Below are 118,313 nucleotides of genomic sequence, written 5' to 3'. Positions count from 1 at the left end.
ATACGTTAAATTTTAAAGTTAGTAGATTCTAACATCAAATGTCAAATAGTGTAGTGGTTAAGATTTTTGTCGCGGATAGCATAGGATATGACTTCGATTCTCCCATGGAGCACTAGAAAATACATTTTGAAGCGGTCCACAACTAGTATGGTGGACCATGCACAGTGCACCATATTTAGACGTGTCACAACGGTATCCAGCCGTACGTATCCAGATGAGTCAATTTGTATGAGAGACCATATCAAGAGGTTAAGGATACTCCATGTAGGTCGATACACCAACTGGTGTATCCGATAAGTATCGGGTACTTGTCGGTGAGTATCGATATCTGATACGTATCTGATACGGATACGAAGCCATATAGAAGTATCTGAGTAACATAGATTGCCACACATTCCTATTGTTCCATTATTCACAGTAGTGTTGTAAATAACGGTATGTGGTTGTCGGAAAGATAGGTACCGTCAAGCCATTAATCGGGAATAATTGATCACAATCGGAAATAATTGACCGATTAATCAAAAAAATCTATAAGGATTTGATCACTGTCAATGACTAATCGACTAATTAATCGGCCTAAACAAACATATTTTACAACACTGATTCATTGAAACTTGTTACTTAAAAAAAACAGTCAAGATTGGGCTGGACTTGAACAAAATAGCCCAGACTGAGACGAGCTGACCGGGCTTGAACAAAATAACCGAGATTGGGCTGACCGTTGCATGACATATGTTACCAGGTAATTGTAAAACAAAATTTTAGAATGTAAACCTGCCATCTGAAAATTAAAAAAAAAAATAATATTCTTTGCTAACATATATTTAATAGGTCCTGATAATTGTCCCCCCACTCTCATTCTTCCATTATCTCTCCAATTTTATTTATTCAATCTCGTTCACATTTCTTACGATCTATAAAGAATTTTGCGAATCTAAAACCACGAATGTCTTCTACGCAATTTTATCTTTCAAATGAAATACATGATGACATACTTTCGAACTCGTCGTTACACAAGTATTTATACCCCGTCATTTAAGTATTTATACGTTCGTGGTTTTAGATTCACAAATTTTCTCATAGATTATGAGAAATGTGGACGACATTGAAAAAAAAAAAAAAAAAACTCACTTCTAAAAACGTGTATGATTTATCTCTCCATGTAGTTTGAGTGGCCCTCCATATAGTCATATCAAATTAGACATGCAAGTATTAATATTTTAGTTGGCAAGTATTAATTTATTATCTTCCAAGTATTTATACTTATAAATTTAATTAAACTTGAAAGTCCACAGTGTTTTGAATCAATTTAATTAAACTAGTTAGTTAAGTTAGTTTATGAAAGTTAAACACGATTGGAGATAAATACTTACAAGTATAGGTATAAATACTTGCACAATGAGATATAAATACTTGTGTGACGATGAGCCCGAAAGTATGTCATCATGGATCTTATTTGAAATATAAAATTGCATAGAATACGTTTATAGTTTTATATTCGCAAAATTCCTCATATATTGTGAAAAATGTGGACGACATTGAAAAAAGAAAAAAAAAATCACCTATAAAAACGTGTATAGAGAATTTAAGATATAAAGGGATGATGGAGGATGGGAGTGAAGGGATCACGTTCAAGTAAATAAATTGTCCCCGCCTAAATTAACTTGTAAGAAATTTATGTATCTTGAAGAATTTAAAATAAAGATGTCGTATCCATGCAAAATGCTCGAAAAATTATTCTTACTTCACACTTGATTTCAACTGGAGTTTTTTTTTTAAACAACTAATAAAAAATTAAAAAAATTTACCTAACAAACTTGATTGTTTGGTTTTTACAAAAACCAAAAAACCGAGTTGCTATTTTCGATCTGAGCGTTTTTTTTTCGTACTGAATTTCCATTTCAGCCCACTTAGATTTTGGAAAAAAAAATGATGTACGTAGCTGTTGGTATAACGTATATATGCTGAAATGGCCATTCATTCGAAAGTTTTTTTTCTACGTATCAAAATAACAATTCGGTCCAAAGTATTTTATTTCTTTTTTCAACTGCTATTTTCATATTCATCTTCCGTTATGACATCATTTAATTTATATCATCAAACCATAACCTCACTCTAACAATAATATCATTCCTGGTTACCTCGGACATGTGTGTAGATTTAGTTGATATTTTAATTTGGAGTTAGTTCTAACAATGGACAGAATTGTCAATTGGGAACAGAAAAAAAAACAAGGGGATGAACTGTAATTTCGGCACAGACAAAAAAATAATTTTCTGTGATCAGTGGGCTTAAAATTTGTAAAAATATTTTGGATCAAAATAGCAATTTGATACGAAAAGGATAGAACACTTTGTACCAAGTTTCTTATAGTTTTTGTAAAAATTAAAACAATCAAGTCAATTTGATAATTTTTTTTTAATTTATGGTTTCTAAAATTAATTGACGTCACAGTGCCAATTTCGACCTAACTTTAGAAGATTAAATAACCCCTCACATGTTATAAATCCTGCGAAACAGAAGGTAGATATAAATACTTGCACGATGAGGTATAAATATTTGTGTGACGATGAGTCCGAAAGTATGTCATCATGGACCTCATTTTGAAAAATAAAATTGCGTAGAATACGTTCGTGATTTTAGATTCACAAATTTATCATAGATCATGAGAAATGTGAACGACATTGAAAAAAAAAACTCACTTCTAAAAACGTGTATGATTCTTCTCCCCATGTAGTTTGAGTGGCCCCCCATATAGTCATATGGTTTCAGAACCTCACCTAGCCTTGCCAATTCAGTCAAATGTGTCACGATATTTTTATTGTTTTACACCCGCTCCCTAGCTTGTAGGTTCTGCAGAAACTTATTTATTAGTCTAGTCTAAATCAGAGAACTGAAGGGACCAGTTTGTAATTAAATTGCAAAGACAAGGGCACATTTGTATACTATTCCTTCTTTAACTTTTCATTTGTCAATCCAAAACCTTCAACACTGTAGCAGTAGCGCATAACTAAGAGAAGGGAGGGAGACGGAGTGCTAAATGAAATGGGCATTAATTGCCTCTTTTTATTATTCAGACGATATGATTCCAAACTACTGGATGTCATAATCGCCTGACTTTATATTTAATCAATTTCAGTTAAATGAAATGGACATTGCCTCTTCTTTTTTAGAAAAAAAGAAAACGGACTCTATATAATCCTATTGCTCGGATTTAGAGATGTATGTCATGAATTCATATTGGTTGAAATCCTAAGAGAATTTCAGTGAGCCTATAATTTCTCTCCTCTCTCTTCTTTCTTTCTCCTAAATTTTTTGAAAAGAGAGAAAGAAGAGAGAGGGAGGAGAGAGATTGCAAGCTCGCTGAAATTCTCTTAGGATTTCAACAGATGCGGACTCGTATCACTGGGAGAGTGGGAGACGTTGGAGGAGAATTTGGCTTGTCAAATCGGACGTGCGGAAGGACTTAATGGGCCAAGAACTAAATGTTTATGATCCTTTGTAATTTGGGCCCATTGAGTTAGTTTTAAAACATTCAATACAACCAGTTTAAAAACATTCAATCCGGTTGTAATAACATTGGAATAAATTGTAAAATAAGAACATATTCTTGGAAAATTTATTTATTAAAACATTTTAGTTGAATTTTGCCGATTTTTTATTTATATCTAAAAAATAAGTAAAATTATAAAAAATAACTAAATCAGTGTTGAAGTTTGAAAACTATTCAAACCGAATAAAAATTTTTCGGTTTCAACATTAGAAACCGAAAAAAAAAATTTCGGACTTCAGCCTTAATTCGGATAAAATATTTCCAGTTTCTAATATTGAAACCAGAAAAATTTTATCCGGTTTCTACCTGTTCCGTCTCCCCATGATTTTATCAATTTTCTTTTCAATTCATACATCTTGAAGAATTCACATCATTCCAATCATATCAGACAAAGTTTAAAATAGTGAGAGAGTGAAATTAGATTTTCTTTTTCCGATTCATGAAAAAAGTATATCTTTTTTAATATATAGAAAGTAATCTATGTCACATAGAGACAAATTAAAGTTTTAAAAGAAGAAACTTTTACTTATTTTGGAATTGTTCGACAATCTTTTTTAAAAGATGTAGGATTAAAAAAATATTCCTATTACAGAGGATGCTATGATTAGAGGTGCTACTTTTACTCAATTATCTGGATTCAATTAATTTGGATAGAGTATGGTTTTAAAAAATATAACTGGTTAAATTATAGGTACAGTTAAAAATTAATAATTTAATATCCGATCCGAATCTGAACCGGAACCTGTAATGGTAGGATATGAGTTTCATTTAATTATCCAACCCATAACTGAACCCGACCCGATACCCATATAAATACTCGATAAAACATATATTAATAACTATTAATATATAAAAATACAACTTTGCATATTAATTTTTGCATAAGCCGTGGTGAGCCCAGTACTTTTTCACAACTTGAATGTGAGAAAATATAGTGCAGTCACATATTCGCTATATTTATACACATAGATGGATGTCAAATTTATTCATTCCGTAACAGCAGCATTAATTTTTTAAATAAAATTTATTGCTATGAATACATCATTCAATATTTGCCTTAATATCCTCTGCATAATAATGAAAATTTATTGCTCTTATTGATATGTCATTTCTACAAATTATTAGTATTTTATTCATAGATTTTTTTGAACCATAGAAAAGGAAATCGTCATCTCCAATATTTTATTTTCTAAAAATTATATCTGTTCTTCAACCATAGAGTTATTATTTTTATTGTGTTATGTAGCATGATATATTTTATTATTTATGAAGAAGATCAATAGTATAATTTTTATTTTGCAGTAGTTTTTAATTTATATTATAATGATTTATGATATGAGATGTTTAAGAAATTATTATATTTAAATGTAAATGATTTTTCAAATGCTTTGGAGTTGTGACATATACTCGCTCCGGATCTGGAACCGCCCCATATCCAAACCGAACCCGATAATCTACAAACAAGTTATGGGTATCTATCTACCTGGAACCGAAAGACTAGACCCGAAATATCTTCGGGTAGATAGCTAGGAATCCGAATCCGGACCCGACTCGATTTGAAACAAATAAGTATTTGGATCGAAATTTGAATCCGAACACTTTTAGGATACAGGTCCAAATATAATAGTATTCGGACCTGACTCAACCTGATAGCACCTCTAGCTGTGATACGATAGAATTAGAAATGAAGACTATTAGTAAATAAATTATTAATTGTTGTTTCTAATCACCAAATCACTATATATTATTGTGGTCACGTGAATGACTTACTAAAATAAAATATTCACGGATAGAATGATTAATATTCACATGATGTAAAAAAGTTGGTACCGATTAGCATCGGCACCGATTATTGTGCAAGAAAGTTGGTACCGATTAGCATCGGCACTAGAACAAAACCATGATGAAACGGCACAAGTAAAAATCGGATAAAATTTTTCCGGTTTCAACATTATAAACCGGAAATATATTTTTTCTAGATTAAGGTCTAAGTCCGGAAATTTTTTTTCCGGTTTCTAATGTTGAAACCGAAAATTTTTTATCCGGTTTAGGTAGTTTTCAAATTTCAATACTGGTTTGGTTATTTTTTATAATTTTATTTATTTTTTGGATATAAATAAAAAAATCAGTGAATTTTGCATTATTTATTGAGAAGAAACAAAGAAATCCTAAAAATGTGAGAAAAGTTGAAAAATTATTTAAAGTGAAGTAAAAATCGATAGAAATATTATTTTTATACTTTGCCTCACAAAAAATGGATAGAAATAATTTTACACTTAGTTGATTCAATACAAAACATAATATTTTTCTTATAAAAAGAGTGTTGATTTTTTTTTTATAATGATTAATTTGATATGTAAAGTTTAAAGTATTATGATTTCTTTTTAGAAACTTTAAATATCTAAATAATAGATAGGTAATGTTTGTGGACCATTTATGTTATTTAATTGAAAAGAATTTATAAATGAAAGGTTAATGCATGCTGACAGTGAATCCGATAAGTAAATAAATAATGTGGGGTTCTGATCTTCACCTGCTTTCTTCCCGTGACATTACCAAAATCCTTTTCTCCAGAGTTAACATACACTGGAGAACCCAATTACATATGCTTTCAGAGGGAAACTGGACATGTCCTTTCTTTATGAAATGGAGTGAATTTGAGAAATCCTTACACTCCAAGACAAGCTTTGTTGACCGACTTCGCAGTCCAGTCGTCACGGCGGCTAAACTAAGGAAAAAGATGCTATCACAGTTCACACATTGATTGGAAGGTAATAATTTAAAAATAATTAATGTTTCATTGGCATCAACCACTAGTCCACCACTATCTATTAATTAATTAACCAATGAAATGACGCATCAACCGGCGGCTAGTTGAGGCATTTAAATTCCTCTTTTCCTTTTGTCATGCCTTTCTCATAATACACCAACATTCTATTGCTTCTAAGTTCTAACTTAGTTTCAGCTCCACCTACAATACAGAAGAGAGATGGCTGAGAGCATTGAAAAGGTTTTTTTTCGAATCGAATTGAAGTCAATCGAATCACAAACTATGGATTTCTTGGCAGCCACCAATAGTTTATGCATTAGTTTTTTTTCATGCGGAACAAAATTCACGCAGTTTCCTTTTACGAATTCACACTGACAAATTATGGACCAACTCAAAATTCTCTTACCTTTAATAAGCTGCTGGATTAATTAAAATTACAGCATGAACCTAGTCAAATGAAATTTATTTCCATTATTAATTTGTTACACTGCTGAAGTATTTTCATATTATAATTTACCATTATATTAATAATTTTGAGCTCTGATATAAGTTTGGTTCCTGCATTATTAAAGATTGATGATTGAAGCTATTAGTTGTATTATTTGAGATTCAAATCTAAATGGTTAATAACGAATTAATTTCGAACGAACTATATCCAGTGTGAGTTTGAGTTTGAATAAGATTCGAACCGAACTGGTTTGATTTGTTTGAGAACAAATTAATTTTGAATCAAATTAATTACGAACTTTTTCCGTATCAAACTCTAAATCAAATTACAAACTATGAACTTTTTGTGTAGCAAGGAATAGCTATATCAAAATCAGTCAAAATAAATAAAAAAATCAACTATATGTGGTTGATTGACAAGAAAAATGAATTTTGTAAGATTGAGTGAAACAATTACTTGTACACTTGTTGTAAAGACATGTAAATTAAATCTATATAACCTTTCAGTTTACACGAAAGGAATTATTGGATCGAAATTCTAGGACCCGATATGATCTTCATGGTCTTGATGTATCTCAACAAATATGAAAAGAAGGATGGTTGAAAAAACTGCAGAAAAACCCAAAAGTTTCAAACAATTGAAGTACAAGCCCTACAATTTCTTCCAGAAGCCCTTATGAATTTAAAATTACCAATAAGAAATCTAAACAAGCTTTGTTGACCGACAATTCCAAGTGGCTTGCACTTCAGAGTGCGGACCCCACGCGCTCTTAGTGCCATTATTATTAATGAATTAATGAATCTTCACCCACCCAACATTGCTGGCATCAATCAGCGAATGCATATTCTCTGCATTAACTCAAAAGTGAATCTTTCGAGTTAATGAATCTCAATCATCTGATAGTAAACGGAGCCAATTCGGTTCCTGCTTATAATATAGAGAGCTCTTTAATATTAGTGTAGATTTACTCTGTCCGAATCTAAAAGTAGATCGGATGGTCAATATTTATTAACTTAAAAGATTCTCTTTTGAGTTAATGCAGAGGATACGAATTCTCAATCAGCGGCCTTCCTCCCAATCACATGTTTATTTCCTCCGAATTTCCAAGGCACTGGAGAAACAAATTACCTCCGCTTTGAAAGGGAAACTGGACATGTCCGTTGCTTATGAAACGGAGAAAACATTGCTCATCATTGACCGAGTCGTTCCCTTCAGTTCAGAGTGGATATAGCTCTCAGTCAACATAGCCTCCACTTCAATAATTAACCTTTCAATTGTTCAGAGATTTGATATAGCTCTCAGTCTCACCTCTCTTATTCCTCTCCTACTTCTCTCCACCGGACTCTAGCTAGGCTGTGCAACTCAACTCCAATTTCTATCTTCCCCTCGTTGGTAAGAAAATCACTCCTCTATACTTTCTTCAGGTTTTTTTCCTTCTATTGCTTGCTCCTGGAATTATGTTGTGATAAACACCATCTTGTTGCTTGTTTTGTTTATGCACGTCAAATGTTTGATAAAATTCCCCAAAGAGTATTAATGTTTAGTGTGTGAATAATTAATCTTTCTATTATCTTCTCCTCTACTTCTTTTAGATCGCTTTCCCCTACAACAACCTTCATTCAAGCAAATGTACATTCCTCTTTTCCTTTTGTCATGCCTTTCTCATAATTAATACACCAACATTTTATTAATTGTTTCTAACTACTTTCAGCTCCACCTAAAATACAGCAGAGAGATGGCTGAGAGCATTGTAAAGGTTTTGCTGACCAAGCTCACTGATGTTGGAGTTAAAGAGGTATTACGCCTATATGACGTCGATGAGCAAGTGGAGACAGTGAGCCGTGAACTCGGCTGGATTCAGGCTTTCATGAAGGATGCTGACAAGAACCATATAATAGATGAGAGACAAAAGCATTGGGTAAAGCAGGTGAGAGATGTAGCATATTTAATAGAAGATGTCATTGACACCTTTCTCTCGGAGGTTCCTCTAGAACCGCAAAAACCCACTGGCATGATGGAGTCCATGAAAAAGAAGATGAAGATAACAAAAAACCTACCGACAGTACACAAACTTGTCCATGAGATAACTCAGATCCAGAAAAGGATGGATGAGATTGAGAAGAGTAGAGTCAGGTATTTGAAGTATTTTGTTTTGTGTTTTAGTGGAAAAGAGAACGAGGAAGACAAATAAGGGTAACACAAATTTTCATACTAAATTGATATAACTCTAGAAAATCTAAACATTTAATTTATTTATAAATTTTCAAATACATTCACTCTAATTAGTTGACTAATTATCCAAATAATTATATTTATTATTTCTAGCTAAATTATTAATCTCAACAAGGTATGGGATTAATACTCTGGGCGAGGACAATGGAGAGATCAAACTGCCCATTAGACCACCCGTGCTACCGGACATTGATCCCGATATTGTCGGATTTAAGGAGGACCAAGACCATGTTGTCAACAAGTTGTTGGATGAGACCACTAAGAATCGTAGTGTGGTTTCCATTTGGGGAGCTGGTGGACTTGGAAAAACGACTCTCGCACTAAAAGTATATAATTGGTATGTGTGCTATATATATAGATATATATTTTTCTTTAAAGCATCTTTAGTTTTTAGTTTAATTGTTTGATTCAAGATGATTAAACTCTTATTTGCAACAATAGAGTTTGTTGAATTTTATATATATTTAATCAACAAGTGTTTCCAATTTTGTTCTGACCTCACCACTATTGATTTCAACTTCAAGCTTAATATTGTTTCCCTGCATTCCGAATTGGAAATGAACTCGACTTTCAGATAAAATGAAAATTTGAGATCTGGCCAACTAAATTGTCCAATTTTATCTAACTCTTTAATGTCAATAACTAAATGTTACTATTACGCACTAACTAGAGTTGTAAATTGATATTACCAACAATATTTATTAATAATAAAGTATTTCAAAATATAATTGGATACTGTGGGTTCTGACTGATATTACAACCAATAAAAAAAATTCATGATTTGAAAAGTAGCCATTAGAAATTTAGTAGCAATTATGACCAAACATCTTGAACCTGAAATGTCGGGCTGAATATGACATTTCCAAAAAAAATAGAAATTTCATGATCCAATATGAACCCAACTCGATTAATTATATATGCATTCATTAATTGTGGTTGTAACATTTTCATTAAAGTAGGCCATTGAGGGTTAAATTGATTTGTTCTTGTTGGATGCCTTTATTAACCCAACCCAACCCATCCCATCCCATTCCGATCATGTCATTGAGGGCATGCCAGGATATGTTTCTTTTGTATTGCATGCACGGTAATTGATAATGTGCAAATCTAAACAAGATCAAAAGCTAGATCTCACAAACAACGGCTGAATCGTGCGAATTGATATTGTGCAAATCTATTTGTAGAGCGCTAATTAAAGTGACAAATGAATAGTTCGGGTTCAGTTCAACGAGGTAAAATTCGTGATTTGAGTATAATTCAGATATAATTCGGAAATTATTCGGCACAACAAGGAAGAAAAAAAACCCTAAAAGTTCTTTTTTTAATTCGCATTTATTTCACGTTTTTATTGCAAATAATTCATAATTTGCATTTTATTCTCGAATGAAACGTACTATACGTTTTTTTGTGTTTTATTCGGGGTAGAGTTTGAAAAAACACGAATTTCTCACAAGTCTTATCACTATGGCGTCAACAACTTTTGCATTTTCAAACCTACATTGATGTCTCCGGCCGACCTAGCTAATAGCTAAACCAGAGCCCTTTAGATTAGTAACAAAAATTGCAATTTTCTATTTATGCATAAATTTAACCATCAAAACGCACACATATATATATATATATATATATATATATATATATATATATATATATATATTTTTTAATCATTTTTTAGTCTATTATCTTTATATTTTTGTTATACTAAAATTCACAATATGTTTTATTTTTACAGTGATGATATCAAGACACAATTTGAACCTCGCATATGGGTAGCTATTTCTCAAAAATTCAAATTAATTGACATTTTGAGAAAAGTAGCAAAACAACTCGAGCTTCCTATCGATCCAAGCAAGCAATCAAATGATTTTCTTACCGAGATTCATGGGTCTCTTAGAGAGAAAAAGTATCTCATAGTCTTTGATGATGTTTGGATAGATGAACTATGGACTCAAATTGGAGAAGCACTCCCAAACAAAAATAATGGAAGTAGAGTACTTATAACCACTAGGTCCTTTGAAGTTGCCAAGGATGCAGATCCAACATGTGAACCATACAAACTTGGATTTTTAACAAAGGAGTTAAGCGTAGACCTTTTCTTGAAAAAGGCTCTTCCAAATTATGATCCAAATGAAAGTACTTTTGATAATTTTTCTGATATCACAGCTCAATTGTACAAAAATGCGGTGCGTTGCCTCTCGCATTGGTGGTTTTAGGAGGGCTATTATCAAGGAAACCACGCAACTATACTACCTGGAGTAAGGTGCTACAAACAGTGAGTTGGCATACCGATGGAAGGAAATGTAACGAGATTATAAGCACCAGTTATGAGGATCTATCATTAGCTCTTAAGCAATGTTTCATGTACTTTGCTGCATATCCCGAAGACCATGAAATCCATGCAACATCTTTACTTCGAATGTGGGTTGCAGAGGGCTTCATACCACAAGAGGATAACAGAACATTGGAAGAAACCGCAGAGAGTTACTTAGAGGATCTCGTGCAGAGGTATTACTTCTTCATTTAATGTATTACACATTTTATGTGTGTTAATTTAATAATACATAATCAATACTTTCTTTAAGTTCTTACCTTATAAAAATGTGAGCTAGCTCCATTAATAATTTAGTAATGACATTTATGAACGCTCGAAATTGGATGTTCTTGTATATATGTTTAAAACAAAATTTCTTATTGTATATTTAATAGGAGCCTGATTCAAGTAAAATCTAGAAATTCTTATGGTTCTGTCAACTATTGTGGCATTCACGATCTCCTACGGGATCTTGCTATACAAAAAGCCAAGGAGGACAACTTTCTTGTGGTGTATTCACATCCAGATTGTGATCAACAAAGCTTGAGTACGGCGCGTCGTGTGGCAGTTCACCATCCAGATTGTGATAAACTTGTCCTAAGCCAAAACCTCCGCACTTTGTTGTACTTTCATCATAAAGTCATGTCGAATTGTTCTAAGCAAAAGCTGCTCAAAGTGGTAAGCACTGAAGATTACCGTACGGAAAGCATAGATATGGGAATGTTTGAGGGATTAACTTAGTTAAGATATCTGAGTCTTAGAGGGTATATAAGTGACAAGTGTACTGGACAAGATGACAAGTATGGGAAAAGATACTTGGAGAAAGTGATAGGCACCATGAAGTGTATACAGATCCTTTATCTCATTCTAGGTGCACATGGAGCAAATTCCAACACCGTAGATATTTTTCCTGATTGTGTATGGAACATGAAGACACTGAGGCATGTCGGGACAGGATCATGTAAACCAAAACTGCCACCATTAATAGAACTACCAAATTTGCAAACGCTTAGAGAGGTTACTACTAATGAATCATGGAAAACTGGGTTACCTCATCTACCCAATTTACGTTCATTAGCTTTAAAGAACGAATCATGTCCATGGACGGTAATTGCCGCTTTCCTAGGCACGTTAAAGAACCTGATCTCTCTCCCTAGATGGTTCTTTTCTGGGAGAAATATTTGATATGAGGGAATTCCCATTTTATCAGCATCTACAATCTCTAGCAATATCAGATTCTACCAACTATCGAGAGATGACCCCTAATGAAATGGCCACTGATGTTTTCATGTTACCTCCTCACCTCATTTCTCTTTATATTGAGAATTGCCACCTCAAGCAAGATGTAATGTCAGTACTGGAGAATCTACAGTGCCTCAAGAAAGTTCAGCTATGTGGAGTCAAAACTAATCAAAAAATAAGATGTTCAGCTAAAGGCTTCAACCAATTAGAAGAATTGTGGCTTGCGGACTGGACCGTGCTAGAGGACTGGGAAATAGAGGAGGGGGCCATGCCCAATCTTAAAACACTCATGATTGATGGATGTAAAGAATTGTGTGTTCCTCAAGGGCTACGACACCTAACCAACCTTCAAAAATTGGAATGGTGGAATAATGGCGATAAGGGTAAGAAAGATGAGGTGCGCAACTTATGCAAACATGTTCCTTCACTTTTAATATAGACTAGCTGTTGATAGAGCCATGCATGGACTCTAGTCAATGCATATTTTACACCTCCAAGGCTCCAATTTCATATTTGGCATTGTTTTTTAGCTCTTAATTAAATTTCTTGTATGCATGTGTGCTTTGAATTTTTAATTTAATTTAGTTACTAATGTTTTTTATTTTCTTTTTCTTAGAGATAAATTAATAACATAGTTAAGGATTGTATGTTTGAGTTTTTCAATACTGGGCAAATAAAATCATGCTAGGAAAATTGTACTAAATTATGAAGTATATATATATATATATACGACTGACAAAAAAATAATGTTAATGTATAAAGGACGACAACAAATTTTTATTTCTAATTAAATAAAATAGTCAAATTCTCTTTTCTATTTGCAAATGTATCTCACAATCCGATTTTTTAATTTGATCTTTAGCATTAAAAATTAATATTTGAACATGTCCATCAAAGCTAATAGGGGATATTTTCATCCTAGCATAAACGGCGTTAATTTCGAAAGAAAATAAAAGTACTGTTGTCAAGGGCAACATTTCAACGCATATAAATTAATTACTATTGACGACATTCCTTTTTAACACTGTTTAATTTCAAGCAATTAAACGCTAATTCTGAAAATGGGATGAAGTAAAATTATTTTGCATCGAAAAAAATGTTATATGTATTTGTCAAAAAACATCATTAAAAAAAAATGTTATTTCCAAAAATACCCTTGCAGCCTTGGAGAACTCCAAATAAATTCAAATAAATTCCATAAAATAAAGAAAAAACCTAATAAACCCAAATAAATTTCTAAAAATCACAAATAAACTCCAATAAATTAAAAAAAATTATAAACCCAAAATCTCCATATTTTGATATCGAAACCTAGAATAATTCACGTACAAAATATGTATTCTCAAAATTATTAGATATCATGAAATGATAAAATAATATTATACATCCTATTTCCAGTCCATGTATCTTGTCTAGGGGTGAAAGGTAAACTCCCGATCGAATCCGCTCCGTATTCGGCCCGGATCAGAATTCGGATAATTATTGAATACAACTCAGAAACCCGAAACAGATTTGGATTCAGAAACTACTTTGAAAACAGAGCTTATATTACTTCTCAAGGCTGAAGCGAATAATTATAAATTCATGGGCTTATATTCCAATACCTTTGTGGGACTAAATTAAATCTACAACGCATCTGAAACCGGAACAGACTTAATTATTAAAAATAACGTATGTTTTGACTATAATATTTGTATTATATTATATTAGTGGATTATTTGAGTACATTATTCAAACGTCTTAATTATCCGACAATTATTCGTTTTGTATCCGTATTCGTAGATTATCCGCTCCGTATCCGTATCCGTTTAAGCCGGATTTGATTTTGTTAAATTCTCCGCTGTCTGACTGACTGAGTCCCACGTGTTGCTGCCTCCCGTGTTTGATTTTTTTTTTTTTTAATTTAAACTTGTTTCCCAGTTTCACATCTTTCGATTTAGAATGATTCCAACTCAGCTCCGTTTCAAGATCTCATGAGTATTTTTTTATTATTATTATTAAAAATAAAGTATGTTTTGACTATAATATTTATATTATATTTTATTATATCAGTGGATTATTCAAACGTCTTAATTATCTGACAATTATTCATTTTGTATCCATATTCTTAAATTACCCGTTCTATATCCGTATCTGTTTAAGCCGAATTTGATGTTGAATTTTAACATTCGTTTACTATCCGTATTCGTATATAATCTGAATCTGTTCTGTTTTCACCCCTAATTTTGTCTATTTTAACTATTAAATATGTTTTACTCTCCTACATTACCTATTTTATCTCACTGCCTCATATTTCATCGAAATGTGCAAATGGTCATAATTATTTCTAGAACTGAATCAATATTATATGATATTTGGAAATCTTCAAGCTCAATATTCATACCTTTTTCATATTATTAAATTGGACTTTTCTAGTCATACCTTTTTCATATCTCCCATTGGAACATGAACCAATTACAAAATAACCAAAATTTGAGAATAATAAATTTTATATTTTTTTTCTCTGATATTTTTCAAACTGTCATCCATTTGATATTTTATTTTATTTTTAATATAATACTGTCATTCATTTGATATTTTATTTTTGTAAATATAGTACTTCATTTAATTATTTTTATTTTTATAATTGCCTTGATAATATATGTAGTGTATGTAGCTCAAAAAAGACTGTAAAGCAAGCAACAAGTTCCTCTTCCTCAATTCCGCACACATTAATTAGACTTGCACGCAACTGCAACTTTCAATCTATCAATCACCTTTGAACTTTGAAGGAATTGCATGTTTAGCAGTTTCTCTAACTGGCCCACTTCCCATGGGTCCACAAATTGGCTTGGCGACTGTGTCTGGTTCCTCTGCTTCAATAAATCATGTAATAAGTTGTGTTCATGTCTCCCATCATTTAACTATTGTAAGAAACAGATTGTTTAATTAGCCAAAATTATTTTTCCTTTATGTGGAACTGCCGAACAGATCTACGTACATATATAGTATAAGAATTTGTTGGCATGTCCTTTACTAACTATTACATAAAAAATGCCCTCTCATATATAGTATAAGAATTTGTATGTTAATGCGGAGCTAGGCATGCAAGATACTTTTTTCATGTTCTACCTAGAAAGTCTGCAATTATAACTTAATGATTTATATAACAAAACTTCAAATCCTATATAACAAGTTCATGATATATATATATATATATATATATGCCCAAGTTTAAATGCCATTATAACAAGAGTAGAACTAGGGTGTTCTTAAGTTCATCAAACCCCTTGGTGAACTCAAGTCTAAAATCTGTCAAATCATCATTAAATGATGAATCATCCGAACCGTTAAAACCTGTCTAATTTACAAGTGATGCGTCTACGTGTAAAAATTCCTTATGAAACACAATATACCTCGTTATAAATTGATCACAGAAGATCCAAGCTGTAGCTAGATTGAATCCTGAGTTTTTTTTTTCCAGCTCCAAACCTTTTTTTATTTCCCACCCTCTCATCTTTAATCAGGGATGCAAATGCATCGGATAGTGTTAAATCCATATCCGTATCCGCTTTTATTTTTCGGATAAGGATACAAATTAGATATTAGACGGATTCATACAGATACAAATTGGATATCGAAAATTTATAGATATATACATAAATATTTTTATAATATGTATTAAATTATATGATATATATTTACTATTTGAATAAAGATAATTAAAATTCAAAATTATATTCATATTCTTATCCGCACGAATATTCAGATAATCAAATATTCGTATCAAATTTTCTGATATGGATCCAAGATATGATCGGATATTATCCTATCCGTTTGCACTCCTATCTTTTATGGGACCCAATAATACTGAATTTATGTAGTCTGTTGTGTTCATGTGGTGGCTAGATCCATTGAATTGAAGATATTTTTAAGCTTTAAATATTGGATCCGACTTTTTTTTTTCCAAATCTGTAAATAAAAAAATGATTTTGAAGGAACGATCCATGACAAATATAATAGTGATCAGATCGATTCAAAATGGACATGTCCAGTTTTGACTGGTCAAATACTTTTGATAGTTGATGTTGAAGGCAGGAAATAATGTACACACACGTCACAATTATAAAAGAAATTAAGCTTCTCATGAAATTGACAACAAGAAAAATCAAACAAACTAACAAAATATTCCAAAACACGCTATATTGACTAACTTTGCTGTTACGCGGTTCAGCCTAACCAGTTGCGAGCAATCCAGTCACCACGTCCACTTCAGAGTGGACCCCACGTAGCCTTAGCGTCAACAGCTCGGGCCCTCCATTCTGGAGCACACCATTAGAAAAAAATATAAAAGCAATCACTGACAGTGTATATTTGAGAATAATTAAAAGGAGGTGGAAAGAAATTAAAATGTGATAAAAATTGAAAACTTATTTAAAATAGAGTAAAAAGATAGAATTTTTTTTAATACTTTACATTAAAAAAAATGGATAGATGTTATTTAACACTTAGTTGATTTCATACAAAAAAAAAACATAATGGTTTTTTAATGCGATTCTTACTAGAAAAAAAAATGTTGAACTTTTTTTTCAAAAATAATTATTTGAAAGTTAAGTTTAAAATATCATGTTTGTGGAAAATTTATATTAATTTGTTGAGAAAGAATTTATAAATTGGTCTAATTTCTGTCTGCTTTCTTACAGTGGCACTATCACAGTCCTTTTTCTCCATAGATGGGTCCCATTTAATTTGTCTCATTGGTTCATTTTTTCTTAATTTTCTTTGAATTGTTTTTATTGGCAAAAATGATAGCAATTACATAGAAACCTCTAAATTGCCAACTGTCAATTTAATTTTTAGAAAGTATTAGTTCTTCGGACCAGTCTTAGCATCCTTTTAGGTTGTGCTCAACAACGCTAGTGCAGAGAGGAGGGGGGTAGGGGTGTAAACGGTTGGATACGGATCGGATAGTGGTTTTACTGTATCCGTATCCGTTATAATTTTTCGGATACGGATACGGATACGGATAGTCTCGGATACGGATACGGATCGGATATTAAATGTTACAGATACGGATCGGATATCGGACGGATACGGATATTTTTCATAATTGACTTGTTAGTTACAAAACATCTATTATATTATTAAAATATTAGTCACTAATTATGTCATAATATTATATTGTTCATCAAAATATATATCTATATGCAATTTAATAAATTATTCGTACAATATGCAATTTAATAAATCAATTTAAAAACATATATCACATTTGTTGTGGTTTAAAGTATAAACGGTTGGATACGGATAGTAAAATGCCTTACCGTATCCGTATCCGTTATAATTTTTCGGATACGGATAGTCTCGGATACGGATACGGATCGGATAATTTAAGTACTTTTCCGGATTCAAATTCGGACGAAATCGGATATTATCCGATCCGTTTACACCCCTAAGGGGGGGGGGGGGAGAGAGAAAAAATTGTTTCATGGTCCCTCGTGTTCCTCACGCCACAGTAGAGCATTCCTTTTCATCCCTCTCCGATTGCCTTCTTATGGAATGAGAGAACAACGTGGACAAACCACGCAGATGGAGGTCACCTTCATTCCCATTATTTCTCTTTAATGAAGGGGTTTCCCTCCGTTCTGTAGCATATTCTTAGGAAAATTATGAAAGCAATCACTAACAATGTATATTTGTGAATAATTAAAAGGAGGCGGAAAGAAATTAAAATGGGGGGAAAAAAATTAAAAAGTTATTTTAGAGTGGAATAAAATTGACAGAAAATTTATTTTTATACTTTACTTCAAAAAAAATGGATATATATTTTACAGTTGATTCCATACAAAAAATATAATGGTTTTCTTCTGTCATTCTTACTAGAAATAAAATGCTGAATATTTTTTGAAAATAATTATTTGAAATTTAAATATGTGGACATATTATGTTAATTTGCTGAAAAATAATTTATAAATGAAGGATTAATTTCCAACTGCTTTCTTCATAGATGGTCCCCTCTTTGTCTCTTCAGCTCATTTTCTCAAATTAACAAGCACTGGAGAAAGAGAAACCATCAAACCAATCACACGTGCTTTTAGAGAATAACTGGACTTATCCTTTCTATATGAAATGGACTGAAATAAAGAAATCCTTACGATCCAAGATAAGCTTTGTTGACCGACAATTAATTGTCTCTCAGTCGTCACGTCCATTTCAGAGTGGACCATACGCGCTCAGTTGAGTTGATTTTACAATGGATTCCTTCTTCACTTCCTTCGAATTATCACCGAAGTTTTTATTAATATCCAAACACACTTTTTGCAAAAAAAAATTTCGGTTGTAGATAGTCTGGAGATTAAATTCTTCTAAGTAAATCTGAGTTATTGATACCAATTTAAAAATCACTTCTAAGTAAATACAACTATTTTAAAAAATAGTTGAATACTCCTTTTTTTGAAAATAAAAAATGACAATTTTGAGTTAAAAAAGCTTACAACTGTTTTGGATTCTTCCAAATTTGAATTCTTCTATTTGGTTCAAATGGTTTTATTATGTTAAATTAATAAAAAAAATATAATGAAACGGAAAAAATAATTAACCGAGTCGTCCCCTTTAATTCAGAGCGGACTCAACTCGCCCAACTATAGTGCTACAAAAACCTTCAATTGAAGTGTTTTATTAGAGATGTAAATGCCCTATTATCTTGCCATCTAGAGACACTACAAGAGTATTCCAAACACCTTCAATTAGAGTGTCATTTTGAGGTTGTAAATGCCCTATTATCTTGCAATTTGGAGACACTACAAGAGTGCTACAAACATCTTCAATTGGAGTTGTATTAGGGTTGTAAATGCCCTATTATCTTGCCTTCTATAGACACTACAAAAGTGCTCCAAACACCTTCAATTAGAGTGTTATATTGGGGTTGTAAATGCCCTATTATCTTGTAATTTGGAGACACTACTAGAGTGCTCTAAACACATTCACTAGGAGTGTTGTATCTGTGTTGTAAATGCCCTATTATCTGTTCATATAGAGACAATACTAGAGTGCTCCAAACACCATCAATTGGAGTGTTGTATTAGGGTTGTAAATGCCCAATTCTATTGCCATATAAAGGCACTACTAGAGTGCTCCACATACCTTCAATTGGCGTGTTGTACTAGTGTTGCAAATGTCCTATTATTTGTCCATCTAGAGACACTACTAAAGTGCTCCATACTCCTTCAATTGGAGTGTTGTATTAGGGTTGTAAATGTCCAATTATCTTGCCATCTGAAGACACTACAAAAGTGCTCCGAACACCTTCAATTGGAATAATGTATTAGAGTTGTAAATGCCCAATTATCTTACTATCAAGAGAAACTACTAGAATGCTCCCAACACCTTCAATTTGAGTATTGTATTAGAGTTGTAAATGTCATATTATCTTGCCATATAGAGACAGTACTAGAGTGCTCCCACCTTCAATTGAACTGTTGTTTTGGGTAGTAAATGCCCTATTAGATTGGCATAGAGAGACATTACTAGTGTGCCCCAAACATCATCAATTGGAGTGTTGTATTAGGGTTGTAAAAGCCCAATTCTATTGCCATATAAGGCACTATTAGAGTGCTGCACATACCTTCAATTGGCGTGTTGATCTTGCAATTAATGTCATAATTAACTTGGTTAGTGAATCGGTTGCCTTAATCTTTGGTAGCTCTTCAACCGCAAAAGAAATGTGGGATGCCCTTGTAAACCGGTATGAGGGAAATACTCAAATTAAACGAACCAAATTAACTGGTTTAGAAGCCAAATTTGAAACCTTTAAGGTTGAAGATGGCGAAAGTATTGAGGATATGTATAATAGACTTATGCATATCCAAAATGAATTTACCGAATTGGGAGAACCGCTTTCTAACAATAAAATTGTAGGGAAGCTATTGAGAATCATGCTCATGAGAGACAAATGGTCCGGCTTGGTGAGTGCACTAGAAGCAATTCAAGGCACACACGACTCACTCACCCCGGGTGACCTCTATGCACACTTACGAAGCTTCGAAGAGAAACTTCGTCAATCCGGAAACCCAAAGCAAAGTTCAAAATTCAAAACCATGGCCTTTCCGGCTCAAAACCGAAAACCTTCTAGCTCCTCAAACACTTGTCTCTCAAATGATCAATTTATAAACAAAATTGATCATGAAACCTCCAAAAACACCCTTCTCCTATCCAAAATGTTTCAAGACATGCTTGATCTCGAAAGAAATTACAACAAGGAACGAGAAGAGAAGAACAAAAGAGTGATGTGCTTCGCATGTCATAGAAAAGGGCACACCACTCAAACTTGCTTCCAATTGGACTGGTACAAGGCCAAGAAAAAGGCCAAAGCCTTGCAAGCTGTGTTACTCGGATATGGCTATTTAGTCGCCGTACCTGTATCGGATACCGATACGCGTCCGATACGGCCACGATACGTATCCGATACACCAGCTGGCGTATCGGATGACGTGGCGTATCTCTAAACTTTCTGATACGGTCGCAATACGCGTTGACTCGTATCCAATACGACTATTTCAGCTAGATACGGGCGAGATACGGATATCAGCGCTGGTGAACCGTGCCCGCACCTGTGGACCGCGTATACACCAGCTGAAATATTTTTTTTTTCCGCCAAAGCTGTGGTTCGAACTTGGGAAGGCCCAGTCCCAGACAAAAGCCTTATCCACTCCACAAGATTTTGTTTGTGTTACATTGCAGTAACTCTGTTATTTAATATCTAATCTTATATTAAGTCTTTAGTTTTTTATAGATTGATTCAGTTTTTGTAATATATTCATCTTTTTAATTATATTTTTTATGATTATTTAAATGTAATATACAGATTAATAAAAAATAATATATATATAATAGCCGTATCGTATCCTTCATTTTTGAAAATTGCCATATCGCCGTATCCGTATCGTATCCGATACGATACCCGTATCCGTATCGTATCCGATACGATACCCGTATCCGTATCCATGCAACATAGCTTGCAAGCCTTATTCTCGGATGAGAGCGAGGCGGAGCAATCCGACTCGGAGTCGGAAAAGGAACAAGAGACAAACCTTGCATTGATGGCAAGTGTAGATGAAGGTCTCTCGAGAATTGATGTCGACTCGATTATCGCAAGCAAGAATATCACCGATGAGACCACCATCGAATTCCTTAAAGACCTTGTCAAATCAAGGAACATCAACAAGAAAGGTGATGAAATTGAAGCCTCAACTAGCTCCGCTAATGAGGTACATTTAAATTTTGGTCTTAATGATCTTGATACCGAAGATGAATTGACCGATGAGGAAGAAGGTGGTGAAGAATATAATGGTTCAATTGATGAGACCAAACATGACTTGTATACCAATCGGTTAGAAATCAATGATACAAGCAATTAGTGGTGCCCCTAATTATAACACTGAACACCTTCAATTGGAATGTTGGAATAGGGTTGTAAATGCCCAATTATCTTGTCACACAGAGGCACTACTAGAGTGCACCAAACAACCTGAATTGGAGTCTTGTATTAGGGTTGTAAATGCCCTATTATCGTGCCATCTGGAGATACTACAAGGATGCTCCAAACACCTTCAATTGGAGTGTTATATTGGGGTTGTAAATGCCCAATTATCTTGCAATTTGGAGACACTACTAGAGTGCACCAAACAACTCCAATTGGAGTGTTATATTGGGGTTGTCAATTCCCCTTTATTTTGCAATTTAGGGACAATGCTAGAGTGTACCAAACACCTACAATTGGAATATTGTATTAGGATTGTAAATGCTCTATTATCTTGCGATATAGAGACACTACTAGAGTGCTCCAAACATCTTCAATTGGAGAGTTGTATTAGGGTTGTAAATGCCCGATGATCTGTCTATATAGAAACACCTTCAATTGGAGTGTTGTATTCGAGATGTTAATGCCCTATTATCTCTTCTTCTAGAGACACTACAAGAGTGCTCCAAACATCTTCAATTAGAGTGTCATATTGGGGTTGTAAATGTCCTATTATCTCTTTTTCTAGAGACACTACAAGAGTGCTCCAAATACCTGCAATTGGAGTGTTATATTGGGGTTGTAAATTCAATATTATTTTGCAATTTGGGGACACTACTAGAGTACACCTACAATTGGAGTATTGTATTAGGGTTGTAAATACCCTATTATCTTGCGATATAGAGACAATACTAGAGTGCTCCAAACACCTTCAATTGGAGAGTTGTATTAAGGTTGTAAATGCTGGATTACCTGTCTATATAGAAACACTACTATAGTGCTCCAAACAACTTCAATTGGAGTGTTGTATTAGAGATGTAAATGCCCTGTTATCTTGCCATCTAGAGACACAACAAGAGTGCTCCAAACACCTTCAATTGGAGTGCTATATTGGGGTTGTAAATGCCCTATTATCTTGCAATTTGGAGACACTACTAGAGTGCTCCAAACACCTTCACTAGGAGTGTTGTATCTGTGTTGTAAATGCCCTATTATTTGTCCATATAGAGATAATACTAAAGTGCTCCGAACACCTTCAGCTTGAATGTTGTACGAAAGTTGTAAATGTCCAATTATCTTGCTATTTAGAGACACTACTAGAGTGCTCCAAATACCTTCAATTGGAGTGTTGTATTAGAGTTGTAAATGTCCTATAATCTTGCCATATAGAGACAGTATTTGACGCATATCAATATGGAAAAATAGTGACACTACAAGAGTGATATGGAAAATAGTGACATATTTGACGCATATCAATATGTTACCACAGCGGATCCTGATCTTCTACACTAGGCAGGTTCTGCTCTACCTGATCCTGATCTTTTGCACTCCATAGATTTACTGTGGCTATCTTTGTTGAATCCTGTGTAGCAACTACTATCTCAGCCGAGCTTGGAGAAACCCCACGTCACCGCCGGGTGTTCTCTAATGGATCGAGAGATCTCGTCCTCGACATATCTCAACTAGCAATGTGCGGGGGATAAAAAAGATTTCCTCAGAGCAAGCGTCACCTTCATCAGAGGAAGATTCCGTGTGGATGATGGTTGGGCCAGTGAACTCCTGGGGGGGTTCAGGAATTTCATTCTCCTCATAAACCACTGTTTCCTTCCATTTATGGAGCCGAACAGGAACATTAACCTTGACTCCTTCGGTGATGGTGGTGACATTGTGCGGTATGTCAGACATATCAATCGTGGCTACAACCGCCCACCAGTTTGAAACGTCCTCTGGCATCTCAGGTGCGATAGTTCCCAAATATAAACCAAACTGGCTTACCATCCTCGCTATATACTTCTCCTTCCTGAGTTCCGGTGGAAACCCCGACTAGATTTACAATGGCTTTGAAAGTCGGCATTGCCAAGGATGCATCAAGTCTGGGGCTCCAAGTCTTGAAAGCCACGCCTTATTTCCATACAGATTATGGTATGGCCTCAATGAGGGTTACCGGTGCAAGGGATGCCGGTAAGAGAATGAGGTACTGGCCTTGGGAGAGCTTGTTGACCCGAAGTTCCTCTTTTGAGACTAGTTGAGACCTTGCCACTAGCTCTGCCACTTAGTCAACATGTAAATCACCAGGAAAGCCATCTATTGTTATGATGACCGCCGTTTTGAGGTTTTGTATTTCACTGTGGTATTCCTGGTCGCGCTCTATGTAGCACGTAACAACCATAGGCTTATTGGGCGGCATAGTGGTCGGTGCATAGGGGAATGAACCAATGAACCTATAAGAAGCTCATCAAACATAGGCTCGGCGCGGTCAGTTGACATGGCAGAGGGGACAATGGTTTTGGCGGCCATGTTAGGGTTTAGTTGCAGGCATCTTGTGCTAGGGTGACCATCATTCCAGCATTTATCGCATTTCAATTGGTATGGCAAGTAGCGATGGTATGGCCTAAGCGGCAGCAACAAAAGCACTTGCCTCGCCATTCCTCATAACGGGAAGATGGTGGGAAGCGTAAGGTGGTGGGACTATGGGGGGGGATGTGTAGTAGGTGGGGCTAGCAGTGGGTGTAGGTGAAGTAGGAGAAGGTGGACGGGTTGTGGTGGTGAGGTTGCTGGCGAGGTGTTAAGTGGAGGCTGACCTAGGGTTTGACATTATCTGGGCATAGGAAGGGAAGGTGTGGTAGGGGATGTAAGGCTTGATTTGTGGTGGTTGCTCTGCGGTGGCTGTGGTTGTCTTCCAGTGGTCGGGAAACCTCCTACGCCTTTGGATAATCCTCCATTCGCCTTGGGGTTGCGTTGCCATTCGCTCCTTGGTGAACTCCAAAAAAATGAAGTTCCTTCTTTGATTCAAGATTTCTGTTTGGGTAGGGCATTAATCAGATTCAACTAGCTAATCGGGTTCAAGTCTATTAACTTATCAGGTACACAATTACAACTCAATCCCTATAACTATGTTTATTACAAAATATGTTATAATTATAAAATCAATTGACACAACATTAAAATATTTTTAGTAAACTATTTAAAAATTTATTTGGCACAATTCAAAGTGGTACTGTTCTTAAACAATTAGCAAATTGAAGTCAAAGTTTAGATAAATATTTAATTGAAATATAAGTGTTGAATAATTAAAGGCACAAAAAATTCGGCGAACCCATTTCTTAGAATTGTAATAATAAGTTGCACCGTCATATCTTTCTTGTTTTCTTATTCTCTTTCATTATATTTAATTACGAAATAGGATATCGCATATCTAAAAAAATGAAATACACATAATCAACCAAAACTCAGAAGGAATTGGTTCAAGAATCGAAATAACTAAAATCAGTGGTAGGCACTATATCAAATCAGTGGTAAGCACATTTAACAATTAAAACTGGATCGAAATAAAAATTTCAAATTCAGAGATAGACACTTGCCTATCTCAATTTGGATATGTATCTGCCAATGCACATATCAGCATCCCATCTGGATAAACTACTTAGTGTCACAGTGTCAATTTCTGACCTAACTTTAGAAGATTGAATAATCCCTCACATCTTATAAATCTTGTGCCTATGGAAGGGTATTAATTGCGCGCTGTTGTCCCGATCGCTACTTGCTAGATGCCTAAGCGTCAATTCATCGTACCGTTCCTTGATGAGTAAGAGAATTTTTTATTTGGGAAAATTTCTAGTGTACCCATACAAATTTTTGAAATAGCCAATTAAGCTTGTTAAATCTTATGTTTGTAATGAATTTCTATGTATTGACGATATATACACACACACTAATATTGTGCCCGTGCGTTACAAAGGGACATATTATAAGATTTAACATTAAAATTCAACATAGAGACAAATAATAAATAATAATAAAAGACAAATGACTGTCTTTATACAACAATATTCTTTGTATGTCAGCATACACAATTTTTTTATAGAATTATTTACAACACAAATGAAAAATATATACTAAATTTGAAATTTTAGATTGAATCCTTCAATCAAACCGCTTGCTTTCTTATTATTCAATGTATCTTTTTTATTTTCTTTTATATGTAAAATTCTAAATTTACTTAGACATGTACTTGCTACACTTACTGCCACATGATATAGTTAGAATGAGAAAATCAAACTATCCCCCCGTAACAATCCCACATTTCATCCCCCAGTCATTAACTACTTCAATAACTACTAACTACCTAGGAGGATCACTTACTATTTGGGGACCACATAATATTTGAAAGATTTTACAACTGACACGCGCAAGTATTCATCTATAATGTATCAAGTATTAATCTATAACACATCAAGTATTCATACCTAATATATCAAGTATTTTAAAAAAAAAAAAACTGGACACGTTTTTAGAGGTGAGATTTTTTTTCTTCGTTCAATTTAATCAATATTTTTGACGATCGGTGAGGAATTTTGCAAATCTAAAACCACGAATGTTTTTGACATAATTTTATCTTTAAAATGAGATCCATGATGATATACTTTCGAGTTGTCCGTTGTACAAGTATTCATCCTTATCGAGAAAGTATTCATCCTCATCGTGCAAGTGCAAATATAAAAACTGGACACATCACTCATCCATCTTTTACACGTTTTTAGAGGTGGTTTTTTTTTCTCCGTTCAATATAACCAATATTTCTAACGATCTATGAGGAATTTTGCAAATCTAAAACCACGAACGTTTTCTACACAATTTTATCTTTCAAATGAGATCCATGATGACATACTTTCGAGTTGTCCGTTGCACAAGTATTCATCTCTTATCGAGAAAGTATTAATCCTCATCGTGTAAGTGTAAATATAAAAACTGGACACATCACTCATCCATTTTTTACATGTTTTTAGAGGTGAGTTTTTTTTTTCTCCGTTCAATCTAACCAATATTTCTGACGATCTGGAAAGAATTTTGCAAATCTAAAACCACGAACGTTTTCTACACAATTTTATCTTTTCAAATGAGATCCATGATGACATACTTTCGAGTTGTCTGTTGCACAAGTATTAATATCTTGTCATGCAAGTATTCATCCATAAGATATTAAGTATTCATTTATACACATTGAAGTATTCATTCAATAATCTCTATTTTTTTCAAAATTTGTTTTTATGTCATTTATTTAATACGCAGTGGCCTAATTCACCATTAATAAAGCTTTGTTCTTTGCAAAACTCGCTACTTCATGAGGAAGAGGAACATAAACATGAAAAAGATTAATTGCATATACATATACAATATTATTTTGATACGATCGACAGTGACGGATCTGACCCGGTAGAGACGTGTTCTAGTATTCATTCAAACACATTGAAGTATTCATTCACACATATTGAAGTATTCATTCCTGGCAGAGGCGTGCTTGATTGGGATGGAGTGACGGATGATCTCCGGCAGAACGTTCGCAAGAGCAGGAGCAGCAGGCATAGAGGGAAAAAACCGAGGCGAAAGTGTAAGAGGGAGGGAGCTTATTGTATTTATCATTTCGAGATGGGAGAGGGAGGGAAACTTATCAATGGAAAAACGGAGGTGGAGGAGGAGGTGGGATGCGGTGGTGGGAGAGGGAGGTAGAGGCGGAGGTGAGGTGAGGTGAAGGTGAGAGAGGGAGGTGGGAGGCGGAGGTGGGAGAGGGAGGTGGAGGTGAAAGAGGAAAATAGAGGTGGAAGAGAAAGGGAGAAAAAAGAAAGAAATAAAGGTTGTTAGAAATAGTAGTTATAGTTATAATTAAAATAGAAAGTTAGTTGGGGGATGGATAGGTGGGGGATATTATAATTACCCTTAAAATTAAATAGCCTTAAATTTGCAGTGCTGCAATAAGAAAGGCGCTATTAATGTTTTACCTTTTTTTTGTTTTCTTTCAATTTTTCTATTTTTTATCCTTACATCAATATATATAATCTAACAAATTAAAAAAAAAATGGATTGCTACATTTGACAATGTGACATGTACTATTTCCTAAATTATCTTACAAATTTACTCACAGCGTAAAAATGAGAACAATGATATTGAAAAAAGGAGAATAAAAACGAATTTGCAATATTTTTCCGATTACAATATTTTCTGATCTTCATTTCTTTCTTTTTTCAATCTTCATTCCTTTCTTATACCAATCAAATTATTGATCTCCTTTGAGAAATTGAGCGCCACAGGAAAAAAATAATAAAAATTTGATAATATCAACAACTATTTTTGAAGATAATAAATGGACACTTCTATATTTTTCTGTCATCAAAATATAATTAATTGTTCATGTGATTAAGCACATGAATTATGCGCCAATCAAAGCTAGAGAGATAAGGTAACAAAAATTTAATGCTAATTCCATTTACTCAATTTTTGATATTACGTGTGGCAATACATGTGGCGATTGAGTATATATATCTCTAACTAAATTTAGATTTCTACACGTAGAAAATATGCGTTTAATCAAAAGAAATATTACAGTGACTTTTTGAAATAGTGATTTCTGAGGAGGTGAAATGCATCTTAGTTTGGGTCGATTTTCTTATATATTAATTAGGTTTAGGATGAATCGAGCATCAATGAAGAATTAATATATATTTACTTAGAAGATGAAGCAAAGCTACGGGTCATAAGTTAATTTAGAAAAATATAACACGTTTGACCTTCATTTCGATCCACTATAAAAATCCCAACCATCTATCCAAGCTATATATACTCTGCAATTGAGTAAGAGCAATATATATAATTCAAGCTAAATTAACGTTATATATACTAATGGCCATGCCATCCTCAAAATTACTTTGCGAAAGATTAAGAGCACCAATTGAAGGTAAAATGGTGCCCGAATTACGCCCAGTTATGCCTGTTGATCTTCTCGCAGCAGCAATAAAAGGCAACAGGGATGTCTTAATACATCGTCTTGGATTACAGTCTGAAGAAGGAACTTTTTGCCAGGTAAATTTAAGAAACTATATATTTATTTATTTCTTGCTAATTAACTATACAGAGAAGCACACATGTTGGCGCCATCAAGAAATACTATATATCATTGAAATTTTTTCTTATCTTCTTTAACAATCACCGAATATATATTATTCTAAATTTGCACTAAGGTATATGATGTACATAAAATTAACTCGAATACGTACATTCTTAAATTACTTTTCTGCTTCTTCTTATATATATATCATCATCGTTATCAATCATCATCTACATATAATTAATCATTATCGTTATCAACAATATTTATATTGTTGTAATTTTAATTGCATGCAAAAATATTTGATGGTGTTCATTCATGAACTTTTGGTTTACCAACTCAGGTGACAATAGACCCATTTCACCCCACTTACCAACAAATGGAGGCAGATCAGCATGCTGTCCAGCACGAGCTTGGAAGTGCAACACATTTTGGAGACACTCTGCTTCACCTACTTGTCACTAAGATGCACAACGAGCTTGCTTTGATGGTATTTCAAAGAGATAGGTCCCTTCTGAACACGCACAACAAGGATTCAGAGACGCCCCTCCATTGTGCTGCAAAGGTTGGTAACTTACTGATCATTCAAGCTCTCATTCGACATAATCCAAATGTCCTCAAAGATGCCCTGCGAGAAACGAACAAAAACGGAGACACTGCCTTGCACGTGGCTGCCCAACATGGCCATGGAACTGTTGTCCGTGAATTGATGAACTTGGATCAAAGAGTGGCATGCATGGTTAACATGGAGGGACTGTCTCCATTGTACATAGCTACAGTTGGAGGATATACTTCTATGGTTAAAACCATGTTAAAGGATTATCCTTCTCTGGCATGTGAACAATACTCAAATGGAATGTGTCCGGTTCATGTAGCTGCACAAGTCGGCAACATAAAATTGGTTATGCATTTCATGAAAGAATACCCTGAGGATGCCAAGCTGCTAGATTATAGTGGACAAAATCTTTTTCACTTTGCTGCAGAAGAAAACATCGCGGAGTTATTTACGAGTGAAATGGGTGCAAGCCTGATTAATGCAAGGGATCACGAAGGAAATACACCATTGCACATAGCAGCGATCAAAGGGCACACGTCAGTTATGAAGGCTATTTATAAAATTCTGACTGACGACGATGCTACTAAGGTAGAAAACAATCAAGCGCAAACACCATTTGATCTGTCAAAGAGTCAAATAGAGGAAAATGCTACTAAGGTATTCCTAAATTAACTCAATCACCATCATAATTTATTTCATGTAATTTGAAATCAATTCGTATTTTCTTCCCAAGCATGCAAAACACACATAAGAGGATTAGGTTGATCAATAACAGATTGAATGCAAAAAAACATACTAGTAAATCAGTTCTTTCGCTCACCAGGCCTTATTCTCTATTTGATTTTTACTACGATGTTCTCCTTGTAAATTTGCTTTTGGCATTCTTCATCCTTATTGTCGTTAATTTTTTCAATGCAAAAATCATAACTGTTATTTTAGAAAACTGCAGAGTAAATCCTCAAATGAGAAAAAGTCAAAGATTTACTATAAATTTTCAATATGAGAACCAATTATTCTCTCTTTTTAGATATGAAAGCCGATTTTTTAAAAAAGGAAATCATATTATAACTGTATTAGATAGTGTTAGTTAGAAAGAGTCTTGTTCAAAGCAAACACAGAACGTTATAAAAGTTCTTAAAGTACCACAATATAACTGTAAATACCAAGTGCCTAGTGTCCAAATTAACATAAAAATAGTGTAAATATATATACATAAGACATAGGGATCAATTGGCATAAATATAATAGCAACCATTATATTTACTGCTGGTTCTTTCCTTTCTTCGTATCATGATTGTCATCTCATAATAAACCAAAATAAGAAATTTACAAGTTGCACAATTTCGAATGAGCAAAAGGACAATTTTGAATTTAAAGAGAGTCTCTCTTTAACCCTACTTATGTTGAAACAGTAAAATAAGCCAAATAGGATCAATATTCAATACCACATATCAAGACATTTGATCAAACAACTTCAGGCTTGAAACCATCACAGAAAACAAGGCTGGATATGTGCCAGTTAGTGGCATTAACGTCACACAAAATCTATTGAACTTTTAAGATAAAATAGTCAAATCTTATCATTGCAGCTTCAAGAATTAAATATAGGACAACTTTAACATTTGTATTAATAGTAGCCTCTGTGAAGTTTTTCAAAAAAAAAAAAAGAAAAGAAAAAAGACCTGATCCTTATGTTTGTAGTGGTATCTTTGATTGCCAAATTTAATCCGTTGTCAGATCCTGATCGAACACGTCCAAAATCGAGCCATTCATAAAAAGATTTAACAATAAATGTACGAGTGGTATCCATAATATATTATCCGACGAAATAATTTAACAATAAATTTACCAGTTGACACTATTCGATGTTTTATTTAATAAATATATCATTATATATTACAGGATATGCAACGCAAAATTAACTCCTATGTTGAGAGTTATGGTCGTCATTTTACTCCAGAGTGGTTCGATGATATCATGCAACCATACCAAAATAAATGGGAGAGAACTCAAGTTATTGGACTTGGTTCTGTACTTATTACAACTGTAACATTTACTGCAGCATTCGCAATCCCCGGAGGTTATAGCCAAGACAGTGGTGCACCAATTCTGGGGAGGAAATACATGTTCAAGGCATTTATCTTAGCAAACACCTACTCATTTGTACAAGCATTTGTAAGCTTAGTTACTCTTGTTTCGAGTGCTCTAGCAGATCCGGATGCTGTTGATCTCCATTACGCATCGTACACATTTATTGGGGCTGCAGGTTGTATGGTGTTGGCATTTGGATTAGGTTCATATGTGATGCTTGCTCCTGTTAGCTTGCCCATCGCCATCATCGTTCTTCTTTCCACTCTCCACATGGGCTCACCCTTCATGTATTATTTTATTGAGCTTCATAAATTCATATTTGGAATAATTCTTTATGGTCTAAAATCAACAAAACAAATTTCCAGTCCTGGGTCGGAAGAATTTACTGATAGTACAGAATCTGAAAACGGCGATAAATTTATTGTCGGTTCTGGTTTAAAAAAGGCGGTTGTGTTCCAAATGATGATGTGGTCATTATTGTTTATCTTCCTTTTTGCACTAGCATAACCAGCAAAGCTATTCCTTGATTTTCTCTATCAGTGGTTATGTTAATCACACAAACAATTAATAAGTTAATGGATATGTTTGTAACTGATTATTTTAGTCGTTCCAGCTGTTTTTATTCTTTCAGTAAAAAAATTGCACTTGTGTATGTTGAAACTTGTGTGTACTTGTTTTTTTTAATGCAAATAATATATGCGCCAAATTTGTGATTGTATTCCAAAATATGTTGGTAACACTTAAGCTCAGTTCAACTCAAATGAAAAAATTGTTGACTTATATTAAATCAACTATAGGAAATTTCTTTTAAAAGGCTATATTTGAGAACATGTTTGTTCTATCAAAAAAGTATCAATCCCCCCATTCTATCAGAATTTTGGATAAAAAACAATGATATGAAAAATAAGACATTATCACGAAAGAAAAGAATTTGCTTACAGTACATATTGTTATCTTGAATTTGTGCCAATGCTAATTAATTTAGACTTATTAATCCATGTGGATGAGAATTTGTGCAAATCATATTACTTATTGTGTTAGGCTATGTGCAAAGCCATATGTTATATTGTTATCCTTATAGCGTTTGGCTATGTGCAAAGCCATATGTTATATTGTTATCCTTCACGAAGTTAGTTAAATTTAGGTGACTGATTTGACCAAATGGAGTAAAGCCTCTTTTGGATCCTGCAAATCTCCTATATACTTTGCATCAGTGCTTTTTCATTCTTATTTTGTTGGCTCTGGTTATGTCTGTCGTAAATTTGTACGTACTGATCTTTTTGTAGCATGTGTTGTTTTCTAGAAACGGATTATCAGTTGCATGCACAGCAAATTGTGGGTTTGCTTGATATAAAGAAAATTTTGATGAAATAATTTGTAATTTGTGTTAGTGGTGATAGTGGTCCAGTTGAGGTTAGTTTTTTTTTTTTTTTTTTTTAATTCTCTTAAACTTATTTACTTCTTCAACTAGAAGAAAAGCCTATACAAATTGTTAAGCTTGATGCAGCTGAAGATGAACTGACGATAAAATATTGTTTTATTTATGTTTTATATAGAATCTAATTGTCTGATTCTTGATTTGTTTCTTAAATATTCTTTAACTGGTTTATTTTTTATCTAATGGCAAGTTTGTATATTTGTTTTTAGTGTTTAGTTGGAAAACTATAGTAGACAGAGTCGCCATGTCCGCTTCTTCTCCCAGCAATGAAGAAATTGGCTTTTCTCCTTTCATCGATCCGCGCCTCCTTCCCACAATGAAAAAGCGTCATGTTTTCTTTTTCCAGTGAACGAAGTCATGCCTCCATGCTCCGTCGAGCCCTCATCTCCACCATTTAAAGTTACCAACGTAATTTATTTTCTTTAAATTTATGTTAGTTTCTTTATTTAGGATGGTAGATATTTTCTCCAATTGTTGTATTGAATTTGCATGCATTTTCTACAGAGCCTGGCACATTAATATAACATTAATAGCAACCTGTTTACCTATAGTTCAAAATTTGATTATTAGCTTGCAAATTAGACAAAAGAAGCTACCCACTTCAAAAATTTTAATTAATTAATCTGTTTTATATTAGGACGATTCTTCTATGAATGACGCGATTGAGATGGAGGCAGATTTTTCTAGTGAAGATAATACAAAAAAAACAAAAGAGTGGTAATGATTTTGTCCTATATATGGAATGACATGAAGTTTGCATCACTTGAAGAGTTTGAAAGTTTTTATCACAAGCTTGCTAGTTTGGAGGGATATACGGTACAGATAAGGAGGACCTCTAAATTTAAACATACTGATGAAATTCGTTACCGTCAGTATATGTGCTATGTGCTGAATTTTGTGAAGAGAAAAAAAATCAAATGATTTACTTTATTTGGATCAAGAAAAGACTAGTAGAAGAACCTTTATATTTATATTCATTATTATTTATTAGTTAGAAGTCGGAATTTAAGCCCGTAAGAACACGCGCGTGGTGTTAAGTTATTAGTTCTTGTTTGGATAGTTGAATAATTAGTTTTAGTTGGACCTTTTTACCCTTGGTAGTATGTCTGCATGAACCGCATTGGATCAAAGCAGAGCTGTGAGTACATGCAAATGTTGTAAAAAGATGTCTGCAACTTATTTATCTAATTATTTAAAGGTTGTAAAAGATATATATTTACAAGACAAGTTTACTCAAACTAAGAAATTTGAAATTGCTTCTTTTGGGGATGCTCTGAATTGACTGGTTGGTCAACTACAATTTATTGGAGTCATGATTTTGGTCTTGTTATTCAAATCGATTGTTCGAAGTTGCGTGCAACTAAGTTGTTTTCTAATTTTCAAAGTCTAAAAACAAACCATTAGATGTGATTTATATATTAAAATGTGCTTGGAGACCAAATTTTACATTTTATTTATTTATTTTTATTTATTAAGCCACATTGAAAATCGCTAATTCAATGATCCAGATTGGTTTTACTATTTGGTTATCTCTATTTTCTGAGTCCAAATATTTATTTCAAACTGCTTAACATGATTTAATATGCTTAACATGGTCTCCATATTAAAATATTTTTAGAATTTTTGTACTATTTTTTAGATTGGAACAATATCACTATTTTTGAATGGTCCAAAATCTTCTAAAATATAATGATTTTGTACCTATTCAATAATTTCTAAAATATAAAATTTAGTCTCCAAGTACATATATAGAGATTATGTTGAGCGGTTCAAATTGATTGTTTGAACTTTGAAAATGAAAATAAGAACATGAATCATGCCTGTTCGGCTGGGATAATAAAAATGAAATTTGAATTTATTTTTGAACTCTTTGACTTTGAAAATTGTAAATCAAAGAAAACTTGACCCTTTCTGGGTTGGACTCGGCTTTGAAAATATAAAGTAAAAATGAATTTGAGCATGAGCTTGGTTTTGGGGCCTTGTCCAGAAAATTTTGAAGTGAATTTACAGTGGAACTGGCCGAAACTTTGAACTTAAACAAGGATAAACATTGGATGGTAAGAGATACCAATGCCAACTCAGTTTCATTAATTGTTTGCCCTTTAATTTTGATACTTATAATTGCAGGTAGTCCCAATTCGGCATCTAAAGCACCTCATATAGAAAACATATTTAAAAGATGAATTAATTTTTCATGTTTTCTACATGTTTGTTTCTTTTTCTTCCTTTATTTTTCTTGTATATATGTTTAGTTTTTTTTTTTAAATAAAAGTACTCTATTTACTAATTTTTTTCCTATGTTTTTAATACATAACATGCTTCTGTCAAAATAATCCGAGTTTCCGATTTGATTCAACTGAATCCGTCCGATTAACTTGATTCCGATTTCACGGTCAAGTGACCGAAGTCCGACTCCGAATCCGATTTTGCGAACTAGACTAGACACATTTTGGTTTAGGAGTGGCCGGGTAACCCATTTTGGTTTGGTCATATCTCACATCTTGTTGTTTCCTCTCCTGAATTTCATTCTGTCACACCCCGCGGCCACAGGATGCGACAGTACCCCGCCGTAAGCATACAACTCCGTGTATACTTACAAGGCAATTCAATTTACATTCAAGCATTCACAACTAATAATATAAAACATAGTGTATAGATGTAAATCGGAGTACATAGTCTGGTCAGAATATAATACATCAAAAGTATCTCATCCGGATACTACCCATAAGGCCTACCCTAAAGCTCTATAACAAAACATATATATAACTAGGTCATATAAGGGTATACTACCAAAGGCCTACTACTCGCGTGCCTCCCCGTGATCAGTCGCACCAGAACCTGTAAAATAACCCGAAGGGTGGGGGTGAGAATAAATTCTCAGTGCGAATTTGCCACAGTTAGATTATTGGACTTGCAATCAAACTCCATATTCAAAAATAAAACCCATACAATAGCAATTCAATCAAACACATATTCAATAATAAAAAGGAATGCATATGCTCGACAACAAATAATAAACCGAGTCACAGTTTACAGAATTTCCAAGTTGAATCTCAAACAAACACATATTTGGCTTAACTCGACTCATTAGGGCTTGTAACAACTACAGATGTTCTTTCGAGCTGGACCCTTTATCAAACCCACATCTGTAGGGTTACTGGCACCTACAGATGGCCCACCGAGCTGGCCCCTTTATCTGACACCCATCTGTAGCTGTTTGGCTTAACCATTTCCTAAGGTCTGTTTACAAGTCACCTATACAGGTCAACTTGACAAAAACGCAATCACACGGAATCAAAGTCAACTATACTGCTCAACTTTGCAATTTCATTCAAATAGAACCAAAGTCGGCTATCAGCCTTGTAAAATTCATTAAACAGATCAACGGATAGGTCACCGTCACCTGATCCAGCCACCTAAACAGGTCGGCCTGGCAAATTCAGAAACAGATTAACGGATATGTCACCGTCACCTGATCCAGCCACCTAAACAGGTCGGCCTGGCAAATTCAGAAACAGATCAACGGATAGGTCACTGTCACCTGATCCAGCCACCTAAACAGGTCGGCCTGGCAAATTCAGAAACAGATCAACGGATAGGTCACCGTCACCTGATCCAGCCACCTAAACAGGTCGACCTGGCAGATCCAATCACGTATGGAACAATTAATAGAACTAATCAAATAATAACCATACCAACATGCCAATTTACCTTAACCGAACAATTCAATCATTCTCATTTATGCGAGAATCAATATGTAGCATGAATTTCAAAGTATACAGCAATTAAGCATTCAACATGACAAACGAATAAACAGTTTAATTCCTGAAAATAAAGTATCAAACAAGTCCAAGAATCCCGCACCTGATTACGAAGAGCGTATCGCGCACTTAAGGTTCAGACGTCTCGAGAGGTCCCGCGAAATCGTGCTCAATCGAGCCTACGCCTATATTAACATATACATACGTGGTTTAATATTTGTTCGACTATCACTATGTTTACTCGAGTCATATTAGTTTAAATCATACTTTCCTTGACAAATCCTTATAATCTCATACAATTTACCATTTGGTCCTACAACCCATATACATTTTCCACACATCGGAACAATTGCACAAATACCCATTTAATTATTCATTTCTCTAACTCCACAAACCCTAATTCGATTTAACCCAAAATAATTTCATATTTTAGAAGGGAGACAAACTTGTCGGTTAACACCTCTAATTGTTGGATCAAACTAGATAAATCACAACTTTTCGCAAAGTTTCGGATTTGGACCAAACCCTAGATGGAAGAATCAAGGTTTAGATGGAATCGAGAAAGAAATTACCAAATTCACAATATAGAAGCTCAATAGAGATGGGTTACTCACAAATTATACACAATATTCGGGTTCAAGCAAAAACCCTAACAATGGTGAGAATTTCGGATTTTGAGAAGAGAGGAGAAAAATGAAGTACCAATTGAAGCAATAGATGGTTACGAGGGAGAGAATCAACAATTTTCGACTTCCTTCTTCAATTTCTCCGAGCTTTTGATGGATTTTAGAGGGAGAAGAGGGTCTCTCTCTCTTTTTCTTTCTTTTGGGCGGAGCACACAAGGAAGGGGAAAAGGATGGAGAGAAAGAAGGAGAGACAACAGGAATTTTGCTAAATAGACCCTCACACTGTCGGATAAAACGTTACAACGTTTTAGTAAATCGTTATAACGATTCAGCTGGTGAAAAACGCAGGAAATAGTGTATAAAACGCATAATTTGGTGTATAAAACGTTATAATATTTTGGTAAATCGTTATAACGATTCAGCTAGTGAAAAACGCAGGAAATAGTGTATAAAACGCATAAGTTAATGTATAAAACGTTATAACGTTTTCTGAAAACGTTATGACGTTTTAATTGAATCCAGCCTTCATAAAATCGTCGTTTTTCATCAAGTTTTACAGTGAAAAACGTTACATAACGTTTTAAAAACGTTATAACGTTTTACGATTTTTTTTTTTTTTTTTTTTGAACGTAACACATTCATTAGGCAATAAAATGGGTCAATTCATTTGCCAATGGAGAACAAAAAAATTCTGATGGACCAATTCAGATCAAATGGTTCCCTGCCATCCGATTTGGTAATTGGCTGGTTCCCGTGCATTTTAGAACAATTAACAAAATACATATTATAAAACCGTGTTAAAAACTAAAAATGAAATGAACGAAAAATCATGAGTTAATAACACGCTCAAGATTCATCTAGTTGTCCACCAAAAAAAAAAAAAAACACATTTTCACACACTTCAACGAGGTTTATCGTGCTCGCCATGAGTTCGATAACCATTTATTACAATAACACACAATTAATAAAACCAATACAAAGTGCAAGTTAAGAAAGGGAGCAACAATTAATAGAAAAAAAAATTAGAATAGTTGATCCAATTAAAGTAAACTTTAATTTTTCCATTGTTTGAAGCACACCAAAGCAAAAGGCACATCTTGCTAAAGAAAAATAGTTGAAAGGATGACCACATCAAATTAAGAACCTACATGAGATATGGAATTTCAAAAAAGAGAAATAAATGAATTAATTAAGCTTAATTATAAACAATTATAATAAGAGCATTTGGATATCTAAAATAAAGAATTTAATTTATTGTGATGCACCTTAATTAATTGCAGCATCATCAAGATCTCCATATAACTTGCGCCTCAAATAATTCCGTCCTTGGCAAGATACACAAACACCAAAAGCAAATTAGGGTTCCAAGGGTTCTCCAATCCAGCTCCAATTTTTTTTTTAAATTAGGATTAAAACCAAAATAAGCATAACACTAATTACATGACTAGGTACAACGACAGAAATTTGCCACATAAAAACACAACACAACACACAACTTCCAACCAACCAAGACACAATGCTAATTTTTTTTTCTTTTTTCTTCTTTTTTATCATTTTTTTAACAAAATAGCAAATACAAAGAAAAATATTATTTTTTTTCTCTCCTGTTATTTTCAGCACAATTGAAACTTCATCTTGAATCTGCAGATAATTGAAGAAATTGTTGATTAATATTTGCAGTAGCACCAAAATGACAATCAATCAAATCAAAAGATAGAGAACAACAAATTAACTTTGCACAGAGGTTTTTGTAAAAAAAATGTTTTAATTCCATCATAATTTGATATATAATTTGGAGACATAATTAATTAGTAATGCATAAATCACTTTACATTAATTGCTGTCAATTAGAACTTGGCAAGCATAATAAAATACATTAATAAAAGAATAATTATTTCAGTACCCACGATACAGTACCCGCACTGTAGCCGCGCTACAGTACCCGCACTTAGATAAATAATGTATTATGGTCTCCACTAATTATATTGTGTCCACTAATTATTATTCTAAAAATATATTATATAGTCTCAACTAATTATTATTCTAAAATTACAGCAGCACCCTTTCTCTATGGTCCCCCTTTGAAAGTCCCGGCACTAATTCCGCGTCAACCTTTGTCTAACAAAAAAAGTTAACCTCATAAAAATAAATACTCCAGTGCATAGATATAAATACTTTCAATACTTATATATTAATACTTTCAGTGTCATATGTAAAAAAATAAAAAAGTAAGATATTAATACTTTGATGCGTAACTTGTTATGATAATCTCTTTTCGAGTTCTCCAATCATTCCCGCGTCAACCTGCCTCTAACAAACATAGTTGACCTCATAGGTATAAATACTTCAGTGTATAAGTATAAATACTTTCAATACTTAAATATTAATACTTTCAGTGTCATATGTAAAAAAACTTGCAAGTGTAGGTATAAATACTTGTACGACGAGGTATACATACTTGCGTGACGACAAGCCTGAAAGTACGTCATTATGGATCTCATTTGAAAGATAAAATTGCATAGATATTAATACTTTAGAAAAAATTAAAAATTCAAATTGTGGAGTTTTTGTGGTCCCCGTAGGAAGATATATTTATGCATATAATTTTTGGTGGTCCCCAAGTACTGTAGCACGGGTACAGTGCGGGTACTATAGAGTGGGTATTGTTATCTTTGTGCTTTAAGAATCCACGCAATAAATAATTGTTCACATCATAGGTATAAATACTTCCGTACATAGGTATAAATACTTCAATTCATAGATATTAATACTTTAGGGAAAAAAAATCGAATTGTGCAGTTTTTGTAATCCCCACAAGAAGTTATATTTTCACATTTAATATTCGGTGATCCCCTTGCGGGTACAGTGCAGGTACGGTAGCGCGGGTACTATTATCAGCTCCCTGACAAATGCATCTTTGATTGTTTGCTTCCTGATGTGAACTCTCGAATAAATTAATTTTCCCAATGCGAATTTATAATTATTTGTATTCATAACTTCACCTAATGACCCATTAAAAATGATTATCATGATTAGGCCATCATCGTCTATCAATACCGCTATACGTACATCACAGCACATTGTTTTTTCTCCTTTTCATATTCTGAGGATATATTACATATAATTTCTTTGAACGAGATATATTTCTTATACCAAAAGTGTTATTTTAAAAAGATATTTTTTTAAATATATTTATAATTATGTAATACATAGTTGTAACTAGATATTTGAAATAATTTTTTGAGTTGGTAATTTCATTTGGATGTAATTTTGAAAATTTTATGCACAACATAATAGAAAGTTTATACATATTATAGTCTAAAATCAAATTAAAACAACAGAAAACAATAAAAATGTTAAGAACAAAAGTATATGAGAGCAGACGCCTCCTGATGGTACTGTACTCGGTTACTCTTTCAAACGACGCTTTTAATTATAGATTTAAGTTTTTGCATAACCTTTTCTATTGGACCAAATCATTTAGCGCCCCAAAAACTGACTTCACCCCTTAATTTGTGGTCTTTTTGCTTCTTAATTTTTACCTTTAGTCATAGTGCCCTTGAATTAAAACTGTTGTTTCACTTGATCATATGCATGTTTAGATTAAACTAAAGCTCTACGTTGGAAATATTTTGTAAATTCGTAGAAAACTTGAATATGATTTTTTTCGAAAACTGGTACTAGATTGAGAGGCCAATAGTATACTGACATGGACTAATGAAATATTTATGAAATTATAAGGTTGTTTGTGTAAAACTGGAATATACTTGTCAGATGGACTAAATGACAAAATTGTTTAGCCTTTAGGTAGTGGTTTGCTAAACCCCTAACGGGTTCAACCCGTTTTGCCTGTCCCGTACCCGTTACCTGAGCTACCCGTATCCGTTGCCCGGGTACAAACGGGTAGACGGGTACGGGTAATAAACGGACCGGACAACCAAATTTGAAAAAAAACCCGTTGTACCCGTACCCGTTACCCATACCCGTACCCGACCCGTTTCATTTCAAAAAAATTTGAATTTTTCCGCCGGTTCAAGAGGGGCCCGGTCCGGGTCAAATCAAATCCGGCCGGACCCACCCGGGTCACCTCAACCTTTTTTTTTTTTTTTGTAATTTCAAATTTTAAAAAACATAAGAAAAAAAAAAACGGGCGGACCGGACCCGTACCCGGAAACCCGCAACGGGTACGGATAATAAACAGACCGGATAGAGATTTTGCAAAAATTACCCGTCTACCCGTTACGGGTTTTACCCGTACCCGGCCTACCCCTTTACCCGTCCTACCCGTTAGCAAATCACTACCTTTAGGTGCCCTTGGATTTTTAATTTTGAACTCTTCGACTTTGAAAAATGTAAATCAAAGAACTCTTTGACTTTGGGCTCGGCTATGAATATATAAAGTAAAAATGAATTTGAGCATGGACTTTCGTTTCATTTCGGTCCAAAAAAATAAAATAAAAATAAATAATTTCAGGACTAAAATGACATTTCAGTTCTTATGAATTTTGTAAAAATAAATAAATAATCATATTGGCTTCATAATTTTTTTTTCTATTATAAATTTATAAAAAAATTCTGTTTTTTATTCTCAGACAAGATAAAAAGAAACGACATAAACCCTCTGCAAGTTGCCTTCAACCTTGATCTTCGTTCAGTCCGTTTTATTCTGAATTTGAGCATGGGCTTTCGTTTTACTCCATGTGACTCTGGGCTTGGTTTTTGGGCCTTGTCCACAAAATTTAAAGTGAATTTAATTACAGTGGAACTGCCCGAAACTTTGAACATAGACAAGATAATGATTGGATAGCAAGAGATACCCATCTCGGTCCCAATTCCAACACCTAAAGCACCTCATATTTAAAAATGAATTAGTTTTTCATGTTTTCTACTTTCTTTTTTTTTGTTTCCTTCTCTTTCTTTATTTTTCTGGTGTATAATTGATTTTTTTTGAATCAAAAGTATTTTATTTATCAAATTTTTTTCAACGTTTTTAATACAACACACACTTCTATAAGAAAAATCAGAGTTTCTAAACCGATTCAGTCGATACAGCCGACTATCCGATTAACCCAATTTCGATTTCACATACAAGTGACTGAGTCCGACTCCTGATTTTGCTAACTATTCAAAAAAGGCCTCCATAAATTACATTTTATGTGGGATTATGAAAGTAGATATGTCATGAGAGACTGATGTTGAAATTATAGATGACCTTCGTCCACCATTTATAATTCAATTGACATCATATTCTGATCTCCCATTATTAATTAATTAATTATTTAATTTCTTACTTCTCGAGAAGAACTTAAGAGAACTAAAACTGCTTAATTAAATTCGGGCTGGGCCTCTTGGGCCTTCTCACTCTCGTGTTATCTCATCAATCCTCATTTGGGCCGCTTGTGCTGCTGCTACTGGCCTGGACCTCCTTGCAATAAGGATTGAGTTAATACTGTTAGATGAATGTGAATAAAACAAATATGTGTCTTAACATGACAAGAATAGTAATAGTAAAAGAAAAAAAATGTATCTTAACTTTTCAATTTGAGTCATTGGACAATATTCATGCACCTCATTTTGGTTTGGCCACATCAGACTTCATACTTCCTTTTTTTTTTTTTTTCCCATTTTGGTTTAACAAACCGTAATTTGTTTTCTCCCCTGAATTTCATGCACCTCATTTGCCAATGGAGAACAAAAAAATTATGATGAACCAATTCAGATCAAATAATTTCCTGCCATCCGATTTGGTAATTGGCCGGTTCCAGTGCATTTTGGAACAACTAACAAAAGAAAAAGATATTCTAGATCCGTATTAAAAACTAAAAATGAAATGAAAGAAAAATCATGGATTAATAACACACTCAAAATTCATCTAATTTTCCACCAAAAAAAATAATAATTTCACACAATTCAATGAGGTTTATCGCACCATGAGTTTGATAACAGTTTATTACAATAACACACAATTAATAAAACCAATTAAAAGTACAAGTTAATTTCAAAGGTAGCAACAATTAATAGAAAAGAAATTAAAATAGTTGATCCAATGAAAACAAACTTTAATTTTCCATTGTTTCAAGCACACCAAAGCAAAAAGCACACACTGGAAAGGACGACCGCATCTAATTAAGGACCTACATGAGATACGGAATTTCAAAACAAAGAAATAAATGGAATAATTAAGCTTAACTATAAACAAATATAATAAGAGCATTTGGATATCTAAAATAAAAATTTAATTTATTGTGATATACCTTAATTAATTAATTAATTGCAGCATCATCAAGACCTTCATATACATATAACTCGTCGTTGGGAAGATACAGGAACACCAAAAGCAAATCAGGCTTCCAAGTTCCAAGGCTTCTCCAATCAAGCTCCAGTTTTTTTTTTTAATTCGGAATACCAAAATAAGGAGAACACTAATTACATGACTAGCTACAACAATAGAAATGGCCACATAAAAACATAACACAACACAACACATAAATTCCAACCAACCAATACGCTTCTAAATATAATACCCAATATATATTTTTTTCATTTTTTTTCATTTTTTTTTTCATTTTTTTAACAAAATGGCAAATACAAAGAAAGAGCTTAGGCTACACGAAACTCATCTATTATTTATTTTCTCTCATTTTATTTCAGCACAATTGAAACTTCATCTTGAATCTGCAATTAAGTAGTTGAATAAACTGTTGATTAATATTTGTAGTAGCACCAAAATCACAATCAATCAAATAAAAAGATAAAGAACAATAAATTAACTTCATATTTTTAATCCAGTGAGCTTTTTGAAAAACTCATATATACTATAACATTTATATTAATTAATTGCATCTTGTATCAGTGAGTTATTCGACAGTGGGAGTGATAAGCTCGGGTTTTGGTGGCTAGGCTACAGGTGCTTCTGGCACAGTTGCCATCCCCCCGATAAGTAAGTAATTCTTCACATGCGAAAACGATGAATTCAAGTTCTCTATTCAATCCGCTCTTAGATTTATTTTTCACATTAATGTTCTTTTTCTGCTACGCCCTTGCTTTTGAATTTCTTGAGTGTTTTTAGCCCTCCCTGAAAATTCAGTGTGTTGCTGAAGTGGTTGTTGTACAGTGGATTCATGAGAGAGCCCTGTTTTGAAAAAAAAAATGTCTTAATTATGTCATAATTTGATATATAATTTGGAGACATAATTAATTAGTGATGCATAAATCCGTTTAAATGACTTAATCACTTTAAATTACTTAAATGACTTAATTGCTGTCATTTAGATGCATAAATCACTTTATATGTCTTAATAAAATACATTAATAATTAAGACACACCATCATTGTTATGATAGCCTTTTTTTTTAATCTTTTATAGAAAAAGATGGAACACTACTTCTATTGAATGTCTCATATATCCTGTAATTATTTTCTAGACATGACTAATTAATTAAGGATTCAAAATCATGGATTTGGAAATCATTTTTGGTCTGCACCTGTATGTAGGAGTTGAAATTTTATAATTGGTACCTGATATATATCTAATCATTGTCCCAATTGAATTATGAATGTTTTTTGCACGTTTCCTAGGTTCTTTTTCTTTACCTATTTTTATTATTGCTTCTTTATATTAGGTCTATTAAAGTCAGATATTTACTTTCTAATGAAATCTCAAACACTGTGCTTTTAATTAGCACAACATAAAAAATATAGTATAAGTTGAACAGATTTTTGTCTCCAGAATACGAAACTAAGATTTTTTGGCTTGTGCAAATAGAAATTACCTTTTTAATGTTGCTGTATATCCTTGTGAGGAATGTGGGAAATCTTATGCCAATTTGGATGATTTGGATCCTTGCAACTCCTTGTGAACTCTTCATCGCACCAAACAATTGAAATACGCTGGACTGATGGCGACACATATGGGAGAGAACTTAGATTTTCACACCCCCTGATCTCCAGATATATGAGAGAATGAAGGCATATCAGATTGGGTAACGAGTTACAATTCCAAAAGCTAAGTTTTGTAAGGGAAGAAAGATAACGAAACATCTCATCACATTCTTCTTGAGAAAAGTATTCTTGCTGTGCACCATAAAGTTCTAGAGAAACTAGAGATGAAAACCCATCTCTTGAGACAAGTTGTTCAATCAGTGAAAATCTGTAGATGCAAAGTTCTTTCAACTGGGGCAGCTTATCAACATCTGAATAGCATTTGAGCTTATCACACCCAGAAAACACCTTTAAACATTCAAGATTGGTCAAATCATTTAAACCCCTTAGTGAAGCAAGGTTTGGGCAATTAGAAATTTCCAATTTAGTTAAATTCAAGGGAAGAGGTACCCAACTCTTGAGCCTAATAAGATTACTGATGGTAAGAGATAGAAGATTCGATAGTTCATTTATTCTGGGTAGGGCTTCCAACTTATCACACCAAGAAACCTCTAAATGCTGGAGATGAATAACCTTATTTTTCTAAAATCCAATTAGGGACCCTCTCACCCCTGTATTTAACAATAACCAGCTCTTTTATTTGGGGTGGGGGACAAAGGCCATCTAGAATTTCAACATCATTGTCTCTCCTTCCATAATTATAACCCCAGTGAAAAATTACTTTACGGAGACCTTTTTTGTCATATAACTTGGCTCGATCTGCCTCCTCCTTACTTTTGACATTCTTTAGACCACAGATAGATAGCGATCCATAAAGGTCTTTTAAATGCTCCAACTATTTTAGCTGAAACCCCCTTTCCATTCTAACATGGAACCTTCCAATCTCTTGAAGTAATATTAGTCTCCCAACATTAGGAATCATGTTCTTACTTAGAGTAGATAAGAAACGTAACTGGTAGCAAAGTAATTCAGAATGTGCATCTAATTTTAAATACTCGAACATAGAATTCCTTAAGTTGAGGTAGCGTAGGTTTCTCAACTGAATCAGAGACTTAGGAACTCTTTTAACATATCGAGATATCCCTTCTATTTCCACTACGTATAATTTTCTTAACTTCTTAAAAAGAGCATCAAGGTCCCCTTCTTTCAATAAACCACACCTATGGGAAAAAATAATTGTACGTACATCTTTGAGTTCACATATTTTCTCCACATAATGCTGAAACATTTTGGGATCAACATATATATGACGAGTATGGGCAGGGATTTCCTTTTTCTCACCACTTTCAATTCTAAAATATTCACCTTCACAAACATCTTGGGCTAGATCATGGATTAGGTCATGCATAGAGTAATGTTTACCATCCCAATTGGGACAAACTTGAAAGAAAGAGCTAGAAATTAACTCCAAAACATATTGATTACCAATATCCTTCATATGTTCATTACTATCCTCGGTTTCTATGAAGCTCTCTGCAATCCATAAATTAACCAAATGATCGTGCTCAAATTCATGCCCTTTAGGAAACAAGCTGCAAAATGCAAAGCATCATTGCAGAGCAGGAGGGAGGTGCTGATAGCTCAAAAACAAAGATCCCATGGTATCATTTAACAAGTTTTTGTTTAGCATGGATGACCAAAATTCATGGTTTCGGTTTCTACGCAATAAGCCTGCCACTGTAATTGCAGCTAGTATGGAACGACATAATTTTCCCACAATCTTCTCCCCTATTGCTCTTAATCCCTTCTTCAGATTCTCTTCTACATAACGTAATGCATGGCTCATAAATAATAACAAAAATTCCTCATCTGCAAGTTCTGGCATTTTTATCAGATCCATAGCATCCAAAGCTCTTGCTGCTTCTTCATTCCGAGTTGTCACCAATATTTTGCTACCTTGCTTACCATATCTTAGATGGGCAAAAATTTGGTTGATTTCTTGCTCACCAACCCCTTTCTCACACCAAACATCATCCAACACCAACAAATACTTTTTCCCTCTTAATTTGTCAGCAAGTTGGTTTATTAGCACATCCAAATTTTTGTAATCAGGACAGCTACTTCCTGAGTCCGAGACTGACTCCCACATTTTTTCCATAATAGCACGAACATTAAACTTCTCAGAAACATAGACCCACATTACATGGTCAAAGTGTTGGGTTTCGGGGTAACCAAAACCCGTTTAGGCTTAAGCTGCAGAAATAAGGTAAAACAAAAATTTTACTTCTAACTTAAGCCAAGGATTAAACGGGGTATGTCAGGAAACTTTCCAAGACGGTCCACCTTCAGTATTCCTTTGGCATCAAAACCCAATTTAATCATTTTACAGATCTACTTCATGATTGATTTCTAAAACTTTAATCTACTTACCAATTAAATAGATTAGTATAACATATTTATACCTTGTTTCCAAATCACAGTTGGAATGCAGACCGAGCGAGTAGAGCTACATCACGGGAATGATTCTCCTCGGAGCACCAAACGTATGGTGCCTCTATAGGTTATCCACCAGGACTAACCAGAGAGCGGTTTATTTCTTTTGCCAGAAATACCGTAAACCGCAGAATTCTGCAAAAACACTATTCACAAGGAAAAGACGAAAACCCGTAAACACGAATTTTCAGTTACTCAGTTTCACAAATAAGCAAAACTGACATACCGCGAAATTTGGGAAAACACTATTCACCGATCCCGTAAATATATACTTCACAACAACCCGCAAGATTATACGTCAACTACGTATAACTTTCTTTTCTCAACCGAAACACCATTTGGGAGAGAAACCGAGAAAAAGAGAAAATACCGATTCATTTCGACACGAAACGATACGAGTGAATTAGTGTGTTTCTCTTTCCATGTACCCCTCTATTTATAGGCTTTTGAGGAGGTTCGCAAAAGACCGAAATACCCCTCAACATATGCCTATTTACAAGATATGTCTTTGAATGGATAAGGATGATGACATGTCATGTGGATAAGATCGATGACGTGTCATGTGGATAAGGATGACATGTGAAAAGACCAAAATGCCCTTGGCCCGAATTCAATTAACATCCATATAATTATTCTGAACAATTATATTTCTTGCGGTTGTTGTTTCGGTAACTTTTATACAATGTGTCCGGCACGTTTATAAATTAACCAGTGTTTTTGCTTTGTCATCCGTATGACATTTATATATATATTAATTATAACCAGTATAATTAATTATAACCATCTTACTATTGATCATAACCAATTTATAATCAATCACAATAAGATTCTCCGATTAACTCCTATATGGTGTGACCCGATAGGATCTGTGTTATGTTGGTAAATAGAATTAAAACTGTTTTAACTTCTATAATCATGAGAGGCATCTGGAAAAACGCATCATGACCATCGAATTACACAGATGATGCTGTACAGTACAATATCACGATCCAGTAAACAATTTACTTGTGTCAGTTCTTTTGTCACATAGCTATCAGATTAGTTTCAAGGTAGGTGTGTGTCATCCTTGTAAACTTAATCTTTTATTGATCCTAAGCAGATTATCAAATATGATTACTCTTGTAATCATACCGCGCGCTGATAATCTTACTCTATCAAGGGGCCCAGTGATGCTATAGCTCGTATAGAGATACGAGGGACAATAGTACTTTTGGTAAACCATCACTACCTCAGCTAAGCCATGTATACCGAAGAGCTACCGTTATGACTGCTTTTTACGGACAGCGTTAGATAACACTCACACATACATATTTCTTAGTGGGAACGATAAATACCTCATACTGTAGAACTTGACACTGAATGAAAACATTAATGACACGAACACAATTCTATTTAATGTTTCATTCGGGGTCTGTCAAATACCATGTTCCTAGAACATGTATCTATGTGATTAAAATGACATCTCGTGTCAGGTGGTTTGTAAAACTTAACCATCTTTTAATCCACATACTAACCTTATCGCGGTAATTAGTGTTCCTGCTAATTACCTTGGTCAGTGACTTTTAAGAGTATATATTATCTATATTATGGAGTTTCACAATTTCAGTCATGAACTCGAAATGATCCATAATTTCAATAATACTCAAGGCAACAAAATGATATATAAATAAACATTCAATTCATGAACAAAGCTTTATGATAATTTATCGTATCATTGACTTCTAGATTATTACAAATTAACAATCTCCCACTTAAGCTAGGAGCCAATCATCGTAGGCCCTACTTATACAAATCTCTAGTATTCTAAAATCTCGCAGATCTAAAGAAAAACTCATAGCCAATCTCCTATGTGTCTCAGACCCATAGAAGCTGTATGCAGTTGGTGCTTGGCTTGAGAAAGAGGTTTTGTAAGTGGATCAGCTATGTTGCTGACTGTGTCAACTTTACATATCTTTACATCACCTCTATTTACGATCTCTCGTATCAGGTGATAACGACGTAGAACATGCTTGGATTTCAAGTGCGATCTCAGTTCCTTGGCCTGAGCTATAGCTCCATTGTTGTCACAGTAGAGGTCCACAGGGCCTTGAACACTGGGAACCACTCCAAGTTCGCTAAGGAACTTCTTGATCCAGAAACCCTCTTTAGCTGCCTCGGATGCAGCTATGTATTCTGCTTCGGTGGTTGAGTCTGCTGTAGTCTCTTGCTTTGAACTCTTCCAGCTCACAGCACCACCGTTGAGTATGAATACACACCCAGACTGTGATCTTGAGTCATCACGATCAGTTTGGAAAAACTGGCGTCAGTGTAACCACTAATCACAAGCTCGGAATCACCACCATAGACGAGAAACATATCCTTAGTTCTTCTCAAGTACTTAAGGATATTCTTTGCAGCAACCCAGTGCTCTTTGCCTGGATTAGCCTGATATCTACTCGTCACACTCAAAGCGTACGGGACATCAGGGCGAGTGCACAATATAGCGTACATGATAGAGCCAATAGCCGAAGTGTATGACTAGGGACTGAAATGCTTTTATTCATATTTCTTATGTAAGGTTCAACCTCGGATTGATACTAATTGGTTATTTCCTTCAATTAGCCCTTTTATAATTTTTCATATATGAAATATTTTTTGTACTGGTACTGGTGGTGATGTTGTTACTGGTACAAAGTAGGACAGAAATGGTTGTCGTCCTTAACCTGTAAACCAGGGCAACAACAACGGGAATGTAAGTAGTGGAAACCTGAGGGAAGGAGACGCGTGCCATTTATATGGTGAAATTTGGGGGAAATATAAGGCGGCAGAAATTTGGTGTTTTGGGGGGGGAAGATGAATGTTTTTTTGCACAGATGGGGGGAAATGAAATTTCGGAACACTAGACATTGGTGTTTTGGGGGGGGGGGGGGGGGGAAGATGAATGTTTTTTTTGCACGGATGGGGGGAAATGAAATTTCGGAACACTAGACAGAGCAAGTATTGCTTCCTGTAGTAGAGAGAAGATTGTATTTGAAACTCAAAAACACCAATTTGCGCTGTATGTGGTTTTAAGAGCTCTGCGCATATGGAAACCATAAGATGGTTCAAATCTGTGCAAGTTGTTTGCGTATCATTTGACAGAGCAATTTCTACTTACTATAGCACATGTAGCACTGAAGTACATGTTCTAAAAATCATATAGTGAGCTGTATGGAGTTTTAATTGCTCTGCTCAGATGAAATGAGGGAAAACCTCTCTGGCCAAGGACAGATTGGAAAATTTTAATTTCTGTTTTAATATTTGTATCTTGTATATTATTTCAAAAGTTTATGTGTTAATTGAAATTTCAGTTAAATATATAGTTGTTGAAAATTATGAAAGTTATAATTTTGAGAGTTATGATTTTTAAAGTTACAATTATATTATTGTACATTTAATTATATTATTGTGCCATTAAATTTTTAAAGCAACATTAAATTTGAAAAATGAGGCTTTATCAAATTAAATAGAAAAAATAATTGCCCAAAAATCAAAAATATTGCTAGAAACTTTTGCAAAGCATTATTAAGTAAATTTAATCAATTTAATTGTATGGTTGTGTATGCATGTTGCATGAATAGCTTTGTGTCAAACATGATCAACCATAGAACATCAACTCTTGTTGATCATGTAATGAAGGATGAACGACAAATGTCGTCTGACGATTGATCGGAACCGTTCAAACTCAAGAGTTATACATTAATTCCAATGTCGGCGAGTTTGAGCTAATTTGATGTTTATTTGCACATCCATCCAAGCAACAAAAGATAACGACATCGTAGGGCTACAAATATTATGCATCGGATCGATGGTTATTACTATCATGAATCTATTTATTTTTATTGCTGAGGTTGTTGGTACTATCTTGATTATTTTAAAAAAAATTAGACGCGATTTTATTATAGATCGACCGTTGATTGCTCGTACAAAAATCAACGGTCCATATCTTTTGGCTCAATTTGAATAGGCTCAAAATGATAAAATTCTATAAGAATGACACATGTTGTCATGATTTGTAAATATAAAATGTTGAAAACATTTTTTTTTTTTGGAATTTTTTCACAATTATTTATGTACATGCATTACAATCAGAATATTGCTGTACACTCTAGGCCGTATGATATGTGATGAAAGGCCACCAGTTATCAATGGAATCCTTCGTTTCAACAAAATGCAAATGGGAGTCCAAATACTCTGAGGTAAAGTAAAGATTCTGACTATATCTGGACACGGCTTAGGCGTTGGATTCTTTACTATTGGTGCGTTAGTATGATCAGAAGGTCACAAGCCCATAACAGATGATCATGTTACCTTAGACACATAAATCAGCGCGTTGGTGAGGTGAGTGAATGCTATTGAAGGCTGCGTGAGTGTTGTAATTGATTTGCTATCCATCCAAATGAATGACATACATGACCAACAAAGATAAGAACCGTACGATGATGTTACGATTCGCAAATTACTAAACATTTGTCATTGAGATTTGCGCTTATAAAAAATTGAAGAGGTGGGATTAAGTTGCAGGTTCACCCAAACCCTAACAAATAACATATATCGCTGTTACTAACTCCAACCTCTCCAGACCCTAATGTTGGACTTAGAGTTTTTTTTCAAAATTCGATCGAGAGCACTACTCAGTACTCACCCTTCTATCTTCCCCCTCTCCACTGATTCTTTCATCTCCCTCCTCCCAATCAACGACTTTATCCCATATCCTCAACTCTCCGATTGAATCGCGAAGTCGTGGTATTCTCAATCGCAGCGGTGTTCTCAATCCCTACAGCTGTGGTGTTCTCAATCGCTATCCCACGGAGTTAAAACCCTACCGCCGTGCTCCATCTCCAAAATTCGTGTAAGTTAATCTTCTCTAACCTTTCTAGCCACCATTGTTTCGATTTCGTTAAAATTTAGGGTTTAGGGATGTCTGAAATTCAGATACAGTAGATTAAGGGTTTGGGGGTAGTCTGGTGTTTGGGGTAGTCTGAAATTTAGGGTTTCTAGTTAGACTTTGACAAAACCCTTTCTAGTTAGACTTTGACAATAATGACATCCTTTATAGTTCATAATGTCACTTCTGTCATTAGAGTTCACCATTGTTTTCTCAAAGAACCAATACCCATTACTGTCACTGTTTGCTCAAAGAAACAATATATACTTTGACTCAATTTTGGTCTTTGGTTCTTGTTTGCTCAAATAACCACGACCCATTGTTTGCTCAAGGAGCCAGTACCAAAGATCAAAGAAACATGCTATACTTTGACTCAATTTGATATTTGGTTCTTGTTTGCTCAAATAACCATGGCCCATTGTTCTGGTAATCTTGTACCTATGAGTGTCCTTGTTTGCTCAATGGACTCAATTTGATCTTTGGTTGTTGTTTTTTAATACTTTCAAATGTATCTATTATAAAACCTACCAACATCTAATATATATCTGAACATGTTGGAATGTGTAGAGAGTTTGATACATGCATGCTCAACTCTGGAGTAGCCACAAGCCCACAAGATTTGCCAAAAGTACGTGAAGATAGGTTTCCAGATTGGTTACGGAAAAATGTACTAAATTCCCGAGAAGATTGCGATGACTACATATGAATGGTAGGAGTCACACCTAGCAAACAAGCATACTTCTATGATGGATACGAAATCAACGGTTACCAGTTTCAGACACAAACATATGGGCAAGATTTTGTTAATTACTGGTACAGGAGATCAGTCAAGTGGTGAGGATTTGGGCAAGTTTTGTGCTAAGTTTCACATACTGGTACAGGAGCATGCATATATTAATATCAGTTTGAGCTGTAACCCATTTGGGAACATTTTATTTAATGCAACTGGCAACCTCTGCCATGATTTTTCTAAAAAAAAGAAAAAACGAAAATCATGGCAAAAAAAATTAAAAGAAAGAAAGTTAAGAAATAAATGAAAATTTTAGAAATCGCATTAGTGTGAATTCTTCGATATCTTCTAGCACTATATATATATATGTTGTGAGGTTGTTTTCCATTAAAAGTTTTTATTCTTCATTTTCTGAATAAAACAATGCGAATTGAGATGAATTTTGACCTTAGTTATCATTTTCAACAAAATCCTCTGGCTCACATGGAGGCTATATTATTTCAAACAAAGATAATTATTAGTGATATAAAATAGTAGCATATTGTAATTAACATGTTGTAATATGATCACGTAACATTATTAAAAAAAGTATCATGTGTCGTGATGTTAGGCAGTCACATAGCACGTTTGATCCTTGTAACCACATATGACATGATTGTCTAAACATGTAGTGATTGTTATTATTTAATTATTTGTTTACGATTTAAAATTACTTCATTAAATTAAAAAAAAAAGTAAAATAAAATGTCAAAAAATTATGAAAAATAAGTGTTATTAAAATTAGACCGGATCGGATGAATGGAAAAAAATCAGATCTGAATACTTATCTGATTTGGTTAATTAAAAGGACAGTTTTATGTTATTGGATCTGTCTAAACCCGGTTTAACCAATCGATTTTCATGAAAATCCGCAAACCGTGCAATCAAAAGCCCGGATTTGTTACAAGTTCCATTCACTTCTCTTCTTTTCTTTTGTAATTTCCAGCTATGCAATTTTTTTTAACCAAACTCTACAAATTACAGGAGGGTATCACAATAATGATCTAATCATTTGCTTTATTATTCTCTCTACCAAATTTCTTCTAAACCTCTCGGCCGCTCTTCACAAGAAATTAAAGTGGCAATTTGTTTCTTCTGTCTTCTACAAAAAAATTCGCACAAATCCATGTAATCTGTTAGAATGATGACTGGTTTTGATGTTTGATTTTTTTGATTAATTTTTGTTTTAAGTTACTTGAAATTGTAATATCTTCTGATATTGATATACTGGCAAAGTCAGCCTATTATTTGAAATTGTTGGAATATTATGAATGTAGTTGTGTTAGATCAGCATTTAGGAGGGTGATTATCAAGAATTAGAAAGGTTAACTGAACGTACATCTACAAGAATAGGAGAGTATCCACGAACGATACTATCAAAACCGAATCAGCACGTTAGACTGATTTTCAATAAAAAAAAATACTGATTTTTAATAAATAAAAATAATAATGTGGAGTCCTGACTCGCCAGTAGCTAGGGGTGGCAACAAATCAAACCGAATCAAACTTATCCTAGTTTGATTTTAAGTTTGAATAAGATTCAAATTGAACTGGGTTTGAATTGTTTCGAAACAGATTAATTTCGAATCGAATTAATTGCGAACTATTCATTTTTCAAATCTAAGTCAATCGAATTACGAATTAAAATTTTTTTTGACAGCCCTATTTATACCGGTAGTTTATGCATTAGTTTTCTTCTTGCGGAACAAACTTCATACGGTTTTATTTTACCTTTCACAAATTCACACTAATAGATTATGGGCCAGTTCAAGATTTTCGTACTTTTTACACTGTTGGATTGATTAAAATCACAGCATGGACCTAGTCAAATGGAACGTATTACATTGTTAATTTGATACGCTGCTGAAATATTTTTCTATTATAAGTTACCATTATATTAACAATTTTGAGCTATGATATAAGTTTGGTTCCTGCATTATTAAATATTAATGGTTGAATCCATTAGTTGTATTATTTGAGATTCAAACCTAAATAGTTCGTGAATCAATTTCGAACGAATTATATCCAGTTTGAGTTTGACTTGAATAAGATTTGAGTCAAACTGATTTAATTTGTTTCAAAACGAATTAATTTTGAATCTAACTAAACTCAAATCAAACTCAAATCAAATCAAGAACTGAGAATTTTTTTGCCACCCCTACTCAGCATGTCTTTACCCCCCCCAAAAAAAAAGAAATGCTTTTCTCCATGCACTTCTGTCTCTTCGGCTCATTTTTCAATTGATTCCTTCTTCATTTTCTCCATTGACAAAGCAATGGAGAAACCAATCACTTCTGCTTTGAGGAGATAACTGGACATGTCCTTTCATAATGGAACGGGGAAAATTAGGAATCCATTCAATTCCAAGACACTTTTTGTTTGAAACTAACGTGCCCTTCGCGTGAACGGCTCGGGGCCGGATGCTATCATGTTCACATATTCATTGAAAATGTGAGTAAAACCACTAATTTCTATTAGGTACCTTCTCATTACCTTCTTATGGAACGGGAGAACGACGTGGAGAGATCATGCACATAGAAGTCATCTTTATTCTCATTCATCCTCTTTAATGAAGGGGATTCCCTCCGTTCTAGAGCGCACTCTTAGAAAACATATGAAAGCAATCACTAACGTTAACACTCTTAGAAAACATATGAAAACAATCACTAATTAAAAAGAGGCCGAAAGAAATTAAATGAGAGGAAATAAAATAGGAAGTTATTATAAAGTGGAGTAAAATTAATAGAAAATTTATTTTTATACTTTCAAAAAATGGATAGATACTATTTTACACCTAGTTGATTTCATACAAAAAATATAATGGTTTTCTTATGTCATTCTTGCTAGAAATAAAATACTGAATTTTTTTTTAAAATAATTAATTTAAATTTAAGTTTGCTTTTAAAGAGTAACTGGACTTATTCTTTCTATTTGAAACAGAGTGAAAAAAAGAAATCTGTCCGATCCAAAACAAGCTTTGTTGACCGACAATTTCAAGTGGCGAGCAGTCTCTCAGTCGTCACGTCCACTTCAGAATGGACCCCACGCGCTCTTAGTACCTAACATTGCGCGCATGAATCAGCGGCGTGCCTTCCTCCGAATTACGTGCTTTCTTTGGGTGATTTACAATTGCAAGCGGCGCGCCTTCCTCCGAATTACCAAAATACTTTTATCTCCAAAAAAAGTTGATTTTACAATAGATTCCTTGTTTATTTCCTCCGAATTACCAAGGCACTGGAGAAACCAATCACCTCAGCTTTCAGAGGGAAATTGGAGATGTCCTTTTCTTTATAAACGGAGAAAATATTGCACATTATTGACCGAGTCGTCCCTTCAGTTCGGAGTGGACTGCACTCACCCAACATAACACCCGCTTCTATAATTAACCTTTCAATTGTTCAGAGATTTGATATAGCTCTGAGTCTCACCTCGCCTATTCCTCTCCTACTACTCTCCACCGAGCTCTAGCTAGGCATTGCAACTCAACTCCAATTTCTTTCTTTCCTCACCGGTAAGAAGGTTTTTTTCTTCTCTTGCTTTCTTATGCGATTATGCGGTGAACACCACGCATATTGTTGCTTGTTTTGTTTGTGCACGTCAAATGTTTGATAAAATTCCCCAAAGAGTATTATGTGCTATGTTTTGTTATGTTTCAACTTTCAACATTCAACACGGTAGTTAATGTCTAGTGTGTGAATAATCTTTCGACTATCTTCTCCTCTACTTCCTTTAGATCGCTTTCCCCTACAACAACCTTCATTCAAGCAAATGTACATTCCTCTTTTCCTTTTGTCATGTCTTTCTCATAATACACCAACATTTTATTTTTCTCACTGGTTTCAGCTACTGCACCTAGAATACAGAAGAGAGATGGCTGAGAGCATTGTAAAGGTTTTGCTGACCAAGCTCACTGATGTTGGAGTTAAAGAGGTTTTACAGCTATACAGCGTTGATAAGCAAGTAGAGACTGTGAAACGTGAACTCGGCCGGATTCAGGTTTTTCTAAAGGATGCTGACAAAAAAGTTATAACAGATGACAAACAGAATCATTGGGTGAAGGAGGTGAGAGATGTTGGCTATTTAATAGAAGATGTCATTGACACCTTTCTCTCGGAGGTCCCTCCTAAAATGCAAAAACAGGCCGGCGCAATCGAGGCCATGAAAAGGAAGATGAAGGTAATAATAAAACTACCAGATGTACGCAAACTTGTCAAAGAGATATCTCATATCCAGAGAAGGATGACTGAGATCGAGACGAGTAGAGTCAGGTATATATGTTGGTTTATTCACGATCTATGTTAATTTTGATTTAGAGTATTTTGTTTTGTGTATTTAGTGAAAGAGAGAATGAAGAGGAAAATAACGGTAGCTGAAATTTTCATACTATATTAATATTTTTCAACTCTGTTAACTCTAGAAAATCTAAACATTTAATTTATGTATAAATTTTCAAATACATTAACTCTAATTAGTTGACTAATTAACCAATTAATTATATTTATTATTTCTAACTAAATTATTAATTTTAATAAGGTATGGAATTAATACTCTGGGCGAGGACAGTGGAGAGATCAAACTGCCCATTAGGCCACCTGTGCTACCGGACATTGATCCTGATATTGTCGGGTTCAAGGAGGACCAAGACCATGTTGTCAAAAAGTTGTTGGATGAGACTATCAAGAGACGTTATGTCACTTCGATTTGGGGAATTGGTGGGCTTGGAAAAACAACTCTCGCACAAAAAGTATACAATTGGTATGTGCTATATATTTGTTTTATTCATAGGAAAAAAAATAGTTTAGAATTTAATTGTTTGATTTAAGAATTGATTACACTATTTATTTTACAACAATAAATCTGGTTGAATTTTATATATTTTTGGTCAACAAGTGTATTCTAATTTTTTTTTGTAATTTAACCAGTGTTGATTTCAACTCTAAGCTTTGCAAAAATTATGAACTATGTTTCATGAATTTGTAGAAATTATAAATCAATTTGCCAAATTATCGAACCCACTCACTCAGCCACGTACTATAATTTTCTAACAAATTGTCTGATGAATTTATGATTTACGAGACAACTGTGAACTGCCTCATATGATTAGTTTTGTAGGTAAAAACCTAAATTTTATTAAATCAAGTCCATATAATTTTTAATTTTTAGTAAATCAATTGTATATAATTAGAAGAAAAATATGTAATAAGACAATTCATTGCAAGGCTGACAATAATTGACTGAAGAGATGGGTCGAATTGGTAAGTCGAGACAGAATGCATCTTAATGATCACTCAGTCGAGTCAAAAAAGTATGTATCCTATCCATGAAAGAAAAAATCGAATTGGAATATGGATCGGTCTTTTGACCTTCGGATTGGAATTTCAAACTTTTTTGCCAGAAACTTATTTCATACTAAAAAATAATTTGTGAACAATTTCTATTAAGACAAATAATTACAATCAAATAATCCACTAATACAATATAATACAAACATTACTTCTCTTCAATAGCTTTTTAAACACTTATATTTACATATAGTTATCTATTCTAGCAACAAAAGGTAGCATTGTGTGGTGGTAGTTAGCTTAGTTGATATTGAAGAGCTCCATGGTTCGACTCACGTAGGAAGTAAAAAGATTTGGAGAGTGGCCAAAGTTTGACTGGATTGGACCATTTCAGTCAAAATTTGACTGGAATTGGACCATTGCAGCTGAAATTTGACTGAAATCGGACCATTTTAGCTGAAATTAGACGAAAAAATTACCTACCCTATAACTCAGCCTGAAATCGGATTGGTACGGCTTGATTCCGGTCCAATCCAGTAAGAATATATCTTGTTCATATCCTCTAAGACAACAAAATATTTTTGTTTAGATCCGCACCGTCTAATCAAAATCTGAACCAATCAGACCGAGGTAAAATGCATGGAGTCCCTTTAATATATTCTTGCGTATTTTGATTGAACGGTCTGGATAAAAAGAAAAATATTATGTCACCTCAGATGATATGACTTCGTCGAAATCTAGCGTTTGACTCTTAAGAGTGAAGTGACTCTATATGTTTTATAACAGAGAACTAAATATTTGGTTTATGCATGCTGAACCATCCAAGTCATGTTGGCGCTTTCTGATCATGCATGCAACTTACTCTGGTTTCAACCTCTTGCTACACTTAATTTAGGATAGTATACAGCATACTGTTCAAATAAATCAAGATAATAAAGTATTGAAATCAAAGGAAACCACTGCTGGTTTCACAGGGGCAATCAGCTGATAATATATATACAACATACTTATTATTTGGCTGCCCATTTCTTCTTCATTTGCTGAGCCAACCGGCTGCCTCCATTTCCATGAATTTCTTATATTTTCTAATACTACAAAATTCATTATAATTATAAAAATGTGTAATCATCTTGGCATATTTTTAGAGTCAAACACTAAAGTTTTTATTTGTTCTTATTATTGACTAATACATGATTATGCAATCAATTTTTAAACTAATCACATTTAAAGAAATTGATCAAAATAGACTTTCAACCTTTGCCATGTGGGCACTTTACTTGTGTTTTATAACAGACAACTAAATGTTATTATTACGTACCTTACTAGTTGTAAATTGATATTAGCTAGTTATATATTTAAGAAACCAACAATATTCGTTAATAATAAATTGTTTCAAAATATATTTAGATAATGATGGTTGATATTACACCCATTGAACTAAAAACGCAATATGTCAGAAACAATCATGACTGAACATCTTAAACAAAACATGTCAGATCAAATCTTATTGTTTAAACAAAGAATGGTGGTTGAGGCCATCGAATCAAAGTAGGTTCGATGTCCATCGAATCAAAGTAGGTTCGATGTCCATCGAATCAAAGTAGGTTCGATGTCCATCGAATCAAAGTAGGTTCGATGTCCATCGAATCAAAGTAGGTTCGATGTCCATCGAACCTACTCTCAAGTCTAGTCAGTGCCATGCTAATTAAAGTGTATTGTTCTAAGTGGAAGCCTTTATTAACCCAACCCAGCAGGTCATTGAGGGTAGGCCGTATTAGCTACTTAATTGTGTTTTTTTTTTTTTATATTGCACGAGTTATTGATATTGTGCAAATCTAAACAAGATCAACAGCTAGATTAGACCCACGGACATTTTATGAATAATATATAAAAAAAAAACCAGCTAGATCTCATAAACAACGGCTGAATCGTGCGAATTGATACTGTACAAATCTATTTTTATTACGCCAACAACTTTTGCAATACCATGCAAAAAATAGGAAGAAAATAGAGAACCATTGCCCTTTATATTGGTCACGAAAACCACAAACTTCTATTTATGCATAAATTTAACCCTCAAAACACACTTTTTTTCTTTTGTTAAAAGAATCTATTATCTTAAAAATTTTGTCATAATAAAATCCAATAAATGTTTTATTTTTGCAGTACTGATGTCAAGAGACAATTTGAACTTCGCATATGGGTAGCTATTTCTCAAAAGTTCGAATTAATTGACATTTTGAGAAAAATAGCAGAACAACTCGATCCTCCTATCGACCCGAGCAAGCAACCAAATGCTTTCCTTACCAAGCTTCATGAGTCTCTTAAAAGAAAAAAATACCTCATAGTCCTTGACGATGTTTGGACAGACGATCTATGGACTCAAATTGGAGCAGCACTCCCAAACGAAAATAAGGGAAGTAGAGTACTTATAACCACTAGGTTCTTTAATGTTGCTAAGAATGCAGATCCCACGTGTGAACCATACAAACTTGGGTTCTTAACAAAGGAGTTAAGCTTAGACCTTTTCTTGAAAAAGGCTCTTCCAAATCACGATTTAAATGAAAATGCTTTTGATGATCTATCTAATATCATAGATCAATTTGTCCATAAATGTAGTGGGTTGCCTCTCGCATTGTTGGTTTTAGGAGGCCTATTATCAAAGAAGCCACAAAACTATATTGCTTGGAGTAAAGTGTTACAAACAATGAGTTGGCATGTTGATGATGGAAAGAAATGTAGTGAGATTATAGGCACTAGTTATGAGGATCTATCATTTGCTCTTAAATCATGTTTTATGTACTTTGTTGCATTTCCTGAAAACCATGAAATCAATGCCACATCTTTACTTCAAATGTGGGTTGCAGAGGGCTTCATACCACAAGAAGATAACAGAACATTGGAAGAAACTGCAGAGAGTTACTTGGAGGATCTCGTGCAGAGGTACAACTTACTTCATTTAATGCTTTACACATTTTACTTTAACGTGCTAATATCATTGTGTACAAGTACTAGATTCAATTTATTTATTTATTCATAAAAACCTTTAGGCGTATAGTAAATCATTTCGATTCAATAGGAATCCAATATAAGGAGCACTACAGGAGAAACAAAAAGAAAAGAAGCAAAAAAAAATAAAGCCATGTTATGTATAGAGTTTCCAACTAAATAGTTTTGAAGCTAAATATGTTTTTTTGATGAAATGTTTACTGTCCTCAAAATTTATGAGTGTTAGTTAATATTATAATACATAATCAATACTTTCTTTAACAATTTACCCTAGAAAAATGTAAGCTCCAATAATTTAGTTATGACATTTATAAGCACTCCAAATTTGATCTTGTATGTTAAAACAAATTTTCTTATTGCATAATAGGAGCCTGGTTCAAGTAAAATCTAGATATCGTGATGGTTCTATCGAAGTTTGCTACATTCACGATGTCCTGCGGGATCTTGCTATCCAAAAAGCCAAGGAAGACAACTTTCTTGTGGTGTATTCACATCCGGATTGTGATCAACAAAGCTTGAGTAGGGCGCGTCGTGTGGCAGTTCATCATGTAAATTCTGATAAACTCGTGATGAGCCAAAACCTCCGCACTCTATTGTGCTTTCATGAAAAACTCATGCCGAATTGTTCTAAGCAAAAGTTGCTCAAAGTGGTAAGCACTGAAGCCGGTCATATGGATAGTATAAATGTGGGAATGTTTGAGGGATTAACTCAGTTAAGATATCTGAAGCTTACTGGGGTGCTAAGTGACAAGTGTACTGGACGAGAAGACAAGTACGGGAAAAGATACTTGGGGAAAGTGATAGGCACTATGAAGTGTATACAGATTCTTAATATCAATTTAAAAGTATGTGATGAGGGATTCGTAGATAATTTTCCTGACTGTGCATGGAACATGAAGTCACTGAGGCATGTTGTGACCGGATTCTGTGCTCCAGAACTGCCGCCATCAACAGAACTACCAAATTTACAAACGCTTACAAAGGTTACTACCAATGAATCATGGAAAACTGGGTTTCCTCATTTACCCAATTTACGTACGTTAGATTTAGAGCACAAATCATGTTCATGGAAGGTAGTTGCCTCTTTCCTTGGCACATTAAAGAACCTAACCTCTCTCAACCTAACCGGTTCTATTCCAGGAGACATATTTGATATGAGGGAGTACCCATTTTATCAGAATCTAAAATATCTACTATTAGAGGCTAATGAAAGAGCCATTGATGTTATCATGCTACCTCCTCACCTCATTTGTCTTGATATTATTAATTGGGAATTCAACCAAGATCTAATGCCGAAACTGGAGAATCTACACTACCTCAAGAGTCTCATGCTAAGTGGAGTCAAAACTAATCGAAAAATGAGATGCTCAGCTAAAGCCTTCAACCAATTAGAAGAATTGTATCTTCAAGAATGTACAGTGCTAGAGGATTGGGAGATAGAGGAGGGGGCCATGCCCAATCTTAAAGGACTCCATATTAATGGATGTAGAAAATTGTGTGTTCCTCAGGGGCTACGACACCTAACCACCCTTCAAAAATTGGATTGGTGGGATGTGGGCCATGAGGGAAAGGCAGATGAGGTTCGCCATTTATGCAAACATGTTCCTTCACTTCATATATTATGTTTATAGAGCCATGGGAGTATTTTACGTACTCCAATTCCAATTTCATATTTAGCATTGTTTTCTGTTCTCTTATTAAATTAATTTCTTGTATGCATGTGTGCTTTGCATTTTTAATTTAATTACTGATGCTCTCACACATGCGCGCGCGCACACATATATATATAGCTATCTTCTTAATTAAATAGGTTGCACACGGGGCAAATAAATCATGCTGGGAGTACGCGCGTACTGTACAAAATTATGAAGTATACATACGTACGTACGACTGATAAAAAAATAAAGTTAATATATAAAGGACCATGACAAAATTTTATTTCTAAAAAAAAAATAGTCAAATTATATTTTATATTTGCAAACGTACGCATCCCACAATCCGATTTTTTTATCTTTAGCATTAAAAATATTTAAATGTGTCCTTTATATATTTTCATCAATCCTAGCATAAACCGAGTTTCGAGACCAAATAAAACTGCTGGCAAAGACAATTTTTATTTTATTTTAAATATAATACTTCATAAATATTATATTCTTAATCGGAACACAATATTTTGAAATACGCAATGTCAAAGATTAATTAATATTTTTTATTATGAAAATTAATACTAAATTGAAAAAATGTGAAAAAAACATGTGCAAGCATCTAATGTTGAGGAAAAAAGAAAAGGAGGAAGAGGATAAAATTAATTTGATGGACATATATACAAGAACATTTGTTTAAAAAATTAGAAAGAAGAATTATTAATTTTTCTTTTAAAAAAAAATTATGTTTTGTATTAGTTCTTCTTGGACCAGTCTTAGAACCCTCTTAGAAAAATTAAACTACGTATATATGAGAACAAATTAAAGGAGACAGCAAGAAATTGAAATTTAAAATTTGAACATGAAAGATAAATAAACTGATGCATCTAGGGGTGCTCATCAGTTTGATTCGATTCAAATCGAATTGAAATAGGTAAATTAAAGTTTTATTTGATTTCAAGAATCAAACTGAACCGAAATATAATATTACTCATAAAAATTAATATTTTTTTTTGTTAATTTTTGAATTTTATAAAAGATGAATTTAAAATTTTTGCTTGGTTCGGTTTGACTGGTTTTGAACCGAAGCACACAATATGCATTACGTTGTAACTTTTGATTTTTTAAAAATGTTTGGTTCGAACGGGAGATGGGTTTAAAAATTTTGATTTGTTCAGTCTAACGGGTTTTTTTTTATTTTCTAAACTAAACCGAACTAGTAAATTAGGTTTTAAAAATAAACTGAAACGATTGATTTAATCGGAAAAAATAACTTATAATTAATTATGAACATACACTACTACAGAAAAATACTTTACCATCGATTGAAATTGTTATCCGCCATCGGGTTCCAACCATTATCAATTGCCCTGATCAGAAATGTATGCACATATGTCATCGGTTTGAGCCGATGGCGTTAAGCTCCAACCAGTGTTGTAAATAACGGTATGCAGTCGTCGGACGGATAGGGTACCGCCAAGCGATTAATTGGGAATAATCGGGAATAATCGGCCATAATTGGAAATAATCAGTCAATTAGTCAGAAAAATCCATAACGGTTTGGTCACCGCCAACGACTAATCTACCGATTAATCGGCTTAAACGGACGTTTTTTACAACACTGGCTCCAACGCGATCAGTTGGAAATTGGGGACAGATGAAAATAATATGTTGGGTGTTATTAGCCATTGGCAAAAGCGTGTTACAACACTATGGTGTTTGAGTTGGTGTTTGCAGGTCCTAGTTTGCCAACAGTTATTGCTTCGGACCGTTGGTGACTTATTTTTATATATTTATTATATATGACTCTATTAGGCTAGCCTCCATATATATAACGCAAGATAAATAACATATATAATCTCTCTCTCTCTATATATAGCACTAAATCGAATACAAATAACATGCAACAAATTAAGCAAGAGAATATAGAAGACCAGCAAACATATATATAGAACAATGCAACACTAAATTAACCAACATAATTAATATATAGCACTAAATTAACCCAAGTACCTTCATCAATTAACATATATGTTCTGTTGCAACAAATTAAGACAACTCCCAAGACATACCAGAATCACACACCGGTCCCCTCCACCCGTATGATTAACTAAAGCCATCAATGAATATTTCAAAAATCACACCCCCACTAGTTGCATATATGACATAAACAACCAACAACATTGTACTTATATCAGTTAACTTCCAAAACACAACTATTAATTGTTCTAGCGAGCACCTACAAAAATGTACATCATATGTACCCAATGTTTTTAATTTCAAGAAGTACATGCATCATCGGTCGTGAACCTCGTGTAGTTCTGCATAAGTATATGGATGGTGGTAGGGGAGACTGTATATTTAAATGAAAACATGTTAATAACAGCATATGTATAATTAATTAAGAACTTAAAATCAGTGCATGATATAAACAAATTGACATATCTCTGGAAAACGTCTTGCGATATGACAGATGATTTATTCTTTATGTGCTTCTACAACCGGAGAGATCTTCTCGAAAAGGTTGAAGAACTAAACCCTAATATATACAGAGTCCCAAAGTTTCTCTATGCCACATCAAGTGTTTCCATTCCGGAGGCATTTATACTCAAACCCATATCTGATGCAGCATGGAGCAAAGAATCGAACTGGATGGGGTACGTGGCTGTGGCAACCGACGAAGGAAAGAAGGTTTTGGGTAGGAGAGATGTGTTGATTGCATGGAGAGGGACTATTCAGAGCAAAAAAAGCTTGAACTCGTAACTCACTAATTTACAGTTCGTTTAACTCGGTTCATTTACAACTCGAGTTAGCCAACTCGTTTAATAAATAAGCTGAGTTCGAGTTGGCCCCAACTCGCTTATTTATAACTCGAGTTACATAAAGTTACATAGTATTGGTCACAATAAATTCCAAAATAATGAAATTCGAATCTCTAGACTATTATTTGTGCTTTGAGATTCGTGTAAAATATGTTTGAACTTATATTGTAATACTATCATTGGTTAAACGAGTTATAAACAAGTTGTGAACCAACTCGAGTTGATAACGAGCTGAGTTTGAACTTGTGTTGTAATACTATCACTGGTTAAATGAGTTGTGAGCCAACTCGAGTTATTAACGAGTTGAGTTCGAGTTGGCTCTACAACTCGTTATTATCATCTCAACTCGAGTTGGCTCGCTCGTTTATTAAATGAGCCGAATTCGAGTTGGGGATAACTCTCTCAAACTCAGCTCATTTACAGCCCTACCCTGATGCGTGCGTGCGTACATATTTTATATTTTTGCATGATGAGATTCTATGTTTTGAAATAAGCGGAATAATTAAAACATGGGGAAATTGTGAGATTGTCACTACAAAACCTTGAAATTGTGAGATTGCCACTACAAACTTTAAAATTGTGAGAATGCCAATATAAAATATCCATAATTGTGAAAATGCCATTAACAGTGTATTCTTATAATATTTTTATCAAATATTAATTTGAAGAGGCGATATCAACTGGAGTGTCACTGTTTTTGTATGAAGGGTATAATCAGAAATACATAATTTTGTATACCAAAACAGTATTTTTCAGTTATTTTTTGATAAAAATGTTATAAGAATACACTGTTAATGGCATTTTCACAATTATGGACGGTTTATAGTGGCATTCTCACAATTTTGAAGTTTGTAGTGGCAATCTCACAATTTCAAGATTTTGTAGTGGGTTCTCACAATTTTCCCTTAAAACATTGTTGTCTAGTGTTGAGCGGATTTTGACTTAGTCAAACTGGGAATGAGAGGAGACAGTCAGACTCAAACAGAGGTAAAATCGGGCCTGCAGAAGGACTTAATGGGCCGAGAACTAAATGATCATGGCCCTCTGTAATATTGGGCCCGTAGGGTCAAAATTAAAAGAATACAACGGGAGCCACGCGAAAGGAGAGAGACTGAACAGGGGACCCACTAGCGAGGCAGACGAACAAATGGAGAAGAAAAGGAGAGGAGGAGAGAGAGACCAATGGTACGTACAGCTAGCACGCCATGCATCACTTCGAATGCAGCAAGTTGATTATGTTTCTTAAATTGCAAGGGCTTTGGTGTTCAATCATAGTTGAGTCCTTTCTTGATATGGAAGTGATTTGATGTACGCCATTACACCATTACACCATTACATTGGAATTGTCATGAGAAATGTAATTGAAGATCAAATTTTACATTTTTTTAAAAATTATTTTATCATATTAAAAAATCACTGCTTCAATTAATTCATAATTTCGGATTAAGTGATTTTCTACTAATTTAAAAGAATTAAAAAATATATAAATTTTTCTCTCCTAGTATATTTGCATATGAAAAATCATATTTTATGGTTTGGATTGACTATTTGAACTTTGAAAAATAGAGAAATAGATCCATAAAACAGGTCGATCGGTAATATACAAATTACTGTAGACTCTCTTACAAAAATATATTTTAATGTTAGTAATTTCGAATTTTAACATAAGAGTACAACAAAAGAATATTAAGTTGTCTGGAATAATCAAATAAAATCTTAACAATTGTTCCAGATATTAAATGAAATATATTTTAATTTTTGTAATGTCTAATTTTAACATAGAGTACAAGAAAAGAATATTATGTTGATCTGGAATAATCAAATAATATTTCAATGTCAGAGTATATTTATACATTTATTGTAGTAGGTCAAAGTCTACTATCTATCTACACACACACTTTTATGGAGTAGAACTATGATGTTTCTAAGTTCAGCAAGTTTGTTTATGAACTCAACTCTAAAATCTATAAAATTGGCTTCAAATAACGAATCTAAACAATCCAAACTGTTGAAATCCTTCTACCTTACGAGTGATCATCTACATGTGAAATTCTTTAAATTTTCAATTAAATTTTCATGAGTCAAGTGGTCAAAAGGCCTCCAAACAATGAATGCATTAAAATTAATTTATAAACCTTTTAATTTTGACCACTTGACTATATACTAAATTAATTATAAAGTTTAAAAATTTGATATGTAGACGCATCACTCGTAAGGTAGAAAGATTTCAACTTCGAATTCGTCATTGAAGTCAATCCGATAAATTTTATATTTGAGTTCACAAAGAAGTTTGATCAACTTTGGGACACCCTGGTTCTACTCTACTATTATCATCTACCAGCTTAAATACTGGAAGAAAGCAACTTTAGACGTATGTTTTCCTTTTCTTCCGTTGTTTGCCTTAAGCAAGAGATGTTATCTTCTCCAAAATTTGCTGACTATAGTATACCTTTGATTTGATGTGATCTTCTCCAAAATTTGCTGACTATAGTATACCTTTGATTTGATGTGATCTTCTCCAAAATTTGCTGACTATAGTATACCTTTGATTTGATTCAATGCTTCAAAATGAGCAAAGTCAATAGAAGGTACAACAAGGCTTGGAATCAATTCTAGATACCAGCTGGCCATTTTGAGTTCTTATATATACAAAATAATTACTTCATTTATTGAAACTTCTGAATAGTCAGAATTAATTCAGAGGGTTATCTTATCAATCCTCCATGGATGAGCATTCTAATTAGTCAATTAAGAATTCTGATCTAACTATATTAATATTTAGCATTTGATTGAAATTCAATAAATTGACAACATCATAACCAATGAAGAATTCTGATCAATGAATCATGTTAATGAGAGAGAATGGAAAAAAGAAAGGCAGTGAATTTCTTTTTTATTTTCGTGCATGCTTTCCCCAATCAGAAATTAAGCAATGAAACACGTACGGAGGACATCACACTGGAAATTAAATGCGCGAATATGTGTATCAGAATTGGAGTCTTAAGAAAAATATATAGGTCCAAATTAATAATTAGCGCCTCTTCAATTGTGTTTTTTTTTTCAGAATAATTAATTTGTAGTAGGAGGCACGTTACAAAAATAGAAATTTCCAAATAATTAACCAAAAGATTTCCAATATGACAAATAAATCCATATGTAAAAATAGATATAATTAAAATGTATTATGTATTTGTCAGTTAAGATGGCAGTGTTGGAAATAAAAATTCATTTAAATGATTGGAAAATCAAGACAATAACCAAATTTAAGGACCATGCCGTATATCTAACATATTTTATTAGGATTTTAATTATTGGTTCTCAAAATAACTTGCTTACAAGTAATGGATTGAAAAAATTAGATAACTAAAGTATCAATTAAAAAATGAATTATTTAAAGGTAATGATGTGCAGTTTAAGTCATGTAGAATTGGACAATACAAACAAAAAAAAAAAGATTAATTAAAGTCCAACTTGATATTGAGAGGGATTAAAGTACTAGCTTGTCAAGATAGAAAATCAAAGCAAGGACTAATTGTTGGGGAATCATAAAAGACCAAACAATTACACTTTATCTAGATATTAAACAATTACATCTCATCTAGAGATCAAATACTTACACCCCGGAGAAAGAGAAACGATTTCTCACCTTAACCTAAGGACCATCTTATGCCAAAGAAACTCAAAACATAAATCATAAGTGCAGAACATAATACCTGATTCCATGTCGTTTGCCATGGAATAACCAAAGCCATAGTAGAGCAAGCCGTCTCCATGAGCACGAGACAAGTCTTCAATGGCAAGAAGTCATTTTTGCCTTTTGTCATCAGTTCGAGGAATAAATCTTCCAAAACAGCAAGGTGTGGTCGTTGAGAAATCATCTCCATATTTTCTAATGGATTTCTCTTCTCTATTCTTTGATGGCCGAAGAAGAAGAGAAGACACACATAACTATATTTTTTTTAAGAGAAAAACATATGTTCAGTGTCTATGCTTTTCTTGGTTACCTTGTGCCTTGACGACCAATCCTTATATAGAGAGATATAGAGTCGACATATTGCCAAACCCTAACCCCAAACCGATTTTCTGGCCACATGCCAACTTAAAAAAAATGTGCATAAAAAAGCGTGCAAATGCATCAAAATTCATGCAGTAGCTGGAGAATCGGTTTCCTTAATTGTAAATTTCAGAATCAGTCCATCAATGATTTGATCTTTGCCTAAATTGTTCTACAAATTTATGGACCACATCATAAGGGATATATTAATTGTCTATTTCTTTATTTGATCACTTAAATTGACAATCATATATGATAGTAAACAATTCATAATTAGATTACAATGTTATACTAAGTGCATCTCTAATTGCTCAAAAACTGAAATTAAATTGCAATTGAAAGTAAATAGATGAGTTTAGAGAAATTTGACACGCGGGATGTTAACGGAGTTCGGCAAAACAAAGGCCTACGTCTCCGGGGCTTCGCAACCTTAAGTGGTGCGCCTTTCTATTACCCAATACGAAAGGATTACAACTTGTGAACCGTTGAGCCCTTACACACCAAACGGGAAGTCAAACGGTCAACTCAAAGAGATGAGAACAAGGTCTCTTAGTTTGAGCTACTCAAGAGAAACACTCAATAGATCACTCTAACCTAATCTAAGTTGAGATTAGTGAAGTGGGTTTGAGATTGTTTGAGGGATTTTGAAGTTTTAAGCTCTCACAACAATGAAGTAAGTTAATCTCTCAGAAAATCACTTTTTAGAAGATTAGGGTCGACTCAGATGATTTGGAAAGAAAGCCCAATGCCCTATTTATAGAAACAACTCAAAAATTAGCTAAGTGAGCTCAAACGTTACGACGTTTTATAAAACGTTACAACGTTTTACCTCAAAATGCATTTTTAATTTTCTGACAGCTCAGCTTAACTGCTCAAAACGTTAACGTTTGTATAACGTTTTAATAACGTTTAGCTCTGTAAAATCTTGATCAAAAATAGGAATTTTTGAAGCTCAGATTCAATTAAAACGTGACAACTTTTGTCAAACGTTGTAACGCGGAATTAAAACGTTACAACTATTTGCCAAACGTTAGAACGTTTGTAATTTGAATTTCGAATTTTATACAGCTGTGCATAACGTTCTGACAACACATAAATCGTTACAACATTTTTGGTAATCGTTATAACGTTTCAAGTTGATTCTGTACAGTTGTGCTATATTTTTGACAATCCTAAAACGTTATAACGTTATAAAAAATGTTACAAGGTTTTAAGCCGTTTCTGAGTTTGATCAAGTTTTGCACTGAAAACGTTACAACGTTTTATCAACGTTTTAGTAACGTTTGTCCCTGTTAAAACAGCCTCAAACTTACTTTACCAAGTTTCTGATTTTACAACTTGTATTCTTGATAAAGTCTTCATGATTTCTTCAATCCAAGTATTCCATTAATGCAATTCCATTTTACTTGAACCTACATATCTTTCAAAAATAGAATAAATCGTAAAATTCAATAATTGTATGTTTTTGCAAATTAATCAAATAGACGAAAAAAATTATTGCTCGAACAACATACATATATGCTCAATGTTGGCATTACATCCAACGAGATTGACAATAAATCCAACACTAATAGTAATAACATAAACATAATTGTCATGGTCGCATTCAACCAATAGTATTTTATATTTACTTGGAAATTAATCTAATATAATGATAACTTACCTAGCTAGCTAGCCAGCATTACTTTGTCAAAGAATGTTAAAGCATAAACTGAAATCAATAGATATAGAAATACATTTGCTTAATCAATTAATAAATCCAAAGTCAATTAATAAAATAGATTTAATTATCATAGTCACATTTATGGCAGTACTCCGTCGCAAAAAGTACCGTCGCAAATAGAAAAAACAGAACAATAACGGTACTCCGTCGCGAAAAGTCACTTTTTTATCCTCGCAAAAAGTGTCTCATTCTTGTTGTGTATATATTTACTTGAAAATTAATCTAATATATATAATGATAACTTAATTACCTAGCCAGCATTACTATGTCAAAGAATCTTAAAAGCATAAACTGATTAATACATATTGAACTACATTTGTTTATTCAATTAATCGAACGTCACTTTGGATTGAAAGAAAGATAAAGGAAAGAGCAAACCCTGGATAGCAGCACAAAACTTCATATCATGTCTGAAAACCTTTTTGGGAATATAGCTAAAAGGTGGAAGGAGATCCATGGCTATAGCAACTGGAAAAATATGTTGGACCCACTAGACATAGATCTTCGCCGCAGTATAATAAACTATGGAGAGATGGCGCAAGCGGCCTATGATGGTTTCAATCGGGAGCGGCGATCACCTAATCTCAGTGCACCTAGGTACATACCAGGCTTCTAAATAGCTAGCTATAGCTTTTCCGGACCATAAACGCTAAGCTATGAGAGAAAATTGCACTAACTCAGCTACGACCACTATAGCTATAATAGCTGACCGCTATTACCGCTATATGAGACCCGCTATAGCTACCGTTATGCTACATGGTTTTTTTTTTTGGCAATTTATATGGACTTCTGTACTTCTATTCTTATTTCTAATGCTACATGGTCTTCTACGATAAGTATACTAAACCAAACTATATGCTTCTATTTTTATTTGTGATTTATTCTATCATTCTATATCGAGAAATATTCAAATACTAATTATTCATTTTGATTACTCTTTTTATAGTATTCGTTTGTAAAATTATTATCGTTCGTTTCAATTGAAAGCTGATTTTGATTATTATTATAATTATAAAATGTTTAAATATGTATATTGACTTCATTTAACTTATAAAATTAATTGCTCTTTGTCTATTATAATATGTAATACCATGAAGTATAAACTATTAAATAATATTACTTTTTAGATTTTTTTTCATTCTTATTTGCGTAATTGATAAAAAGTATAGACTTAGATTAGTTGTCATTTAGTTGTTACACCAATTCTCTAATATTGATTATGTTGATAATTAGTAGAAATATAGAATATAAAGTTTGAAAAGGGAAAATCGCTATGTGTGATGGCTTCCGCTATAGCTACGCTATTCGCAATAGCTTTTTTTTTTTGGTCTCCCCGCTATGCCGCTATAATCGCTATTTAGAACCTTGGTACGTACAATATCTAACTAAGGCAAATGATTTACAATTTTTTTATGCATTTGTTTCATAGCTGGACTCTTTTTTTCTCATAGTCAATTGACACAACAAACTTAAGATTATGTCGCAAATTGAGTCGATTTTGCATAATATTAATAGGTACGGACGATCGGAGCTGTTGGAAAAGGTACATGTATCTGTGCCACAAAGTATTTGTACGCTACAGCAAGCATAAACGTACCGGATGCATTCATGGTGAATAACAGATCAGGTAATACCTGGAGCAAGGTGTCAAACTGGATCGGGTATGTAGCGGTGGCAACTGACGGGGGAAAGGCATTGCTCGGGCAGAGGGATATCGTGGTTGCTTGGAGAGGAACCCTAGAAGTGTCGGATTGGGTGAACGACATGGATATCACGTTGGTATAATCTGCTTCTGCATTGCTTGGTCGAGCAATCGACCGTAATGATGAACCACTGGTGCATAGGGGATTCTTATCCATCTATACATCAGAGAATCCCAATTCCCGCTTCAATAAGCAAAGTGCTAGAGAACAGGTAATTAATTATTTTTTGTTTATTATTATTTGTTTAGTTGTTTCTTACTTCTTTTCATACGCAAGCGATCCATTCAGGTCATTTTCAGTGCAAATTTTCTTTGTTTGATACGTTAAGTTTATAATACTAAAAAGTATATATGGTTGACCAATATATAATTTTACAAAATATTAATTGACTTCACTAGTGGAAAATATGGAATCAGGATCGGTTATATACACATATCAGTATCGGAATCCAACCGATTCTGATGAAGGCGATACTGATACTATCAGGATCGGTTTTATATTTTTACCGAGAGAAATATGAAGATACATACTTTAATAAAAAAAAGAGTTGAGTAAAAAGTTAGTTGAAGGATCATCAAAGAAAGGGGAAGAGATGGATGAAGGATCTTCGGAGTCAGATGAAGAACCAAATGAAGAGTCAGACTGAAAAAAATTGGTTCTTTGAATTTTGGATGACTGTAGCTCTGAAGATTTTTACTGTGTTTTGTAATTTAACATTGTTTCTTAATGAAACTGGACCTAGGTTTTTTACCAAAAAAAAGAAGTGTAATCTTATATGTTTTGGAATTCTAGATTTATGGTTGTCTTGGTGTGTGTTTTGTTTCTTTTGGAGGTTTGTCATCAGCAATGACACTTAATGAGGGGACAGGTGCTGTGATATGATGCTTGTAATTTAGTTCTCTATTCTCTGGAAATAATGTATCTCTTTCTTGTTCCAATTTGCCAAATGTTACATCGAAATCATTTATAACTAATATGTATATTCAAGGAATAAAAAAAAAATTATCTTTCTAGTTTCTTAAAAAATATGTATTACTATCAGGATCAGTTTTATTTAAAACAGATCCTGATAGTATCAAGATCGGTTCTAACCAATAACTGATCCTAATAGTTCAAACTATTAGGATCGGTTTTTGTTGGAAACTGATCCTGATACTATCAGGATCGGTTTTTACTAAAAACCGATCCAAATGATTGAACTATTAGGATCGGTTCTAAAATAAAACCGATCCTGATAGTATCAGGATCCGTTTCCACAAAAAACCAATCCTAATAGTAATAAACTAGGATTAGTTGTTACTAAAAACCGATCTGAATAGTTTTTAGGATCGGTTTTTTTAAATAAACCGATCCAGATACTTATTAGGATCGGGTGTCCATATAACCGATCCTGATTCCTGTTTTTCCACTAGTGCTTCAAAAATTTACTATCATGTATTATTTTGACTACGTATGAAGCTAGCCTTTACATGCCAATAAATGATCCAGATTGCTTCACCCTAAAACTTTTAATCCATATAACTGTCACACTCATGCTAGTTGTTTTGAAGCAAAGAGGAACTTAATTATAAAATTCATCGGCAGATCGATACTCGGATTTATTTATTATGACATTAGTTAGCTATGACATTTCTTTCTTTAAACTTTACTTTTTATTAGGTTTTGATAGAGATTGGGAGGCTAACTGATATGTACAGTGGTGAGGACACAAGCATAACTATAACTGGACACAGCTTAGGTGCAGCTCTCGCCACACTAAATTCCATAGATATCATATCAAACCACCTTAACTGATCCAACCACTCTCCTTCGAACACTTGTCCAGTCACAGGCATCGTGTTTGCTAGCCCTCGGGTCAGGAATTCAGATTTCAAGAATATGTATACCCAAATGCCAAACCTAAGACTACTACGAATTCGTAACGCCTTGGATATAGTTCCTAAATGTCCACCTCCTGTTTCATACAGTGATGTAGGGGTTGAACTAACAATTGATGTAAGTAAATCGCCATACGTGAAGAGTCCAGGAAATGAAATTGTATGATACAATTTAGAGAACTATTTGCATGGTGTTGCTGGTGTACAGAAGGATTTAAATTGGAGGTTGAGAGAGATATAGCACTTGTTAATAAGAGATGTGATTCTTTGAAGGATAAGTATCCAGTTCCTGTAGCTTGGTGTGTAAGTCAGAATAGAGATATGATCAAGGAAGCTGATGGTCATTGGAGCTTAAATGATTATCAACAGGATATATAATTATATGTAACTTTTACTTAAAATGTATACACAATTTTAGTTTAGTTGGCAATTTTGAGTTTTCACTCAAGAAGTATTTATTTTTATCTAAATAATTTTACACACTCAAGAACGTTTATTTTTTTTCTTCTTTTTTTTTGTGAAAACTCCAATATATGTTCTCTATTTTTTTTGGATCTATATATAGAATTGGGCTAATTGTACTTTGTAGTTGGTAATTGGGCTTATGGCCCATAATACATATATATCAACTTCTATAATTTATTGCATTTTTTTTTTCCTTTGTGTAATAATACATATATATATTCCCTTGCGAAATCTGTTTCAGCTAGAGTCTTTGACATTTCTGTCTTTTGACTGAACACTTAATTTGCATTTATTAGTTGTCGCCATAAGATGTATGCGTATATTTGTATAAATTATGTCCAATTCACAGCACTAATTAAAATGTTTATATGTTCATCCTCGTTAATTTCCATGCCCAACAAAACACAGAAAAGTGAGCATGTTGGTAGAGTAGGCCTTAATTAGCCCAAATTTTGGGCCGGAAAAGTTGAGCATCAAGACTTGTTGTTATACATTTTATTGGGCCAGTTAAGACCCATTAAAAGGTCAAGTTTAGTGTTGTCATCATTGTCATTAGCACCATTCTAATTAAAGTTGATATTTATTTTGCTTACATGTTACTTAATATTGATTAGTTAATATTTAGATTATTTTAATATTGTCATGCATTTATATGGATTTAAACATAGTACGAGTAAACTACACATGATTTTTTATTGTATATTAGTATTGAATTTTAATTTCAAAAATATATGATTTAGATCAAGATAATTAGGGGTGACAACGGGTACGGTAAGAGTCGGGTGAAAGTATTTCATATCCGTACCCATTACAAATTGTCCTTATCCGTACTCTACTCTTATCCACTATAAATTATTTTATTTGTACTCGACTCTTACCTGTTACAGTTGTCAGATAACAAAACAGTAGCGGGTAAATAACAGGTAATACTAATATAATAATATTTTTTTATTATTTATTAAATATAATATTAAAACATATACATTCATTTCACACATGTATAGTACTTTGTTAGAAAAAAAATTATGATCATGCATGTTCTATTAAGCGCAAGTAAACCAATTAAAGTACTATTTTCAATGTTTATTAATATATATAATTACCCGATCAGATAATGGCTACAAAATAGGCTTTATTTGTATCCTTTCTCGTTTAGATAACAAACATTAATCTTTATCCATACCCGTATCCGATAAGTTCACGAAAAATAATCTTAACCGTAGCCGTCTTATCAGATACGATATGGATCGGATAAATGAATAAAAGAGTATCATTGACACCCTAAATATAATATTTTGTGCCAATATGGCCCAAAATAGAGAAGGACTGGGCTGGATTTGAACTTTAGGTCCAATGACATGTGATTATAGAACAACGAATCGATCCAGGTTTATGTTGTCGGATCATTGCAGCTGCATACCAGATGCCTCAACAAATTGATAGGAGTAATGAATCAAGAAAGTACACGCTAATAGTATTACATGTACATGCATGTACATGAAACGAGAATGTTATAAATGCAAATGCGTGTACATGAAATTAAAATGCACATCTCAAATTATTCCTATTAATATATTAATTTTAACTTTCTACGATTAATAGGGTGTCATTTGACACCTAACTTACCAATATTTGATATAAATTGACGTAAAAAATTTCAAAAATCAAAGAATTAAATTATTTAGATAAATGACAAAATATTTATGAAGTTATGCAATTTGAAAAAATATTATTCGTCCATCAAAACTTTAAAAAATTTGACCATTATCAAATAATTGTTTTATTTTTATAATAATGATATAAAGTCATTTGAAAAATTAATTATCAAACAATTTAGATATTTCAGCAACAACATCATCAAAATCTCTTCGTTTTTGAAAATAAAAATTTGATTAGAAATATCTTTCGACTAGAAATTATCAAATAACTATATATGCTCCATTAACGAGGAGGCATAACACAGAGCATTGAATCCATGGTCAACAACACTTCCCAAGAAGACAAGGGAGGCCTCCTCGTTAATAGTAAAAATTAAATAAATATCCCGTTACAACTTCCAAACAATATTAAATGGTTACATACATATTATAGAGTAGAACTAGGGTGCTCTTAAGCTCACCAAAGTTTTGGTGAGCTTAATTCTAAAACTCATCAAATCGATTTCAAATGATGAATCCGAACAGTTGAAACCCGTCTACATGTAAAATTTTTAAACATTCGAATTAATTTAGTATAAAGTCAAGCAGTCAAAAAACGTTCAAAAAATGAATGCACTAAAATTAATTTATTAACCTTCTAATTTTGACCGCTTGACTTTATACTAAATTAATTCGAATATTTAAAAATTTCACATGTAGATGTGCATCACACATAAGGTAGGCGGGTTTCAACGGTTTGGATTCGTCATTTGAAATCGATTTGATGAATTTTAGAGTTAAGCTCACCAAAACTTTGATGAGCTTAAGAGCACCCTAGTTCTACTCCATATTATATTATATGGGATTGCCAGATGAGATCCGCGCCAACGCTATTTTGTTCTCCCTCAAGTTCACTGCTGAGGTACCTCTCCCTCCTTCCCTCTACTTCTACTTCAGGTTGATTACTTCAGGTAAATCAACTCCTCTCCCTCTCTCTGTTTAATTATCTATCTATTTCCTTTATTATTCAAATCAATGTGGCTAGCTTTTGCAGAGGAAGATTCTTTCGGTATTCGCTCTTTCTTGTTTTAATTTTCTTTGTTTGATGTGTGCAATGAACTGAGCATGTTGTGATATGAGAAATTATAGGACACAAAATTTGCTAGAGTTTTATAATTATTTACCTCTTTCCCTAAGGTGAATTTAAAATATGCCCTTGTTATGCTTACATTATATTGGAATTATGGTAGAGTTTGTGTGTCACTGTAGTTTCTTTGATTTCATAGATATATAGAGAGATTCTCTCTTATTTAATAGATCCAGAGAACACATTTCTCTTAAACGAAATGTGACCTCTGTAGTATGGTTGGAACTTTCCTACTAATCATAAAGGGTTTAATTATTTTGATGATGCAATGAATTATTTGTTGCTTTACTGAACTAGTAAATCATAGTTTTGAAACTCAGAATCGGAATTGGAATCGGGTTTTTGACCGTGGAATCATAATCGGATGAATCGGCTGGAATCGAAAAAATCGGATCGGTAACTTGGGTTTTTTTTGGCAGAAGCCTTGTTTTGTAGCCAAAAAGCAGAAAAAATTTGATAAAAATAATTTCTAAAAAAACTATGTTAATTAAGATAATATTACACTCAAATTGTTATATCCCAAAATTTTAAATAAATATTAATCATGATAAATTTAAAAAATTTCACTCAAATAATTTTTTTACTAATTAATCCAATGATTGTTTAGAACTTATATTATTAATTTAAAATATAAACTGAAAATTTTGAGATATAAATAATTTATGAAATTTTATAAATAAAATGAGAATTTGAAATTAAAATAAAATGATTCGTGTAAAGAAATAAATAAATAAGTTTGTAATTAGTAGAATAAATATACAAGTTTTGTATGAATAATTTTATATATAAATTGTAAATTTTATTTATTTAGGAATTATAAAGATGTGAGTTGATAATTATATTGATATATACATATATACTAATTGATATTGAATTATCCGGATTCTGAGAAAATTATAAATCTGAAAATTTATTTACAAGTTTCGTTAGATTATTGGGAATATAATTATTCTAATTATCATGTATGAATATATATAAATTGAATTCTAAAATTTGAAAGATAAAAATGTCAATTATTCGTGCAAATTAATCGTAAATTTTTACAAAAGTTTGGATCGAAAATTTTACAACCGTAATGAATTATAAAACAAATTAAGTGAGTTCATATAAATTCTGAATTGTTTGAACCATTGGATCACAGATAGCACGAATCTTGAAATCATCTAGTCAGTTGATTTGGATTGAATGACAAAAGGGAATTAACTCAAATGAATATAAATTTCGAATTCATTTCAAATCCCCTCCATTCCTCTCTTTTATCTCCCTCACTGACAGTGGACCCCCTCCCACAGACCCTCTTCTTTCTCTCTTCCCTTCTCTCCCATCCGCGCAAACACAGGGGCGAAACCCCTTTCTCTCTTCTGTCGCCTTTTACTCAAATCGAATGGCAATCCATTGGCATAGCTAACAGCTTCTCCTCCGCCTTTCTTCTTCTGCGATTGGGACTGCTCCTATGAAATTCGAATGGCACAGCAGTCCAGGTTAGTGAGAATTGGAAATTTTTGCTTTAAATCGGCTCAATTCGGTGTAACTCGGCCAGAAAATCAGAAAATCGGCAGATTCTGTCACTATTCATCCGATTTTTCTGAGAAACTCGCAAAAACCCGAGAATCGGGTAAAACTTAGTCCGGTCCCGTCCGATCCCAAGTTGAATCGGCCGAGTTGACTCGGAATCGGCCGATTTTCTGAACCATGTAGTAAATGAATTATTCCCTCTCCCTTGAAATTCTATTTTGAATGAACCAGTGATCATCTTGGGGCTGTTCGGCTGGACAGGATTAAACCTCTTTAAAGCTAAAGGAGCCTCCTTTAGCTTCCTTAGCCGCTTAATCTTGCTGAACACTGGTTCCTTAGCACAGATTAAGCTTACCTCCTTTAGCCTCCTTTTGCCTAGATCTTAATTTGCTGCCCATTCCTTAAGGCACCTTCCCCCCTCCTTTAGCTTTCCTTAACTTCCTTAATCCGTTGACCCTTCCTTTAACTTACCGAACACCGGTTCCTTAAGCTTCGTTAGAACTTAATTCTAACTAGGATTAAGGGGTGTTGCCGAACAGCATCCTTAATTCCAAGGTTCCAATTGCTTTATTTAGTTGTTGCTATTCTCTGCCTATAATTGTTAAAGAATTTACCAATGCTTTGACCAGGTCCAAAAATACAATACACGATGGATATATAACTTTCAGCCCCGAAAGCGTAGTGTTGATCTCACTTTTGAACAAGATTATCTAAGCAACTTGCCCCCAGAGGTCAAAGACAGAGTTCTTGTGAAACTTCCAATTAAAGAGGCGGTTAGGACGTGCATTCTATCTACCAAATGAAAATATGGATGGATGTCAATTCCAAATTTGGTGTTCACAAAAGACTGTGCACAGTCAGAGCTAGTTAGGCTGGTTGACCAAGTATTATTAGTTCATCACGGTCCAATTGTACAATTTAAACTCATCAGTAATCATGCGTGTAATGAGGCAATTGGTCGATGGATGCTTATCTTGTCCAGAAATGGAATCAAGAATCTTCACATAAAACTGGGGACATCTTCTAATGAAGAATGCTTCATTCCTTCCAGCTTCTCTTGTCATGCATTGGAACATATGCATATAGATTGGGGAATGCCCATACATGTTCCTGCATCTTTCCTAGGCTTCAAGTTTCTTCGCACCCTAAGGCTGTTCGATCAATTCGATGTACCCGGGATTGTTGTGGAAAAACTCATTTCAAGTTGTCCTTTACTTGAGATCTTGGAGCTATCTGGCATATCTATCATTGATGATCCTTTCGTCATCCGTGCACCGAACCTCAATGGTTGAGTATCACAGGGGATTTTATGAATCTCTGTATGGAAACCCCTAAGTTGCTTTTTGCAAAGATTTATCTCATTGATGTTTGTCAATTTGATCAATATCAGTTTGCTAAGCAAGTACTTGGTAACCTTTCTGCGTTGAAGAACTTCAACTAAACGATGGTATTCTTCTGGTAAGAGATCCATACTTGAGAAAAATTCCCATCAATTATTTTAAAGGTTATTAATGCACACTTTTTTTAGGTTCTCTATAGCTTTATTATACCTACATGTTAATGATAATCTATTATTTCTTGTTTTAGTTATTGGCCGATGACAAGGAGCTGGTGAGTTTTCCACGGTTATCAAAGATTGCCAAAATTGTCTTTCTTTGGTGATTTCCTATGATATAATTGGTGTTTTGTTTAGTGCAGGAAATAGATCAACCATATCTCAAACAATCTGATTTTATTATGTATAACTTTCATTATCGCTTCAGTGGTATTGACATTTGTCTTGTTGGGGAAATTATGTTCTTTCTATTGATTTCTATGCTGGTAAAAGCAAATTCTCTGTTATTAATTTAAGAAGCAACAAACAAATATTAAGAAGCTAAACTTAAGCATATTTGGTCAGCTTAAATTTAGTCATGTAATTAACCTCATTCTCTCCCTTCAATTTATGCAATGAAAGAAACTACCATTCATTCAGATTTCAGACCGCTTGTAGTGTCATTTGTCTTCTAAAAAAACATGTAGAGCTTATATATTACCACCTATGTTGCATGGATACGAGCACAGATATCATATCGGATATGATACAATAATTTTTAAAAATCAAGAATACGATACGCCTATTATATTATATAAATTAAATATCAAATTTTTTGGATATACATTAAATTTTAAAGTTAGTAGATTCTAACATCAAATGTCAAATACTGTAGTGGTTAAAAATTTTGTCGCGGATAGTATAGGACATGCGTTCGATTCTCCCATGGAGCGCTAGAAAATACATTTTGAAGCGGTCCACAACTAGTATGGTGGGCCATGCACGGTGCACCGTATTCAGACGTACGTGTCACAACGGTATCCAGCCGTACATATCCAGATGAGTCAATCTGTGAGACCATATCAAGAGGTTAAGGATACTCCACGTAGGTCGATACACCAGCTGGCATAAATTATTCTATTTGATAACGTCACGTTCAAGTAAATAAATTGCCACGGCCTAAATTAACTTGTAAGAAATTTATGTATCTTGAAGAATTTAAAATAAAGATGTCGTATCCATGCAAAATGCTCGAAAAATTATTCTTACTTCACATTCTTTGTTTAATTAATTATGTTTCCTACCCGCATAGCAGCATCCCATTTGGATAAACTACACACTACACTACATGTCACAGACAAAAATAATTTTGGCACAGACAAAAAAAAAAAAACAAGGGGATGAACTGTAATTTCGGCACAGACAAAAAAATAATTTTCTGTGATCAGTGAGCTGAAAATTTGTAAAAATATTTTGGATCAAAATAGCAATTTGATACGAAAAAGATAGAACACTTTGTACCAAGTTTCTTATAGTTTTTGTAGAAATCAAAACAATCAAGTTAATTTGATAATTTTTTTTTAATTTATAGTTTCTAAAATTAATTGACGTCACAGTGCCAATTTCACCTAACTTTAGAAGATTAAATAATCCCTCACATGTTATAAATCGTGCGCAAACAGAAGGTAGATGCCTAGGCGTCAGTTAATCATACGGGTCGTTCGGGTGATGTCCCCTTATCATGTTTTTGGTTTCAGAACCTCACCTAGCCAAATGGGTCACAAGATTTTTATTGTTTTACACCCGCTCCCTTGCTTGTAGGTTCTACAGAAACTTATTTATCAGTCTAGTCTAAATCAGAGAACTGAAGGGACCAGTTTGTAATTAAATTGCAAAGACAAGGGCACATTTGTATACTATTCCTTCTTTAACTTTTCATTTGTCAATCCAAAACCTTCAACACTGTAGCAGTAGCACATAACTAAGAGAACGGAGGGAGACGGAGTGCTAAATGAAATGAGCATTGCCTCTTTTTATTATTCAGACGATATGATTGTAGATTACTGGATGTCATAATCGCCTGACTTTATATTTAACCAATTACAGTTAAATGAAATGGGCATTGCCTCTTTTTTTTTTAGAAAAAAAAAAAAAACAGACTATATAATCCTATTGCTTGGATTTGGAGGTGTATGTCATGAATTCATGTCGGCTAAAATTCTAAGAGAATTTCAGTGAGCCTACAATTTCTCTCCTCTCTCTTCTTTCTCTCTTCTGAATTTTTTGCAAAGAGAGAAAGAAGGAAGAGGAGAGAGGGAGGAGAGAAATTGCAAGCTTGCTAAAATTATCTTGGGATTTCAGCAGATGCGGACTCGTATCACTGTCAAGGAAAGTGGGAGACGTTGGAGGAGAATTTGACTTAGTCAAATCGGACCTGCGGAAGGACTTAATGGGCCGAGAACTAAATGTTTATGATCCTTTGTAATTTGGGCCCGCTAAGTTAGTTTTAAAACATTTAATACAACCAAGTTTAAAACATTCAATCCGGTTGTAATAACATTGGAATAAATTGTAAAATAAGAACATATTCTTGCAAAATTTATTTATTAAAACATTTTAGTTGAATTTTGCATTGTTTATTGAGAAGAAACAAAGAAATCCTAAAAATGTGAGAAAAGTTGAAAAATTATTTAAAGTGAAGTAAAAATCGATAGAAATATTATTTTTATACTTTGCCTCACAAAAAATGGATAGAAATAATTTTACACTTAGTTGATTCAATACAAAACATAATATTTTTCTTATAAAAAGAATGTTGATTTTTTTTTTTTATAATGATTAATTTGATATGTAAAGTTTAAAGTATGATGATTTCTTTTTAGAAACTTTTAATATCTAAATAATAGATAGGTAATGTTTGTGGACCATTTATGTTATTTAATTGAAAAGAATTTATAAATGAAAGGTTAATGCATGCTGACAGTGAATCCGATAAGTAAATAAATAATGTGGGGTTCTGATCTTCACCTGCTTTCTTCCCGTGACATTACCAAAATCCTTTTCTGCAGAGTTAACATACACTGGAGAACTCAATTGCATATGCTTTCAGAGGGTAACTGGATATGTCCTTTCTTTATGAAATGGAGTGAATTTGAGAAATGCTTACACTCCAAGACAAGCTTTGTTGACCGACTTCGCAGTCCAGTCGTCACGGCGGCTAATTAACCAATGAAATGATGCTATCACAGTTCACACATTGATTGGAAGGTAATAATTTAAAAATAATTAATGTTTCATTGGCATCAACCACTAGTCCACCACTATCTATTAATTAATTAACCAATGAAATGACGCAGCAACCGGCAGCTAGTTGAGGCATTTAAATTCCTCTTTTCCTTTTGTCATGCCTTTCTCATAATACACCAACATTCTATTGCTTCTTACTTAGTTTCAGCTCCACCTACAATACAGAAGAGAGATGGCTGAGAGCATTGTAAAGGCTTTTTTTCGAATCGAATTGAAGTCAATCGAATCATGAACTATGGATTTCTTGGCAGTCATTAGTAGTTTATGCATTAGTTTTTTTCACGTGAAACAAAATTCATGCAGTTTCCTTTTACGAATTCACACTAACAAATTATGGGTCAACTCAAAATTCTCTTACCTTTTAAGTTGCTGGATTAATTAAAATTACGGCATGAAATGAAATTTATTTCCATTCATAATTTGTTACACTGTTGAAGTTGCTGAAGTATTTTCATATTATAATTGACCATTATATTAATAATTTGGTTCTTGCATTATTAAAGATTGATGATTGAAGCTATTAGTTGTATTATTTGAGATTCAAATCTAAATAGTTAATAACGAACTAATTTTGAACGAACTATATCCAGTGTGAGTTTGAGTTTGAATAAGATTCTAACCGAACTGGTTTGATTTGTTTGAGAACAAATTAATTTCGAATTAAATTAATTACAAACTTTTTCCGTATCAAACTCTAAATCGAATTACAAACTATGAACTTTTTGTGTAGCAAGGAATAGGCTATATCAAAATCAGTCAAAATAAATAAAAAAATCAACTATATGGTTGATTGACAAGAAAAATGAATTTTGTAAGATTGAGTGAAACAATTACTTGTACACTTGTTGTAAAGACATGTAAATTAAATCTATATAACCTTTCAGTTTACACGAAAGGAATTATTGGATCGAAATTCTAGGACCCGATATGATCTTCATGGTCTTGATGTACCCGCATCAATCTCAACAAATATGAAAAGAAGGATGGTTGAAAATATTGCAGGAAAACCCAAAAGTTTCAAACAATTGAAGTACAAGCCCTACAATTTCTTCCAGAAGCCCTTATGAATTTAAAAATACCAATAAGGAATCTAAACAAGCTTTGCTGACCGACAATTCCAAGTGGCTTGCACTTCAGAGTGGACCCCACGCGCTTAGGGGTGTCAATGGGTACGGTACGGGTCGGGTGAAGACATTTTCATACCCATACCCATTAAAATTGACCTTACCCATACCCTACCCATACCCATTAAAATTTGATTTTACCCTACCCTACCCTTACCCGTTAATATTATCGGGTAACGAAACGGTAGCGGGTGAATAACGGATAATACTAGTATAATAATTAGTTTTATTATATTTAACAAATTAAACATCAAAAACTCATTCATTTTAACACATATATAATTGCATTTCTAATAAAAAATAAAATAAATGTGCAATCAATTCCAACTAAATTATTTTTTATAAAGAATAAAAATTCAAAAACACGAATATACATTTAAGTGGGTTAAAAATTGAATTAAATATACATTTAAGTGTGTTGGAAATTGAATTGAATATATATTTGGATTTTATAATTACCCTATAGGATAACGGGTACGAAATAGTCATTACCCATACCCTTACCCATTTATTTAACGAAAAAAAATTATTACCCATACTCATACCCAATAAGCTAACGAAAAAAAAAAATTACCCATACTCGCCTTATCGAATACGATACGGGTCGGGTAAACGGCTAAAAAGGTACCATTGACACCCCTACACGCGCTCTTAGTGCCATCATTATTAATGAATTAATGAATCTTCACCCACCCAACATTGCTAGCATCAATCAGCGAATGCATATTCTCTGCATTAACTTAAAAATGAATCTTTCGAGTAATGAATCTCAATCGTTTGATATTAAATGGAGCCAATCCGATTCCTGCTTATAATATAGAGATTCCTTTAATATTAGTGCGGATTTACTCTGTCCGAATCTAAAAGTAGATTCTCTTTTGAGTTAATGCAGAGGATAAGAATTCTCAATCAACGGCCTTCCTCCCAATCACATGTTTATTTCCTCCGAATTTCCAAGGCACTGGAGAAACCAATTACCTCAGCTTTGAAAGGGAAGCTGGACATGTCCGTTGTTTATGAAACGGAGAAAACATTGCTCATTATTGACCGAGTCGTCCCCTTCAATAATTAACCTTTCAATTGTTCAGAGAAAACATAGCTCTCAGTCCCACCTCTCTTATTCCTCTCCTACTTCTCTCCACCGGACTCTAGCTAGGCTCTGCAACTCAACTTCAATTTCTATCTTCCCCTCGTTGGTAAGAAAATCACTCCTCTATACTTTCTTCAGGTTTTTTCCTTCTATTGCTTGCTCCTGGAATTATGTTGTGATAAACACCATCGTGTTGCTTGTTTTGTTTGTGCACATCAAATGTTCGATAAAATTCCCCCAAAGAGTATTATGTGCTATTTTTTGTTATGTTTCAAGTTTCAACATTCAACTGGGTAATTAATGTTTAAGTGTGTGAATAATTAATCTTTCTACTATCTTCTCCTCTACTTCTTTTAGATCGCTTTCCCCTACAACAACCTTCATTCAAGCAGATGTACATTCCTCTTTTCCTTTTGTCATGCCTTTCTCATAATTAATACACCAACATTTTATTAATTGTTTCTAACTAGTTTCAGCTCCACCTAGAATACAGCAGAGAGATGGCTGAGAGCATTGTAAAGGTTTTGCTGACCAAGCTCACCGATGTTGGAGTTAAAGAGGTTTTACAGCTATACAGCGTTGATAAGCAAGTAGAGACTGTGAAACGCGAACTCGGCCGGATTCAGGTTTTTCTAAAGGATGCTGACAGCAAACATATAACAGATGACAAACAGAACCATTGGGTGAAGGAGGTGAGAGATGTTGGCTATTTAATAGAAGATGTCATTGACACCTTTCTCTCGGAGGTCCCTCCAAAACCGCAAAAATCCACTGGCATGATGGAGTCCATGAAAAGGAAGGTGAAGATAACAAAAAAACTTCCAGCTGTACGCAAACTTGTCCAAGAGATAACTGAGATCCAAACAAGGTTGACTGAGATCGAGACGAGTAGAGTCAGGTATATATGTTGGTTTATTCACGACCTATGTTAATTAATTTTGATTTAGAGTATTTTGTTTTGTGTTTTAGTGGAAGAGAGAATGACGAAGGAAAATAAAGGTAGCTTAAATTTTCATACTAAATTAATATTTTTCAACTCTCTTGACTCTAGAAAATATAAAAATTTAATTTACGTATAAATTTTCAAATACCTTCACCCAAATTATTTGACTAATTAACCATTGAATTTAGTTTATTATCTCTAACTAAATTATTAATTTCAACAAGGTATGGAATCAATGCTCTGGGCGAGGATAGCGGAGAGATTAGACTGCCTATTAGGCCACCCGTGCTACCGGATATTGATCCCGATATTATCGGGTTTAAGGAGGACCAAGACCATGTTGTCAAGGAGTTGTTGGATGGGACCACTAAGAGACGTTCTGTCGTTTCGATTTGAGGAATTGGTGGGCTTGGAAAAACGACTCTCGCGCGGAAAGTATACAATTGGTATGTGCTATATATTTGTTTTTTAAAAAATAAATCTTTTTTTTAAAATTTAATTGTTTGATTCAAGTTGATTACACTCTTTATTTTGCAACAATAGAGCTGATTGAATTTTATATATTTCTAATCAACAAATGTTTTCCAATTTTGTTCTAACTCGACCACTGTTGATTTCAACTTGCAGCTTTGCAGAAATTATGAAATATGTTTGATCAATTTACAGAAATTTTAAATCGATTTGCCAAATTTCTAAACAACTGCCTCATATAATTAGTTTTGTAAGTAAAAATATTTCTGTTTAGATCCTCACCGTCCAGATCAGAATCTGGACCAATGAGGTGAAATGCATGGGGTTCCTCGGATATTGATTGAACAGTCTACATTTAAAGAAAAATATTATGTGACCTCAGGTGAAAGAGTGAAGTGGTTTTGAGATCTGAGCATCCTCTGAGATATCTCAAATTTTGAGTTGATATATGAAAATCGGGTCCGTTCAAATCAAATCTCAAAGCACCATAAATTGTGCAATTTTATCTAACTCTTTAATATCTAGACGTTTTATAACAGCCAACTAAATGTTATTATTAGGTACCATACTAGATGTAAATTGATATTAGCTAGTTATTTAAGAAACCAACAATATTCATTAATAGTAAAGTGTATCAGAATATATTTAGATAATGATGGTCTGTCTGATATTACGACCATTAAATTAAAAACACACTATGTCAGCAGCAATCATGACCGGCGGACATCTTGAACAAAACATGTCGGATCGAATCTTTTCATTAAAGTAGACCATTGAGGGTTAAATTGTATTTGTTCTTGTTGGAATCCTTTATCAACCCAACCCAGCTAGTGAATTGAAAAATCCCGACCAGGTCAGATCTGAATCGGCTGAACCGTGGATCGCCCCCGAACCACACTGACCTTAGCTAGACCCCCGGACCGGTCCCAACTAACCCTGCTAGGGTCAGGTCTAGCAAGGCTTTGGACCTATTTTTTGAACTAGACCTCCAAAAATCCGACCCGGCCAGACTTTAGACTTGACTAGCCTCAACCCGGACCAACCCGAGACCCGTTTAAACCCGGATCGGACCAAACCTGGACCGGACCGGACTAAACAAAAATAGACATGTTTCGGCCAGGAACAGTGTCGTTTCGGCTAGAAATAGTCCAGTGCTTTTTTTTTTTTTAAAAAAAAAAAAAAAAAAAAACCTAGACCAAGACCAAGACCTGGACTGACCCGTGTTAATTTTGGACCAAAGGTCTAGCATGGGTTTGGTCAAACTCCTCCAAATGAGACCTGCCAGACCCAATCCTAGCTAACCCGTATATTCGTCGGACTCGAGAACCGTGGAAACCGTGGCCCAGACGAGTTCATATCGACGGGATCTGACCCAACCTATTTGGTAAACACTAAACCCAACCCAACCCGAACAGTTCATGCATTGAGAGCATGCCATGTTATGTTCCTTTTATATTGCATACATGGTTATTTATATTGTACAAATCTAAACGAATTGACATCCTCTTTAATATTGCACAAGAGAATCTTTTACAATTAGTGAATCCGGATTATTCTTTTTAACTTAGCACAAATCTCAAAGTCCAATAATACTGTCCCCGCACTAGTCTGAATCTCAAAGCAATAAGATTTAATCTCAAACCTTAAAGTGAGGCTGAATCGTGCAAATTGATATTGTGCAAATCTATTTGTATGGCACCGACAGCTTTTGCAATTTTAGTAATTGTATGGCGCCTACAGCTTTTACAAATTTTTTGTAATTTTTGTAAAAAAAATTACAATTTTCTATTTAAACATAAATTTAACCATCAAAATAAGACAAATATATTTTTTTAATCTTTTTTGAGTCTATTATATTTACATTTTGTTATACTAAAATCATCTAAATTTTTATTTTTACAGTGATGATATCAAGAGACAATTTGAACTTCGCATATGGGTAGCTATTTCTCAAAAGTTCGAATTAATTGACATTTTGAGAAAAATAGCAGAACAACTCAATCTTCATATCGATCCAAGCAAACAACTAACGAAAGAAGTTTTTCTTACCAAGCTTCATGAGTCTCTTAAAGAAAAAAAATACCTCATAGTCCTTGATGATGTTTGGACAGACAATTTATGGACTCAAATTGAAGAAGCACTCCGAGATGATAATACTGGAAGTAGAGTACTAATAACCACTAGGTTCTTAAATATTGCTAAAAAAGCTGATCCCACATGTGAACCGTACAAACCTGGGTTCTTAACGAAGGAGTTAAGTTTAGAGCTTTTGTTGAAAAAGGCTCTTCCAAATCAAGATCCAAATAAAAGTTTTTTTGATGATCTTTCTGATATCCCAGATCAATTTGTCCATAAATGTGGTGCGCTTCCTCTTGCATTGGTTGTTTTAGGAGGCCTATTATCAACAAAGCCACACAACTATGCAGCTTGGAGTAAGGTGTTACAAACATTGAGTTGGCATGCTGATGATGGAAAAAAATGTAGCGAGATTATAGGCACTAGTTATGAGGATCTACCATTTGCTCTCAAGTCATGCTTTCTGTACTTCGCCGCTTTTCCCGAAGACCGTGATATCAATGCCGGTGATTTAATTCGAATGTGGGTCGCGGAAGACTTCATACCACAAGAAAATAATAGAACATTGGAAGAAACTGCGGAGAATTACTTGGAGGATCTTGCGCAAAGGTATAACTTCTTCATTTAATGTATTACACATTTTACTGTAATGTGCTAATATCATTGTGTACAAGTACTAGTTCCAATTTATTTATTTATTCATATAAGCCTTTAGTCGTACAGTAAATCATTTGGATCCAACAAGAATTCAATATAAGGAGCTCTACAGGATAAACAAAAAGAAAATAAGAATAAAAAACAAATAAAGCCATGTTATGTATAGAGTTTCCAATTGAATTGTTTTATAGCTAAATATATTTCTTTAGGAAACATTTACTATCCTCAAAATTTATAAATGTTAATATATAATACAAAATCAGTACTTTCTTTAACTACTTACCTTAGAAAAATGTGAGCTCTACAAATCAGATATTCTTGTCTGTTTAAAACAAAACTTCCTGTTGTTTATATAATAGGAGTCTGGTTCAAGTAAAAGAAAGATCTCCTAATGGTTCTATTGAAAGGTGCTACATTCACGATCTCCTACGGGATCTTGCTATACAAAACGCCAAGGAGGACAACTTTCTTGTGGTGTATTCACATCCAGATTGTGATCAACAAAGCTCGAGTACGGCGCGTCGTGTGGCAGTTCACCATCCAGATTGTGATAAACTCGTTATGAGCCAAAACCTCCGCAGTCTGTTGTGCTTTCATGATGCAGTCATGCCGAATTGTTCTAAGCAAAAGCTGCTCAAAGTGGTAAGTACTGTGAATAAAATGGATAGCATAGATGTGGGAATGTTTGAGGGATCAAGTCAGTTAAGATATCTGAATCTTTTTGGGAAGCTAAGTGACCACTGTACTAGAGGAGATGACAAGTATGGGAAAAGATACTTGGAGAAAGTGATAGGCACCATGAAGTGTATACAGACCCTTCATCTCCGTCTAACAGCACATGGAGCAAATGTCGGAGTAAATAATTTTCCTGATTGTGCATGGAACATGAAGACACTGAGGCATGTTTGGACAGGAGCAAAAGAACCGGAACTGCCACCATCAATAGAACTACCAAATTTGCAAACGCTTACAAGGGTTACAGCCAATGAATCATGGAAAACTGGGTTACCTCATCTACCCAATTTACGTACATTAACTTTAAAGAACGAATCATGTCCATGGATGGTAATTGCCGCTTTCCTAGGCACGTTAAAGAACCTGATCACTCTCAGACTAGAGGGTTCATTTTCGGGAGAAATATTTGATATGAGGGAATTCCCATTTTATCAGCATCTACAACATCTAGAAATAGATTCTACTAACTATCGAGAGATGACCCCTAATGAAATGGCCACTGATGTTTTCATGTTACCTCACCTCATTTATCTTTGGATTCGAAATTGCCACCTCAAGCAAGATGTAATGTCAGAACTGGAGAATCTACAGTGCCTCAAGAAAGTCACAATATGGGGAGACGAAACTAATCGAAAAATAAGATGTTCAGCTATAGGCTTCAACCAATTAGAAGAATTGAGTCTTATGGGCTGGACCGTGCTAGAGGACTGGGAGATAGAGGAGGGGGCCATGCCCAATCTTAAAACACTCATGATTGGTGGATGTAAAGAATTGTGTGTTCCTCAGGGGCTACGACACCTAACCAACCTTCAAGCATTGTGGTGGGGGAGGAATGGCCATGAGAGTAAGGTAGATGAGGTTCGCAACTTATGCAAACATGTGCCTTTACTTGATATAATAGAGTAGTTGTTGATAGAGCCATGCATGGACTCTAGTCAATGCATATTTTACACCTCCAAGGCTCCAATTTCATATTTGGCATTGTTTTCTAGCTCTTAATTAAATTTCTTGTATGCATGTGTGCTTTGAATTTTTAATTTAGTTACTCATGTTTTTATTTTCTTTTTCTTTGAGATAAATTAATAACATAGTTAAAGATTGTATGTTTAATTTAGTTACTGGTTTTTTTTTCCTTTTGTTTTGAATTAAAAATATTTAAACGTGTCCCACCAAATCAAATAGGAGATATTTTCATTCTAGCATAAATGGCATCTCGAAATCAAATAGGGGATATGAAACGCGGTTGACGACATTGCTTTTCAACACAGTTTAATTTCAAGTAATTAAACGTTAATTCTGAAGGTGGAATGAATTAAAACTATTTTGCATTGAAAAAAATATTCTTTCCAAAAAATAACCTTACAACCTTGGAGAACTCCGAATAAATTCAAATACCTTGCATAAAATCTGGAAAAAACCTAATAAATTAACCCAAATTAATTTCTAAAGTCACAAATAAACTCAAATTGATTCAAGAAAATTTATCAACCCAAAATATGTATATTTTGATATCAAAAACTAAAATACTTACTTAACATACAAAATATGTTTTCTCAAAATTATTAAATATCATGAAATAATAAAATAGTGTTAGACATGCATCCTATTCCTAGCCCATGTATATATCTTGTCTATTTTTAATTCTAAGACTATGGAAAATATTGTGTTGTTCGAAATGTGAAACATGTTTGGCATTTATTCTCTTAATTAAATTTCTTGTATGCATGTGTGCTTTGCATTTATTATTTAATTACTGATGTTTTTTTATTTTCTATGACGCACAAAATATGTTTTTAATTAAATTTACTATGAGGCACAAAATAACAATCCGATAATATATAAATACCTGAGCTGGCTTCTCTCCCGTGAAACAAGGCCTGTCCTGTCCCACACCTTTTGTTCTTTTATATTCTTTTGGTTACCACTTTCACCATAAATCATTAACTAAATTTTGTGTCCATCTATATATCCTTTTAAAGTATCGATCAGGAGAGCAACGCACCTTAATTCCACATCCGCCTGAAAAATATAGCTACATGATCATATCAGATTTCTTGGAATATATATATAATTTCAGTACTCAATCAACATATATAGGTTGAACCAATCAGTAATTGAAAAAAACAAAAAACAAAAATTAAGCTCATATCAGTAAACTGAATTTGAGAAAGGAACCAGGATTTGAATGAGGAATGACGTAGATTATATCCAACGGTTTTATTTTGATTTTTAAGTTTTAAATTTTGAATTATTAAAGTTTTTAAAAATGGAGGCATGATGGAGGCACAAAAAATGAAGGCATTTGAACCCTCCTCATTTTATATTTTGCTCTGAAAGATTTCAAAGTGTCATCCATTTGATATTTTATTGTATTTTTTTAATATAATAGTGTCATTCATTTGCTATTTTATATTATTTAAATGTAATACTTTATAAATAATATTTTTAAATAGGAAGTTATTTTTTTAAACAGGATGTCAAAGATTATAAAATCTTTATGTTGAAATTAAAAACTAAAATTGAAAAATGCGAAAAAAAATGTGGATGCATGTCATGGGCATGCAGGAGAAAGAGAGAAAGGAATGAAGAGATAAAAAATAAGTTGAAGGACCTATAATAACAACATTTTGTTATAAAAAATATTTTGAAAGAAGGATATTTTAGTTTAATTTTTACAGTATTTATAATTTCATTGATAATATATGCAGTGTAATGCCAAGTTGGTGTATAATAGGAGGCCACCAAATCCAATATTTTCCTTTTTCTTTTTTATTTAATTAGGGTGGACTTGGCCTACAAAAAAAATACCCAAATTTCAAAATGTTCTCTTCTTTTCCTTTCTCGACTGCCAGAGATAGCACAAATCTAAGAATATTTCAATTGAATGAATCTCTATACAAGAGAAAATTTCAATTGGATCCCTCCAAGATATTTCAATATTGCAAACGGGAACAGCACAGATCCCTCTAAGATATTTTAATTATGAAACATCATGTCTGTAATCAAATTATACAAGGGCATCGTCAAGTGACAGGGAACGTTAATTTACTGTATCACACAGGATTTATGAAAACAATCATTTTAGGAACTTCTGTGTATTGTATGATTCATGTATGAACAATTTAATGTAACATATAATGTATGAAATATTGGTTTAACTTGTTTATACAAAAGTGTTTTATCCTAAAAATACTGAAACAAATAAACAAGCAAATGATGTGATAGAGTTGGTCAGGAAATGGAGAATACAGTGCGACCTCAACCTATAAAACCATGATGGCAGGGGGATAAGTAGGATGGCAATTTATGGATTCGATTAGAATCTTCTAATATCTAATGCTGAAACATAAAATTTTAACCCATGATGTCATGGAGAAGAGGAGAATAAATTGTGATTTGAAGTGTGTGATGTTTGAAACAGCAACTCACCATTTATTTGAATGCCCATTTGCAATTGCAACTCAACTCTTGGACCATCCATATAACTAATTGTAAAGACTAAAGAGTAGAGAGACTGAGAGTTGAATGAATTGTATTTCTGATCTGTCTATCAATATTTGTTTACATGTACACTATCTTATATAGACATGCTAACCACAACTGTTATTGATAACAGCAAGCTAACAATATTGTCTAACAGGTTCTCTCAAAAAAACAATATTGTCTAACAGTAATCAGTTACTAACAAACTATATATCTAACTAACTCAGTTACATGTCTTCCGTCTTGAGTCACTTGGACTTGGAATGGAGACATATTCATTGTAACTCTATTAATCCGGAAGAATGAAGAAAGAGGACTGGACAACGTGGTTTGTGTGTACATCCTGGTTCTTTTGGAAACAAATTTAGAGTGAGCAAAATCCAATCACAGCAGGTGGTAGTGAGGATCAGTCAAGAGGTGAGGCTTTTTGAAAGATTTTGCCAAGTACTAGTACAGGAGATCAGTCAAGAGGTGAGGATTTGGGCAAGTTCTTGCTAAGTTTCACATACTGGTACAAGGGCATTCACATACTGGTACAGGAGCATGCACATATCCCTTTGAGCAGTTTCGTTTAATGCTTTTTCTTTTATCTATGTGCTGCAGCGCTGGAAGCCTGTAACCCATTTGGGAACCTTTTATTTAATGCAACTGGCAACCTCTGCCATGATTTTTCAATGAAAAAAATAAAGTTAAGAAAAAAATGAATATTTTATAAATCATTAGTGTGAAACATTTCAATATCTTTACTTACCTTTTTTTTTACAAATTTTCACATTTTTAAATATTTCTTCTGATATTTTTTCAATAAACTTACTTATAATTTAAAAAATAATTAAACGTAATTATTAACACAACGAGACTAGCTTCCATCTTCAAAAACATTTTGTTCACATTATGTTATGTTATGCTTTTACATTACTGTTTAAGGAAAACTTGGAAGGAAAAATCAATCTCGATTTGACTTCTATGCAATTATATTGAGTTCACTTATTTCTCTCACAAATGTATGCTATTTGTCTCTGTCACTTATTTATCATGTTTGATCGTTGTAACCATATGTGACAGGATCAACTAAACATGAAAGTGATTGGTAATGTTTAATTATTTTTTCCGATTTTAAGTTAATTTATTAAAAAAAGAAAAGTACAAAAATGTTTAAAAAAAAAAACAGTGTTATAAAAATTAGACCGAATCGGATGAATCGAAGAAAATCGGACATGAATACTTATTTGCTTTAATTGGTTCATTAAAAGGACCGCTTATGTTATTGAATCCACGTAAGATCGTTTTAACCATCCAATTTTCACAAAAAAAAGCCCGGTTTTTATTACAAGTTGGAGATTCAAACTTCCTTGATTTTAAAAGCCAGGATTTAAATGGCCCTTGCAAACCTTAACGGACCAAAGCTTTGGATGAGCGAAGGATTAATATCTTAATGGTCACTTGTTAGTTTTTAATCGGCCATTTTTATTAATAACCAAAGAAAAAACGTTTTTATCGAAATAATCTTAATTTCTGAATTTTTTCAAATCTGACCAGACTGCCAGGATCACTGGCGGTCCACTTCCATAGCAGACCGCCAGGGACCTGGGCGGTCCACTATGGACCAGACCGCCAGTGATCCTGGCGGTCCACTCTGATCAGTAAGGAATTTTCAAGTTGGAATTTCACGTGACAACGAGAAGAATACGAAGTTTCTGGAGATGCAGACAGCAGACTTCCATGCGAGTCACCAGACCGCCACGATGTCTGCAATATTACAATAAACACCCCGGGGTACTCGAATCAAGTTTCCCAGAAGTTGTAGTCTTGTTGAGTTTCCAGGGGTAGCATAGACATTTTGTCATACTCTTTATAGGACGCTCAAAGATAACATGAATGATTTGGGTACTTTTGTCATTTCCTTTCTAAGGCGGTACCTGGCAAATTACCCCGAACAACCGGAGAAGGGAACCTTCATGAATCTTCCCAAAATGCATCTCCTTAAGGGTAAAACAGACAATTCTCACTACAAACAGTAGCGGCAAAAAGATTCCCGAGTACGATGTTAATTGGTGCGATCTTCGACAAGTGTAAAACAGACAGCGGACACACTACACTATATATATGTGCTAATTTTATCCGATTATCCCGATCCGATTCGAAACCGAACCGAATTTAAAATGGAACCGATACTATAATGGATAGCATATGAATTTTATTTAATTAACCAACTCATAACCGAACCTAACCCGATACCCGTATTAATGAACCCGACCCGATACCCGTATTAATATCATTTCTTTTATAATTACTTAATATAAAACATATATTAATAATTATAAAAATACAATCATTTGCATTTTTTTATTTTTAAATGAAATTTGTTGCTCTTTTCGCACAGATCATTGAAATCAAATGTCACATTCATTTTTTGTTTATAAATTTTTGAAGCTAATTAATGCATATCTTGATCTCTTTGTGTACCGTACATTTGTCTTTCTACAGAGATCATTAAAATTTATTGTGTTTTCGCTAATTGAAATAAATTGGTATTAATATTCTATTCATTGATTTTTGAAACTATAAAATTTAATATTCTATTCATTGATTCATTGAATCGAAATTAAGACCGTAAATTCAAATATAATAATATCTAGACCTATTCGACCCGATAGCACCTGTACGCTACACGTCTACATACAGTAGCCGGTAACAAGATTCTAAAAAGTAACAATGTAATTAGGGTGATATAACTGAGGGTAAATGTGTCAATTCAAATAGGAATATAAAACTTTAGCATTGGGGAGTGCGGAGTCACTGTCCTGTACTCCTGTTTCAGCCGAACCCGGGACGCGTGTGCATAGATCTAACGGTCACAGTATTCGAGTATAGATCTGCCCGACACGCATATTTCTCTTAGCCTCTACGGTTTCCGCGTGTCCTTTCTCTCTCTCTCCCATATCTCTTGTGCGCTAAACAGAGACAGAAGACAGAGGGGGCGGTTCGGGGGGGATTAATGTATAGTGGACTGCCAGGATCACTGGCGGTCTGCTATGAAAATGGACCGTCAGTGATCCTGGCGGTCTGGTCAGATTTAAAAAAATTCAGAAATTAGGGTTATTTTGATAAAAACGTTTTTTTTTTGGGTTATTAATTAATAAAAATGACCGGTTTTTAATTAATATGTGAACATGATATCATAGGGTCCCGAGCCATTGATGCTAAGAGCATGTTAGACTGATTTTCAATAAAAAAAAAATACTGGTTTTTAATAAATAAATAAATAATGTGGAGTCCTGACTCGATCACCAGTAGGGGTGGCAACAACGAATCAAACACAATTGAATTTATTCTAGTTTGAGTTTCAGTTTGAATAAGATTCAAATTGAACTGGGTTTGAATTGTCTCAAAACGTACTAATTTTGAATCGAATTAATTGCGAACTATACATTTTTCGAATCGAAGTCAATTGAATTACGAACTACAATTTTTTTTAGGAGCCCTAGTTATACCAGTAGTTTATGCATTGGTTTTCTTCTCGCGGAACAAACTTTACACGGTTTTCTTTTACTTTTCACGAATTCACACTAATAGATTATGGACCAATTCAAGATTTTCGTACTTCTTACACTGCTAGATTGATTAAAATCACGGCATGGACCTAGTCAAATGGAACTTATTCCATTATTAATTTATTACGCTTCTGAAACATTTTTCTATTATAAATTACCATTATATTAATAATTTTGAGCTATGATGTAAGTTTGATTCCTGTATTATTAAATATTAATGATTGAATCTATTAGTTGTATTATTTCAGATTCGAACCTAAATAGTTCATGAATCAATTTTGAACGAATTATATCCAGTTTGAGTTTGATTTGAATAAGATTCGAATCAAACTGATTTGATTTGTTTTAGAACAAACTAATTTCGAATCGAACTAAACTCAAATCAAACTCAAACCAAATCAAGAACTACGAATTTTTGTACCACCCCTACTCACCATGTCTATACCCAAAAAAAAAAAAAAATGCTTTTCTCCATGCACTTCTGTCTCTTCGGCTCATTTTTCAATTGATTCCTTCTTCATTTTCTCCATTGACAAACCAATGGAGAAACCAATCACTTCTGCTTTGAGGAGACAACTGGACATGTCCTTTCATCATGGAATGGAGAAAATTAGGAATCCTTCCAATTCCAAGACACTTTTTGTTTGAAACTAACGTGCCCTTGGCGTGAACGGCTCGGGGCCGATGCTATTACGTTCACATATTCATTGAAAAGAGAAAAGATCTTGGTCTACAGATTTTTGTCTACGTTTTATCTACAATTTTATCCACTCTCTAATTTAACTGTTTTTAATGACCTTCGTCTCTATTTTTTTTCCCTATAATTTCTTATGCAATTTGCAAAAGTTAATCTCCATCTCTCTCTTGCTTGCAGGGCGTCATTCTTTAGCAGTGGTGACACACCAGTCCACCATTTGCTGGCATCGAGGAAGATCCAGACTTGACCTACCAACGGCCTCCCCTCAACAGCCTCCTCTCCGACAGATCTCCTACCTGATTATTGAATCCACACTACTACAAAAAATATTTTTCCCATCACCACTTTACCATCGAATGTGCTTCTGCACAGATGGTGTACGTCGCGAGTGGCGGCACTATAATTACGTTGCACTTTCTACCATCGGTTCTGGATAACAAACTTATGGCGTTGATGGACCCCCTCCTAAGCCATCGGTTAAGTTTCACGAACAGTTAGTATTGAGCGACTCTTGAACATTAGTTCGACTAACCGGCGGATGGCACTGAGGGAGTTACTTTTACCATATGACTGTTTCATGATCCATTGGTCTAGTACAAAGTAATAACAACTCGTTACCATATTGAATCGATGGTGACGCTGTTATATATTTCATATATTCCAATAAACCCTAGGTTGATCGATTCATTTCTCTCCAGAGCCTTCCAGTATATCCCCAAATTAAGTATTCTACTATATTGCTCGCTGCGAATTTTAACTTCCCAAATCGATCGACGGATAAAGATCAGCATTTCCTCTCCCGGAGTCATAAATTCGTATGCTAGATCACTATTCCCTCCTTTAATTTCTGTTTATTTTAATTGTTACTTTGAATGGTTTTTTAAATTAGGGAACAACTAATTTAAACTAGGGTTTAGTTAATTAATGTTATTTTTTGTTTTGTATAGGCGAAATGAGTAGCCAAATTAGTCGTTACTCATCAGAACCTTATAATTACAATAAATGTTTTAAGCCGACTGTTGTGAAGCTTTCGAAGACCATACATAATCTGGGGAGAAAATTTTATATATGTCCAGGATGCAATCAATGGATGGGCTGGTGCGACAACACTGCCAATTTGTATAACGTAAGTTTAAATCCTCATATGCAGCAACCTTACAGACAAGTTGCAATATACTGAAATGAGGCAGAAGTATCTTCGATTCTCAACAAACAACTAGAAGTATTAATTGTGATTTGTGTGTTGATCTTGATTGTGATCTGCTTTTTTATTGTTTTGTTGCTTCATGTAAAGTAGTAGGTTAAATGAGATGGGTGTCACAAGCTGTCCAAAATCCATGCAAAATATGTTCTTAAAATTAAATTATGTTTTGATCCCAACTCTTCGGCAGTGTATGAATGACACATAACAGTACATTGTTGTTTGATCTCTTACACAAACTTCCTTTGAATTAAGTGGTGGTTTGCGAAAGAGTTCAAACAACAATATAAGTCCACTGTTGTGTGGCCATTTTTACACTGCCAAAGACTCGGAATTAAAACATGATTTAATATTTACAACATATTTTGCATGGATTCATGTTAGCCGGACAGCTTTTGATAAATTTCATTTTATTTTGATTTTCACTATATTTTATTAGACACTAAATTAATTTATAAGAAAATCATAATTTATATTGGTTAGGTTCCAAACAAATGGGTCAAACTAACTTCCAACTAATAAAACATGTTCTTAAAATTAAATCATATTTTGATCCTAACTCTTTGACAATGTTTGAATGACATACGACAGTGTATTGTTGTTTAATCTCTTACACAAACTCCCTTTGAATTAAGTGGTGGTTTGCGAAAGAGTTTAAACAACAACGTAAGTCCACTGTCGTATGTCCATTTTTGCACTGCTGAAGACTTGGAATGAAAACATGATTTATTGTTTAGAACATGTTTTATTAGTTGAAAGTTAGTTTGACCAATTTCTTTGTAACCTAGTCAAGATAATTGATAATGATCTTGTAAATTTATTGTCTAATAAAATATAGTGAATTAATTAGTCAAATCAAAAGAAATTGTTGCATATATATGATGTGTTGTAATTGTAAATAAAGAGATGAAAAATATATATGTAATTGTAACTTTTATGTGGATTAATTGCACAATTAGATAAATTAGTAAATGTTGCTTGCATGTACAATTCAATCGATATTGTCAAGCTACGAGTAGTGAATTATAGTGAACTCCAATATTAAAATTGACAAATCAGCATGAAATATCAATTTATAAGAAATATCAACGAAACATGTTCACATAAGGAGGGATCCACTTACGATTAATATTTGTTTACATTGTTTGCATGTTGCCTAAGAAATATCTATTTATAAAAGAAGACAAGGGATCCAATTACACCTTTTTTGGTGACACCAAATTACACTTTCGATTTTTAAAGTTTTTAAAGTCAAAATTGTTTAATAAATAGTAAAAAAATTCCAAAAAATATAAAATTTGGTCTCCAAGCACATTTTATTGTAGAGATCACATCTAACAGTTTGGATCGACGATTTGGACTTTGAAAATGTAAAAAATAGTTGTTGTAACTTGTTGTAACTTGATACCTCATATATATATATATATAAAGAGAGAGAGAGACAGAGATGAGCTATGCTACTCCATGGAGTAAAATGCGTTTGTACTCCTCGCTGTATTTTCATTTTAAAAGTCCAAATTACCGATCCGAACAGTTAGATGTGATCTCCATATTGAAATGTGCTTGGTGACCAAATTTTACATTTTTTGAAATTTTTTTAATATTTATTAAGCAATTTTGAAAATTATTGTTTTGATGTGAACAGTAAAAATTTTTGGACTATCAGATCAGGAATTTTCAAAATTGCTTAATAAATAGTAAAAAAATTCCAAAAAATGTAAAATTTGGTCTCCAAGCACATTTCAATATGGAGATCATGTTGAACGGTTCGGATCGGTCGTTTGGATTTTTAAAATAAAAATATAGTGCCATGGAGCACCAACGCGTCTCCATGGAGTAGCGTAGCTCATCTCTCTCTCTCTCTCTCTCTCTCTCTCTATATATATATATATAGATATATAGATATATATAGATATAGAGTAAGGCTACGGTGAGTTGCGAAATAAAACACATTTTTACTTCACGCAATATCTTCATTTTCAAAGTTCAAATAGCCAATCCAAACTGTTAGATGTTTAATCTATATTAAAATATGCTTGGAAACTAAATTTTACATTTTTTGGAATTTTTTTACTATTTATTAAGCCACTTTGAAAATCTTAAAATCCGGATGAACAGTAAAAATTTCTGAACCGCTGGATCGGCAATTTTCAAAGTGTCTTAATAAATAGTAAAAATTTGCAAAAAATGTAAAATTTGGTCTCCAAGAACATTTCAATATGGAGATCATGTTGAGTGATTCGAATCGACATTTTGAACTTTAAAATTGCAAAATATGAACGTAAAGTAAAGTAGTCACTGTTTATTTCCTTTGGGTTTCAACAAGCCGCCTTACTCCCAATCATATCTGCTCTCTTTGGGTGACTCTACCAAAATACTTTTATCTGATTCCTTGTTTATTTCCTCCGATTTACAAAGGAGAAACCAATCACCTCAGCTTTGAAAGGGAAACTGGACTTGACCGTTTTTCATGAAACAGAGAAAACATTGCTCATTATTGATCTAGTCGTCCCCTTCAATTCAGAGTGGACTCCACGTCTCCACTCACCCAACATAGCATCCGCTTCAATAATTAACCTTTCAATTGTTCAGAGATTTTGATATAGCTCTCAGTCTTACCTCACCTCTCCTATTCCGCTCCTACTTCTCTCCACCGGGCTCTAGCTAGGCTGTGCAACTCAACTCCAATTTCTTTCTTCTCCTCATTGGTAAGAAAATCACTCTTCGATCTATACTTTCGTGAGGTTTTTTTTCTTCTATTGCTTGTTCCTGGAATTATGTTGTGATAAACACCATCTTGTTGCTTGTTTTGTTTGTGCACGTCAAATGTTTGATAAAATTCCCCCAAAGAGTATTATGTGCTATTTTTTGTTATGTTTCAAGTTTCAACATTCAACTGGGTAATTAATGTTTAAGTGTGTGAATAATTAATCTTTCTACTATCTTCTCCTCTACTTCTTTTGGATTGCTTTCCCCTACAACAACCTTCATTCAAGCTAATGTACATTCCTCTTTTCCTTTTGTCATGCCTTTCTCATAATACACCAACATTTTATTAATTGTTTCTAACTAGTTTCAGCTATCACCTAGAATACAGAAGAGAGATGGCTGAGAGCATTGTAAAGGTTTTGCTGACCAAGCTCATTGATGTTGGAGTTAAGAAGGTTTTACAGCTATACAACGTTGATGATCAAGTAGAGACATTGACCCGTCAACTCGGCTGGATTCAGGCTTTCATGAAGGATGCAGACAAAAAGCAGATAACCGATGAGAGACAAAAGCATTGGGTAAAGGAGATGAGAGATGTTGCCTACTTAATAGAAGATGCCATTGACACCTTTCTCTCGGAGGTCTCTCCAAAACTGCAAAAGCCCACGGGTATGATGGAGTCCATGAAAAAGAAGTTGAAGACAACAAAAGAACTACCGGCTGTACACAAACTTGTCCAAGAGATAACTCAGATCCAGAAAAGGATGGATGAGATCGAGAAGAGTAGAGTCAGGTATATATGTTAATTTGTATTTGGAGTATTTTGTTTTGTGTTTTAGTGGAAAAGAGAATGAGGAAGACAAATAAGGGTGACACAAATTTTCACACTAAATTGATATAACTCTAGAAAATCTAAACATTTAATTTATGTATAAATTTTCAAATACATTCATTCTAATTAGTTGACTAACCAAATAATTATATTTATTATTTCTAACTAAATTATTAATTTCAACAAGGTATGGGATTAATACTCTGGGCGAGGACAGCGGAGAGATCAAACTGCCCATTAGACCACCCGTGCTACCAGACATTGATCCCGATATTGTCGGGTTTAAGGAGGACCAAGACCATGTTGTCAAAAAATTGTTGGATGAGACCACTAAGAATCGTATTGTGGTTTCCATTTGGGGAGGTGGTGGACTTGGAAAAACGACTCTCGCACTAAAAGTATATAATTAATTGGTATGTGCGCTATATATATATATATATATATATATTTTTCTTTAAAGCACCTTTAGTTTTAATATAATTGTTTGATTCAAGATGATTAAACTCTTATTTGCAACAATAGAGTTTGTTGAATTTTATATATATTTAATCAACAAGTGTTTCCAATTTTGTTCTGACCTCACCACTATTGATTTCAACTTCAAGCTTTTGTAGAAATTATGAAATATGTTTGATAAATTTTCTGAAATTGTAAATTGATTTTCAAAATTATCAAATCCCGTCACTACAATTTTTGAACAAATTGTCTGATGAATTTATGAATTACGAGAGAATTACTTCCTCATATGAATCTAAACAAAAATATTATGATATCTGGTGATAAGAATTCGTCGGAATCTAGCATTTGATTATGTGAACAGTGAAGTGGTTTTGAGATGGGAATTCACATCCATTGATATATCTCAAATTTTGAGTTGATATGTCAAAAATTGGACAGTTCAAATCTTTTTTTGCATAAATTTTCAAAGCACAATAATATTGTTTCCCTGCATTCCGAATTGGAAATGAACTGGACTTTCAGATAAAATGAAAATTTGAGATCCGGCCAACTAAATTGTCCAATTTTATCTAACTCTTTAATGTCAATAACTAAATGTTACTATTACGTACTAACTTGTTGTAAATTAATATTACCAACAATACTTATTAATAATAAAGTATTTCAAAATATAATTGGATACTATGGATTACGACTGATATTACAACCAATAAAATATTCATGATTTGAAAAGTAGCCATTAGAAATTTAGTTAGTAGCAATTATGACCAAACATCTTGAACCTGAAATGTCGGGCTGAATATGACATTTCCAAAAAAAAACAAGAAATTTCATGATCCAATTAATATGAACCCAACCCGATCCAAAAATTTGACATATCTAATCATAATGATTAATTATGCATTTATTACTTGTGGTTGTAACATTTTCATTAAAGTAGCCAAGTATGCCATTGAAGGTTTAATTGATTTGTTCTTGTTGGATGCCTTCATTAACCCAACCCAACCCATCCCATCCCATCCCATTCCGGCCAGGATATGTTTCTTTTTGTATTGCATGTACGGTAATTGATATTGTGCCAATCTAAACATGATCAAAAGCTAGATCTCATAAACAACGGCTGAATCTTGCGAATTGATATTGTGCAAATCTATTTGTATAGCGCTAATTAAAGTGACAAATGAATAGTTTGGGTTCGGTTCAACAGGTAAAAAATTCGTGATTCGAGTATGATTCGGATATAATTCATAAATGATTCGGTACAACAAGGAAGAAAAAAATCCTGAATTTTTTTTTTTAAATTCGCATTTATTTCACATTTTTATTGCAAATAATTCATAATTTGCATTTTATTCGCAAATAAAACGTATTATAAGTTTTTGTGTGTTTTATTCGGAGTTCAGTTTGAAAAAACATGAATTTCTCACAAGTCTTATCACTATGTCGACAACGACTTTTGCATTTTCGAACCTACATTGATGTCTCCGGCCGACCTAGCTAATGGCTAAACCAAAGCCCTTTAGATTGGTAACAAAAATTACAATTTTCTATTTACGCATAAATTTAACTATCAAAACGTACACAGATATATATTTTTTTAATCTTTTTTTAGTCTATTATCTTTACATTTTTGTTATACTAAAATTCACAAAATGTTTTATTTTTATAGTGGTGATATCAAGACACAATTTGGACTTCGCATATGGGTAGCTATTTCTCAAAAATTCGAACTAATTGATATTTTGAGAAAAGTAGCGAAACAACTCCAGCTTTCTATCGATCCGAGCAAGCAATCAAATGATTTTCTTATCGAGATTCATGGGTCTCTTAGAGACAAAAAGTACCTCATAGTCTTTGATGATGTTTGGACAGACGACCTATGGACTCAAATTGGAGAAGCACTCCCAAACGAAAATAATGGCAGTAGAGTACTTATAACCACTAGGTCCTCTGAAGTTGCCAAGGATGCAGATCCCACGTGTGAACCATACAAACTTGGGTTCTTAACAAAGGAGTTAAGCGTAGAGCTTTTCTTGAAAAAGGCTCTTCCAAATCATGATCCAAATAAAAGTACTTTTAATGATCTTTGTGATATCACAGATCAATTTGTTCAAAAATGCAGTGCGTTGCCTCTCGCATTGGTTGTTTTAGGAGGCCTATTATCAAGGAAACCACACAACTATATTGCTTGGAGTAAGGTGTTACAAACAATGAGTTGGCATGCTGATGATGGAAAGAAATGTAGCGAGATTATAGGCACTAGTTATGAGGATCTACCATTTGCTCGTAAGTCATGCTTTCTGTACTTTGCCGCATTTCCCGAAGATCATGAAATCCGTGCTGTAGATTTAATTCGAATGTGGGTTGCAGAAGGCTTCATACTACAAGAAGATAACAGAACATTAGAAGAAACTGCGGAGAGTTACTTAGAGGATCTCGTGCAGAGGTATTACTTCTTCATTTAATGTATTACGCATTTTACTGTAATGTTCTAATATCATTGTGTACAAGTACTAGTTCCAATTTATTTATTTATTCATAAAAGCCTTTAGTCGTATAGTAAATCATGTGGATCCAACAAGAATTCAATATAAGGAGCTCTACAGGATAAACAAAAGGGAAATATGAAAAAAAAAACAAATAAAGCCATGTTATGTATAGAGTTTCCAATTGAATTGTTTTATAGCTAAATATTTTTCTTTATGAAACGTTTACTATCCTTAAATTTTATGAATGTTAATATATAATACAGAATCAGTACTTTCTTTAACTACTTACCTTAGAAAAATGTGAGCTCTACAAATCAGATATTCTTGTCTGTTTAAAACAAAATTTCTTATTGTTTATATAATAGGAGCCTGGTTCAAGTAAAAGAAAGATCTCTTGATGGTTCTATTAAAAGTTGCTACATTCACGATCTCTTACGGGATCTTGCTATCCAAAAAGCCAAGGAAGATAACTTTCTTGTGGTGTATTCACATCCAGATTGTGATCAACAAAGCTTGAGTAGGGCGCGTCGTGTGGCAGTTCACCATCCAGATTGTGATAAACTCGTGATGAGCCAAAACCTTCGCAGTCTGTTGTGCTTTCATGATAAAGTCATGCCGAATTGTTCTAAGCAAAAGCTGCTCAAAGTGGTAAGCACTGTGAATGGAATGAATAAAATGGATAGCATAGATGTGGGAATGTTTGAGGGATTAACTCAGTTAAGATATCTGAGTCTTAGTGGGTATATAAGGGACAAGTGTACTGGACAACTTGACAAGTATGAGAAAAGATACTTGGAGAAAGTGATAGGCACCATGAAGTGTATACAGACCCTTGATCTCTTTCTAAATGTACATGTAGCAAATCCCGGCACCGTAGATAATTTTCCTGATTGTGTATGGAACATGAAGACACTGAGGCATGTCCGGACAGGATCACATAAACCAAAACTGCCACCATCAATAGAACTACCAAATTTGCAAACGCTTACAAGGGTTACTGCTAATGAATCATGGAAAACTGGGTTACCTCATCTATCCAATTTACATACATTAAGTTTAGAGAACGAATCATGTTCATGGATGGTAATTGCCGCTTTCCTAGGCACGTTAAAGAACCTGATCTCTCTCGAACTAGATGGTTCTTTTCCGGGAGAAATATTTGATATGAGGGAATTCCCATTTTATCAGCATCTACAATCTCTATCAATAACAGATTTTACTAACTTTGGAGAGATGACCCCTAATGAGATTGTGATTGATGTTACCACGATACCTCCTCACCTCATTGATCTTTGGATTAATAATTACCACCTCAAGCAAGATGTAATGTCAGTACTGGAGAATCTACAGTGCCTCAAGAAAGTCACACTATGGGGAGACAAAACTAATCGAAAAATAAGATGTTCAGCTAAAGGCTTCAACCAATTAGAAGAATTGAGTCTTATGGGCTGGACCGTGCTAGAGGACTGGGAGATAGAGGAGGGGGCCATGCCCAATCTTAAAAACCTCGATATTAGTCGATGTAAAGAATTGTGTGTTCCTCAGGGGCTACGACACCTAACCAACCTTAAAGAATTGGCCTGGGTGAATAATGGTGATGATGGTAAGGCAGATGAGGTCCGCAACTTATGCAAACATGTTCCTTCACTTTATATATGATAGCTGTTGATAGAGCCATGCATGGACTCTAGTCAATGCATATTTTACACCTCCAAGGCTCCAATTTCATATTTGGCATTGTTTTCTAGCTCTTAATTAAATTTCTTGTATGTATGTGCATGTGTGCTTTGAATTTTTAATTTAGTTACTGATGTTTTTATTTTCTTTTTCTTTGAGATAAATTAATTAATAACATATCTAGTTAAAGATTGTATGTTTAATTTAGTTACTGATTTTTTTTTCCTTTTTGTTTTGAATTAAAAATATTTAAACGTGTCCCACCAAATCAAATAGGAGATATTTTCATTCTAGCATAAATGGCATCTCGAAATCAATTAAATAGGGGATATGAAACACGGTTGACGACTTTGCTTTTCAACACAGTTTAATTTCAAGTAATTAAACGTTAATTCTGAAAGTGGAATGAAGTAAAACTATTTTGCATTGTAAAAAAATGTTCTTTCCAAAAAATAACCTTACAACCTTGGAGAACTCCGAATAAAATTCAAATAACTTGCATAAAATCAGGAAAAAACCTAATAAAGCCAAATTAATTTCTAAAAGTCGCGAATAAACACAAATTGATTCAAGAAAATTTATCAACCCAAAATCTGTATATTTTGATATCAAAAACTAAAATACTTAATCTGTATATTTTTAAAAAAATTAAAAAAAAGTCCAATTTTTTTTAGAGAAATTTAGTTATATCCCCATCAAAACTTGTCTTTTTTTATATTTCCCCATCACAATTCAAAATTTAGTTATATCCCCATCAAAACTCTACTATTTTATTTATATCCCCATTTCATCATTTAACTATTTAAAATTTAAAATTAATATTATTAAAAAACTTGAAAAGACGATTTTGCCCCTAAATAATCAGGTGCTAGTCCCTTCCTTTTCTTTCTCTTCACGCTAATTTCCTTCCTGCTAAACCTTCTTTTTTTTTTCTTTTTCCCACGTTTGTTCCGACGCTCCCTCTCCCTCATTTTTTCTCTGCCTAATTCAATTAATCTGATCTACGGTATGAAACTTTTATCAGTTTTTTTTTATCAGTGATATTATTTTTTTGTCCTCTGACTGTACCAGTACCAGTATCAACTATATATTGACGATATTAGGTGTTGACTATTGACTATATATTAATTAGGTTATGATATATATGTAAAACCAGAAAATGTAATTGATTGCCTCGTGACAGAATTTATGCAAGGAAGAACGTTTTGAGACAAGAACAAGTGAATAAAAGAAACCTTTAGAAGAGAAGGATCTAAGATAAAGCGCCTGTTAACTGAAATCATTAATTTGAAGAGAAGACAAGACGCCGAAAATGCAAAAGCCAACATGCATAATTTATGTAAGAAGAAGAAAAGAAGAAGGCGAACAGAGAAGTAATTAAATAGTAAACAGTAAACAGGGGTAAAGTGGGGATTTTTGTGTTTTCAGAAAAATGTAGAAAACATGAGTCTTGTCAGAAAGGATTAGGTGTTGACTATTGACAATCTTTTTGTTTTACTTGAATTTTAATCTCTGTTAGTGAATATTGATCTCTGATTTGAAAGTATTTTGATTGGTCATTAGTGCATGCATATTAATATCTGTTAATGATTTTAGAAGTTGAATAGGTTTAGTTTACATGTATGATTATGATTTCATGCTCAAATCAGTGATTGAGTGATATCATTTTTTTGTCCTCTGACTGTACCAGTACCCAATATCAATAACCCTTCTTTGTCCTCTTACGTAAAAATATTTTTTAACATCATGATTAAACCGGTTATCTCCACTATTAGTCAGGCTTCCAATGATTCTGCTCCTAATGTTTTGAAGGTATTTTGACATTTATATTTTTGTCTTCATCAATAATCAGTAATTCATGATTTCATGCTCATGGCCTGCACATAGGAAATTGAATAGAGTGGGTAGTTGTTGTAGTTTTTTTTTCTTTTCAAGCTTTTTTCATTTTTTTTCTGCAATTACTATTCATGTAATGTCTTCATTGTGACGTTTTTTATTAAAACAATCAACAAGTATGAATGAAACGGGCAAGCAACTGAATTATCTTAAATGGTGGTTACTGAGAGTAGGTAGTGAAGAGTTTCAAGTCTACTGTGTCGTACCAGTAAATCTGCTCAGTCGTACCAGTTAATTTTGAATCATTGGTACATACTGGTAAATAGAGAGAGAGATCTCTCAGAGGCATGGAAGGAATGTTACCATATGACCCACTGTCTTTTCAATATTCAAATTGTAAATAGCGAACTCCAAAGAAAGAAGCACGATACTTGACGAAGGGCAGAGAGGCAGGAAAAAGAAACGGAAGGATCAATGTGAAGAGAAATGGAAAAGAAACGGAAGGGTAGAGGCAGGAAAAAAGAAAAGGAACGGTTAGCACCTGATTATTTAGAGGCAAAATCATCTTTTCAAGTTTTTTAATAATATTAATTTTAAATTTTAAATAGTTAAATGATGAAATGGGGATATAAATAAAAAAGTAGAGTTTTGATGGGGATATAACTAAATTTCGAATTATGATGGGGAAATATCAAAAAAGACAAGTTTTGATGGGGATATAACTAAATTTCTCTTTTTTTTAATCTTTAACAATAAAAATATTAATTGTGTTCCATCAAATCAAATAGTGGATATTTTCATCCAAACATAAATGTACAGTGTTTAATTTGAAACCAAATAATTAAAATTGCTGTTAGAGACAACATTTCAACACATATAAAATGCTTTTTATCTATTATTTTATCTTGTAGTGTATGCAGAGAGGAGAAAGGCGCGTCTGAGTGCGTATCCTGAGATATCTCATACTTTATATGACTGACGTGTCCGGTGACTATTTGAGATGGCGCACGGGTCAAGTATTATTTGAGCTTTGAGATGCGTGCACAATGTATCTCAACGGTTGTGATTTTTCTTAAAACAGCGCCAAATATGAGATATCTCAGAGGCGAATTCGGCGCGTATACACACATGTCGATATAATTTTAAAATATAGTTTTCGTATCAAAAATCTTAATTTGCGTGAAGAGAGGCTAACCGTTTATATATATTGAATATCGATATTGATACAATTAAAAAAAAAATTGTCCAATTTGAAAATTTAACAAATCTTCTTAAATTGCAGTATAAAAATCAAAGAATAATTAAATATTGTCATCATAAATATGCTTTTAAGTTTTAACTCATTAAATAATTTGCGTATCAAACTTGATTGAACTTCATGCTATTTGAACAGTCTGGCGCCGAATTCGCATTTTTCTTTTTATTATTAACTAAAACTTTTAGCGAGATAACCATATTTCTGAGAGAGACGTGTCTCCGAAGTAACATGGGCTTAAAACTACTTCCGAGAAAGAAAACAAATCATCACGTAGTATTCTATAAAAAAAAAAGGGGTTATTTTCATTGCTCGGTTTCCATTATAATATTTTCAAAGAATAAAGGTATGCCGAAAGCCAATTAATGATTAATAACAGTTGTTTCCTTTTACATAATCTTTACATTATATATGCATATCATCACAAGCAACTAATTGAAGTACAATAAAACCATAATTATTCTATATAAAAAAGAAATAACAGTGGAATTTTCAGGATACACCTGATTGGAAAAAAAATATATTATACAAAAGAAATTATTTCATTTCAAGAATAATGAAACCATCATGATTTGGAATACAGAACTCAACAAACCTCGTTTTAAGACAGTATTTATGTTGGACCGTCCGATATTGTTATGCACGAATTTTAAAGGATCTTGTACATCACTTAGGACCAGATCTAAACATAAATATTTTGTTACCTCAGAGAATAAGGAGACTCTACCCACAACCTATTAAATGAAGCCATCAGGACCATTCTTCACTTATCAAATGGTCTGAAAGCTTACTACTTATAAATCACCTAATACATGTACAATAATACATATGAAAATATTTTTATTTTATATTTTTATTTTCCTTATATCTTATATGGTCAAATAATCCTTATACATGTCATTTTTATAAACTTTTGTCATTATATGCACCTTCAAATTAAAAAAAAAAATTGGACCGTTCATTTTCAAGCGAGCAATCGACGGTTGATATGAAATAAAATGATTCCAAAATTATTTTGAAATGATCAAGGAAAACCACTGAACAAAACCAACATAGAAATTATGAAGTTTGATCGTGTCTGAGTTTCGATCCAATGTGAAGTGTGTATGGCCCTTTAATCTTTCAATATTCTGTCAGCTTGATGGATATGTAAATAAAAATAAAATTTCATCTAACTTCGCTGCAAGAAAATAAATTCAATGCTCTTTAATTATAACGCTTCCGATCGACCAACAGACAACGTGTTTACAGGCGCCTTCATTAACTCACATAGCAAGAGTTATGAAACATAGAACATAAAACTCTTGCTTTATGAGTTAATGAGAGCGCATATAAACACGTCATCTGTTGGTCGATCGGAACCGTTAAAATTAAAGAGCATTGAATTTATTTTCCTACAGCGAAGTTTGATGAAATTTTATTTTTATTTGTCCATCTATCAAGCTGATAGAATATTGAAAGATCGAAGGGCCATACATACTTCAAATCTGAACCGTTTGATAGATGATGTGTTGCTCTAATTACTAATGGACACCTCCAATTTAACAATACTGTGTCACCGTCTCCTTTTTTTTCTCTGAACTCAGAGAGGTCCGGATGGTCCTTTGGTTCGATAACTCACTGACCATTCGATTTACATTAAGATGCGTGCACTCTACTTCAATATTTGTTGCTTGAATGCTCAATTGTCGTGCGCACATATCTTTTGAAGATCGGACGGTGATCAATCTTATTGGACTCAATTTTGGTGAGCACTTAATTTATTTTCCTGAAACAAACGGGACGGTGATGAGCTCTCCCTGCCGCTATGTTAATTTGCTCGTAAAGAATTTATGAGTGAAGGGTTAATCTTCACCTGTTTTCTTCTAGTGGTCCTACCACATTCCTGTGTGCACGGAAACAATTTGGGTCTGATAATTAATTAAGTTCCGTGTCTATCTGAATCACTGTAAGATTTATTACAGTGGACGCACAAACATATCGGTCGATAAACAAATTCAACAAATTCAATTTAATTAGTTCGATAAACATCGATCGAACCCAAATTGATTCCATTGTACATAGTTAGGTCCACTACCCGTCTCTTCGGCTCATTTACTTCATTTTCTCCGAACTAACAAGCACCAAAGAAACCAAATACATCTGCTTTTAGAGAGCATCGAACTTAAAATTCATTTTTTTTGTGATGGCGAACCGAACACCGAATTATTCGGTTGACCAAATTTTAACCGAATTATTTGCGAATAATTCAGGAATTTTACGAATATTTCCTGAATTATACGAATTATTTCCAAACTTTTTCAAATTTTTCTTAGAACATTTTTTTATTTTTGCTCTCTTGTGAAACTTGAATCTCTAATCTAGATAATTTTGAATCATTGCCGAATTATACTCAAATTATTCCGAATCACGAATTTTTAATTCCGTCGTACCTTGAACCCGAATTATTCAGTTATCATATGTTAGAGAGTAACTGAACTTGTTCTCTCGATATGAAACGAATTGAAATTAAAAAATCCTTACAAACCAAGACAAGCTTTAATTTGTTGACCGAAATATCAAGTCGTGACTTCCAATTTAGAGTTGACCCCACGACCCTTATTGTGTCGCAGCTCGGGGCCGATGCTATTACAGCTCACAAACAATTAAAGCTCACAAAAAATTCCTTCAATGGGGTTCAGTGTACTTCATTAGTATCTGCTGGCATATATGGTTGCAGAGAAATAACCTAATTTTCAGAGGGCGGTGCCTTCCACCGAAGGTCACTGCATTGAAGGCAAGAGATTTAGGGAGATTGTGGTTTTATAATTGCTAAATGCAACTGGTTTTAGTGATTCTGTAAATAGTGGAAGTGTAAGGGGTGATGTGTAAATCAGCTAATCTGTACTCTGTATGTACAAAGAAAAGCAGTACCCTTGCACTCTGAAGGATGTTTGTAACTTTATCTTTTTCAATTCAATAAATTATGGCAGAATCTGCCTTTAATCAACAATTAATGAATGCTTCACTAATCAGTAATCACTACCCAACATTAACTGCGCCCATCTACCAGCGGCAAGTTGAAGATGAGGCATTTATATTCATCCTTTCCTTTTATCACGCCTTTCGAGTTTTAATAAGATTTAAACTAAACTGGTTTGATTTGTTTCAAAATACACTTTAATATAACAAGTTAATTGCGATTTTTTTGAATCAAATCACAAACTACGAACTTTTTTGACAGCTCTATTCCTCATAATGAGCAACTCAAAATGTTTCATAGATACTATAGAACAGTTCTAATTCCAGTAATTAATTAGATCATGCCATTTACCGGCACTTCAATTCCAAGCTGGTTAGATCAGTAATATTTGGGTAAAAAAAATCAATAATATTTTAAAATATCTACATATTTTGAATAAAATTAAACAATATGTATGTGATGTTAACAAGTTATATATATAATTCATTTTTATTTTTATGATTAGTAAATGTGTTTGTTTAATTACATATTGAGTTTGATCTTTTCAACTTTAATAGATCATATTTTCACTTTAACCAAACATATCAAAATTTATTTTGGTTATTTTGATTCGGTTGTTATTCAGTTAATAAGTTTAGTTCGATTATACTTTTGAAAGCAAAATAAAATTTTAATTTTACTTAATTCGGTTTTAACCAAACCGATTCAATGAATACCCCCTAATCAGATCGATTCAAAATAGAAACACCCATTTTGATTTGGTCAAATACTTTTGATTGTTGTTGTTGTTGTCAGTGTTGTAAAAAATGTCTGTCTAGATTAATTAATCGGCTGATTAGTCGTTGGCGATGACTAAACCGTCATAAATTTTTTCGATTAATTAATTAGCCAATTATTTTTCAATATGATCGATTATTCTCAATTATATCTGATTAATTAGTCGCTTGTTGTTACCTTGTTCGTCCGACGACCGCATACTATTATTTACAACACTGGTTGTAGCCGGAAATACTGCACACGCACTTCACAATTATAAACAGAATTACTCTTTTCGTCATATTAACAACAAGCAAAATCAAACAAACAAAATATTTCCGCGCTATTTCAACTTGCGATAGGAAAAGAGATGCACCAGACCCAAAATCCAAGCAATCAAGCAAAATCTTTACTTCCCATGCATCTTTTACAATTTTTGTTAAAAATAATGAAGAAGTCGAGGATCGATCTCAGTCATCCATCATTGATCGAATGACTTAGATTAAATCAAGCATAGCATAAGGTATTTAGTTTATTTATGAAAAAACAACAGTCGGTACCAACTGTACAATAAATAGACACAGTACCAACGGTACAATAAACTAGCCGTTAGATTTTGTAATATTAGAATTTAGAGCTTGTAAAGAGATATTGAGATTCAATACAATAAACTCTCTGAGAATCAATAAATCGATACTGTTCCACAGAAATCCATCTCCTCAGAACCTCATAAAATTCAATAATTTTTCACAGTTTTCAATATTTTTTCTGATACTTTTCCAATAAACTTGCACTTTCAAAAAATAGTTAAACGTAATCATTAAAATGATGAGACCATTCTCCACAATTTTTTTTAGTAATATCACGTTACGTCGTACTTTTACACACTACTACAAAAAAACATTTTTGTCACCGCCCCCTTTATCATCGGATGTGCTTCCGCACAGATGCTGTATGTCACGAGTGGCAGCGCTGTAATTACTTTGAACTTTTTACCAACTGTTGGGTCTAACCAACCGATGGTGTTGATAGCCCCCTCCTTTGCCATCGGTTCATTTTGTCCAAAAGACATGCATTACACCATCGGTTGAGATAACCAACGGATGGTGTTGATGGGTCCACCTTTGCCAACTGTTGGTTATATGAGCAGTTAGTGTTGGATAGATCAATACCAACTGTTTTACTGTATTGAACAGATGGTGATGTTCTAAATTACGAAAAAATTCAAATTTTAATCTAAGTCCCAACTTTTTATTTGCCTCACTCCCTCTCTCCACTGCCCTCTCCCTCCGTCGCCCCAAATTTTTCAGATCTCCTCTCTCTCACTCTACTTGCCGCTTTTCCCTCTCTCAGTCAATCTGCTGCTCTAAATTTCTAGGTCAACACTTCTGAATCCTCTCTTTTCCCAAGTGGTCACTCGGTCTCAAATCTCTCCCCTACAGTCATTGCTAGGGTTTCGGTGTTGAGGTTTTGCCTTGATTGACCACAAAGGGTTCATTTTATGACCTATCCTTGGTCGATTCTTATTCAAGATTCACGATTTTTCTTATTGTCTTCTTCTTTGCAGGGAGGTACATACTCTTAAGCTTGTTTTTTCTTCACCATTTACCCTTATCTTTCTCTTTCTTCTTCGCAGGGAGGTACAAAATCTAAGCTTTTTCTTTTCATATTTTGTTGCAAACTGGTGATTTTTTAATTGCTGGAAATTTGAGAGCAAAATTTTTATCTATTATGTCCTTGTAAATTATTGAACCATTGCAATATGGACCGATTTTTGTACTGGTTAAAATTATTTTCTATACTGGTAAAATTATTTACTTATTATGTACTGGCAAAATTATTTTCTTCCCCTATTCTGTTGAAAATGTTATTGATCTAACAAAGACTACTTGTTTAAATGACACAATATGATTTTTTTTTTATCAACTATGGGTTAAAAAATTAATTTCAATTTTGATTATCAAGCATTAACTAAAAAAGAGAAGGTTGATGTTTTTAATTTTAATTTCAATAGCAATGCTAGGTGGCTCCAGTGATGGCAATGCTTATTGGTTAGTGATATGTGCGTAATCTTCACCTTTTCAGCTAAATTATAGGAATTGTTTGTTATTACTTCATCTCAATAACCCATTAGCTTTGTATGTATATTCCAAGTGTATATCAGATATTGAAAAGATTGTCACATCTGCTAATGACTTCACAGTTTCAACGTAAGTTCGCAACTTAACACAACAATGTCTCCTATTTTTGGAAAATATATGGAAGTAATAATTCATATAAATGCCTTTCTAATATGAGGAGGGATCCGAATATAATTTGTTAAATAATTTCTTTTTATTTATTTATGAAACTTAATCTAAAACCTTAACCTCAATTGGGTAACCGTATATAATTTTCGGTTACAATCCTTATAAT

At 33.5% G+C, this 118,313-nt stretch overlaps 5 protein-coding genes and 1 long non-coding RNA gene across 7 annotated transcripts; 5 read left to right on the top strand and 1 right to left on the bottom strand.

Annotated features, from left to right (window-relative positions):
* Nucleotides 1-8,384: 8,384 nt before the first annotated feature.
* Nucleotides 8,385-93,089, top strand: LOC144548688 (putative disease resistance RPP8-like protein 2). The gene is made up of 5 exons (XM_078297417.1): nucleotides 8,385-8,400; nucleotides 8,483-8,904; nucleotides 57,928-58,149; nucleotides 60,843-61,619; nucleotides 91,613-93,089. The coding sequence occupies exons 2-5, from the start codon at nucleotides 8,507-8,509 to the stop codon at nucleotides 92,892-92,894; spliced, it is 2,679 nt and encodes an 892-aa protein (XP_078153543.1). The 5' UTR covers nucleotides 8,385-8,400; nucleotides 8,483-8,506; the 3' UTR covers nucleotides 92,895-93,089.
* LOC144548608 (uncharacterized) lies at nucleotides 28,661-32,792 on the top strand. 2 transcript variants are annotated; one of them, XM_078297320.1, is made up of 3 exons: nucleotides 28,661-28,908; nucleotides 29,277-30,146; nucleotides 31,552-31,784. In XM_078297320.1, exons 1-3 carry the CDS (start codon nucleotides 28,729-28,731, stop codon nucleotides 31,633-31,635), a joined length of 1,134 nt encoding a protein of 377 aa, XP_078153446.1. In that variant the 5' UTR covers nucleotides 28,661-28,728; the 3' UTR covers nucleotides 31,636-31,784. The 2 variants fall into 2 exon arrangements, with proteins under 2 accessions (XP_078153446.1, XP_078153445.1); XM_078297319.1 differs by having other exon boundaries at nucleotides 28,662-28,908; nucleotides 31,392-32,792.
* On the bottom strand, nucleotides 38,118-45,700 carry LOC144548592 (uncharacterized). The gene is made up of 3 exons (XR_013509395.1): nucleotides 45,178-45,700; nucleotides 38,671-39,046; nucleotides 38,118-38,549 (listed from the first exon to the last, which is right to left on the bottom strand). It is a non-coding gene; the product is annotated as an uncharacterized LOC144548592 (long non-coding RNA).
* On the top strand, nucleotides 87,550-90,563 carry LOC144548697 (putative disease resistance protein At1g50180). The gene is made up of 3 exons (XM_078297427.1): nucleotides 87,550-88,004; nucleotides 88,274-88,495; nucleotides 90,423-90,563. The coding sequence occupies exons 1-2, from the start codon at nucleotides 87,607-87,609 to the stop codon at nucleotides 88,443-88,445; spliced, it is 570 nt and encodes a 189-aa protein (XP_078153553.1). The 5' UTR covers nucleotides 87,550-87,606; the 3' UTR covers nucleotides 88,446-88,495; nucleotides 90,423-90,563.
* Nucleotides 93,090-103,550: 10,461 nt separating the features above from the next.
* LOC144548696 (putative disease resistance RPP13-like protein 3) lies at nucleotides 103,551-105,716 on the top strand. Its single transcript, XM_078297426.1, has 3 exons — nucleotides 103,551-103,631; nucleotides 104,021-104,425; nucleotides 104,652-105,716. Exons 2-3 carry the CDS (start codon nucleotides 104,028-104,030, stop codon nucleotides 104,872-104,874), a joined length of 621 nt encoding a protein of 206 aa, XP_078153552.1. The 5' UTR covers nucleotides 103,551-103,631; nucleotides 104,021-104,027; the 3' UTR covers nucleotides 104,875-105,716.
* A 656-nt stretch (nucleotides 105,717-106,372) lies between these two features.
* On the top strand, nucleotides 106,373-109,270 carry LOC144548690 (putative disease resistance RPP8-like protein 2). Its single transcript, XM_078297420.1, has 2 exons — nucleotides 106,373-107,369; nucleotides 107,778-109,270. The coding sequence occupies exons 1-2, from the start codon at nucleotides 106,576-106,578 to the stop codon at nucleotides 109,069-109,071; spliced, it is 2,088 nt and encodes a 695-aa protein (XP_078153546.1). The 5' UTR covers nucleotides 106,373-106,575; the 3' UTR covers nucleotides 109,072-109,270.
* Nucleotides 109,271-118,313: the final 9,043 nt, after the last annotated feature.

The sequence above is a fragment of the Carex rostrata genome, chromosome 33 (genome assembly GCF_964058835.1).
Source record: "Carex rostrata chromosome 33, lpCarRost1.2, whole genome shotgun sequence".
Lineage (NCBI taxonomy): Eukaryota > Viridiplantae > Streptophyta > Magnoliopsida > Poales > Cyperaceae > Carex > Carex rostrata.
Note: the sequence above shows the minus strand (reverse complement) of the source record. Positions and strands in the feature narration are given on the sequence as shown.

Excerpts from the sequence above, each read along its gene's own strand:
- LOC144548688 (XM_078297417.1), top strand. The coding sequence starts at position 8,507 with ATGGCTGAGAGCATTGTAAAGGTTTTGCTGACCAAGCTCACTGATGTT. Across the intron at positions 8,905-57,927 it reads ATTGAGAAGAGTAGAGTCAG|GTATGGAATTAATACTCTGG; the intron begins GTATTTGAAGTA and ends AATTTTAATAAG. Across the intron at positions 58,150-60,842 it reads GCACAAAAAGTATACAATTG|TACTGATGTCAAGAGACAAT; the intron begins GTATGTGCTATA and ends TTATTTTTGCAG.
- LOC144548608 (XM_078297319.1), top strand. The coding sequence starts at position 28,729 with ATGGCCATGCCATCCTCAAAATTACTTTGCGAAAGATTAAGAGCACCA. Across the intron at positions 28,909-29,276 it reads AAGAAGGAACTTTTTGCCAG|GTGACAATAGACCCATTTCA; the intron begins GTAAATTTAAGA and ends TTACCAACTCAG. Across the intron at positions 30,147-31,391 it reads TAGAGGAAAATGCTACTAAG|GATATGCAACGCAAAATTAA; the intron begins GTATTCCTAAAT and ends TATATATTACAG.
- LOC144548697 (XM_078297427.1), top strand. The coding sequence starts at position 87,607 with ATGGCTGAGAGCATTGTAAAGGTTTTGCTGACCAAGCTCACCGATGTT. Across the intron at positions 88,005-88,273 it reads ATCGAGACGAGTAGAGTCAG|GTATGGAATCAATGCTCTGG; the intron begins GTATATATGTTG and ends AATTTCAACAAG.
- LOC144548696 (XM_078297426.1), top strand. The coding sequence starts at position 104,028 with ATGGCTGAGAGCATTGTAAAGGTTTTGCTGACCAAGCTCATTGATGTT. Across the intron at positions 104,426-104,651 it reads ATCGAGAAGAGTAGAGTCAG|GTATGGGATTAATACTCTGG; the intron begins GTATATATGTTA and ends AATTTCAACAAG.
- LOC144548690 (XM_078297420.1), top strand. The coding sequence starts at position 106,576 with ATGTTTTATTTTTATAGTGGTGATATCAAGACACAATTTGGACTTCGC. Across the intron at positions 107,370-107,777 it reads TTAGAGGATCTCGTGCAGAG|GAGCCTGGTTCAAGTAAAAG; the intron begins GTATTACTTCTT and ends TTTATATAATAG.